Source organism: Camellia sinensis, chromosome 7 (assembly GCF_055761805.1).
Source record: "Camellia sinensis isolate YWXY chromosome 7, ASM5576180v1, whole genome shotgun sequence".
Taxonomy (NCBI): Eukaryota; Viridiplantae; Streptophyta; class Magnoliopsida; order Ericales; family Theaceae; genus Camellia; species Camellia sinensis.
The window spans coordinates 9540738-9684916 of NC_138967.1; the positions used below are offsets into that span (position 1 = coordinate 9540738).

General features: G+C 35.6%; 6 protein-coding genes across 19 annotated transcripts in view; 4 read left to right on the plus strand and 2 right to left on the minus strand.

Annotated features, from left to right (window-relative positions):
• The window catches only part of LOC114312323 (lipase), a 6384-nt gene extending 6328 nt beyond the window's left edge, over positions 1 to 56 (plus strand). For all 6 annotated transcript variants that reach the window (XM_082881595.1, XM_082881594.1, XM_082881598.1 and 3 more), the window contains one exon: positions 1 to 56. This exon is cut by the window's left edge and continues 401 nt beyond it. The gene's annotated coding sequence lies outside the window, so the exon portion shown is untranslated.
• Positions 57 to 35070: 35014 nt separating this feature from the next.
• LOC114312325 (CHY-type/CTCHY-type/RING-type Zinc finger protein) lies at positions 35071 to 39828 on the plus strand. Its single transcript, XM_028258563.2, has 12 exons — positions 35071 to 35263; positions 35521 to 35608; positions 35843 to 35899; positions 36017 to 36049; positions 36145 to 36222; positions 36434 to 36477; positions 36572 to 36612; positions 37183 to 37265; positions 37356 to 37447; positions 37549 to 37618; positions 37852 to 37893; positions 39370 to 39828. The coding sequence occupies exons 1-12, from the start codon at positions 35214 to 35216 to the stop codon at positions 39493 to 39495; spliced, it is 804 nt and encodes a 267-aa protein (XP_028114364.1). The 5' UTR covers positions 35071 to 35213; the 3' UTR covers positions 39496 to 39828.
• A 7026-nt stretch (positions 39829 to 46854) lies between these two features.
• Positions 46855 to 50578, plus strand: LOC114312327 (CASP-like protein 1). The gene is made up of 3 exons (XM_028258565.2): positions 46855 to 47648; positions 49415 to 49541; positions 50087 to 50578. The coding sequence occupies exons 1-3, from the start codon at positions 47419 to 47421 to the stop codon at positions 50309 to 50311; spliced, it is 582 nt and encodes a 193-aa protein (XP_028114366.2). The 5' UTR covers positions 46855 to 47418; the 3' UTR covers positions 50312 to 50578.
• A 1242-nt stretch (positions 50579 to 51820) lies between these two features.
• On the minus strand, positions 51821 to 53398 carry LOC114312326 (divinyl chlorophyllide a 8-vinyl-reductase, chloroplastic). Its single transcript, XM_028258564.2, is given in 2 exon segments — positions 51821 to 52708; positions 52710 to 53398. Coding segments are annotated over 2 exon segments (1368 nt in total). The 5' UTR covers positions 53370 to 53398; the 3' UTR covers positions 51821 to 52000.
• A 3509-nt stretch (positions 53399 to 56907) lies between these two features.
• On the minus strand, positions 56908 to 62491 carry LOC114312352 (uncharacterized). Of its 9 annotated transcripts, none has more exons than XR_014336879.1 (11): positions 62160 to 62491; positions 61276 to 61388; positions 60881 to 61053; positions 59691 to 59784; positions 59000 to 59111; positions 58773 to 58861; positions 58239 to 58324; positions 58018 to 58082; positions 57358 to 57512; positions 57206 to 57247; positions 56908 to 57133 (listed from the first exon to the last, which is right to left on the minus strand). XR_014336879.1 is itself a non-coding variant. In XM_082881600.1 (10 exons), the coding sequence occupies exons 1-9, from the start codon at positions 62353 to 62355 to the stop codon at positions 57403 to 57405; spliced, it is 1038 nt and encodes a 345-aa protein (XP_082737726.1). In that variant the 5' UTR covers positions 62356 to 62491; the 3' UTR covers positions 56908 to 57247; positions 57358 to 57402. The 9 variants fall into 9 exon arrangements, 5 of the variants coding, with proteins under 5 accessions (XP_082737726.1, XP_082737725.1, XP_082737728.1 ...); XR_014336881.1 differs by adding an exon at positions 58550 to 58613 and having other exon boundaries at positions 57206 to 57512; XR_014336878.1 differs by having other exon boundaries at positions 57206 to 57512.
• A 72077-nt stretch (positions 62492 to 134568) lies between these two features.
• On the plus strand, positions 134569 to 140679 carry LOC114264866 (putative serine/threonine-protein kinase At1g54610). The gene is made up of 8 exons (XM_028205581.2): positions 134569 to 134903; positions 135261 to 135690; positions 135801 to 136085; positions 136193 to 136510; positions 137270 to 137497; positions 138509 to 138609; positions 139087 to 139204; positions 140023 to 140679. The coding sequence occupies exons 2-8, from the start codon at positions 135322 to 135324 to the stop codon at positions 140302 to 140304; spliced, it is 1701 nt and encodes a 566-aa protein (XP_028061382.1). The 5' UTR covers positions 134569 to 134903; positions 135261 to 135321; the 3' UTR covers positions 140305 to 140679.
• Positions 140680 to 144179: the final 3500 nt, after the last annotated feature.

Consider the following 144179-nt stretch of genomic DNA (forward strand, 5'->3'; position numbering starts at 1 on the left):
ATTAAACATGTACAATAACATTTGATATTAAATTAATTCATAAAATTTCCACTCTAGCTGTTGTCTCTCTCTCTCTCTAGTTGTGCTTTTCATGGTAAATTCCGAAATCATGCATCATTTAACATCACATTTTGGGTTGAGATTGCTTCTGGGAAGGGTCTGTTGGGAGCTTGAAAATCATATCATTTAACCTCACATTTTGGGTTGTGATTGCTTTGAAAAGTGGCAATTATCTTAATCATGTTTTCTGATCTTGAGTATTTATATGGGTCGGCATCTGTCAGGTCCATGAAAATAGTGCCCTAGCCTATATGCGTGCAAAGCTCGGCAGGCTTTGTGCCATGTTGGCCGAGGCAAAAACCTTAGGCTCAACCTCTGACTGTGGCTCAGCCCAACAAGTTGACATCTATACTACTTTTGATTTTTTATTTGTCTTCAATTTTTTTCCTATTTTCTATGGCACTTCTGCATGCTGTCCCTCACAGCCCGTTGAGTCAGGTTGGGGTTCAACACCTAGACCCATGCCCAATTTGGGCTCCCCGCCTTGACCAGGTATGGTTTCGGCTGGGTGGACCTAGGTTGGGTCACGGGCCTTCATGCCAAATGATTTAATAAGTTTTATATTGTTGGACCCACAACCCGAGGATCATTTTTTATGATGGGTAAATCAACTAACTCACTTTGTCAGGTGAATGAACTTCAAATTTGCATAATCATATACAGATAAGGTATATCAATTATACCTGAAGTGTTTTGTGCCCCCGAGAGTCAAACATAAGACCTATTTGTGTCTATTATGCATTCTCACCCAAATTTACATGGATTTTGCTTTTGTCAACAATTTCTCTCTGGACGAGGCTGCAATCAAAATGCATGATCATATTGGATCACGAATAGTAAGCCAACTTCTACAATAATGTTTTTGTTTTTTCAATTCAAATCTTGAGTTTTGCCTTGACAACACTTTGCATTGTTTTCCCATTGTAAGAGGAGCTAATTTCAGTCCGCTAAATTAATTAGGCCCAATAGTCCAAGGTTGGTGGGCTCGAATTTATCGCAAGTCCAAGATTGGTGGGCCCGGATTTATCGCCATCAAACGGGCTGAATTACTCTAAGCCTCGAAAGGGTTCGGATCTACGAACTTAGAGACTTACTAAAGTTTGGACTCGAAAGGGTTCGGATCCATGAACCTAGAGATCCGAAGCATCTGGCTTCGAACGGATTCAAATGCAATCTAGAAGTCGCTCCGTTAATGAGTCCCAGAACACTTGCGGGCTCGGAGCTTTCCGGGATCTACGCACCAGAACCATGGGCGTAATGGAGTTCGAACAAAGGACCCGATCCCGAGGACGGTGAGTGGAGATAAATTCACTCTTCGGTTAAACTAGCCTATACCCAGGTCGAGGTGGCACGGCTCCGGGGGGTCCATGAGGCTCGGCAATATTTAGCGGCAGGACGTCCTCTAAGACTACCCCTGACCCTGACCCTTTGGGATGATTGGGGATCATTGGTTAGGTGTGGCTAAGAAGAAGGGTTCGCCGAGGGGTTGATCTCCTCTTCGGGGTTTTCCTCATCCTCGGAGAGGTCACCTCCCTGGACAAGGTGGTTAGAGAGAATATTCCCCATGTGCCTTGCACATGGGCTCCATCCTACATCATGAGGTGCCTATAAATAGCACCCACCCATAGCTTTACAAGGAATGGATTTTGGAGATTTTTAACTCTTGGAAAAGAGCTAATTTCCTTTCTCCATTATCAACCTTGAGAGTGAAAGTGGGAGATCCATGGGAGAGCTTTGCCATTATTTTTTCTCTAGCCATTTTGCTTTCTTCTTCACCCAATCTCTTATCTCCATCATCTCCTTTACTCTTGTGTTCTTGAGTTGAGACCATTGAAGAATCTAAGCCTCTCACATTTCTTCTAGAGAACTCGAAGTTGTTCTTCAAGGTTCTTCAAAGATTTTCGAATTTTCCAACTCCTTTCTTGAACCCTCTCCTACAACCATTAAAGGAGAAACAATACAATATCAATACATAAACTTGAAATGTTATATTAGATTTGGATAACAATTAAGATTGGTATTGTTTTAGTTTTCTCTTCCATTTGTCTTTGGTTCTTATGCTCATGAATCGATTATGATGTTATGAACTCCAAAACCATGTTCGGTACCATGGAATCAAAGGCTCGGAATTGGAAGCCGAAATAATTTTAGTTAAGTTTTTTTTCAAACTAAGACAGATTTCCTTTCTGAATTCAGACTTGAATTTCGTGTTGTCAAATGCTCAATTAGTGCTATTATTCTAAGAACACAAAAAATCTCATAAAAAAAGTTATATGGACACAAACTCTCTCTCTCTTTCCACTACAAAAAAATTATTTTTTTGCGACAGCAAAATGCCGTCACAAATACCCAAAACGTCGTCTTAAAAGCTTTTTTGCGACGGCAACTGACTTTTAGCGACGGCAAGAGGGGGTCGCAACAAAGGGGGTTGCTAAAGTGTTTTAGTGACGGTATAACGCCGTCGTCTCTTGTTTGCGATGGCAAAAATGCATTTTTGTGACAGCAAAATGTTGTCGGTATTAATGCGTGGAAATCTGAATTTTTTGAGATGGTACTGTGGTGCCATCGCTAAAAGGGTTATTTGCGACGGCAAAAATACCGTCGCTAAATGGTTATTTGAGACCGCAAACATGTCGTCTCTAAAAATATTATTTGTGACGGTAAAGAATACCGTTGCTAAAGGTCTTTGTTTCAACTGTTATTTGAGACCATAGACATGCCGTCTCTAAAAATATTATTTGCGACGGAAAAAAATACCGTCGCTAAAGGTCTTTTGTTTCAACTAATTAATGCCAATATCTTTTGTGACGGCTATACTACTGTCGCAAAAAACCCGGTTCTAATTTTTTTTTGAGACGGTGTGGTGCCGTCTCAAAAAAAAAAAAATGCAATAAAATTATTAAAAATATGAAAATTACCTGTATTAAATGAAAAATAACTAAAAAAGAAACCGATAATTACATAATAATATAAAAATTCTAGTATATAAATAAAAATTCATCCATAATTAAAATATTCTTCCATTCATAACAACACATCAGTAAAATTATCCCACCACATAATGTTGCATAATACATACATAATATTGTTCACAAATCTAAATAACGTAAATCAAAAATAAAAGTTTTGTCATGATTCTTCCGTGGGTTACAAAAACAAAAGTTAGTCGTAATCTTCACACGCCTGCATTCCACAAAAAGTAAACTGTTACTCAGGAAATATCTGAAAATAAAAAATAAAAATAATTAATGACAACATAATTATGTGTTAATATTTTAATTACAAAAAAACATAAAAAAATTAACTACTATATAATTAAAAAGATAGTTAAGTAAATAATTTTGGCTAAATAGAAATCCGGCCCTAACTCCCAAACCGGGAACTCGATTCAAGTCCCGTCTTCTCCCACAAGTCTCTCGTGCCTAGGCGGTCATGTGTGCCAAGTTTTGTGCTAAACCGACGTCGTTTGGTGATTTTGGGGCATCAACACCTCGAATTCAAGTTTCTCAAGGAATTAGTTTGCCTAGACCGAAATACGGCTCTAACTCACAAACCGGGAACCCGATTGGAGTCTCGTCTTCCTCCACAAGTCTCTCATGCCTAGGCGGTCGTGTGTGCCAAGTTTCGTGCTAAACCGACGTCGTTTGGTGATTTTAGGGCATCAACATCTCGAATTCAAGTTTCTTAAAGAACTAATTTGCCTAGACCGAAATACGACTCTAACTCCCAAACTGGGAACCGGATTGAAGTCCCATCTTCTCCCACAAGTCTCTCGTGCCTGGGCGGTTGTGTGTGCCAAGTTTCGTGCTAAACCAACGCCGTTTGGTGATTTTGGGGTGCCAACACCTCGAATTTAAGTTTCTTAAGAAATTAGTTTGCCTAGAGTGATATCCGACTCTAACTCCTAATCCGGGAACCCGATTTGAGCCCCGTCTTCTCCCACAAGTCTCTCATGCTTGGGCGGTCATGTGTGCCAAGTTTCGTGCCAATCCGACCCCGTTTGGTGATTTTGGAGCGTCAACACCTCGAATTCAAGTTTATTAAGGAACTAGTTTGCCTTTAGTGATATCCGACTTTAACTTCTAAACCGGGAACCCAATTTGAGCCCTGTCTTCTCCCACAAGTCCCTCATGCCTAGGCGGTCGTGTGTGCTATGTTTCGTGCCAATCTGACCCCGTTTGGTGATTTTGGGACGTCAACACCTCGAATTCAAGTTTCTTAATGAACTAGTTTGCCTAAAGTGAAATCCGGCTCTAACTCTCAATCCGGGAACCCGATTTGAGTCCCGTCTTCTCTCACAAGTTTCATAGCTTAGAATCCAAATAATGTAGCTTAGAATGTAAAGATACATTTTATACCTGATCTTCTGGTGGTGGTGTATATGGATTCTCGTCTTCTGCAGATTCCCTAAATGCCTAGTGGCCACTCGATGCATCAGGAACCTATGATAGTCAATGCATAATGTGTTAATCATATTCGAATTTTATACGTAATGTTGTGTGAAAATTTAACTATCAAACAATTTAATTTATATCGAACCTGTCTGTTGGGATCCACACTTCCCCCCTATGACACAAAGGCCACCATCTTAGCTCTCATCTGCTGTAAATGTGTAGAGAACTCTGCTCGCATCTCCTCCCTCAACTCATCCCTTAGCTCCGCATGAACCTGCAGGGTGATCTGAACAATAGTCGATGGCTAGGGTGTTGACTGTGATGGCCCAGCACCATCTTTATACACTGCTCTCCGAGGCACAGTTCTCCTGTATGTGCGACAATATCCATGTCCATCATGACCTATCAACTCATGGAAAATAGCATTCTTAGCCTCCAAAGTCCGACAATCCTCATAGAGAGTTGACCATTAAACTCATCTTGTATTGAATAAAACATGCAAGTATATGCTAAATTAAGATGGTTGACATACAAAAAATAAAAAATAAACTTTAAATACAGCAAAGGTGTTTGGAAACTACCAAGGTTTGGATAACCTCTGGGTCATCTGCTCTATGTGTCATAAGCCAAACATTCATCTTATCAGTAGACTCCCCCTTATTGGTCATCTACATTTTTTTAGAAATATGAAAATTAGAATCCAAATAATTTGCAAATATACAATGTTTATTTATATACAAAAATAAAACAATAAAATATAAACCTCATGCCGTATCTGAGCGAAAGTAGTACGCCCTGTGGTATGAGCTATGCCGTGAGCTCGCCGATTTTTAACGTTCTTAGTTACAATTTTCTATAACAGGTTCAACAAATGTAAGTATATAAATATGATTTTTATGTTTACATATCATACATATAACTTATTTGTATACCTTAGCATTGGAAGTACGCTAATACTCCATAAGTTTTTTCCCACAAGCTTGGCACAACGTGCAAAAGAACATCATCCTTTAGATTATGATCAGAACTTCTAGGCTTGAAATACTTAGACTTAATCTTATTCTTGTGATCCTTCCATATGCTATTATAGTTTTTCATGCAGATTGGCTTGTATCCTCTGGACATATATTCAAATTGTCCTATAAAACACAATTTCAAAGTTTAAATAATAATAACACAATTTTGGAATTTAAATTTTTGGACAAAGATATACTTTTACCTTCACATCCTTCTAGATAGCATCAAGAATATCATTAGGCATAGTGTTCCAGTCAAGAAAAGTAAGAGGAACAATGTTACCATTCCGCACAATAATGCCAAGTTGAGTAGTTAACTTAGATACGTTATCCCCTATGGGACAGTAATTTTCATCAAATTGTATGTCCAACTTTGTACCAGTACCCCACTCCCTAATGCCCTTGGCACATCCTCTACCACGCCTACTCGAGGTTGATGAAGAACTAACATGACCTGCGAGATACAATAAGAATAAACAATATGCAATGATAATAAACAAATGCAAATTTAAATAATGTCAATACAAATCAATATCTTATATCTGAGGTGGGCTATGAAGAAGTCGAAGGGTCTGAAAAATACAATGAGAATAAACAAGTTATGTGTAATGAGAACAAATAAATATATATTTAATAATTTTCATACAAATCAAAGAAAATTTATATACCTGCGGATGGCTCATAAGCCGATAACTCTAGTCGGGATGATAGCTGTTGTGGTGCCACTGATGGTGGACGCACCGATGGTAAGCGTGGAGGCTGAGTAGATGATAGCTGCTGTGGTGCCACTGATGGTGGTCGATGCGGTGGCACTAATGGCCCCTTTGATGGTGCTCGTTGTGATGCTTCCTCTAATGGTGGTGCCACTGATGGTGGACGCACCAATGATAGGCGTGGAGGCTGAGTAGATAATAGTTGCTGTGGTGCCACTGATGGTGGTCGATGCGGTGGCACTAATGGTGCTCGCTGTGATGCTTCCTCTAATGGTGGTGCCACTAATAGTGGTCGCTGTGGTGGCTGGTCAGATAGTGGTGGCACTAATGGCCCCTCTGATGGTGGTCGATGTGATGCCTCCTCTGATGGTGGTGCCGCTGATGTCCTCTTACGTACCACATCGGACATCATGCGTAGGGGATGATCAGGCTTCCTCTTCCTTGCCATAATAATCTGCAAGTGCCGTGACATTAATTGACATTAGAAACGTAGAGAATGGTTTTGAATCAACTATAATATGACATTAATTGAACTAATACAATTATAAAGACAAAGTAAATTAAGAAACTGAACATTAACTACAACCTTGGCCTGAATTCAATTACTGATGTTTATTAAATATCAGTCTATTTCCACATCAAGTGTTTCTCCTTCTGCAGCTTCCCTCACCTAACCAACTTCTTCATCACGGAGCATTATGTTTTCTTCTAATTGTTGGCTCATATATGACTCGATTTCTGGATCAGTCGAATTCATATCAAATAAACCTCTTTGAGACATCTTCACCACTACTTGCCAGTCTGGTTCTAACGGGTCTGCAACATACCAAACTTGCTCTGCTTGGGATGCCAAGATGAAAGGTTCATTGGTAATTCGATCATCTTGGTACAATAAATGATTGAAGTTGACCAACGTGAAATTGAAGACATCTTATATCTTCCCGTGAGTGTTGTCAATCCAATCACACTTAAACAACACTTGCTTCTTCTTATTGGAATATCGAATCTCAACAATATCTGTCAATTGTCCATAATAGTACACAGACCCCACACGAGGATTTTTGTCTTTCCGACTAGCATAACTTATGGTTTCTGTCTTCAAAGTTACACCACAATTTTGTGTGGCTCAACAATCATCCATGGCTTTTACTCGATACCGAAACCCATTCATTATATACCCGTTGAACCACCTTGCCAGGTTATGAAGACCATTTGTCAATACAATAATCTCTTCATAAAATGTGACATCACTAGTCCTTCGCAAAGTTTGAACCTATTTAAAAAAAAAAAATTGTAAAATTTAAAATATAGTTTGACTTAGGTAAATAGAATCTGTAGATTTAAATACATACATGTTCCTTGAACCAAATGTGAAAAGTTTCAAAATGTTCACGCCGAAGCTGATGATCGTCAACACGAGGCATTTTGACCTTAAGTTTTTCAAGGTGTTTGCTGTGTAGATTGAAATTTTATCAAAAAAAAAAAAAAAAGGTTCAAAATTCAATGAAACATAATAAAATATTGAGTGAGTGACATAATTTACTTTATGAATGGTTGAACCGTGCTTGTATTGAATAAGACATACCGACGAGTTTGTATCCAAGAAGTATTATCAAGATAAAAGCTTGTGCTTTCACCAACAGCACGACTCAGATTATCATCACCACTATAGTTCCTCACGGGTCGATTAGATTTGATTTCCACATTATTGAGATATTGTGCACAAAAATTCATGCATTCTTCCATAAGATATCCTTTAGCAATTGAACCTTCTGGATGAGTTCTATTACGCACATATTGCTTCAAAGTAAGATGATACCTCTCAATTGGATACATCCATCGAAACTAAATCGCTCCACCTAATAATGCTTCGTCAGCTAGATGTATAGACAAGTGCTCTATTATATCAAAAAAAGTAGGAGGAAATATTTTCTCTAGATGACAAAGTGTTACGGTATACGATCTTGAATATATTGCAAATCCGTCGCACGATTCACTTTGGAACACAATTGTCTAAAGAAATTGCTCAATTCAATCAAAGGTTCAATTACATTCTTCGGTAACGATCTTCGAATAGCCAATGGAATTAGTTGTTGCATCAGAATATGACTATCGTGGCTCTTAAGACCCCTAATACTTCTATCATGTAAGCACACGCGACGCAATATATTGGATGAATACCCGTCGGGAACTCTAACTTTCTTCAATACTTTCAAGAACAAATCTTTCTCATCCTTGGTCATCGTGAATTGTGCCGGTGGTAAATAAGCTTTATTCGACCCTCTTAACTGCAAATGTAGGGGTTTTCTAATATTCATTTCTTGTACATCACGCCGAGCATTAACACCATCCTTCGATTTTCCTGCAACCCCTAATATTGTCCACAACACATTGTCACAAACATTATTCTCTATATATATCACATCGAGGTTATGTCTTATTAGATTGTGCTCCCAATATGACAGTTCATAAAAGATACTCTTTTTTTTTTTTCAGCTGTGGGTGCGATGCCCAGATTTCTCCTTCTCTACTTGTCTCTTATACCTCTCCTTAAGGTCATCCCTCTTGTATTGGGTTAAAATACCCTTAGATTCTAATTGTAGCAGAATCTCAGTTACAGACAACAATTTTAGTTTGAATCTAACTTCCCGACTACCATCAAATGATACTTTATCCTTTCGAAATTTATGGTCATTAGGTAAAAATCTGCGATGACCCAAGTATGATTGTTTCCTACTATACTTCAATCAACATGATGTAGTTTCCATATTGCAACAAGGACATGCATATTCGCCTTTAGTGCTCCATCCTAACAAGTTTGCATATGCAGAAAAATCACTAATTGTCCACAGTAAAGCTGCATGCATTTGAAACATTTGATTTGTTGATGCATCAAATGTGGAGACACCGTCATTCCATAGTTCTTTCAACTTCTCAATCACTGGTTGCATATACACATCAATCTTGTCACCAGGTCCTTTCGGGCTGTCAATAAGCACATATAAAATTAGAAATGGTTGCTTCATGCATATCTATGGCGGCAAGTTGTATAGAATAAGTACAACAGGCCAAGTGCTATGAACTATGTTCATCGTCCTGAATGGGTTAAAACCATCATATGCTAAGCCAAGTGTCACGACCCAAACCCGCCCCTATGGGTTTAGCACCGTAACCGGCCAGTAATCCGAGATTACCGAAGGCCTGCTTAACAGTAATACAGTAATACGGAGTACAGGGGCATGGCGGAAGCCAAAACAGTAAGTAAACAGTGTCCAATGAGTTGTGACAGTCTGTATGCAAAAAGACTTTTCATACATATATACAATCAGTGCAAAACAGTTTGTACAACATTTACAATCATTCAGGACAGGGACTTAATCCCTATTGGAATAGTACAGTACAGTGCTATCAGTCTATACAACATTACAAGACAGATACAGAGACAGACGAGGGAAATTAAAACACCCCCAAGCCATAGCTTGGCAGGCTCAGAACCTCGCAGTGAGGCACAGTGGTTGGCTTGACAAAAAATGGAGTCTAACCCACGCTCCTATCTCTCGTCTGGTGCCTGAACACCTACATATATATATATATATATATATATAAACAGTGAGCTAAAGCCCGGTGAATAACATAATGCGTAAAGAGGTTAAGAATGAATGTCCTTTCAATATTGAAAACTGTCGATTGATTCAGAATATCAGTCATTCAGTCATAACAGTCATATGTGGTACATCTATTACCATAGCAGTACAGTAAACAGTAGGTCTTAAAAGACCAAACAGTCAATGATGGCCATCATATCAGTAAACAGTAGTGGTTCCAACATAGGAACCGACAGAGATCTCTGTAACAGTAGCAGCAACAGTAACAGTAGTTGCTATGAATGCCACAGTACAGTTCAAAATAGAGGACATACATTCATTCAGTTAACAGTATCAATTCAGAAACAATACAGTTAAACCATTCAGAAGATATTCATATTTGAACATATCTTTACACAGTTGTTACTCACAGAGTTCTGGGCTACAGTTAAGCTAGAGCGCGTCATCAGATGCCAACCCTACACAGTTTACAGAATGAACACACACTAAGTTCACATTCGGGAAACAAAGACTTAGTCCCTACTTAGACTCAGTGTGGTTCTATATCTATATCCTTCTTAAGATGCCTTAAACTAGGCCAAAGAATGCGTAGGATGAAATGAGGATGCAAATATGCACTTTAAAAGCATTTTCAGAAATTTCAGAAGACAGGGGTCTCGCTCGAGTGTCGATTACTCCGCTCGAGCGGACATGCAGACAAAGGTTTCTACTCGAGCGCAGACTTACCCGCTCGAGCGTACTGCAAAACAGTCAAAAGTGCTGGATAGGTGAAATTCACGCTCGATTGGGCGCTCGACACCCGTTCGAGTGTAAGACACAAGGTCCCGCTCGAGCGTCAATTACCCTGCTCGAGCAGACATCAAAACAGTGCCAAGTACTGGGAGCACGAATTTCACGCTCGAGCACCAGTAACCCCGCTCAAGCGTGAGTTCAAAATCTGGAATTCCCAAATTTGAACCTCAAGCTCAAATTCAACTTCAAATGTATCAAATTCGATTCCTTTGGACCATTTCCTGGAAAACACTTCAAAACTCATAGTTTAACATGATTCAAAGCTCAATTGTAAAAATCAAAGCCTAAAGGTAGTTCAAATAAATCCAATTTCAAACCAATTTTTAAGAACATGATTTCAATTTGAACATGCAAGACTTTAAACAACTTTCAAGCTTCAAATAATTGCTCTAATGAGCCAATTGTTCCAAAAACAAGATGAATTCATGAACCTTAGCTAGAACTTGGACATGCAAGTAACAATTTTCCATGAAAACAACTTCAAACTCATCAATATAGGCATGCATGCATGGAATGAGCTTCAATTCAACATTATAAGGCTCAATCTAGGCTTAGATCACTAAGGACACAAGAACCATGCATGAAACAATTCAAAAACAAGTTCAAGAAGGTGGATGTTCTACCTTAAGTCTCCAATGCAAGATAAGGGAGTTCAATTTTTGCAATTACTCTACAATTCCTCAAGATTTCAAGCCAAACTCTCAATTGAACTCAATTCTCTATCTCTCTCTCTCTAGTCGGCTAACACTCAAAATGGTTGATGAAATGTACAAGGTAAGATGAAGGCAAAGCTCAATATGTTCAATGTAGTGGGCCACTAAGTGGCACCAATGTAAATAAGTCCAATTCATGTAATTTACATCATACCCAATCACATTTCAAATAAATATGCCATAAAATCACATAAATTCTAATGATCATAAATCATCAATCAATTTTAGATTCGGCCGTCGATAAGGCCTTCAATTCGCAATTTAAAACGTAAAACATGAACAGATAATTAAACAGTCAAACAGATAGACATGCATTTAAACTTGTACAGTCAATCAGTCAGTTCAGTATTTCAGTCGATTCAATTACTTATCATAATCAGTCTTAGTTTAGCAGTAATCAGTGGTTAAATCAGTAAAGGGTGGTGAGGGTTATTACACCAAGCCTTACACTTCGGCAATCATTACTAAAGTCAATATTCCGACGGTCAAAATTTTTCTATGCAAGGGAGTCTGCAGGATATCTAAAGACAACATCATCAGTTCATTCCTCTGCATGCCATCTCATTAACTTAGCCGTCTTGGATGACATAAACAACCTCTGCAACCTTGGCTTTAAAGGAAAATACCTCATTTGTTTTGCAGTTATTTGTTTGCCACCGTTGTTAGGACCATTTGAACCACCATCACCATTTGATTTCCATCTTGAACTGTTGCATATGACACATTTATCAAGATTGGCTTCCTCGTTTCGAAACAACATGCAACTGTTGGAATATGCATCACAGGTCTCATATGTGAAGCCCAAATCTGTTGTGACCTTTTGAGCTTTATAATATGAGTCCGGGAGTTTCACACCCAATGGGAACGCCTCATTTAATAACTTAAGCAACATGTCAACAGACTTGTCTGTCCACTGATTAAGCACCTTCAGATGTAGAAGTCGAATAATGAATGACAAAGATGTGAACTTCAGACAACCCAGATATAACTCACTTTGTGCATCTTGAAGAAGTTTAAAATAGTTTGCAGTCTCTACATTTGGACCGAGCTGGGGTTCAGATGCATGGAGATCAGGCCCCTGTGGTTCATTACCCTCAACACTTGTACCGGCATGTGGATTTTCCATAGTCCCTTGTATCATTCCAACCATATCGTCCCTAATGTCTAAATTAGCCAATGTTTCATTCTCTCAATTACCATGCAGAGATATGTAAGATTGCCCATGATTAATCCAATGTTTGTACTTTTTTAAAAAACCATTCAAAATCAGATGCTCCCGTACACCCTCTCGTACAAGATGGTATCGATTCTCACATTTTCTACACAAATAACTAATCATCGAACCTTCAACCCTATTGGTGTAGGCAAACACAAGGAACTGATCAATCCCATTAATGTATTCCCTCGACATCCTATTTGGCAAATCAATCCAACTCTTATCCATCATCTGTACTTCCCTCAAATGCACACTTCACTTCTTTTGTAATCTTCTCAACAATATATATATAAATATATTTAAATGCCAGTCATTTTCCACATGCATATGTGTTTACCACTATTAATTTGCTTTAGGCAAACTTACTGGGAGATGTACATCTCACATGCAAAACAAATATGCTCTAGAAAAAAATATAATTACAACAAATGTAAGGGTCATAATGAGATGTAAGGGTCAAAATATAATTATAAGACATAATATCACATATTAATTATCCTAAGGGAAGAGGGGATTGGTGGGCTTCGAGTCCCGATTAGCGAGGAAACAACCAAGGGCCTGAGCTATTGGGCCAAATGCTATCCTCAGATAGTTCGTAGTTGGTTTACAATATGTTTATAAATTTGAAACTAACCAATGTTGGACAGGTCACAGTAATAAGTTAAGGGTGCATTAGTCTGTCAGAATCTTTGAAGTAATTCCTCACTTATTTTGAGCTGGTATGCTCTTATATATATAGCACATCATAATATGCTTCTCCATTCAACACTCTTGCTTGACTCAAAGATGAATTTTCAAGTATGCTAATTCAACTGTTTGTTACTTCATAGCAACAAGCAAGCAATGTGCACATCATTTCTTTCTTCACTACCATGTGACACACACATATTTCAGGTTTGGTATATCGCATAAAGTAAAAAGACGTCTCTTTAGCGCGAAATAATTACTGCTAAAAGCCAAATCACATGTTTACTTCAATTCTGGTACAAAAATCTATATTAAGGAATATATTGATGCATTAGCTTCCAGCTAAATTGTTTAAATCTAGATTATTAGCCATTATATGTGGCACCAATCTTTGTTGAAACTGGGTTAAGAATATTTCTAGATAAAGCTTGGCTTTACAGAATATCCCTTGAAGAATTGTTTGTCTCTTATGATTCATATTTAGCATGTTAGAAGGGAAAACAATAAATCACCAAATCCTATGGTACTTAGGACTCTTCGGTCCAAGGCTTGCTAGTTCTATTATCCCTTTCATTTTATCTACAAAAATCATTCGTTTGTAAGAGTTTCAAAAATTAACATTCAAGAAAAAAAAAATTCAAACGGATTTATTAGAACTATTGTAAATTTTGATAACATCTCAATGTCAATGCAAATAATTAAGGAAAGTTACCTATTTGCACCAATCCAAGTAGCTAACTCGTTGTCCATCCATTCATCCATCACCCTTCCAAAAAGTTCTATTAAAGCATCCCTATTATCAGCCCATGCTTCCAGAATAACAGGTTTTATCTTTGACCAGTTCTATAATATTTCCTCAACTGTGAGTCCCTGTGCAGCCTTACATATCAAACCACAGCAGTCAGGTCCAGAACAATTTGAAAGAAGTGAATATAAATATCCCAAATTGATCTTTATTTTTTATTTACATTTTTTTTGTTTTAATTTGTGCTAATCAGTTAAAGACAAGAGTTATCAATTTCCTACAAAATTTTTGACTACTTGACTTCCATGTTTACTGAAAAATGGAAGATACCAACGAATTGAATTCATTAGCAAATCAATATAACAAATATAAACGGAATAGATATGCAGACCTGATGGTGACAAAACATATACATATTCTACAGTTCAAAAATATAAGATGAATTTCGCTTTACAATGCATTACATAATTTAGGGGGGAAAAAAATATTTCTCATCTGTTTGCCCTATGATACTGGTAATTTTAAGTCATTTTTTGGAAACAGTTTCTACATATTTATAAATAAAATAAAAAAATAAAAAAATGAAGTTTAATTAGAAATAAACAAAAAAATGCATTGCATGAGATGCTAGTATTAATTCTTATTCTTACTGTGAAGATCACCCACAGAAGTCCAGAAAAGTAGTTAAAAGCTACAAAAGGAATTTTGAAATTGCTCAAAATTCATATAATGCTCCAATCTCAACTAGAGATTGAATTCAACAAAACACAGATTCATCACCTACCTGACTGAGCTCGCGCGCGTGCAAGCGAGTGAGCGAGAGAGAGAGAGAGAGAGCATATTGATTGAGCTCGTGTGAGAGAGAGAGATCGTAATACGCCGTCGCCGCACCACCACTAGCCGTCGTCGCTTGTCGAGAGAGAGATCGTTGGTGAACACTCGCCGTCGTCGCTGTGATCGTCGATGAACTCGAACACTGCTAGTCGTCACCGTCGTCGCTCGTCGCTCGTCGAGAGACAGAGAGAGATCGTCGTCGAACTTGTCTCTGTGATTGTGATACACGAACTCGATTTAGGATTTTTGGGGATTTAGGGATTTTGGGGGTTTTGAGGGAGCATGGTGTTAGGGATTTTAGGGGTTTTGAGGGAGAAATGTGTGTTAGGGATTTTGGGGATTTTAGAGAATTTGATCGAGCGCCATTTTGGTTGAAGGAAGGAGATGGAATTTTTCAATACTATTTGCAACGGCATGGAAAAACCATCACAAATGATCAAATCCATTTATAAAACAACGCCGTTTTAATAAGGGTTTTTTTGCGACAGAGATATCCCGTCACAAATGTCCATTATTTGCGACGGTAAATTTCTCCTGTCTTAAAAAAAAAGTTTTTGCGACGGTAAATAGTGCCGTCGCGAATACTTCCATATTTAAGTGACTTTTTGTTGTGTGCTTATTAGCGACGGGGAAATTGCCGTAACAGAAAACATTATTTGAGACGGCTTCATATGCCGTTGCAAAATACCACTTTTTGCGACAGTATACACGCCGTCGCAAAAAGTTCCGTGTTTTATACCCACTTTTCTTGTAGTGCTCTCTCTCTCTCTCTCTTAATAAAGCTCCTCTAAAAAGCCCCTGCATAAGCCAAGGAATGACAACCAGTAGTTCATTGGCATTTTTAGTCTTTTCTTTCCTGATGGCGGCGATGGTAGCTAAGGCTTTTGGTTCGAGGGTTGGCACTACTTCTGCTTCTTTCTATTTGTTCATTTTCATAGGCTCTATAGTGCCTATACAATCACAATGGCGAAAAAGGATTAATGTAACCAATCCTGTATGCACTTGGGATGATAAAGCCTTGTCAAGTTGGAACGAGGTTATAAACCATTCTTCGTCTCTATTGTTGTCTCTTGGACCAATCTCTTTTCCTCTACAACATTGTTTAATTTCTTAACATCTTCAGAAACACCAACCTTCTATTGGGGAGAATAATACTCTGTCCTTCCAGACATTCCATCTGAAATGATAGCCTCAGCAGTAACTGCAGTAGTATCCCAGTATTGTTTTGGCTCTTTTGCACGTCCTTCCTTATCATCTACTTCCTTGAAATTTGCATTTGCAACATTTATAGAGCCCTCCTTTGATTTTTCATCGCCTTGTTGTTGCACCTGTTGGAACAATCTTCTGTGTATATAAAATAAATTGAAATAAATTCTAACAAAATAAATAAATAACATACCAAATTTATTTATCGAACCGAATTAAACTTAAGACCAAGTCAAGTGTGTGACACTCTGTCCTTAAGACAGATTCACCCCGTTACGGTACTTACGGTTGAGTGGCGTCTATCTCCCAGGATACAATGATCTTCACAAATTGTAGTAGTACTCCAAACAATTTGTTCAGCGAACCAAACCTGTGTTCTAACTCTCTGAAATTTATACTAAATCTAATATGAAGAATAATGCAAAAATGCAGAATTTAGGACAACCAAAGACAATAATCAGACTGATTTTTTCCCGACTCTAGATTGCTGGAATCATGGCAGTATATATAGGCAAAAATCCTTAGCCCCGAAAAGGTGCAATCAAAAGTGAACAGATGCACTATTTATTTCAAACAATTTGTCTGACCATTGGCACTAAGAAAACTAATGTTCAAACAATTTGAAAAGTTGACCGTTAGAGAACTGTTTCAAACTGTTTGTAACTTTTATTAATTAAACTATTGAATATATATATTAAACAAATTGAATAGTTTAATAAATAAAGTAAGAGGTACAAATTTTAAGAAACCACTTAGGAACCCAAAATTTGAATTTAGAATTAAATTAAATTCCCACAATTACAAACTTTAGGAAACCACTCAAGAACCCAAAATTTGAATTTAGAATTAAATTAAATTCCCACAATAATTTTTTATTGAAAAAATTCAAAAGAATTTTTATCAAAGAAATTAATGTTAAACCTGAAAACGACGTCAACTTCCCATTCACTCATAAATGGTTTTGACGTTCCGTCTTCACCGTGTGACTTGCCACGCGGCAAGGAACACGTCACCTCTTCGGACCCACCCCAAAAGATGTTTGAGGCCCACTCAATTTTGGCCTCAAAGTCGGCCCAAAATAAGCCATATAAAACACAATTTTTCCAAAAATCCCCCACATGAATGGAATTTGACGGAGAGAAAATGCAACAACTTGATCTAAATGCAACAACATGATCTAAATGCAGAGAGTTTAGAAATTGGAAATGTTCTGCAAAGGATAGGTAGCTTTTGGCTTTGAACCTTCCCTTGTGAGACACTATCGGATTTACTAGCTAACCAGTGAACAGGATGTCTTGAACTGTTCAGCCGTTTGTGTAAACCAAGACAATAGAACTCACACAGTATATCCCCAGACACAGTTTAGTTCTCACTATTGTGTTCATTTTGGCCCTGAACAGCCTGGTTTTTCATGAGTGCTCTAAAGACTTGTAGCCCTGCACAAATCTTATAGAACCGGCCCAGTTTACACTCATATAGGTGATTCTTATGAAGAGTATCCTGCCATACTCCACTAGGTTTAGCTAGATATAAGAATCATTAAAATTTTACTTAACCTCAAACACTGAAGACATCACTATTTCATCAAAGAAATGGGTAGGAGTTAGACTTCCCAGTGATCCTTCTAAGTCATTCACAACTCGGTTGTCCCTTTGAACCTAGATCTTGGGATCTCCAGTCAACTAGGTTGGGTTGCCGTTGTGGTAACTCTTATTTAATAGTGTAGACACCCCATTTTTGACCGACCTTAAGACTCAGACGTCACCGATTGAGCGCTTGGTGATGTTGCATATCGTGCTCGTTCAGAGGTTTCAGAGTCTCGGCTGCGAGTCTTGCCTCCGGACTTCCGGACTCTTACAAGCTTTGCCTCGGTTTGCGAACCAGGCTCCGTTTTCTCTATTTTCTCTTCCCAAAGGGAGGGAGAGGTCTCGTAGATCATCTCTCAGTGGCCGTAGGCTACGTTTCGTGGTCGTAGGCCATTTTTCCCGTTTGGAGCCCGGTTTCCGATTTTTCGGAGCCGACGGCCGTGTGCCTCTGTTCGGGACCGCTTAACCACCTCCGTTTGCTCCAATTTTTGGCATGTACCTTATTTGCTCCCTTTTGAGGGACACTGTGGCTTGAGAGACCAACTTCGTGGTCGAACACCACTTTCGGTGCCTAACAGTCAGTTTTCAGGGCCTCGGGCTGCGCGTTTCGGCCCCCGAACCTTCATTTTGCATCGGTTTGGGTTCATTTTTGGCAGAGACCTCTGTTTCATTGCTAGGAAGGTCGTAGAAGGATGGGAGGCCGGCAATTGTTCTGACAACCATTTTTATTCCTCCATCGCCCTCCGTCGCCTGTTTTTTCTCACTTGAAAAGCCAATGTTGACCACCCTAAGGCCACTTTTTCTTGCCCCAAACCACATATTTATGTTGTACACACCTGGGAGGCCACCAATATCACATGGCCGGCCAGTAATTGTGTGTGACCCTTTTGAACCCCTCATAAAAGTGGCATTTTCTCTCTCCTGGTTCACTTTCTCCAGTTTTTTACCACATGGTTGTGTTGTACACACATGGGAGGCCACCAATCTGGGGTGGCCGGCCACTAATGCTTCTTGAGCCTTTTGACCCTTGGCCGGCCGGCCATGGGGAGGGCCGGCCGGCCACCTGCAACTTCAGTACCCGGCCGGCCATGATCCTTGTCCCAAGTGCATTCCAGTCATGTATTCTGTTTTGCATTTCACCCATGTCCGAGGGTTTGGCCTTTTGGGGGGGAAACTTGAATTCCTTTCCCCCCCATTTTCCCACACTCTTGCCTATATAAAAGGCCCTCCAGCTCCCATTTCAGAGGTTACAAAATTTGCTCTAAGCCTTCTATATTGTATCTCTCTCTCCCTACACTCCAACCCTCAAAATCTTCCAAACCCTACACCATTTCTACACCACCACATAGCACCACACCACCACCATCCTTTCCAACACTTGGAGCTGGTTTTCCAGAGGCAAGGAGCACCTTTTCTCAAGCCAAGAGGCTGTTGAAGTTTGGTCTACAAGGGTGAGCCACACTTTCCCTCTTTTGGAGCTTCTTTTGCATGCTTTCTAAGCCATAATTGCTTCCATTTTTGGGCTCTGACCCTAACTGAAAATAGTCATGTTTTGATGTATTTTTCATGATTGATTAAGGGTCCTTCCATGTTTAAGTTCTCTAGCTACCACTTGCTTCTTTACCTCTCTTGTATGCCTCTTTCTTGCATAATATTTTAGGCCTATTTGTAAACTGTTTTGAGCTTGATTATAAACTGTAAAGTGGCTTATTTTGAGCCCTTATTCAATATTGTTGAAGGGCTCTTCAATGTTTGAGGCTTCCTTTTGTCACTTGCCTCTTTATCCCTATTTTGGCATTATTTTTGCATGTTTTGTTATCCCCTCGTGCTTGTATTTTTAGGCTCTGGTCCGAACTGTAAATAGCCTTATTTTGACCCCCTCTTCATGTTTGATCAAGGGATATTTGCTTTTTGAAGCTCCCTTTTGGCTCTTTGTGTTTAAACCTCTTTTTAGGCCTTATTTTGCATAGTATTTTAAGCTTACATGTGCACTGTTTTGGGTTTGATCATAAACTGTAAAACACCATTTTTTGGGCCCCTCTTCAACTTTGTTGAAGGGCCCTCTTCTGTTTGAGGTCAGAAACCATCACTTGCTTCTTTGTCTCCCTTTTGGCCCATTTCTTGCACATTGTTTTAGGCCTGTCTGTGTTTAGATCCGTGGCTTGTTGTAAACTGTAAAGTGATTCATTTTAAGCTCCTCTTCAACTTTGTTGAAGGGATCTTGGCCATTTAGGGCCAGCAGCTGCTACTTGCTTCATTACCTCTCTTATGGGGCCATTTTTGCATGCTAATTTAGTCCTATTTGTGTCCATTGTTTGGCCTTGATTAAAACTGTAAATATGCTTGTTTTGGGACTGCCTTGAATCTGTATTCACACTTCATGTTCAAATAACGCATGTTTTGTATAGCTATAGGTCAATGCTTATGCCTAGTTTTGTGTTTCGGGGCCATTCCATGCATCGGGTGCCATATTGGCATGATTCGGGGCTGTTTTGCATCATATTTTGCTACTGAAATTTGCATGCTAGTATGCCATATTTCATGCCTTGCCATGTCTTGTTAGAGTGGCATTTGTGCCTTAGGTTCGGTCCTCAGTTTGCGTGCATGTGTGCACGCACCTCGAGTATCTCATTTTCATCTTATGGCCTCCTATGTGAGTGTGGCTGAGGTCCACTCATGTTGGTGTAAGCCCATATTGCATTGTGTATGCCATTTCATTTCATAGCATTGTGTATGCTAGGTTGTATATTAGCGCATTGTGTATGTCATGTTATCTCGTGCATCGTGTATGTCATTTCATAGCATTGTGTACGTTAGGTTGTATCTTAGTTACATTTCATGCATATCATGCATATTGCATCGTGCTTGGGATAGGAGTTAGCCCGAGCACGGGAAACGAGGGACGTTTCGTACTTCGAGTGACGGAACGTGTCTCAATTCTCAGTCACCGACACTCCGGATTATCCATGATGGAGTTTAGGTTTTGTTGTGTTTATATGTGCATTCATTTCATATTGAGTTGTGCAATTCGACTCCTCGGCCATCATGCATCGAGATGCATGATTGGTGGCACGAGGATCGAAGCATGCATACATTTGTGAAAATACATTGCCATGCCCCTTTCCTGCTCTCTGTTGCAGCAAATCAAGAATCAGCAGTCTTCCGGGGCTTGGCACGCTTTCCAAAAAATTATTGCAAAACAGAGGCTAATTGGGGCATCACAGTAGATTTCCGTGCAAAGGCAACCCGGATATGCATTATTCATCATCTGAAGAAGAGTCAAGGCAGTCCCTGGCTTGCATGCCAGTTTATTGTTTTCTTAGTTAATTTGGTAATTAATTAGGATTTTTATACATATTTGGACTGTATTATTTATTTGGACTGTACTATTTATTTGGAACTGTATATTATTTTATTCGGACCCTCTGCGCGAGGTCAATGTTGTAATAAGTGTGCGTGTGTGTGATGTATGTCTTCCAACCCCACGTCTTTCTCCCTTTTATTTACCAGCTTATGATGGTTAGATTAGGGCATATTTCAATTAGCATACAGTATGATAGCATGTTTGCATTCATTCATCTGTTTTGCATGCATCGGACTCGGCGCATCATACTAACTGCATTGTATTTTCAATTCCAAGATTGAATACATGTTAGCTGTAGCATTTCATATGCCATGTTTAGAACAGCCGAGCCTGCTATAGTTGCATTTTTGCATGTGTTGCATTAGGCATTTTTGTATCAATTAGGATCATGCATGGATTTCTAATTAGCTTCTGTTTTGGCTTGGAGTACTCGGTAAGTTTTATACTTTAGCATCCTTGCATGCGTGTGAGTGACTGCCATGAATAGCATGCTTACCATGAGGCTATATGCTTATGTGATATAACTGCCTGAATGCCTGTGGGTGAAGGTTGGGTTATTTGAATTGGAACAATTCATCAAATGTGTGTTTTAAGCCCACTAGATAGTGGCAAAATCATGTTTTTCTAAGCCCACCCGAGGGTAGCAAATCCACGTCTTAGCCTACTTGCGAGTAGCACCATCAAACCATTTTCAAACAAACAAACATGAAATGTTTTGTTCCAATTCAGGCGATCCAGTCTATACTTGTATGCTGTGCGCATCACATAGTAAATCTAGGCTAATAACCGGAATAAGAACGCATAATGTTTTCAAAAATAGATATTATGGTTACTAGAGGCCGATCTTTGATCGGGCGAGCGGGGGTGCTCATAAAGTGACCTTCCCCAATCGTACCCAAGTTCCCGAGCTGAGGCAACTTTGGTGATGACGGACACGTGGCCTTAGGCAAACGAGTCAAGGTTTCCTAAATTTCTCCAAAATAAAATATTTAGGTGGCGATTCTGTATCTGGCAAAGCAGTCCATGTTTGGCCTTTCTTTTCTAAAAATCTGTTTTCTCAAAACGATTTGCCAGATTTGGACTCTTTGGTTTTGATTTAGAACCGTGACAATTTTAGAGTTCGAACTATAGTGAACCCCAAATGAACAGAACGGGACTCGTTCCTCCCGGGGCGTTTGGGGACGTCTACAAATAGGCTTAAGTTCTATTCCCCTCGATGAATTTTCAACTAACTCTCTTGCTAACCCTTTGATTAGTGGATCCGCTATGTTGTCTTTAGACTTAACATATTCTATGGAAATAATTCCATTAGAGAGTAGTTGTCTTACGGTATTATGTCAACGACGAATGTGTCGTGACTTACCGTTATACATATGACTCTGTGCTCTACCTATTGCTGATTGACTATCACAATGTATGCATATAGCAGGCACCAGTTTTGGCCAAATTGGAATATCTTTAAGGAAGTGGCGAAGCCATTCTGCCTCTTTCCCTGCTTTGTCTAAAGCTATGAATTCAGATTACATAGTAGACCTAGCAATACAAGTCTGTTTGGAAGATTTCTAAGATACAGCCGCCCCACTAAAAGTAAAGGCATACCCACTGGTGGACTTCGAGTCTCTAGTATTCGATATCCAATTTGCATCACAGTATCCTTCAAGTACTGCTGGATATCTAGTATAGTTAAGCCCAATGTTACGAGTAAATCGGAGATATCTAAGAGCCCTTATAATTGCTTTTCAGTGTTCTACTCCCGGATTACTCGTATATCTACTTAATTTACTTATTGCATAAGCTATATCTGAGTGAGTGCAGTTCATCAAGTACATTAAGTTTTCAATAATTTGGGCATACTCTAATTGAGAAATACTTTCCTGTACATTCTTAGAAAGATACAAATTCATATCTACAGGTGTTCTAGCAAGATGATCATCATCTTTGCTGAATTTGTCAAGTATTTTCTCAATGTAATGAGATTGTGACAAAGCATATCTTTCTGAAGTTTTGGTAATTTTCATACCAAGAATTACATCAGCAATGCCCATGTCCTTTATGTCAAAATGTTTATTCAACATTTTCTTGGTAGTTTTAATCATATCATTATTACTACCTATGATGAGCATATCATCTACACAAAGACATACAATGACAAAACCTTTGTCTGTGTTTTTAATATAAACACATTTGTCACATTCATTAATTTTAAATCCATTTGACATCATTGCCTTGTCAAATTTCTCATGCCATTGTTTTGGCGCTTGTTTTAAATCATATAATGATTTAACCAATTTACACACTTTCTTTTCTTTCCCTGGAACAGAAAACCCTTTTGGTTGTTCCATGTAAATTTCTTCCTCTAATTCACCATTTAAGAAAGCGGTTTTAACATCCATTTGATGAATTTTTAGATTGTATAGAGATGCAATGGCAATTAGCATTCTAATGGATGCTATTCTAGTAACCGGTGAGTATGTGTCAAAGTAATCAAGACCTTTTTTTTTATCTAAAACCTTTGACCACAAGTCTAGCTTTGTATTTGTCAATTGATCCATCTGTTTTTATTTTCCTTTTGAAAATCCACTTGTACCCAAGAGGTTTACAACCTGGTGGCAAGTCCACTAATTCCCAAGTGTGATTTTGTAAGATGGATTCAACTTCACTGTTGATAGCATCTTTCCATAAAGGAGCTTCAGGACTGGACATAGTCTCTTTAAAAGTTAAAGGCTCATTTTCTAACAAAAATGTTAGAAAATCTGGACCAAAAGATTTTGAAGTTCTAGCACGTTTACTACGCCTAAGTTTCTCTTCCTCATTTTGGTCTAACTCTTGTTCTTGATCATGTTCTTGATCCTGACTAGTAATGGCATCATGAGATCTTTTATTGTTACTAGTCTCTTGTCCAGTCTTCTTTGGAAATACATGTTCAAAAAATGATGCATTCCGAGACTCAATAATAGTATTTACATACATTTCGGTATGTTCTGATTTATAAATCAAAAACCGATATGCACTACTATTCTTGGCATAACCAATGAAAATGCAATCAATAATCTTATGACCTATCTTAGTCTTTTTAGGACTAGAAATAGCCACTTTAGCCAAACATCCCCACACGTTTAAGTATTTGTAGGATGGTACTCTTCCATGCCATAATTCATAAGGTGTTTGATTCACTTTCTTTCGGAGTACTTTATTAAGTATATAATTAGCAGAAAGTATTGTTTCCCCCCACAAGTTCTGAGGTAATCCAGAGCTGATTAACATGGTATTCATCATTTCTTTTAAAGTCCTATTTTTCCTTTCAGCAATTCTATTTTGCTGAGGTGAGTAAGAAGCGGTGGTTTGATGAATTATTCCACATTCTTTACAAAATTCACCAAAAGGTGATTCATATTCACCACCTCTATCACTTCTAATTTTCTTGATTTTCTTACCAAGTTGATTTTCAACTTCATTCTTATATTAAATGAAAGTTTCCAAAGCTTCATCCTTGGTTCGAATTAAATAAACATAACTATATCTAGTATAGTCATCTATAAAAGTGATAAAATACTTTTTCCCACCTCTAGTTTGAATTGATTTAAAATCACAAATGTCACTATGAATTAATTCAAGTGGTTCCGTACTTCTTTCAATTGAATAAAAAGGAGTTTTAGATAATTTTGCCTCAACACAAATTTCACATTTGTGATTTGAATCAATGTCAAATTTAGGTAAACATTCTATATTAATTAGTCTACGCAAAGATCCATAATTAACATGTCCTAATCTACCATGCCATAAATTGGAAGACTCAAGCAAGTAAGAAGAAGATGTATTATTATTAATAACTGAAGGTACAACGGTCATTACATTTAACTTAAAAAGGCCATCAGACATGTAACCTTTTCCTACATACATCCCGTTTTTGATAAGTACAAACTTGTCACTTTCAAAAACTAGCCTAAACCCATTCTTACTCAACAAAGATCCGGAAACTAAATTCTTGCGAATGTCCGGTACATGCAGCACATTATTGAGAGTGAGTTCCTTTCCAGATGTCATCTTGAGTACAATATTTCCTTGTCCTTTAACTTTAGAAGTTGAGGAGTTGCCCATAAAGAGTTGTTCACCATTGTCCAATATAGAATAAGATGTGAACATCTTTTTGTCGGCACAAATATGACGAGTAGCACCAGTGTCCACCCACCATTCTTTAGGATTTTCGACAAGATTTGCCTCGGAAACAACTGCAGAAAGATTGATGTCTTCGACACCATTGGAAATATTGTCCACTTCGGTCATATGGGCTTGAGCAGGCTTCTTGCTTGTTCTTCTTTTGCCTTTGCCTTTGCTACGACAATCTTTGGCCCGATGTCCCTCTTTGTCACAGATGTAACATTTTCCATTAAACTTGTACTTTTTATTATCCCCCCTTTAGAGCCTTGTGATGAACTTTCTCCAGAAGACTTTCGTTTCTTGGTTTTTGAAGCATGTTCCACCACATTTGCCTTAGACTCCATAGGATGCTTACCAGCCCGTTTTTCAGAATTGCGGTTGTCCTCCTCAATTCTCAAACGCACAATTAATTCGTCCATATAAATTTCTTTACGCTTGTGTTTGAGGTAGTTCTTGAATTCCTTCCAGCCTTTTGGTAATTTTTCAATTAAGGCTGTAACTTGGAAGGATTCACTGAGTGACATGCCTTCTGCGTGAATCTCATGCAAAATGAGTTGGAAATCTTGAGCTTGGCTGATCACAGTTTTTGAATCAACCATTATAAAATCCAAGAATCTGCCAACCACAAATTTCTTTGAGCCGGCATCTTCTGTTTTGTACTTTTTCTCCAATGATTCCCAAAGTTCCTTTGCTGTCTTGATTGGACTGTAGACGTTGTATAATGTGTTGTCAAGTCCGTTCAAGATGTAGTTCTGACAAAGGAAATTGGCATGTTTCCAAGCATCAACCGCAGCAACCACTTGCCGGTCAGTTTCATCATCTTTCAGGATATGAGCATCTTCACGGAGGAAGCGGGTCAGGTTCAGAGTTGAAAGATAGAATAACATTTTCTGTTGCCATCTTTTAAAGTCAGTTCCTGAGAACTTCTCTGGCTTCTCTCCATGACTTAGTGGTACTGTCATCACAGGAGAGGGGGTTGGTGCAATCCCAGCCACCACAGTAGTACTTGTTTGGGCATTAGTTTCAGTAGCTATCAATTCTAATATATAAAACAAAATTATAATTAGAATTTACACTACACAGAAAATTAAACCAAATTCACAGAATTAAATTTTGTAAAAATAAAAGAAACAAGAATGTAACTTTTATTTTCCAATTAATTTGAAAATAAAATAAAATTTTATTTAAGCAAATTAATTCTACATAGAAAATTAAATTCTGTAAAATAAAAGAAATAAAAACTATAACTTTTATTTTTCAATTAATTTGGAAATAAAATAAAATTTTATTTAACCAAATTAATTTCACATAAGAAATTAAATTCTGTAAAAAATAAAAGAAATAAGAATATAACTTTTATTTTTCAATTAATTTGAAAATAAAATAAAATATTATTTAACCAAATTAATTCCACACAAGAAATTAAATTCTGTAAAATAAAAGAAATAAGAATATAACTTTTATTTTTCAATTAATTTAGAAATAAAATAAAAATTTTATTTAACCAAATTAATTCCACACAAGAAATTAAATTCTGTAAAATAAAAGAAATAAGAATATAACTTTTATTTTTCAATTAATTTGGAAATAAAATAAAATTTTATTTAACCAAATTAATTTCACAAAGAAACTTAAATTTCTTGTAACACTCCAATAATTAAAATACTGAAACAGAATTTTAAGTAATGAAAACTCAGAAAATAATTTCTAAAACCCAAAATTAATTTCTGAAAAAATTTCACAAAAATATATTCTGAATTGTTAATGACACTGGTATCGTACTACTAGTTGTCAAAGAAAAGAGACAGTATATTACTACTATCTGTCAAATAGCGTATAATCACTATTTGTTTTTCCAACCAGAATATTATTTTGTAAATTCACAGAAAATAATTTTCTTAAAAGAAGAAAGAGAAAAGGAAACAAACGAAAAATTTTTGTAAACAGAATAAATTTGAATCTGTCTTAAGATTGTTGGAACAATCTTCTGTGTATATAAAATAACTTGAAATAAATTCAAACAAAATAAATAAATAACATACCAGATTTATTTATCGAACCGAATTAAACTTAAGACCAAGTCGAGTGTGTGATACTCTGTCCTTAAGACAGATTTGCCCCGCTACGGTACTTACGGTTAAGTGGCGTCTATCTCCCAGGATACAATGATCTTCACAAATTGTAGTAGTACTCCAAACAATTTATTCGGCGAACCAAACCTGTGTTCTAACTCTCTGAAATTTATACTAAATCTAATATGAAGAATAATGCAAAAATGCAGAATTTAGGACAACCAAAGACAATAATCAGACTGATTTTTTCCCGACTCTAGATTGCTGGAATCATGGGAGTATATATAGGCAAAAATCCTTAGCCCCGAAAAGGCGAAATCAGAAGTGAACATATGCACTATCTATTTCAAACAATTTGTCTGACCGTTGGCACTAAGAAAACCAATGTTCAAACAATTTGAAAAGTTGACCATTAGAGAACTGTTTCAAACTGTTTGTAACTTTTATTAATTAAACTATTGAATATATATATATATATATATATATATTAAACAAATTGAATAGTTTAATAAATAAAGTAAGAGGTACAAATTTTAAAAAACCACTTAGGAACCCAAACTTTGAATTTAGAATTAAATTTAAATCCCACAATTACAAACTTTAGGAAACCACTCAAGAACCCAAAATTTGAATTTAGAATTAAATTAAATTCCCACAATAATTTTTATTGAAAAAATTCAAAAGAATTTTTATCAAAGAAATTAATGTTAAACCTGAAAACGACGTCAATTTCTCATTCACTCATAAATGGTTTTGACGTTCTGTCTTCACCGTGTGACTTGCCACGCGGCAAGAAACACGTTACCTCTTCGGAGCCACCCCAAAAGATGTTTGAGGCCACTCAATTTTGGCCTCAAAGTCAGCCCAAAATAAGCCATATAAAACACCATTTTTTCAACAACCACCTTTGAATTAACATTTTTCCTTTCTTTTTCTCGTTGTTGCATCAAGGAGATGCCTCGCTTGGCGTTTTGACTCTCTTTTTGTTCCACTCTCATGTTTAGGTTCATGTCATTTGTTACTTTCTTGGTAAGGATCTCTTCTACGTTTTTACTCTTATTGGAGCCATCATTTGATTTCTTGTTCTTGCTTTTGGTGTTCCTTGTCGCAATGTCGTATTTTGATCCCCCACAACCCATTTATTGAAACTATAAACAAACAAAAAAAAAGGGTAAGTTTTCTCCTTAATTTGTGAGAGAAAGATGAAAATGAAATCTCTATAGTGTTTTTTCTCACCCTAATTTTGTTTGTGAACCTTGATTTGCATGGGTGTAATAGGGGTGTTTATAGTTAAAAAAAAAAAAAAGACTGTTCCCTTCGTTGTGTTTTGAAAGTTGAGATGGGTCTATCTTAGGCATCTAAATTGAAGGTTGGTATATTTTTAAGCAAATGAAATGGTCCTTTTTCTTTTTTTTTTTGATTTTTTTTAAATCAATAAAAAGGGAATAATAGAAGGAAAGTTTCCCTCGTAACGATAAGATCAAATCATGAAGGTATATTACTGTCAAGTAGACTCATTGATTGGATGATACCATTTTCCTTGATATCTCTAGCCATGTTTTATTATCAATTAATATCTTGTCATGTCAATATTGATAAATGGACTTCTAATCTATAATAAGACAAGTTGAGAAACAGTAGCTTACGATAGAAAGGATGAGAGGACAGGAAGAAAAAAGAGAAAAAATAATCTGACAAAAATAAAAATATTTTTTCATTGATAAATTCTATTTAGAAGTGTTTTAATTTAGGAGAATTGATCAGTAAATCCTATTTTGTAGACTTGTAATCCATAAGGTCTTTAATGTTTTCTTGGTAACTAGATGGTCCCTTAATTTGTTTGTTGACAGTTTTGCCACTGCTAGTATTATTGATTGACATTTGGTGTGGGTTTGTATGGGTGAAGGTGATTGTGTGTTTGTGTGTCACGTTGATCGAAAAAGTACACTAATACATTTTTTAATTTAGTGAGTGTGTGACACTCACAGCATGGGACGTGGATTGTGACGTGAACACAGGTAGTTTGACATTTTTTTTTTGTGAACTAATTAATTTGACACAATTTGACATGTTTCGGCTTTGACCCTTTTTTCCCCGATTGCCATTTGTGACGTTTCGACGTGAACCTAGCAGAATCCGAACAAAACCTTCATAGTTAACCGACAAACATCTCACACAGAGACCGCCACATTGTTATCGAATTCACCACCCTGCTTTTTACTCTTTCTTGAATTCTCTCTAAAACCATCTCTCTCTCTCTATATATATATATATATCTTCCATTCTCGCACCAGTTCTTCATCACTCACTACCAGAATAGAACACATGAGAGAGTCTATATATATATATCTTCCATTCTCGCACCAGTTCTTCATCACTCACTACCAGAATAGAACACATGAGAGAGGGAGAGAGAGAGAGAGAGAGTCGGAGGTGAAGAAGCTATGGACAACGCAATGGAGAGAGAATATGCAAAGACCCAAATGAGAGAGTAGAGCGCAATTCTTCGTTGATTGGCCTATTAGAAACTCCTCCCAGTAAACATTTCTTACAAATTGGTTAAACGTAGAATCCGATCTCCTGTTCCGGCAGGGTACGACGGGCGATGCTTCAGCCAATCCCACGGTTTTGGGTCGTCGTAGAATGCCGGGTCATCCGGGTCGTTGCGCAGGTTAACCCGGTGCACACCCCCAGTGCAATCTCGCTTCTTTGAAGAAATCGATCTATTCATTTCGTTCTTTGAGAAACCAGAAGTAGGGTTAGGGTCTATGAAGGACGAGAAACTCCACCGACGAATAGAAGGTCGATCTGACCATCGTCAAGAACCCACTGTTCACGTCGATCTGTCCGATTCCATCATCATCGTCTTGAACTTTGTTTTCAGGTCGATCTGACGATGCCGACGTGGTACACCGACCTGCTGGATTGATGATCATATTGTACCCATTGTTCACGTCGATCTCACGATGCCGGGTTACCAAACGTGGCACAGGGGAAGTATCCCACAAAATATGCATTCCATCCCAATATACACCTCCAAAGAAAAAACAAGAGAGGGTCAAACCTGTCCACACACACATCACATAAATTTAAAACGGGATCTGATTGTTCACAAAATATGCCAAACAGGACTTGCCAATCCAAGAGAATGAATGTGGGACCAGATGGAACAATAGATTGGTAAATAGGACTTTCTGATAATTTTCCCTTTAATTTAAGAAGTTTATGAAAGAATTTTTTAATCCACTTAGGCCTCGTTTGGTAACGAAACTTTTTAATTAAAAGGTCAAAAAGTTACTAAATTAACCAAAAAACCAACAATCCATACTAAAAAGTCAAAGATTTTCTTTTCTCTCTATTTTTTGCACATCTTTTCATAAAAAGTCAAAAAGTCATCTCAAACATACTAGTTTTTTTAGCTCATATTTTAGCCAAATAACTAAAAAGTTACTAAATTAGCTTGCTCCCAAACGAGGCCTTAGTCTCATATATTTATAATTTTATTCTATAAAATCTTTTTTCTTAATTTATACTATTTTCTTAAACTCTTATACCCTTATATTTAATATTGATATTTAATGTTGGGGGAGGAGAGAGAAGAGAAAGAATCAATGCATATGAAATTTCATACACAAATTAAATAACATTGATGTTATTATTTTATATTATAATATAATGTGAATATATTTTTAATTCATAACACATTAAAAATAATAAAAACATTTTCTTTCATTTGATATGAATATATTTTTAATTGACAACACATTAAAAATAATGTGAACGTTCTCTCTCATCTAATGTGAACGTTCACAACACCTTTTCAAAAAATTCTCTTTCATCTAATATAGTGACGTGAATCTTCTTATTTTTAATTGACAACACATTAAAAATAACGTTCATTATATTTTTAATTGACAGCACATTCTTATTCACAACATGTGAACATTCTCTCACATCTAATGTAGTGATGTGAACGTTCACATTCGTATGTTTTAGTATGAATATTCACATCATATAATTGGTAACACAATGACAAAAATTTATTTCAAATTAATGTGAATATAATGATGAGAATATTCATTTCAATTACATGATGTGAATATTCACATCATGTAATTGACAACACAATGACAAAAATTCATTTCAAATTAATATGAATATAATGACAGTCAACATCCTGATGCATGAGAACTACCAAAACATAATAACAATCAACATTAAGTATCAATATTAATAGGGGTAGGAGAGATTGAAGGTGTTTTGATCTTCTTACCTCAAATAAGATCTAATGGAATAATAAAAAAGAATAGGGTAAATTACACTGACACCCCCCTAAGGGTTTATGTTTATCACAATTCCTCCATCACCTTTTGGAAACTACATCTCTTTCCTTGAGGTTTAAAGTTTCATTACAGATTCCTCATTCAGCAATTTATTTTTTTTAAATACCAATTTTGTCCTCACTGGGTAAATTACATTGACACCTCTTGTATTTTAGAAATTACAATCCCCTCCCTAAGGTTTAAAGTAGCATTACCAATTGGCCCATCGGTTAGTATTAGTTGGAAACAAAATTAATTGAAAAAAAAATTAATTTGGAAAAAAAATTAATTAAAAAAAAATTTTGTTAGTAAAATTTTTAAATTTCTGTTTAAAAACCAATGTAAACTCATTTTTTGAATTTGTGTTTTTTCCTCAAATTTACAAACTGAGACAACAATTTATAAATACAAAAATAATTAAATAAGATTTTATGACAGCTTTTTAAATTTTTGTAAATATGAATTGAAAACTGAAAACGAAATGGTTACCAAATAGGTGTCTGATAGCAAAAAATTCGTAAAATTAACAAATAATTAAATAATTACAAACGTAAGAAATGACTTATTAAAAGATTCTTAAGCTATGTATGGTTTGATTTTTAGATTTTTTTTTTTAAATTAAAAATTAATTTGGTTAAGAAATAAAAAATAAAAAATAATTATTATTTAAGGGTAAAAAATAATTATTATTTTAACTTTTGGGCAGGTTATATATATACGTATGACTGTTTCAATTTAATTTATAAAAAAATTATTTCTAACCACTCGAAAGATAAAAATTATATAAAAATGATAATTATTTTTTATTTCTTAACCAAATTAATTTTTAATTTTTAAAAGAAATTTCTAAAAATTAAACCATACATAGCCTAAGAATCTTTTTATAAGTCATTTTTTACGTTGGTAACTTATTTAATTATTTGTTAATTTTACAACATTTTTTACCATCTGAAATTTGTTTGATAACTATTTCGTTTTCAGTTTTCAATTTATATTTACAAAAATTTTAAAAACTATCATAAAAATTTGTTTGATAATTTTTTTGGTTTACAAATGGTTGTCTTAGTTCGTAAATTTAAGGAAAAAACGTAAATTCAAAAAATAAGTTTACGTTGGTTTTTAAATAGAAATTTAAAAATAATTTTTTTTTTCAAATAATTTTTTTTTGTCAATGAATTTTTTTTTCCAAATAATACTAATCGAGGTGACAATTGGTAATGCTACTTTAAACCTTAGGGAGGAGATTGTAATTTTTAAAATGTGAGGGGTGTCAACGTAATTTATCCAGTGAGGGCAAAATTAGTATTTAAAAAATTAAATTGCTGAGGGAGAGAATTTGTAATGAAACTTTAAACCTTAGGGAGAGAGATGTAATTTTCAAAAGATAAGGGAGAACTGTAATAAACATTAATCTCAGGGGGTGTCAGTGTAATTTATCCAAAATAATATGAATTAGATGGAATAAAACTCTTAGAAAGATGATTTATCAAAAAAGTTCCCAAAATAAAATATCATGGTTTTATAATTATTTTAAAAATTTATATTTCTAGTGTAATTAAAAAAGTATTCTTCATCTTTTGTAATTTTTGCTAGTTCAAATTATTTTCTTTGTTTTTTTTTTTGAGTAAACTATAAATATATTTCTAAGATTTATTTAAAATATAAATTGTCCCATGTCGCTTGAAAAATTACAAATACTCCATCGTCATAAATTTTTTATTTAACATAATTAACTGAAAAAATAATTTTTTTAAATACTCTCCTATATAATAATAAAATTACATGTATTATTAATTTAAATAAAATTTTAATATCAATAAAAATTATTAATTAACTTGATAATTTATTAATAAAAGAAGTCATTTGTTTAAAAATCAAAACTTGAAAGGATGAGATATAATTTTCAAAACTATAATTTTTTTTTTAATTTTCTAAAAAAGTATATATCAAAAAACATTTTGCTCTCTCTCTCTCTCGGCTAATCTTGAGCTCACGAACGCACGTGATGATGTTGGGGGCAATTTGAAAAGCTAATTAAAAGTTAATTTTTAATTTTTTAATCTATTATTTTTACACATAAAAAAATAAAAAAATCATAAAAATAAAAAAATTAACTTTTAATCAACTTCTCAAATCACTCCATTAAATGAAAGGCATTGGTTTTCCTCTAGTCTCAGATCAGATTAGGGGGTGATGTTGGGCTCATAGAGGACCACCACGGGCCCTGTTTCAATAATTCGAACTATTCAATGGGTAGAACTCATTGAGTAATATATGTCTAATGAAAAGTCACGTTGAACAGATATCGATAGTTACGTAATCAAATCAGTTTTATATAAAAAAAAATAGACGGTGAAAAAATAAATAATTGACAGAAAATTGATCCGATGAGATAGCTATTGATATCCGATCAACGTATTATTTTTCAGACATATAATACTCGATAAATTTTACACATTTAACGATTTAAATTATCAAAATAATACTTATTATAAGGTCTCGTTTGACAAGTTAATATTTTAATAAAAAAGTCAAAAAATTATTTAAAAAGTAAAAAAATCTATAACTTATATCAAAAAGTCAAAGATTCTCTTTTTTCTCTACTTTTTGCATATCTTTTCATAAAAAGTTAAAAAATTATCCTAAATATACTAATTTTTTATCTTATATTTTAATCAAAAAATTACTAAAATAATTTATTTCCAAACGAAGCCAAAATCTCTACAAATCCAAAAGCACCTCTCAATCTGATCTGGACGGAAGGGAAGCAGGGCCTATATGTAAACGGGATTGCGTGCACCAAACTGTTCGCATGCTCACAACGGTTTCTTTTCTTTTGTTTGCTCTAGCCTAGCTTTGCTTTCACTCCTCATAATCAAATTCCAATTCGCGGATTACTCGGCGCTTTGTCCCTTTTCCGCCAAGTCAATTCACTCTCACTCTCCTCCCCATCCCCCACCTTATCCCCTCTCTCTCTCTCTCTCTCTCTCTCCCATAGCTATTGTTATCCCATTATCCTATCCGGGTTCAGCTGGTGTCATCGAATTAAACGGTACTATTAAATTTGTAAAGGCCGTTACATTTTGATAATTTAAATTGTTTAATATGTAGAACTTGTCGAGTATTATATATGATTATAAAAAATTATATTGATCAGATATCGATAGTTATATGATCAAATCAATTTTATATATATAAAAAATAGACGTGACCAAGTTAATGGTTGACGAAAAACTATTTTGATCATATAACTATTAATATTTAATCAATATAACTTTTTACAAACAAATTTTTATACTAAACTATTCGAATTATCAAAAAGGAGATACTGAGCTTTCACGGGTGCAATAGCACCATCCAGTCGGAGATCGGACACAAGCTGCTCCCTATCCTATATATCAACAATGATTCATCCCACTTAAAATATCACCACTAATAGCACTAATGCATTAAAAAAAAAATAAAAAAATTACAACTTCAAAACCAAAGCATCACATCATTCATGACGAGACTCACTGCCACCTAATTAGTAGGAGCACTAATTAGTAGTCCCAAACATTTTTCCCTATATATATATATAATATTGAAAATTGGGTGCTGTGCAAAAGTAATGGCAATTGGGCTTTGACGTCCCCATCTTCCCAAATCAACCGATTCTGTGCCTTCCACCTCTCTCTCTCTGGGCTGTTTCTTTCCCTTTCTGGGTTAAGAACAATCTTTTCCAATTCTAATGGAAGGCTCTGCCAATGAACGTCTTTATTTTGGGAAGATGGGTTATGGGTACCCCCCTTTTCTTTCTCTTTCTCTCTGTATTTATTATGCTGTTTGATTGGTGGGTTTGAGTTCTTTTTGATGATTTGTTTGTGTTTTGATTCTCTTCTCTCTATCTACCTATACATATATATGTGCATTTCGCATATTCATGCATTTTTCTACTGTTTGATTGGTGGGTTGAGTTTTATTTGATGATTTGCTTGTGTTTTGATTCTGTGATTTGTGATTTGTGGTTTTTTTTTTTTTTTTTTTGGGTGGGATAGATGCAAGCATTATAGAAGAAGATGCAAGATCAGAGCTCCTTGCTGTAATGAGGTCTTCGATTGTCGTCATTGTCACAATGAAGCCACGGTATTTGGATCACATTTCCTGTCTTATCTCTCTTCTTAGCTCAAGATTTACATCGATGTACCTGTTTTTTTTATCTGAGTTTTTATTGTTTTAGCTTGTTTGATTAATTATAGCATTCTTATAGGTCGTTTTGCACAAATCTTGTATTTTTTTTGGGTATATAACATGTATCTATGGATCTGTTTTTAATGTGGGTATTTGTTGTTTTTACCTTTTTCTGTGTGGATTCATTAGAGCATGTTGAGCAACCCCATTGATCAGCACGAACTAGTTCGAAGCGATGTTAAGCAAGTATGTGTAATCATGGATATATTTGTTTCAATATCTGTTCATTTGTTTATTTAATATTTAGCTTTTACTGTCATCAAGTTGTGATTAAGAGCCATGGATTTTGCATTGCTGTTTCAGGTTATTTGCGCAGTGTGCGACACAGAGCAACCAGTATGTCTCTCTTGGTTTTAGATTTGTTCTTTGTTGTTCTGTTTTTGATTAATCTTCCAATTGATTTTATGGATATTTATCTTGGTTGTAACCAGGTTGCTCGTGTTTGTACGAACTGTGGAGTCAATATGGGAGAATATTTCTGTGAAGTGTGCAAATTCTTTGACGATGATGTATGTTAACTGTTGTGACTTATCTTCGCTGTAATTAATGAAATTAAAATTGAAAATCGAATCATGTGAGCTTGTTTAGTGTTGTTGATCTTTCAGTCAGTCCACCTTTGCTCAAGAAGAGCAAGGATTGTATACAAACTTATGATGACTTGGGATGTTATTGTTGATTTTGTTTCTTGCAAAGGCTAATTACTATGTACACTTGTTGCAGATTGACAAAAGGCAGTTTCATTGTGATGATTGCGGGATCTGCAGGTTATTCAGCAAAGTTTGATGATTTTTCTTCTCTGTTTCTTATTTGTGATATTTGAAATTGTTCTCATCTAAATTTTTTTATGTTTTATTTCAGAGTTGGTGGTCGTGAGAACTATTTCCACTGTAAGAAGTGCGGTATGCATCCGCACCCATAGTGTGCTTGTTCTTTACTGCAACTACAAACCAATTATTTTTAAAAAGTTATTGTTTGTTTTGTTTTTTAATATTGAAGAAATGTTAAATCACCAGCCACCAAGTGTGCCACAAACGTTGCATTTGTTAGTTCATCAAGAACTTATAAAATTGCTGGTATTACCCCTTGATTACCCAATGTTTGGATGGTTCAACTTCCTGCTTCTATCCCCTCAAAAAAAAAAAAAAAAAAACCTTCCTGCTTCTATATATTGACTAGGCTCTGCGCAAGGCAACAATATCTATGCAGGTGAATAAATCACATTTCCTTTTTTCACTAACCAATCAGTTCGTTATAGCTGTTTTAGTTTTGTCAATCTCTAAGGATGAGTCCTTGTTTATTACTTGGACCGCTTTGTCTTTTGAACTTGGGCATCTTTATCAATCTTAATACTTTTCTCTTCGCCGTCTTAAAAAATCTCCTTGATTTTACTATTCCTTTCAGTTACTATTTAATTGTTGCATGCAATGCATAAAACCTTTTTTTTTATTTCTTTCCTTTTTTTTTTGCAGGATCATGTTATGCAATTAGTCTGCGTGACAATCACTCGTGTGTGGAAAACTCCATGCAGCACCACTGTCCCATATGTTACGAGGTTTGCTTTCTAACTTGCTAATACTTTTGATCATTTTTTAACAGCTTAAAAGTTTGCAATATCTTCACATTGGCATGATTGTTTTTACAGTATCTCTTTGATTCATTAAAAGACACTATCGTTATGAAATGTGGGCACACAATGCACTGTGAATGTTACCATGAGATGATGAAGCGTGACAAGTAAGCATTTATATCATTGTAAAATTACTTTATATTCCCTTGTTTGTTTACCATTGAAAAATAGTTGTTATACTCTTACTTGCCTTAAAAATGTCACTCAGATATTGCTGTCCCATATGCTCAAGGTCAGTTATTGACATGTCTATAGCCTGGAAGAGAATAGATGAGGAGGTGGGTTGAATAGATGCTCATTGATCAATACACTTAAAACTTGAACTTATTATTTTCTTTGTTTTTGGTAAAACAAGCTGTCATCCTGTTTATACTAAAAATACTCATATGCATCAATTATATTTAACATGAAAGATTTCATAGCTACTTTTACCAAGCTGTTACTATTATCTTATCCGTGGATTATTCCAACTGTGATTTGCTCAACTTGGAAGTTTTCTTACTTTTGTTAGATTGAAGCAACCGTCATGCCTGAGGATTACCGTTACAAGAAGGTAGGTACTTCCATTTCATCCTTGTTAGATATGTTAAAAACTTGTGCCATTTGTTAATATATAGTAAAATTCGGCGCAACTTGAGGATATGCTTGTGATGTAGCATGACTTTTATGAGGAATTCTTCAAACTCACGATGGACAAAATAATGTGATGGTTTGTGTTTTTGTGTGTTGGCTTTTTGAATTTATTTATTTATTTTAATATTATGTTATAAAGATGAAAAAGATGAAAGAGAGAAAATAGAATATAGGAGAAGGAGAGTAATGAGATAAGATAGGAGAAGAAGATAAAGAAGAGAGAAGAAGAGGTAGCAAGAAATCAAAGAAGAGTCAAGGAGGAGATTAGAGAGAATAGAGATTGGAGGGAAGAGTAAGAGATTGAGAGTAAAGAAGAGATAAAGATAGAGAAGAAAGCAGTCACAAAGAAGAGGAGGAAGAATATGAAGGGAGGGAGAGGGCGCAAGATCTATCAATCAAATCTGAATTATTTATTTTTGGGAGGCTGAATTTGTTTTACGACAATATAGTCTATTTGTAGGTTTAAGAAACTTCGAGAAAGCATAGAAACCTTATAAAACTCTTCCTAATAGAGTTTGCTTCCTATCACTAAAGCCAGTAAAAAGTCTTAAAAGAAAGAAAATATAATAAAATTATCTAAATGACTCCTAATAACACTTAAAGCTATTGATCAATTTATCATCTTCCAACTTGACTTTGCAGATCATTATCACTTTTAAATTCAGCTCTTCAGAGATCTTCAACAGAGATCTACAAGCATGTAGATATGCTAGATAAATAATTATACTTCATATATGACTAGATATAAGTACATAACCGTTAATGCCTCCTTTAGGTTGATTCTCCCATTCCTAAACATTCCTCAACACCAACCTCAGTAAAAAAGATGGACAATGAGGGGGAAAAAAGAGAAGGGAAAACTACAATACAGTGGGATAGAGAAAAAAAATTACAAAAACATGTGAGATGCAAGTAATTTTGTGATGAGGTGCAAGTGAAATGCTGTGGGGTGCAAGTCTTCCATGCTTGTGTAAAAAAAATTGTCTGTCCCACTGGGATGTAATTCCTCCAAAAAAGAAAGGAAAATTGGATTCATCATGCACAAAATCACCTCGTCAATGTCAATTACGAGAAAGAGTAAACAATATACAAACAAAATTCATACAGATTTTTCTTACAGAATGATATGATTCAATGTGAACCTTTTTTTTTAAAACAAAACACCCATAAAGATAACTTTTATTCACAAAACTACTATTGTCACATCATTCTTGTGGTGTTTTTTGCACGAATAAAGTTTTAATATTGCATGTAAAGATCCCATTTCATGTTTGCTTGTTTTGTTTCTGATATATCAGAACATCTCCTGTTCGGTTTAGTGAATCATCTTTATTGGCTTTTAATTACACTAAAATTGCATTTAAGTTGAAGAATCTGAGAAACATAAAATTTGCAGGTTTGGATTCTATGTAATGACTGCAATGACACGACTGAAGTTTTCTTCCACATAATTGGACAGAAATGCAGCCACTGCAAATCATACAATACAAGAACAATTGCACCTCCGGTTCTTCCTCAATGACCAGGTTATGCTTTCCGAGGCAAATATTTTACTGTCTACATGCACTGAAAAAGCTCATGCCTGAGCTAGAAAGAGGAGGGAGGGGGCGGTTTCTAATTGCATCTTCGACCAATTTCTTGTTTTCCTTCTTTATACATGCCACACTGCCATTGCATTATGATTCAAACTGTAGCATTTATACTTGCCTGCTAGACAAAACGTTTTCTGTGGTATTCTTCTCTGATTATTTGGAGTTTAAAAAAAAAAAAAACCCATTTGAATGACTATGGGTTACTGTACTCTTGATGTACACACTGTAATGTGAAAGAAAGGGGTTGCTGTTTATTCTGTTAATTATACCGGGAATAGTGTTGACTAATTATAATATTCATGCATTGTGGTTGAACTTTTGCTACCCATATCCTTGCATATGTTTTATTGATGATAATGTGCAGCAATATGAAATTGCTGATGGATCTCATGAGGATCGGACAGCCCCAAATGTATGTGAGCATACACTATGAGCAGAGGATGGTAAACCGATGCAAATTCATTCAATGAATGGCAAAAATCTTCAGAACATTGTATGAAACTAACACTCTGTATGTTGCTCTTCATACTCGGAATTAGGGGAAGTTTATCATAAGCATACTTTGGGCTTGTTTGTTACAGCTTAAATGATTTGCTTATTTTATATTATGCGGTAAAAATAGCTTAAATAAGTTGATTATCCTAAGTTATGAGAGGGATGCTTTTAGACCTTGCATAATAATCGTACACAACTTGAGCTTCCGAATGTTGTTGATTGATTCATCCTTTATCTAGGATTTTTGCCGGAGGGGCATGCCCTGTGATGTAGATGATTTTTTTTTCAATTTAATATGCATTCATTAATGAAATTTAAGCTGATAGAATGTCTTGATAGACTTACTTGCAATTTGTGTATTGAGTATCTATGTTTCTTGACATGAAGCTTGTACCTTTGTTTCTTCTCCTCCCAAGGGTCCTAATTTTCACTTGTTTGTATCATTGCAAACATTTTTTTATAGGTGCTTTATCTCAGGCTATTGGAAATGGGTTTCATATTTGTGATGCCATTGGATTTTCTTCTTGTATCATACTTTTTTTTTTTTTTTTTTTGGGTAGTAATTTCTTGTGAATGTTTTGATTGGACTATTGTTGAATTTTTTTTTGGATTTTATTCTGTTGGTTGTGTTTTTATTCTATCTTTTTATTTTTATGGAAGAAAGTTATTCTTATTGCGCATTAGGAGGATAACTCTACATATATAGAATTAAATTACAAATGAAATAAAATAAAATTCAAGAATGTACATATGAGGATGATGGGACCTGCCTACGGTAGCAGTTGGCCTTTTGAGTAGGGGTGCGCCCGGGTCGGTTGTGGCCACGGAACCTCCAATCCGCCATCCGTCCGCCAGATTAGCGGATTGGAGAAAATCAATCCGCATCCATCCATCAATCCGGCGGATGTGGATTGAGCGGATTGGCGATTTGGCGGATGGATGCGAATCGGTTTGGCGGTTTAAAATTTTATAAATTTTCAACATAATTTAACTTTTGCAAAAAAAAAAAAAAAAAAAAAAAAGTATTACAGTCAATGACTTAAAAAAAATTACAATCATTGCATGCCTCATCCAAAGTAAGAAAGTTTGAAACTTTAGAATATCACAATCACTGCATGCCTCATCCACATACTACAATCACAGCATGCCTCATTCACATAAAATATTACAATATGTGGTTCTTAAAATATAAAAACAATTCAAACTATCAAAACCATGAACAGAGCAGTAGTAGAGATTGTATGTCTGTGTATTGTTACATCTATATCTGTTTTTGAAAACAAAAATCAACAAGCATATATCATATTTTCTATTTATTATTTTTAGAGATATATCTAAAAATTAAAAAATATAGATAAATAATACGTTTATTTTTTTCAATTAAAAAAAGATATTCAAGTTGAAATTTTTTTTTCAACAGAATATTTAAATTCTTTTTTAATTGAAAACACAAACAAAATATTTAAACAAACTGAAAACACAAAGTCTTATAAATTACTAGGGGTGCTCGCGGTTTGGCGGTTCGGTTGCGGCCAAAGGAATCTCAAATCCGCCATCCGTTCGCCAGATTGGCGGATTGGAGAAAATCAATTCGCAACCGTCTGCTGGTCATCACGCATCCGTCCAAAATGCGACAGATTGGTTCGGTTCGGTCAGTTTTGGCGGATCGGTATATCCGCGGCTCACCCCTACTTTTGAGCACTTTTGTGTGATTTAATTTTTAAGTATATTTGTTGGTTATAATCAATTTTTTTGGTGAAAAGCTACTTATAAACAATTTTTTTGTGAGAGAGGAAGTGAGTTATAATCTGGAAAGTGAATTATAACTCACTTTCCAAAATAGGCCTTTTGAGTTGGAGTTTGAAGGTAGAAGATAAAAAAATTGTTTTATCTTTGTACTTATTTTTTAAGGAGAGTGAAAAAAAGTACTACCAAACCACATAACAACCGGCGAAGTGGATTGCTTGACATGGGAGTTTTATTTATTTATTTATTTCCCTGACATAGGAATTTGGCATTGTTTTTTTAGTGGCCTTCTGGCTTTATTTTTAAAAAAATTTAAAAAGCTAATACATTTTGAAAAGTTACTAAAAAAAAACTAAAGTGAACAAGTTAAAAGTGGTTTTAAATTTGTTAATGCTAAATAGATTTTTTGATTTATTTAATCTTAACAAAAAAAAAAAAAAAACTGATTTATTTAGCCATGTTACTTTTGGTGATCATATTTCTATTTATGGAGGCATTTTGAAGTTGTATTCTAATGAATTAAAATGAAAAAATGACATCACTGATGAGTTTTAGTTTTGATTTTAGTTTTCAGGAAATACTTTTTAGAAAATTTTATTTTTTTACTTTTCTTATTTTTTGTTTTCAATGATTTTTTTATAATATTTTAAGCTATTTTTTAAATTTTTAGGCACGCCTAACATAAATACACTTAAAAAATATAATATTTTGTGAAAAAAATCTTTAAAAAATTCACTAAATACCAAAAATATAAATAAAAAAAAGAAGAAAAACTCAGTATATTTTTGTGTATTTATTAATTTTTAAAAATATTTTACTATATAGATAAATTTAAGTAAGGTGCATCTAAAAAATAAAAAATTATTTAAAATTTTAAAAATATTTACTGAAAATAAAAAAATATGAAAATTAATAAATTTAATTTAAAAAAATTAAATTCAAAAAAATTGAAATCAAACGCACTTATTGTTATGAACATTGTGGCCAAACACAACCTAACCTAATTATTGATCATCTAAAAGAAGATTAGGTAGTTTTGTCAAACAAACTCAAAAGAAGAATTTTTTAGTTATATTTTCCGGTATTTTCTTTCCATCCAATCATCTATTTTCTGTCACCTCTCTGCCTAATCAACCTACTACCCCATCAGTGTTTGTCAAATGACAGATAAGTACATGAAATTCTAGAAAAATACATTCAATCTCTAATGGGTAGTTTTGTAAATTCATAACTATTGTGGATTTGGCACCACTTTGATGGATAAGAACAACATCTTTATGACATGTACATGTGTGTCAGCAAATTTATCTCTCATCATATTTATTGAATGTTTTTTGAGATTTCGTAACAAATTGTTCATTGTATTTTTTCTCTAGAAGGTTCTGCTTCACAAATGAAGTTTACAAATAAAATCAGTTTACAAATAACATCAGTTTGATTGTGTTTTGTTTTTTTCTGCTTTTATTTTTTTGTAAAACACAGAAAATTTGTTTAGCAAATTAGAAATAAATTTGTTTTGATTGTGTTTTCATTTCCTTTTTTTTTTTTTTGAGTTGCAGAATACTTTTGAGAATTAAAAAAAATAATAAATTTAGGGACAATTACAACAACAAAAAAAACTTCATAAGTTGACAATTGTAACAAAATAAATTTTGACTTTTTAATTTTATAAATTTGAGCTATAATCTGTTGATTTATTTTCAATTTATACTATTTACTTATTTTTTTAAAATTGATTTCTTAAAAAAAATTTAATCATTAAATTCAATGAAAAAAGATATTATAAACGTTTTATGTACATTTATATTGAGTTAAATGGTTAAAAATGAAAATAAATGAATAATTTAGATTAAAAATAAATCAAAAAATTAAGACTTGCATTGACAAAATTTAAAACTCAAAATTTATTTTGTCACAAGTGATAATTTTCTCAATAATCTATTATGCATTTTCAGACAATTTTATTTCAAAAAATACAACCAAATAAATTATCCCATGAAGGTCTTTTATCAAGCTTTGAATGAATGATTTAAAGAATATGAGCCATTAAGAAAAACATTTGAATGGGAGGGAATCGAATAGAAAGAAGGCGAAGTGCTACCACTATAGGGTCTTTTTTTTTGTTTTTTTTTTTTGGGGGGTGGGAGACATGCTTGCTTTTTCACAAGCTTATTCTCGCCTTGATTGACAGCTACTGGGTCTCCCCATCTCTCCTAAACTTTCCCCGGTCTTCGGCCAGAGCTGTATGAGGTAGAAACTCGTCTAACGTATAGTTCAAAGGCCGAGCCCCATCCCAGCAGTAAGAGCGCGGCTTAGACCAACTAACACGAGACATCTAATTTATCACGTTGAAAAACTATCTTTAATGATCTGTCCGACAGGTATCAAATTTTAATTTGTCAAATATTTCATTATGTGGGGATCTAATCTCAATGCTACATCATTAGAGATAATTTATGGATGATAAATTTGAGAAGGGCATGGCTTCTGTTCAGTCCTTAATCGGACTGAACCGTGCTGTTGGGCCCGTGGGGGCCCACCATGGGTCCTGTTTTGATAATCTGAACCGTTCAATGTGTAGAACTCGTCGAGTACTATATGCCTATTAAAAATCATGTTAATCGGATATCGATAACTATGTGATCAAATCAGTTTTGTATATAAAAAAAATAGACGGTGAATAAATTAACGGTTGATAAAAATCTATTTTGATCACATAGCTATCAATATCCGATTAATGTGATTTTTTACAAGCATATAGTACTCGACGAGTTTTACACATTCAACGGTTCAGATTATCAAAACGGGACCCGTGATGGGCCTCCACAGATCCAACAGTACGGTCCAGTCTGATTAAGGACTGTACAGAAGCCATTTCCATTAGAGAAATATAAAATATTGTTGAGACATTAATGTCATCATTACCCACCTAGAAAAATGTATAATCATACAATAATGTTGCTTATTTAAAAAATTTATTGAGAAAAATACTCAAATTTTAAAATTTAAAGATAAAATAGTTTCTGATTGCAACCTTACATTAAAAAATTTTAATTTCGCAAATTTCAAAATTGAAATAGTTTTCAATTGATAATCATTTTGCACAAGAAAAAAAAAAAAAAGGGAAATAAGAATAGAAAGACCAGCCTGTCGTTTTTGTGGATATGACCCACAGTATTAAAGAATCTGGTAAACCGAAAATTAATCAGATTGCTTTAACCCAAAAATTAAATAAAATGGAATGGTGGATGCAAAATATTGTACAAAATAACAAAATTTATAATTTTTTTTAAATTTTTTTTTAGGCATGACATATAATAATGTAATTTTATAATTAAAATAGGATTCACATATTAACAAAATTTATAAATTTTTCTTACTCCCAAATGTGATATACAGTAATAAAAATTTAATACTTAAACGATACCCACTAGAATATCATGAGGAGTTTAAAAATTTTGTAATTTATTTCAAGTTATTCGTTGTGGGTTCTTTATGAATAAATTTAACGTCAAGATGATTAAAATTTTATAATAAATTTACTTATTTAGCGTGACACCTTACATGTCATTCATACATTGAAGGTGTGATCCATTAATTGCACTGGTACATTAATGATATATTTTATGATAAACAAATTTAATACAAAAATTTTAAGTCATTGCTATTTTTGGGAAAATGTTGTACAAATTAATGATTTTTTTTACTAACTAATATCTCATAATCATAAAATTTTAAAATCTGAAACATTACCCACTTTAATAATATGATACTTGTTGAATCAAAGATTGAGAAAAAAATTATTAATTTCCTTTGGTGCGACTTATGAGACTATCTATCTATATATATATATATATTGTTGAGAATTTATATTAGAGTGTTTGATATAATTTCTATTTATAATTTATGAGACAAATTAATTAATAACATTTAACTTCTGTTTTCTAATTATTAATTTTATAATTTTTATATATCGGAACTTAGGATACCAATCCAAATCGAACCATAAAACCACTTATTAGGTTTGATATCTTTCACATCAAACAATACATAATGGGCCCAAAATAATTGTGAAAACCTGAAACTTGTCCATCATGCATAGCACAATTTTATTTGAATAATGCTTGGGACCCCTTTTGGGGGTCACCCCCTCATCCCCTTTGCCACGTGACAGGGGGTGATTGGAGGAGCAGAAAAAAAAAGAAAAAGAAAAAGAAAATGTAACCAATAAGAGAGAGAGGGGGTCAAAGGGGGTGGGAAGAAAAGGGGGATGAATCATTACTCATTTTATTTACCTCAAAGCTTCTATCTCTATCATAAGCAAATATCAAAATACCAAATATAATAATTGATAACAAATGACTTTTTTTGTTATCAAAAACAATAAATATATCATTCAAAGTATATCCATCTATCTCCCATTTTCATCATATCTCACGCAATGGAAACAAATGGGCCAACCTTAGTCAAACATTTGATAAAATGCTAGTAAAATTGAAAAATAAAGTAAAGCAAATAGATAAAAACCCCATATAAGACAAAGTGATTAATCTGATGAACAGGGGGTTCTCTTATGAATCATCTAAGTTTAACTTTTATTGTCAATTAAATTTAGATTGAGCCTCCGTTTGGGAAATGAGTTGACTTTTTAATTTTTTGACTTTTTTAGTCTGGGCTCAAAAATTTGATTTGGGAAGGACTTTTTGACTTTTTAATTTTTTTGACTTTTTTGTGTGAGAGAAGAGTGTAATAATTATGGGTTCGATGTGATGTTTTGTTTATTATGACTAAAATAACTTATTTTATCTTTTATGACTAAAATAGCCCGAAACTAACTTGCCAAATGGACCCTGAATGTGTCAAAAAAAACTTTAAATATAATATCAAAATTGGATCTTGAGTCGTTATCAGTGTTCAAAATTTTTAGGTGTTAGAAATTTATCTAGCAATTGTTTAGCCCAGAGTAGTCTAGACGCCTAAAAAAAAATGGTTAGATATTTCTAGAGTACCATGCAGTATTTATTTATCTAACATTTTTGGTCAATAAAAAACTAAAACACATATTAATTGAGTTACTTTTTTTTTCGCTTAACTACCTAATAAAAGTGATTCAACATATTTCACTTTCAAAATTTTTGATTGATTTAGGCTTGATTTGACATATTTTGAAAAAGTCAAAAAGTCACTATCTTATTTAAGTCACATCATCTTATTTAAGTCATATCACCTCTCTACCACATCATTTCAAACCCAACTTATATTTTATAAAAAGTCAAAAAGTACACTTATTTAAAACATCTCAAACAACCCTTTAAAATACCACATAAATAATACCAAATGACATTTCAAAATTACTGAATAATTACTCCCTTTAAATAACTTTGTAAGCAAGAAACCTTCAAATTAAATTAATCTCAAGTCAATTGGGCTTAACGTGTAGGAAACTCCAACTAATCTCTAGCCGGCTCACCCCAAAAAACATTTCTCTCTGTTTTTCTATATATAATTCTCATTTCTCATATGCGTACCCCCACTATATATCCAACTACTACTACTACTATTAGTATTACTATTACACACCAACTTACCACTTAAACACAATTTTAGCCACCATGGCATCCAAGGAAAAGGTTGCTCCGCCACCGGAAGCTTCGGAAAAATCTGCCCCGCCGCCAGAAAACATCCCTCCGCCTGCCGTCCCTAAATACTTGGTGGTGGGTGATGTGGTTCTAAGGTTTTTGTTGTTTGCGGCGACAGTGACAGCAGTGGTGGTAATGGTCACTAGTAAGCAAACGCAACCGACTTCTCCCCCGGCAAAATTCAATCACTCACCAGCCTTCATGTAAGTTGTTTATATGCAAACACTACTGCACTTATATGATAGATATTGCTTTTATGGATTTAGAAAACATAAAGTTGTTTGATTTAATTTTTGAAAATTATTTTTTGATTTCTTACTTCTTTTTTTTTTGTTTTGTTTTTAGTCATTTTTTTAAACTTCACATTTTAACTAATTTTATTACTTTTTAAATTCACCTAATCTAGCTACACCTAAAAGAGAGTAGATGTGAAGAAATATAAAACAGAAATTGTTTTACATATATTTTACTATTGAATTACATCTAACTATATATATACATATATATAAAGAGAAGAAGTTAAACTATGAAAAAATTTCACTAAAAGCAAAATAATACAAAAAAACAAGAAGTAAGAAAACAGTTTTGAGCTAAACCAAACTACTATTAAGAAAGAATATTTTTTGTGGTACTGATTTATGTTTTAAACTGGAACTTGCTGAGAATTCAAGCTTCTATGTATAAAGAACATCTTTATATTTTTTTATATTGTAACTTTTTAAAGTAAATTTATTTATTTTTTTAAAATTTATTCTTGTAACTTGAATTTGAATAATTTAGACCACAGTCGAAAAGAATCTAGCTCACCCCATTTTTTAACAGCTTTTTGAGTAATTTTTTAAAGCTTGTTTTGAAAAAATCCAATTAGTTGCCTTACATGATAGTGATTAAAATATTCACCTGCAGATAATCTTCAAAAAAAAATTAATAATAAAAATTGTCCTTTCTTGGTGTGTTTGTTTAGACGGACTAAATATGAGAAGATTGTAATCTACCAGACTGTTAATCTTGGGATACATTATCCTCAGACTATTTGATTGAACTATTCTATTGAATCATATATTTGTTTAGTCATGAAATTAGATGTTTCGATTAGACTATTCTATTGAATCCGATGTGTATCTTATGTTATTTAATTTTTTTACTAAAACTTATAAAAAAATTAAATAAATAGAACATCAATACAAATTATATAAATTTATTTTAATTTTTAGTTAAAATTTTTTAATTCTATTTTAATTTGAACTTTTAAATAAATTGAACTTTTAATTTTATTTTGGATTGAATAAATTGAAGTTTTAAAGGGGGATTATATTCTATTAGACTCTTAATTTAATTTAATTTAATTTAATTTTTAGTTGAGATTTTTAAATTTTATTTTACTTTACTAAGTATAATTAAAAATAATATAAATAAAAAATTGAGGGCTAAAAATGTCATTTTAACTTTCCAACCCGGAAAAAGAATTATCCCACCCCCCATGATATACAATAATTCCACAAATAAGGGATTGATAGTCCGGTTGGATTATTAGTCCAACTTATATTTTTGAACCAGTAATGCTACAGACCCCCAGTTGGGGTGACCCCCAGTGACCCCCAGTGCCACGTGTCGGCCTGGGGGTGGCTGGAAACTCAAAAAAAAAAAAAAAAAAATTGTTTTTTTGGACCAATGGGAAGGGACCCCAGTACCCCCACTGGGGGTCCAAAGCTTTATTCATTTTTGAACCAAATTTCGGACTATCACATAATAAAGTCGTATCCCATACTCTAATCTTCCCAAACAAACACCCCCTCTGTTTATTGGAATTGACAAACTTACAATCAATTTCGCTATAGAAACCTGAGAAAGTATTTGCAAGGCTCACAAGACCCATATGTGCTGTAACTGATAGATAGGTGTACATGTTACACGAAAGACTTTGTCAAGAAAATCCGAGTCTAAATGAACATCTATACATGTGATGCAGATACTTTGTAGCTGCACTCTCAGTTGCTGGGCTATACAGCATTATCACTTCTCTGCTATCCGTCTTTGGACTCCTCAAGCCACGTTGCTCATCAAAGCTCTCGTTCCATTTTATAATTTTCGATGTGGTAAACTCTTGAAACCCTTTTTGAGTACTTGCTCTCTATGATTATATTATAAAACACATGGACATGAACACAAACATGTAATATGACACGTACACAATACAGACTCGTAAACATGTAAATTTTTACAAAATTGGACACGACACTTGGGCATTTGTGCAAAAAAAAATAATGGGCAGCTCCAATAAGCTTTCATTCTTGAACAAAAATATAATTTTGATTTATTCATCTTATCTTTGAAGATTATATATTTATTCTCTGTCAAATACTACTCCGGACAAAAAGAAAAAGAAAAAAAAAAGGGACACAACATATCTTCAATGTGTTTCAAGTGTCCAAGTCTTCCCAAGCTTGTTCGATTGTAAACAAAAGAGAACAATTCCTCCAACATGTCCGACACTTGTTTGGAGCATGTCTGGTGCATGTCAATGTCCGCATTTGACATGTGTCAGACAACAGTACATGACGTTCAGAGAGGTGTCTGTTCTTCATAGATTATATTTGATAACGGTCTCAAATTGGCCCATAATACATTGCCCATGGTGCAGCTCATGTTGGGTATTGTAGCTGCGGCAACAGGAGCTGCAGGGGCAGTGGCATACCTCGGATTAAAAGGTAACTCTCACCTACAATGGACCAAGATATGCAATGTCTATGACAAGTTCTGTCGACACATAGGAGCTTCCGTTGCAGTCTCGCTTTTCGCTTCCATCATCCTAGCACTGCTCATCATACTCTCTGCTTATTCTCTCTCCAAAAAGATCCCCAAGTAGAGTCTCTGGTGTCAGGACGGAAATCCGAGTCCCAGAAACAGGCATGCTCTGCTAAGTTGTTTGGTGCAAACAAGACCTAGTGTTGTTTCACTTGTGTGTGTGTGAAAGTTTGATTGTGCTGTGGTTAGCAAAAATTTGTATGTGTATTTATGTGAAAATTGTCAGTGTTCTGATACATAGTTGAACTACAGGGGTATATTTGTTGGCTCTAATTGCATGTTGCGTGTGATTTTGTGAAATACAAGTCATTGGCCCTGTTTGGTGCAACGCATAGGATTGCTTATATATATTTATTTTGAAAATTTGTGCCAGATACTTTGTGCAGCTTATACTTACTTCTTATGAGGTAAAAATATCATGTAAGTTCAACAAACTGATTATTGAAAAGAAGGGAAATGGGTGGTGTTGGCTTCTGTTTTCTGATAATAACGTTCAGCTGGCAAGAATATGCACTTGACAGGCCTATCGAATATCACCCTAATCCTATCATATGTGCAGTTGTTGTCTACTTGTGACACTGGTTATAGACGTCAATTCAAAAAAGGGATATGTAGTAAGAGAATGGCTTCTCTCCAGTCCAGTCCCAAGCACCAGATGGTGCCATGTCAGCATTTTTCTTTTTATAAATCAAAGGCCTAAATTTGTTTACCCACACATAAAATCCATTGATCCATCCGATATTGGGTTGAACTTTTTGGTTGAGTTCAAATTTGGATTTTTATGTGATGGTTAAATATGGACTTTTGATTCTTAAAAATGCTTACATGGCACTATCTAGTGCTCGGACTAGATTCTCCAGTTTGGGGGTAACATCACAATGTCCACCCATAGTTTTAAATTCAATCTAGCAACCGTCAATCAGGGCCACTCCTAATTCTAATAGCCAATAGAATAAATTCATATGGTTTGCTCTGATCATACTATGAGTTGACCTAAATCAATTTAGTAATTTGTGTTATTCAAGAAGAACATTTGAATTCCTCCTTTGTCTAGACCAGAGAAAGTAACCTAAATCACTATAAAGCCTGCATCACAAGCACAATCAACCAAGAGGCATTCCAGTGAAAATAGCTATTAGGAGATCACAAAATCAAGATAATATAAATTAGACAATTATAGAGGATTCGATGCCAATAAGAAAGCTCAATTTTTCTTGGGAATGTGTCACTTTGCTATATTTTAGGAGATTTATTTTAAAAGCAATGCAAGATTTTTTGAAGATATATTCGAGGATCTAGAGGGGAATATGGGATACTATTTGTTATTTATCTTCCTTTTGGACTTCAGTTTCTTCTCCTTTTATGGGATTCCTTTCTTTTTGATTAGTGTTGATTGGAGGGTTGTGTATGGTTTGTAATTTTTTTTTTTTTTTTTTAACTTCCTGTCCTCCACCCTCTTTCATATTTTCTCTTTTAATTATAAATAAAATTACCTTGTTGCTATTAAAAATAAATAAATAAGATACCAATATAGGCATTCTTCAATTTACAGCACAAGTTCACCAAAAGGGGCACAAACATATATGAGCATAATATTGAAGAATGACTAGGCATTCCCAATATAAATTTGTTTTGAATGTTGCAAACTTTTCCAAAGACCAATCATTTGCAAGAGAAAAGAACTGCATACCTTAAACACACTGTGGGACAAAACTGGTATATTCAATCGAATATTCAAATTCACAAACTTTTACAACCTATAATTCCTGATCACCCTCTCAAAGTATTCTTCCAATGTGTCCTTCCCATAACTCGGTGTTTTCTCAGCACTGTAATCTCCGGTCTCAGGATCCAAAACCAACATGCTCTCAGCAGCATAATACCTCCCGATTTTCGCAAACTCAGCAACATCTTCCATAGAAGGAAATATTCTAACAAGAAAATCAAGAACACCGATAACCAAATCCATTATTTGCATTGGCACTCTAAAAAATTTGGGCTTTTTTCCTAGAATTCTAAACAGCATCTCCCCCTTATCAAATGGCGTCAACGCCTTCCCCGGCCCACCAATGGGCAAAACCCTGTTAATCTTATCCTCACTCAACATGCAATCCACAATAAATAAAGCCAAATCAGGCTCACTAATCGGCTTTGAAGCACACAAATTCCCATCCCCAAACACAACATAAGGCTTCCCATTTTTCAACATTTCTATCTGTCCAACCAGACTCTTGAAAAATGCCGTTGGCCTCACAATGCTGTAAGTAAACCCGTCATCTTCCTCGGCTTCTCTCATCAATTCAGCCTCGAATTTCAGCTTTGCACGCTGAAATTCGAGAAGGGGCTTTTGTACACAAATTGCAGATAGCAAAACAAAATGCGAAGCCCCATGGTTCCTACCAACAACAAGATTGTTCTTTGTTGCCTCATAATCAATCTTCCATGAATCTTTGACACCACGGTCCACCGGTTCGACTAGCAAGGCAGGACACAACAACATCAATTGGAAACCCTAAATTCTCAACACTTTTTTCTAAACAATCCAATTGGGTCACATCTGAAAAGCACACATTTGCCCCTTTTAACTGTTCTAAGGTATCTTCTTTGCTATTTCTAGCCCCAACACCACTCCTTTCCCTGGCAATGGCTACAACATTAAACCCTTTTTTAACTAACTCTTTAACAACAAAATTTCCAATATACCCAGTTGAACCCACAACCAAAACGTTAATATCTTTAGGGTTTTTGTTTCTGACTGAAGTTTTGGGGGTTTCAACAGTCTCTGTGGTTGAGGCTGTGATAGGTTTGAGTCTTTCTCTGCTAACTAACTCTTTAACTACAAAATTTCCAATACACCCGGTTGAACCCACAACAAATACATTAATTTCTTTAGGGTTTTTGTCTCTGAATGAAAATTTGGGGGTTTTAACAGTTTGGGTGGTTGAAACTGAGATGGGTTTGAGTCTTTCTCTGCTAAATTTACAGGGTTTTGACAAATTTAGAGGAGAGAGTGAGTGTACCTGAATTTGATTGATGGAATGACAAGAAAGAGGTATCGTGAAGCTTTGACCCTTTGGTAATTGGAGTGTGAATCGATTGAAGGGTACACAAATGGACATCTCGAGTTCAAGAAGACAGTAGTTAGATAAAAGGGCAAATTACATATACACCCCTCGAGGTTTGGCTAAATTACAGATACACCCCTGAGGTTTCGGAAATTACATCCCGCCCCTTGAGGTTTGTATTTTTATAACAATTTGCCCCCTGAGGTTTATATTTCATAACAAATTACCCCCTAATTTCTTATGCAAATATAGCATTCAGGGGGAATTCGTAATTTCTCAAACCTCAGGGGGGCATTTGTAATTTAGCCAAACCTCGAGGGGTGTATATGTAATTTGCCCTAGATAAAATGGGTTGTGGTAAAAATTAGGAACATCCCATGAAAAAAGAAAGTAATGAATCGATCAAAATGTGAGTTGATGGAAGAGTGTGGTGGTGTTTCACGGCTGTTGAGACAGCTGAAAGTAGAGTCCAAATGCAAAAGATTAAAAAAAAAAAAAAAAAAAACAGAAAACATTACAAATATTGTATAGTTTTACCACTTCTCCTCTTTTATTTTTCTTTATTTCATTTTTGTTTTTAATAATTTAAATTTTTAATTTTATCATTCAATTATTTCAAGAATGTGAAATTGATATTAGTATCTTAAAGACATTTCAATTACACAAATTTCAATAAAAAAGAATGTGAATTTGATATTAGTGACTAACATCGTATAGTATGCCACATTAATTATATATATTAATTAGTCTGTTAACCCCAACCGTGATATTTGTAAAGGTAAATAAATTCTAAAGCATAAATATGCAAGTCATAAAGGGTCAACCACTGGTCACAAAATTAAGCTAACAAACAAATACAAATGATTCACAACTCAAGTTTAGTCCGGCCTTATGGCCTAAATACTTATTCTAAACCCAAAAACATATAAGGCTCATTGGACTTACACAATCTGGAAAATAACAGTTATTCTATAAACAAGTAAAATTCTCATATAGAAGTGTGAAGGATGGATGTAGTTGTCAAGACTGTATTCTTTCTCTTGGAAGATACTTTGCATCCCACATACAATTCAGTGCACTGTTACAGTATAGGAAGAACAAAAAATCAAAGCACCCTTCACTAAGTACACAGATCACCTCACAACATTTCTCAAAGTTTTGATTCTACAAATGCAAAAAATGGGTAATTCTCAGTCAATTATTAATCAAACTGAAGAAGATGCAAAGAAATACCACTGTTTGTTGGTTTTTTTTTTTTTTTGAATATTTCATTGTTATGCGAAAAATGGAAGTGCAAACAAAAAAAAAAAACGAAAATACAACCAACAGAGAGTTTGCAGGGACAAATTCTGTCAACAGCAGCGGTATATAAAGACAGGTCGACGCCTCGGAGGTGGGCTGCAGATGATGAAGATGACAATGGCAAGAACAATCAGAACTAGAACTCCCTTGAGATCTAAAAAACCATCATCATCAGATTCAGAGCAACAGAGCTTCCCCATGGCCAAACTCACCACTTCTTCAAGCTTTTTTGTTTTACTTGTTTCTCTTCAAGTTATGGGTGATGATAGAATGAATGATATGGTATATAAAGAAAGAGTAAGAGAGACCTCCAAAACATTACTCCAAATTTAGGGGTCAAGTTTTTAGTTAGCTGACTTCTAAACAAATCAATAATTGATAAAAGCTGATTATAACCATCGTCTCAAGATGGTGATATTTTGAGAGTTTAAACATTTTTTAATAAGGTAATTGAATTGTGGTACTTTTGTTTATTCTTGGTGATCCACACAGGTAACTTAACCAATAAAAAGATCAAGTTTAGAGTGAATTGTAAGCTCAGACATCTTAGACTAAGTTTGACATGTGTTCAAAAAGTTAAAAAGTTATTTAAAAAGTTAAAAAGTTATCACTATTTATCAAAAGTCAAAAAGTACGGCTACACAACTCACAATTCTAATTTTCCTTTACATACTAATTTATACAATTTTTTAATATGTATTTTTTCATAAAAAGTCAAAAAATTAACCCAAATAACCATATTTTTTTTCTCAATTTTTTAGTCCAAAAAGTCAAATAGTACACTTATTTAAGACATCTCAAACAACCCCTTAAATTTAACTTTTATAAATGTCTTTTAAATTTAACTGATATCTATGATTTATGAATAATTACAAAGTATTCAAGATTTAATATGTGTGAATGGCCCAAAATGTAATATTTGAGAAGGTTCATAATAATAAATTTGTGGTTGGTGTCTTTTGGTTAACAAACCACTTTTGACTTATTCATTGTTTGGTGGAATTGGGAGCTTCCATTGAATAGGCATGTGATTTCTTTGAATATTCGTCTTGACTTTTATGGTCTTTTATAATTTTACTTACCATGTATTTGGTTAAAAGGTTTGAAAAAAAAAAAAAAAGAATAGGTAAAATATAAATAAAATATATTTATATTTCACCTAATTTCACACATTTTTTTTTTTTTAATCTCTTCTCAAATCTCTCAACCAAACACAATGTTAAGAAATTTTGATCCTCTATTTAAGTCAATAATTTATAGAAGAAAAACATAAAAATTGCTTGTTATATTTCAAGAGAGCAATTCTTATATTAGTTTGTGAATATAAGTATTAATGATGTCACACTAATTTAAATTAAAAAATTATGTAGTAGTAGTCTTGAAACAGGATAGTAGCACGTGCATATAGTGCTCCCTATCAATGAAACCTTATAAAAAAAAAATGAATAAAATCGATTTTTATCTCTCATCTAGTTAATCAAGATAAACTAAGTCAACTTTATCTATCCCGTGACTAGTACTGTTAAAAGTGAAAACAATGAGTGATACTATTGATAAATAAACAAGAAAAAGTCCCAAACCCTAACATCAGATGGCTTCTTTCACTTGATAATTAAATCAACTAGTAATTCAAAGTGATTATGGGTTTGTTTTATTTTTAAGCTTGGCAATCGAACTTAATAATAAGTGACAATTAATGAGCCAGTGATGAGATCCATCAGTAGATCACAAAAATAGGTGACAATTAATATGTTTGGCTGCCCTCATTGATCTGTAATTTAACTCATCAAGTAGTTAGTTTAGCACATGCTGCAACTATTCTAAGCAGTAACTCATCAACTGCTCATTGATGTGTCCACTCATAAGCAGTAACTCATCAACTACTCATTGATCTGTCCACTCATCAAGGTGCGCGGGCACATTTTGTATCTTTTGTACACTTTTTACGTGTCTATGACAAAATTGTACTTTTTAATCCTTTTCACTAAACAAAGATCATTTGTCACTAATCTCTTTGTTCTTCTGTCTTACTGCATTTCTAACCGAACAATCTTATGAAAATCTCAGAGAATGGTTGTACGGTTGACAATTTGAAAGTGTTTGAAGTCATAAAGGTAAAAAAGATTTGACAAAAGATCCCATATCTTTTCGTCATGTCTTGCAACCTATCGAATGGCACTAGATTCTTTTGTTGTCTATTTTTATCACTATATATTTGCATTCCACAAGGCATATTCCCCACAATCAACCAAACAATAGCTAAAACCAGACTATACTTCATACAATCACATCCAAACAAGACCAATCTTCATTGGAAGTAAAAGGAGAAAGTTCACATCCTCAATTTTCTCACCATTAACCAAGAATTACAAAGACGAGATGCAAAACATATAATCACAGTGAGCATGAGACTGTAATTTCATACAAATGAATTTACACCTCCAAAGTCCAATCACATCCCTTGCTCTTATGGTTCTACTCACAAACCAAGGTTAAGATTCTCTGCTCCAGAGTAACTGCAACCAAAAGCAAATATGTATCATCCAGTTGTATGACAAAGACAAGAATCAGCCGGAGTCGATGATCACCTCAATCGCATTCCATCAAAGAGACTGTGCACATGTTCCAATCTGTGAGTGTAATTCAGAATGAATCAAAATGAGCACCAAGAATTTTTATCATCAACACAAATCCGTGAGCAGGTTCAACTTTTCGCAATTGGATCTCTAAAAAGCTTTACCCTTTCACATGAACTCAATTTGATCTAAAAAAATTGAAGGAGCAGTTATTCAGATACTCCAAGGAATTGAGCAAAGCTCGGGTATTTTGGCTTCCACCCAAGTTCCTTACGAGTTTTCTCATTGTTCAGTTTCTTGCCCAAAGGATCATTAGTGCCTGCAAAATAATCAAATGGTTACATTACAGTCCATAATGCTGTAGGTTTCTTTTACATTGAGCATGAGAAGTAGGACCAGCTACATGTTAAACACATTATAAAAGGTTTAATCTTTTACCAATGTAAGAGTTGTTTTTACATATACGTGCTCAACCCGTACAGACAGTTCAATTGTCATTGGTTCAACCTAAGAAGCATGGATATAGAAGTGGACACATGACACGACATGGACATGCATCCAAATTTTAAAAAAATGCCAAACACGACACATGGGGGCATGTGCAAAACTTATAATTTTATATATTTATTATATGTCATATTTTTTAACATTATATTTATTCTATGTCGAATATTTATTCTTATCAGATTCATCAACTTTGGATATGCTATTCTAGTATAAAAAAAATTTAAATGGGACACGTGTCCATGTCGGTGTCCAACATGTGTCAGACACTGGTACATGACCTTCACCCCAGTGAATAAAACACTACATAAGGATCTAACCTGCAAAACCCTCAAACTTCTGACTGTACTTTCCACTCTTATTGACCAGGTCCATTACTTCCTGCCTGCAAATCAATTCACCAAGTAAGAAAAATTATTCATCAGATTGATGACAAATGATGCTGGTAATTGTAGTACAAATTCATGTAGAACCATTGACAGAGGAGTCACTAAAGTTCAACATGCAAACTAATATCCAAAGAAATAAGAAAAAATTAAACCTGGATAAAGGATGATTGTCACATCCCAGAAAAATCTGGCCCTGAGGTTTCTTCTTCAAGATTGCTACCAAGAGGGAAGCTGCATCCTTTTGTGGAAATACACAAGCCAGGCCAAATTAAATAAGTGTGACACCAAATTTAATATATCAATGTGAAAAACACAATTGAAAACACATAGCATAATTTTGGAATCCATGAAAATGTATAGAAGAAAGAAACCCCAAGGGGTTTGGCTTAATGGGTGAAGAAAGCAACCAATACCACCCAAAAGATCGCAGATTTGAAACTCATGAAGGCCAAACATCTCAAACCTTACTGGAGGTTTGCCCGGTCGTTAACTTCAGGGCCCCGGGATTTAGTTGAGGTGCGCATAAGCTGGCCCGAACACCCAAGTATCAAAAAAAAAAAATTGTATAGAAGAAAGACACAGAAATAACATCTGAAACAAAGCATGATAGCATAAAGCGTATTGGACAGACTGCTCAAGTAATTCATACAAGAGGATAAACAAATACGCAAAGGTAAATACTCAACCTCATAGTGTATAAGATTGAGAATGTGATCTGGACGAGCATCAACAATTCCTTTCTTCAACCAGTACATATGTGCACCTCTGTCTGCTTTGTTTTAATAGTTAAGGGGGGTGCACGTGCTAACATGGGTGGGCATGTGTGTATATGACATACTGATTCATATGATGGATCCTCAAAGTTTCATCAACACATATATGTATCTCATGGCTCACATTTTCATAAAGGATATGTAAAGTCCTGCCAATCTAAGAACACAACCTCCATACTCCAGCACTATTTTTTCTGCTTTCAAAAGGACATCTGTCCTAGGGTTCCTCCCAATTGGTACTGATGGATTATCCTGTATAGCCATGCAGAAGAATGTATGTTAAAATTCCGTGACACCAGACAAAAGACAATGTATTCAACATTTCCAAAGTTTGGCAAATTACAAGTCCTGTAATAATTATCACAAAGAATGATTCTCATGAACTAGACCAGGTACAAAATTAATAAATTGTTGTTCCAAATTACTAATAAGCAGAAATATAAATTAAAGATAACAAAAAACCCATGGGTAAACTCTCAAATTGTTAGAAGCTTACAGCCCAATGGATTACCCATCACTATGATTCTGCACCAACCAAACTAGAGTGGAGAAGACCTTTAATAGGTGAAAAAGGAAGTAACAAGAACATTGTACACAAGCAAGCGTTTTCACTTTTTTAACTGGGATTCACCATCATTCCCAAGATAATAGAATTATAAAAACCTCACAAGAACAAAAAGAAAAATAGGTTTGGAATCTAGTTAGAAAATTGCCAGAATAAATTCAGATGATGTGCACAGATCTCAAATTCTGCAGGGAAAGGTCTCTGACAAAGTAAGAAGAACAAAACTGTCACCAGCAAGAAACAATGAGTTGTGTTAGATGTAACACCTCATCACATGGTCCATTGTCACTGCAATCATATGGCGCAGAGCTTGAAGTAAATACAAAAGAACCTTCCCCACTCCAGCTTGATGCAGCTTCCCTGGTTGTTGTTAAGACAATCCAAACCAGCAACATAAGTTTAAAATCGTTGTCTTACTTTGTTAGATCAAAAGAGTAGAAATGTAAACTCAGGTTGAACAAATTGAATGCCAAAAAAGAAGAAAAAAAAAGTAAAACGAGTTGCTGCGAATAAAAATCTAAACATCAACACCATATTTTTTGACCTGATTGCAGTGACAGTATCAGCAAATGACAGTAAGTTTTAATTTCCCATGATCTACATCGCTTACACAGTAACATCTTCATTCCTCTTTGAGGATTGGATATACATGCAAATAAGCATAATAACCAAATGTTAGCATGTGTCTTTAAAATAGACACCCATTTCCTACTTTGTATTCTATTCATTTCCAAATACTACTTTAACCTTGTAATCCACCTGGATCACCAATGAGCAAATGACACTAACGACGTGCTTAAGTTCTATTATTCCTGTCCACACATTTCTGATCTACATAATGAAACCAGAAGGCCAAACAACAATTCTCTCTTTTGTTTCCAATTACCAAAAGGACAAATGATTGTCTATTGCTGCAGTGGACACATCCAGGTTGGATTAGTTCTCCAATTTAATCAAAAGAGTTGGAGAAATAGTCCAGTCCAGAACCATCAAATTAAACTATGGGTGTTTAACGTAAAGTTAGAATATCTATCATCGAGATCTGGATGTTTTCTACATAAAAATTCCAAACTAAGAAGACATGAAGCTTTGGGAGGAACAGGTCGTAATTGACCCGAATGTTTTGCTGAAAGAGAGGTTTAAAGATCCTGGTGTGGCACAATTTTCCACTCGTAACTTTCTTCTCATTTCATGAGTTTGTTTCCCTTCAAGTGATCTCTGAAATTTGATTGGTTTCTCAAAACAGTTTGTGCTTCCTTTTGTCTTAACCTATTTGTCAAACAAGAATGTATGGTTCAGAGTGAATGTAATTCAAGCACCAGTCATTCATTACAAAGGTGCACTAGTAATTCCTACTAAAAGAAGGTAACAGAAGCATGCCTGTTCAATGGAATCACAACGGTAGAATAGAAGTTATCTATAATGAAATTTGAGAGGTCACAATCCTCATGCATACCTGACGTCACCAGGATAGTCCAGGGTTCGGGATGGAGGAGCACAGAAAACCACATATGGAAACCTATGAGTTGCTTTTGTTCCCTTCAATGATGGATTGATCCCAATTTTGATCAACTCATCATGGTGATCTGTAGTCGCTGTCTGCCCAAAAATCTGAGACCCTGGATGATCCTGCCCACAACAAAAGAGACATAATTGAACACAACCCATTAAAACTAGTTCAAAAAAAAAAAGTTTAACATCTACTCAAATTTATACATCAAGAAGCATATCCAAAAAGCTCGGATACCAACAACCAACTACAGATAAGGAACATGAAGATGCAAAAGGATTAGACCAGAGTCATGCCCATATACACAGATAATTCAGATAGTATAATCACCCGAATTATACCTCCTGCCATTTTTCAGCTACTAACCGCCCGAGAACACCTGGTCCAACAATCAGCAAATCATTGGCTCCGACCAAACCAGGAGAGGAAGCATTGAGTGCTTCATTTGCTGCACCTTCAGCATCCAAACATAAATAATTGAAAATTGATCAAGCCAAAAATGGAAGAAAGAAAACATATTAATAACACAAAATTTTCAGATATAAATATGTACATATAGGGCGAATTACACTTTTAGTCCCTAAACTATGCGAAATTGTATCATTTTGGTACCAACATTCCAAGGGCATGAAGTTAATGACCGGGTAAACTTCCAGCGGCCCCTTGAGTGACTTGAACTCGAGACTTTGAATCTTATCATCAAGTTTTTACCTCTCGGCCAACCCCCCTTGGGATTTGATACAATTGAATTTTTTATTTTTATTTTTTATTTTTTATTTTATATATATATATATATATATAACTGGGTATCCGGTTTAGCTTACAAGCAACTCGACTAAATCCTAGGACCAGCAGTTAAGTTAATGACCGGGTAAACCTGATGTGGCCCCAAGGTTTGGGATGTTTGTCATTGGATTTCAAACCTGCAAACACTTGGGTGGTAAGCCTTAAGCGTTGGGGTTTGATACAATTGAAATGTTGATGACCAAATTGAGAGCATATTTAAAAACAAAAGTGAAATTTAGCCTAATAAGGATCACTGGAACAAGCTTATGCATCACCAGTTCAAATTTCAGTAGGGAAACCCACAATGCAAGTAAGAAGTTCATACAATCACATGTACAAACTCAAAAAACAGGCTCAAAACAATGTCTATCTCATTTGCATATATCTATATATATATATATAGACAGAGAGAGAGAGAGAGAGAGAATTGAATACAGACCGATGGTAGAGGACGCATTGACATGCAGGGTTTTGGTCTTGAGTGATGAGAATTTGGTGTTGAAATTAGGGTTCGTGAAGAGAGATAGAAGCGAGTTTGAGCGATTCGAGTTCGAGCCACAGTGAGAGAGCGCAGAGGGAGAGAGCTTCGTCAGAGTGGTAGTGGTCGTCGTGATGAAAGCAATTGCGGTGGCCATGAGAGAGAGAAAGACGGAGGGACGGAGAGAGAGAGAGAGAGAGAGGGATTACTTGGGCGTTGTGCCAATTGCAGAGAAACTACCAAGAGACTGGTTTCGGGGAGAATTCTTCTTGGCCAATGGGCGAGTGACACGTACGCTGTGAAGAGATCGATCTTTTTTTTATTATTAAATGTGAAGTAAAATGGTAGGGTGAATTACATATTTCTCCCTTGAGATTTGGTTAAATTATAGATATTCCTTGAGATTTCAGAAATTATATCCCGCCTTTTAAGGTTTGTATTTCCATAACAATTTATTCTTTGAGGTTTAAATTTCATAACAAATTACCTCCTAATTTGTTATGCAAATATAACATTCAAGGAGGAATTTATAATTTCTCAAACTTCAGGAGGTATTTGTAATTTAGCCAAACCTCGAGGGAGTATATATAATTTGCCAAAAATAATATTTAACAATAATTAATATGATGTTTTTATTATTTGATGATACTTTTGTAGTTGGAAGCTCCAAATGGAACGGGTCGGAATGATCTATACTTCCTAAGCCGTTGCCCGAGGGTTGAACCCACAGAGAATACCTGCAAAAGAGTTCAATGGGGAATGTGGAGTCCCCTAGTGAACCCTTCGACGAACAAGTTAGAGAGGTGAGGGAGATGAAGATGTAGGAAGAGGATGGAGATGCATAACTTAACCTTCTCTTTGTCTTAGAAACCTGCTTACATTTTTTGCTCATCTTTTCCTCACCTGCCCCTACCTGTCACGTTGGCCGAAAGTCTACGTTTTAGCTTGCCTTGTTCATGGTGAAGTCGTTCTGCCCCGACGTGAAGGGGTTATCGTATTAAATGCAGAAGTAAAACTCATTAATAGCTGATGTGTGGTGTAATAACTTTGCAGGATCTTTGTTTGCTTATGTGGCTGGTTCTTCTCTTGACAGGTGTTCTGATGCCATTGGTCCCGAGTGTAATATTGGGCCCTAGCAATGTTGGGCTTTAGTGTTTGAATTATGTATTGGGCCCTAAGTGGTTGGTCAATAGTCCTTGTAGGCCTACATACGTCAGTAGTCCCCTATTCCCGAGTGCAGCTTCAGCCCAACGAAAGGAATAAGATAGAACGGAATAAGGTTAACCGAGTGGGAAGGTGGACTGAGAGGAGGGCCGACCACTAAGGGTAACCGAGCGGGAAGGTCGACTGAAAGGAAGGCCGACCGCTAAGGGCAACTGAGTGTGGAGGGGAAATGGCAGCGCACGAGGCTCGAGGTGCGGTATAGCATGTGATGTCGTGAAGTGGAAAAGACAGGGGAAAGGAAAGGAGTAGGGATCGTGGTCGTACACGTGGCGTAATCCTTTAGTTGGGGAGGTGACGCGTCAGTGCGAAGTGAAGGGGTGGGGTGATATAGGGTAGTGAAAAGGGAGGGACAGGAGTTTTTTGAAATATTTCAAACTGGCAAAGTTGAATCTTGACCCTTGGAATACGGGTAAGCTGTGGGCCTTTGGGGTTATCCGTTTTACTTATTTTTTCACAAAAAACCAACACATCCCTAAAGTGAGCTGATTTGTCCCGTACGATACGCCTCTGTAACGCTTTACAAACTTTCTTATACTAGCGTCCGAAGCAATACGAAAATACGTAGGAGAAATGGTTGAAAAGGAAGTGTCTGCCGCAATGCTTGATTCGTTGGGTGATGACGACATAGTAGACTTGGCAGAACGATATCGGGTAGAACGATATCGGGTGGAGCGGAGGGAGAGGGAGGGGGGCTGGTCAGGTTGTGCGGGCCCCTCATCCTCTGACGACAATGATCGTGGCCACTAGGCCTATAAGCCAAGTGGAGTCGGACCACTGGCACACCAAACCAGACAGATCTACATTCACAGTGGAGGAGTTAGAAGAGGTACGAAGGAAGTATCAAATTCCGGTAGAGATAGAGTTGAGGGTGCCCACTTCTAAGGAGAGGGCGTTAGATGTGCGGCTGACAGAGTTCGCACTGTACGAAAAAGCGTTACGGGCAGGGTTGAGGTTGTCTATCCCCAAGTTAGTGGCAGAGATACTTAATCGACTGGAGGCAACGCCGGGGCAACTGATGCCCAATGCATGGAAAATTGTAATGGTCTGCGCGATCGCATGGCCACGGGAGACTGATGGATCGGCGATGACAGTCGAAGAGTTCTTTTTATGCTACAAAGCATCCGGTCAGTAAGAGACGTGGGTGACTTTGTAGGTAGTGGCGGACAGGGGGTTATTAGCTAGGCTACCATCGTTTGTAAAGGGGTGGAGGCCGAGGCGGTTCTTTGTATCGGCGAATGGAGCGGAAGGGGTGCAGACGATATGGAAGGTCCCTACGAAGTCGGTGGAGCCAAAGTTGGGAGTAGAGGCAGAAGAGAGCGTCAAGCAGGTGAAGAAGTGGAGGGAGAAGGAGGGTGTCAGATGGGACGACCCAGTTCGCCCTTCAGCCTTATATGCCTTGAGGCTAGGACCACAACCGACTGAAGAAGACCGTGCAGTTAGGGGTGTAATTTTGGCTGGCGGCCCGTGGGCGGCCCGAAGCCCACCCGCGGCCCGAAGTGGGCTCGGCCCGGGCCGTTAAGGGCCTTTTAGGCTCGAGCCCAAGCCTAGCCCGAGGCCTTGGGCCAGGGCCTAGGCCATCGTTTTGAAGCCCGACCCAGCCCGCTTGGCCCGACCCGTGGCCCGCCTATGGGCCACTCAAGGGCAGCCCAAAAACCCGGCTCGAGGCCCATTGTTATTTTTAATGGAAAATAATAAAATTTTGGTAGAAAAAATTTGTTTAGGCCCGCCTAAGCCCGCCCAAAGCCCTAGCCCAGGGTCTGGCCCACTGGCCCGCCCATAGCCCGAATACCCCTGGGCCTGGGCCTGGGCCTTGGGCTTAGGCCCGTGGGCCAGCCCGACCTGGCCCAATTTTTTGGCGGGAGCCCGTAAGGCCAGACATGGGCCAGGCCGGGCCAAAATTACACCTATACCTGCAGTGGAGAAGGTGGAGGCGAGGCGAAAGGCAGAGGAGGCGGAGGAGCGGAAGACTTTCGCCAGAGCTAAAAAGTATAAGGAGGCACAGTTAAGGCCTACCCCTAAACTAGTGATGAGGGAGCGGATCCGACCGCGTCCCAAACCATTGGGCGACAAAGACTTAGCTGGTTTTGCCCCACTGCCACCACCAGTAGACCCGTTGAAGGAGAGGGGCAAGCAGGAAGTGAAGGCAGTGTTGAAGAAGCCAAAGAAGAGGAGGGCGGTTGTCGAGGGGGGAAAGAGCGCCCCTGCCGTGAAGAAGACAAAGGTTGGAGGTGAGGACGTCCCTATGGTGGAGATGGTGAATAAGGGATGGGTGGGGGCAGCTCCAGAAAGAGAGATCGACCCCGTGGCAAAAGAGGATAAGGGTCCCAGCACCCAAGTGTTAAAAAAAAAACTTGGAGACCGCCCAGGTGGCGAAAGAAGATAAGGGGCCAAGCACCCAAGTGTTGAAAGAACATGCAAGCCCAAGCGCCCAAATAGTGGTGGCAGTGCCTGTACTAGAAGTAACCTCTAACCCCATGGGAGGGAAGACCGGGGCCAGCACGCCAGGGACAGGTGCCGCGTTGACGATCGCATTGTACCACGCGCGCGCGTTGGCATGGCGCTCCATGGAGGAAGGGGGAAACCAGGGCGCCTGACCGCTTGGTTGGAGTGTTGGAGGACGCTGTCGTGCGGTCGATAGCACGATTGGGGGAGGTCGACCTCCTAAAAAGGTTGTGCTCATCCCAAATGGAGGCAGCGACCTTGGCGGCTGCTTTGTTGAATAAATTAGCACGTGTGAAGTTGGAGATAAAGCCGCTAAGGGTTCAGTTGGAAGGGGTGAAGGGGCAGCTGCAAAAGCTGATGGAGAAGACAGCGAGTTGGAAGGAAAGCGCTCGGATGGCATGTGTATTGGGTGTGGAGTATGCCTAGAAAGCCAAGAAGATGGAAGTGTTGGCGATGGTGCAGGGCTATTCAGCAGAGCGTGCTAATGCTAGGCTTCTCGCGACCAAGTTAGAGCTGGAAACGGAACGCTGCAAGGTGGTATCGCTTGAGTTCCAGTTGGCTGGTGAGCAGAAGAAACTTAAGGAGGCCCAGAAAGCCTGCACCACCGCCAATGAAAGGTGGGATGAGGCCATGATCTGTAATGAAGATCTGCGCGCTCAGTCGATCAAGGAAAAGGAAGAAGCAGATCAGAGGATTGTTAAGTTGGAGAAGGTGCTGGCGGAGGAACAGGCTAGACTGGCATCTGAGAAAGCGGCGTACGTCGACCTATGCATGGCGGCTGTGGAGCAATTCAAGGAGTCCGCCGAATTCCAGATAGCCATCGATATTGCAATCACTAGAAGCTTGTCTAGAGAAGGGGATGGGGGGCTGGGTTGTCGGGAGCGGCCGTTGGAAGTAGGAGCAAAGAAGAAATGATCCAGAGTTTCCAGCAGTCGGACTTCTACAAGAATGAGATGGCTGAATTCTGGGACAGCAGCTGGAAAACCTTTAAACATAAAGCGGAAGAGTTGTTCACAGACTTGGACTTCAGGAGAGTAAAGATAGATGAAAACGACGTTGCCCAGACCCCTCTGGACGAGGGGATTGAGGAAGAGGACCTGGCCTCAAGTGAAGAAGAGTGACTTATGTAAAGATTTTTTTTTTTATGTGTAATTTCTGTAGTGAATTGTAGGTAACTGTAAATTTTGTAAATGAAACAACGAGTTTTCTCTTGTACCACTGTTGCCCTTATTTCTTTTGAGTTGTAAGTTTGAAAATAATGAAAATAGCAGAGCAGAATTTGATGAAGAACGGCTGTAAAAGTAAGACGTGTGTATGAATTGTGAGACCTACTAGTAGATTGGTATGTTAAAAATTTAGAAGTGGGTAACCAATCTAACTTGTGAGAAAACCATGATACAAAAAGCGTTTAAAAATAGGCATGCCTAAAAATGTTGAAAGTGTTAGAAATGAAATATTGGCTTAGACAACTATGGGCCTAGATTTTAAACGAATTAAAAATGTAGAGTTAAAACTGTAAAGAATGTTAAAAGATCAAGCTCTTCGTTCATGCTTGGTATGGCTGGGGCTGAGCCCTTCGTGCTCAGTCTGGCTGAGGCTGAGCTTTTCTTGCTCAGTCTGGTTGAGGCTTTGAATAACTCAGTCTGGCTGAGCCCTTCGTGCTCAGTCTGGCTGAGGCTTTAATTAACTCAGTCTGACTGAGCCCTTGGTGCTCAGTCTGGCTGAGGCTTTAATTGACTCAGTATGGCTGAGCCCTTCGTGTTCAATCTGGCTGAGGCTTTAATTGACTCAATCTGGCTGAGGCTTTGAATAACTCAGTCTAGCTGAGCCCTTCGTGCTCAATCTGGCTGAGGCTTTGATTAACTCAGTCTGGCTGAGCCCTTGATGCTCAGTCTGACTGAGGCTTTAATTAACTCAGTCTGGCTGAGCCATTGGTGCTCAGTCTGGTTGAAGCTTTAATTGACTAAGTCTGGCTGAGCCCTTCGTGCTCAGTCTGGCTGAGGCTTTGAATAACTCAGTCTGGCTGAGCCCTTCGTGCTCAGTCTGGCTAAGGCTTTAATTAACTCAGTCTTAACAAGTTGTTATTGAAACACAATGCAGATAAGGGAGATGCAAAGTCATTCTCATTTAAAGCAAAGCCTATTGATCAGATATTTACATCATGTATGAGAAGGACAAAAGTAACCAAATGTGTAGATCGTCAGACAGCAATTGATCAATACAAAAATAGGACATGGTACTTACTGGAAATAACACTTCAAGTGTTCGTCATTCCACGGGTGGGGGAGGTCTTGGCCTTCCATATCTTGGAGTCGGTAAGTGCCTGGGTAAGGTCTGGCCTTAACGACATAAAGCCCGTCCCATTTGGCGGCGAGCTTGCCTTCAGCTGGATTTTTGGTGGCGAGAGTTGCCTTGCGCAAGACTAGGTCCCTAACTGCGAACTCCCTCGGTCAAACCTTGCAGTTGTAGTGTGTTCTCATTTTTTGTTGATATGAGGCTCGTCTGACAGCAGTTGTCTCTCGGAGCTCTTCAATCAAGTCTAAGTCAACCCGACGCAAGTCTTCAGTGAGCTCTGAATCTGGGTGCAGCACCCTCGGGGTTGGCAAGCCAATTTTAACTGGGATGACAGCCTCAGCGCCGTATGTTAAGCGAAAGGGGGTCTCCCCAGTAGGGGTTCGGGCAGTAGTGCGATAGGTCTACAGTACGTTTGGCAGTTCCTCAGCCCAGAGTCCCTTAGCGGCTTCCAACTTGGTTTTGATGATCTTTAAGAGAGACCGGTTGGTGACCTCGACTTATCCATTGGCTTGGGGATGGCCTGGGGAAGAGAAGCACGGCTGAATGTGGAGCTCTGCACAAAATTTCCTGAATTTGGTATTGTCGAATTGCTTGCCATTGTCTGAGATGAATCTGGTTGTGTTACATTCGGTGATTGTGGCGAAGGGTTTCGCCTCCACCCATTTGGTGAAGTAATCAATGGCGACCACAGCGAACTTTGTTTGGCCCCTACCAGTGGGCAATGGACCGACCAAGTCTATGCCCCACTTGGCGAAGGGATATGGACTGCTGAGTGTAATCAGTTCTGTCGGCGGAGCATGAGGGATGTTGGCGAAGCGCTGACACTTGTCGTACTTAAGCACGAACTCAGTGGCGTCTTGGTTGAGAGTAGGCCAGAAGTAACCGGTGCGGAGTATTTTATGGGCCAACGACCTGGCGCCCGAATGGTTACCACATACACCCTCGTGAAACTTCCCTCATCACATACGTCACTTGGGCAAGGCTAAGGCACCTGAGGTATGGGCGTGAAAATCCTCGTTTGTACAAGAGGTCGCTGATGAGGACATAATTGGACGACCGAGCTTTTACTTTGGTGGCCTGTTGTTTGTCTGCTGGTAACTCCCCATTTGTCAAGAATAGAAGGATGTTCGCTGCCCATGGGATAGGTTCATTTTGGAGGAAGTGGACCTCCAGCTGTGTTGGCGAAGTGGCCCGGTGAGTTAAGTATTCAAGGCGAACTCCGTGGCTGAGGTCGAACTGGTCAACTGAGGCTAATTGGGCCATTTCATCTGCCTTAGAGTTTTCTGACCGAGGGATGTGTTTGATGTAGAAAGTGTTGAAAAGGCGAACAAGAGGGAGTGCAATATTCCTATAAGCTCGTATCGTGTCGTCCTTGGCGTCGAATTCCCTCGTGATTTATCCGATGATCAATTGGGAATCACTAAACACTCGGATATGGTTCACACCAATGTCTCTGGCTAGGCGAAGACCGGCTATCAGGGCCTCATGCTCGGCCTCATTATTGCTTACATCAAACAGAAAGCGAAGGGCACACTTGAAATAACCACCGTCGGGGGCGGTGAGGATGAGACCAGTCCCACTGCTTTCTTTGCGGAATGATCCATTGACATTGAGGGTCCAAGAGTGGGGATCTTCTACCTTAGTGTTGAATTGCTTGGGCGAGGGGGCTGTGGTTGGAGTGAGATTAGTGAATTCCAGGATGAAATCGGCGATAGCTTGCCCTTTGATCGCTGTTCGAGGTCGGTAAGAGATGTCAAATTGGCTGAGCTCGACTGACCATTGCATAAGTCTGCCGGACAACTCTGGTTGCTACATTATCTTCTTCAAAGGTTGGTTAGTGAGGACCACTATGGAGTGGGCTTGGAAGTTAGAACGGAGTCATCTTAAGGCGGTGACCAAGGCCAAGGCCATTTTTTTCTAGCAATGGGTAGTTCTGTTCTGCGCCCCTGAGAGCCCGGCTAATGTAATAAATCGGGCGCTATATTGAACCGTCCTCCCTGATGAGGGCCGCACTGACTGCGGTGCTCGATACGACTAAGTAGAGAAAAAGAAGCTCACTCGTGAGCGCCTGAGAGAGTAATGGAAGGTTAGCTATGCACTGCTTCAATTGTTGGAAAGCCTCTTCGGATTCGGTCGTCCACTCACAAGCCTGCCGAAGAACTTTGAAAAAGGGGAGGCACTTGTTCATTGCGTGGGAAATGAAGCGGTTGAGGGCGGCGACTCTGCCAGTAAGCCTTTGAACCTCCTTAACCGTTCTGGGTGACTGCATTTCTATCAGAGTCTTGACCTTTTCGGGGTTAGCCTCAATACCCCGCTGACTGACCATGAAACCCAAAAACTTTCCAGATCCTACGCTGAAGGCGCATTTCTCCAGATTGAGCTTCATTTGATACTTTCGTAGGGTGCCGAAGGTCTCCCACAGGTCGGCCAGATAGTCAGAGGAGATTTTGCTCTTGACTAGCATGTCGTCGACGTATACTTCCATGTTCTGACCTATCTGATGATGAAAGACGACGTTAACCAACCGTTGGTAAGTTGCTCCGGTATTTTTCAACCCAAATGGCATGACACGATAATAATAAGTTCCCCGGTCGGTGATGAAGGAGGTGTGTTCTTGGTCAGACGGGTGCATCAGAATTTAATTGTACCCAGAGAAGGCGTCCATGAAACTGAGCATTTGATGACCGGTCGTGGCGTTGACAAGCGGATCTATGCGAGGAATGGGATAACTATCTTTGGGGCAAGCTCGATTGAGGTCGGAGTAGTCGACGTAGAGTCGCCATTTACCGTTATTTTTACGGACTAAGACCACATTCGACAGCCATCTGGGGTAGTCCACGCTCTTGACAAACTATGCCTCTAGTAGCTTATCTACCTCAGAAGCAATAAGAGCGTTGCGTTCCAGGTGGAAGATGCGTTGTTTCTGGCAGAAGGGTCGGAAATGGGGTTTGATGCTCAAACGATGAGTGATGAAGGAAGGATCAATACCTGGCATGTCGAAATGGGTCCAGGCAAACACATCATTGTGCTCAGTCAGGAGGGTTGTAAGATTGGCCTTAGCTTGAGGGGATAGTTGGCTGCCGATCTTGGCTGTCTTTGCTGGGTTGGTGGGGTCGATAGGGACTTCAACAAGTTCTTTCACTGGTTCCCCTCTGACTAACTCGTATTTGTCTCTAACGTCGAGTCCTTCGATGATCATGGTCTTCTTCAGCTTGATCTCTTTGAGTGAAGCGACGCAACATTCTTTGGCCACAGTCTGTTCTCCACTCACGGTGCCGACTCCGAGGTCGGTAAGAAATTTCATGGCCAGATGGTACGTGGATGTGACGGCTTGAAAAGCGTTAAAGACGGTGCGACCGAGGATGATGTTATAAGCAAAGAGACAGTCGACGACGAGAAAAGTGAGCAACTTAGTGGTCTGCCGTGGGTATTCTCCAATAGTGATGGGAAGATCGCTGGAGCCTATGGAGGTCACCCGGTCTCCAGTGAAACCAACCAGTGGGGTTTGGAGATGGGACAAACTTTCTTCCTCGACCTTGAGTTGGCGATAGGCGTTTAGGAAGATGATGTCCAAAGAGTTACCGTTGTCGACAAGCACCCGCGCTGACTTTGTAATTGGAGAGGAGAACAGAGATGACAAGGGGGCCGTTATGGAGGTAACGGATGCTTGTGCAATTGGCCTCTGTAAAGGTGATGGGCTCCATCCACTGCTTGGGGTGTTTAAAGGGGCGGTCCAATGTTGCAACTTCTTTATCTGAGCCCTGCCTTATTTTTCTGAGTTCTGCCCATTGAACCGAACGGGATGGTCCTCTACAAGAAAGCCCGCCAGCAATAACTCTGATCTCTCCAACTGGGGGGGCGGGGTTGCCTTGTGCCCGAGGTGGCTGTGGCAGCCGATCATGGCCTTGGTTAGGTTGTGCGTGTTGTCAAGGAGGGGTGCGTCGGTGGTTGTTTCTGGTAGGTTCAGTCCTTTGCTTTTGCTGAGGGTGGGCTGCCGTGAGCCGACTGAGACGCCCCTAGCGTATCAAGCCCTCGACCTGGTCTTTGAGGTTAACACACTCCTTGGTATTATGGTTGTGGTCTTGATGAAAGTTGCAGTATTTAGACTAGTCTCGCCGGTTGGAAGGAGACCGCGACGGTTGGAGCCATTTCAAGGGATAATCTCGGTGGATCTGATTCAGGACTAGTTCCATAGGAGAATTGAGGGGTGTGTATCGTTCGAACCGGACGGGCGGTTGGGTAGATGCTGACAGGTCGGCTCAGGCAGGTCGGTCGGTATACTGAGGTGTTTGGTGAGTATACTGAGTGTTTCTGGTTTCAGAGTCCTTTCTCTTCTCTCTAGGGGTCACGTTTTTGGTCGTAGGATCTTGTCAGGCGGCTAGGGAATCTTCGGCGTTCATGTATTTTTGGGCTTTAGAGAGCAGGGTTGCCATGGAGGTCGGCGGATTTTTGAAGAGAGAAAAAAGGAAATCAGATGATCGTAGACTGCCATAAAAGCCGTGAGAATGACCTTGTCGTCGTTTTTCGCTACTTGCAGGGCTTTGGTATTGAAGCGGGTGACGAAGCTGCACAATGACTCCCCTCGGTCTGACGGATGTTGAGGAGTTGGGTTGCCGGACGCCGCTGGGGCTGGGCACCAATGAAATGGCTGAGAAATGAGTCACTTTGGTGTTAGAAAGTGGAGACAGAGTCTGTTGGTAGTTAACTAAACCAGAGTCGAGCCGACCTCTTAAGTGTTACGGGGAAAGCCCGACACATGATCTCGTCAGAGAATGCATGGAGGACCATGAGGGTCTTATAAGTTTCCAAATGGTCGACTGGATCCGTTGTGTCGTCGAAAGAGTCGAGCGAGGGCATTTTGAACTTAGAAGGTAAGGGTTTGTCCCTAATAGAGGCAACAAATGGTGAGTTGGTTGTGGTGGAGGTTTTATTCTGTATATTCTGCATGACTCCTTGAAGTTGGAGTTTCATGGCTCGGAGTTCTACATCCCAAAGAGGAACGTTGTCACCACCGGAATGCAGCAGAGACTGGACACTACTAGCTTCTCCCTCGGGGGTGGGTGCCTGGACCGATGGATGTGGGGCTCGAAGTAGCAGGTTCATATCTGGAGGAGGGGGTCGCAAGCCTTCCAAGTTAGATGGGTGGGACTTTTGGATAAGATGGCTCGGGGCTCGTTCTCGGTTAGGTGGGATATCTTGAGGCGGAGGAGGAGGGATGAGAAGGTCTCTTTGAAGCAAGGCATTGATCAGGGCCTGGTTTTGTTCGGCTAAGCGGTTAATGCTGTTGGTGAGTTTTGTGAAATCCTGCGGTGGGTTGTTTGGTTTAGGAGGGTTGGCTTGGGGGTCGGCAACGTTGTGTTGAGAAGCCATGGATTTGGTTGTGACCATCCACCTTGGTGGGTGGCAGGTGAGGATTATCAAGAGTGGGTCTCCGGCGACAATGAACACAGTTGTCAGACGGAGCAAAAAGGTTCCCACAGACGGCACCAACTGATGATAATTTCGTAGTTGGAAGCTCCAAATGGAACGGGTCAGAATGATCCACGTTTTCCAAGCCGTTGTCCGAGGGTTGAACCCACAGAGAATACCTGCAAAAGAGTTCAACGGGGAACAAAGAGTCCCCCAGCGAACCCTCCGATGAACAAGTTAGAGAGGTGAGGGAGATGAAGATGTAGGAAGAGAATGGAGATAGATAACTTGACCTTCTCTTTGTCTTAGAAACCTGTTTATATCCTTTGTTCATCATTTCCTCGCCTGCCCCCACCTGTTACGTTGGCCGAAATTCTACATTTTAGCTTGCCTTGTTCATGGTGAAGCCATTTTGCCCCGACGTGAAGGGGTTATCGCATTAAATGCCGAAGTGAAACTCATTAATGGCTGATGTGTGGTGTAATAACTTTGTAGGATTTTTGTTTGCTTATGTAGCTAGTTATTCTCTTGACAGGTGTTCTGATGCCATTGGTCCTGAGTATAATGTTGGGCCCCAACAATGTTGGGCTTTAGTGTTTGAATTATGTATTGGGCCCTAAGTGGTGGGTCAATAGTTCTTGTAGGCTCACCTACGTCATTATTAATCCAATAATTTAAGTTATATTTTTTTTTAATTTTAATTTCGTAATTAAAAATATAATATATTTCTAGTCTTTAATAATAAGAATGTTTCAAAATATTTTTAAACTTTCATTATTTTTGTTAGATTTATTTATTTTGATAATTTATTTAATTATGTTTTAATTTATTTAAAAGAGAAAAATAGAATCCAAAATTTATTTTGATGATTTATTTGAAAGAAAAAAATAGAATCAAAATTTATTTTGTCCCATTATTTTTCACCTAAACCTTTATCCTAAATGTTGTTAGAATATATTTAATATTTGATTAAATCAGGAGTTCAAACAACTCAAAACAAAGGTTCAAACAGTCTAGCATAACAGCAGGCCAAAAGGTTCAAAAGGTTCAAGTAAAAAAATAGTCAAATAAGTAATGATGGAAGTACAACAACTATATACGACTATAAAGGTTCAAAATGTCAAAAGATTCAAATGGAAGATATTCAAATTTGTAATGACGGTGTGGAAGATATTTAAATTGGTAATAATGGAAGTACAACGACTATAAACGGCTATAAATTCAAATGACTACAACGACTATAAATGGTTATAAATTCAAATGAATACAACAGCTATAAATGACTACAATTTTCATTATATATACCAAAGCCTCTAATGTAAACAAGTTACAAAAAATCTAAAAATATTCTTTAATCTATAATCATTCACATCTTTTCTCAGAAATTATACACTAAGCCTTATAACTTTAAGCCCATATTTCCTGTGTGAGATTTACAGAAAAATCAAAGCTTCATTTTATATATTTGTCTTTGAGAGATATTTATTGTAAGCTTTCTTTGAAAGCAAAAATACCATTTCATCTTGTAAAAGTGTTGCACATATTGTGTTCTTGAAATCTTGAGAGTGATTGTGAATCACCTAAGATTTGCAAGGGTTTAAGCTTGTGAAATCTGTGTAAAATCCGTGGAGGATTGCTCCATTTGTAAAGAGGTTGCTAGTACCTCTGTGAAGCTAAAAGATAGTGAAAAATCTTAAGTGAAGCTTGAGGAGTGGACGTAGGCCGAGTTGAAACCGAACCACTATAAATTTGTTTGCCTCTCTCTCTCTTATCTCTTTATTTTATTTTAAATTGCCATAGCTATATTTCACATTTTTACTGTGCTAAAATCATTAACTGACATAGTTGTTAAGACACTTGTTTTAATTATTTTTTATTTTATTAATTATATTTATCTATTGTGCTAGTCATAATTTTTATTAGGATATTATTAATTTTTAATTGTAAAAACCTAATTCAGCCCCCTTCTTAGTTTGTCTTTTGGGTAACAATTAGTATCAGAGCCTAGACTCTTACTTTAGATTTAATCATCTGAGAGTTTCGATCCATGGCAACCTCAGTTAGCACTAGCACTATTGAAGGACAAGCCACAAATAGGCCATCATTGTTTGAAGGAAACAACTATAGTCATTGAAAGGATACGATGACTCTATACCTACAAGCCACTAATTATGCCATATGAATTATTGTCACCAAAGGTCCAAAAATTTCTACCAAATTAGTAGACAATATTAGTGTACCTAAAATTGAAGATGAATGTGATGAGAGAGATTATAAATTATTACAAGCCAATGTTAAAGCCAAACTCACCATTGTTTATGGATTAGACTCTAAGGAATATAATAGAATTTCAAGTTGTGATTCGGCAAAAGAAATTTGGAACAAACTTGAAGTAACTTATGAAGGTACAAACCAAGTAAATGAATCTCGTATTGATATGCTTGTTCATAGTTATAAATTATTTAAAATGAACTCTGAAGAATCTATTTCAAGTATGTTTACTAGATTTACTGAAATTATAAACTCTTTGAAATCTCTTGGCAAAACTTATACTAACAGTGAGTTGGTAAAAAAAATTCTTAAGTGTTTACCAAAAAATTGGGAAGCAATGGTCACCGCCATTATAAAAGCCACAGATTTCTTCACACTTGGATTAGATGAGCTTATGGGTTCCCTTATGACTCATGAGATCACCATGAAAGGACATGAAGATGTTGAAAACAAAAAGAAAAATGAAATTGCATTCAAAGCCTCATCAAATGAAGAAAAACATGAAAACTCCAGTGAGGATGAAAGCTATGCCATGTTTAGTTGAAATTTCAAAAAGCACTTCAAGAAAAACAATTATAGAGGAAGAAGACCTTTCAAGAAAGAGTACGACAAAGATAACAAGAAAGAGCATATTATTTGCTATGAGTGCAAAAATCCTAGACATATGAAGATGGATTGTCCAAAATTGAAGACTCATGGAAAATACTACAAAAGAAACAAAAAAGCCATGGTAACAGCTTGGGGAGAAAGTGAAGATGAAAACTCAAGTGATAAAATTGAAAATAAAGTAGCCAACTTATGTCTCATGGCTCTTGAAGATGAAGACTCTACTCAAGATGAGGTAACTACTCTTTATGATGAACTTGAAAGTGCATTCCATGAATTATCAAATGAATTTAGAAAAGGTTATGCCAAAAACAATGTGTTGAAGAAATCTGTTGCATCTTTATCTATTAATGTAGAAGAATTAAAGAAAGAAAAAATTATTTTGAAAAATGATTTTGATACTATCTCTAATGAGAAAACTACTTTAAAAAACAATGTTGATGATTTAACAAAAACACTTGAAAATTTTTTAAAAGGTAGAGATAATCTCAACATGCTTCTTGGATATCAAATATGTGTTTTTGATAAAACGGGTATTGGATATGACCCTATTAAGAAACAAAAGAATCTCAATACAATTTTTTAAAAAACACCTCTCATGACACACCCTCATATTACTTGTCATTATTGTAGAAAGAAAGACCATTATATATCTTATTGTCCATTCAAAAAGAATATGAACATGAGAATTAAAAAGATTTGGATTATTAAGTGATTTAACAAAACTAACAAAGAATGACCCAATAAACTATGGGTACCAAAAATCAACACTTGATTGTCATATTGTAGGTTTGTTTTAAGTCCAAAGCTAAAGAAAAGAAGTGGTACCTTGATAGTGGATGTTCCAGACACATAACCGGAGATAAATCATTCTTTACTAAACTATCATCAAAAAATGGAGGATTTGTTACTTTTGGAGTCAAAAATAAAGGAAAAAATATCAGTATTGGTAGCATCGGTATTTCTCCTAACCCTTCTATTGAAAATGTTTTATTTGTTGATGGACTTAAGCATAACCTACTTAGTATTAGTCAATTATGTGATAAAGGTAATCGAGTTATTTTTAATAAATCACATTGCACAATTGAAAGCACAAATGATCATAAAGCTTTATTCGTTGGTAATCGCCATCATAATGTTTATGTTTTTCATCTTAATGATCTCTATGCTAGTGATGCTAAATGTTTATATGTTAATAATGAAACTAGTTGGTTATGGCATAGAAGACTTGGTCATGCTCATATAGATTTAATTGCTAAACTTTTAAGAAAGGATTTGGTCATTGGACTTTTAAAAATTAAATTTGAAAAAGATCATCTTTGTAGTGCTTGTCAACAAGGAAAACAAACTAAAATATCATTTAAATCAAAATCTCATATTTCCACAACTAGACCTTTACAACTATTGCATATGGATTTATTTGGTCCCTCAAGGACATCTAGTCTAGATGGTAAACGTTATTGTCTTATTATTATTGATGATTATTCAAGATTTACATGGGTTATGTTTTTAGCACACAAAGATGAAACATTTTATTTTTTCACAAAACTCTGTCATAGAATTCAAAATGAAAAAGGCTTTCTTATTACTAATATTCGAACCGACCATAGTAGAGAACCTGAAAATGAGAAATTTGAATTGTTTTGAGATAAGTATGATGGGGGAGCTAAATTATTTCATTGGGCTTCAAATCAAACAATGTAAGGAAGGAATTTTTATCAACCAAGCTAAGTACACAAAAGAACTACTCAAAAAGTTTGGTATGTATGACTTAAAAATAGCTGGAACACCTATGAGCACATCCATTAAGCTAGACAAGGATGAAAAAGGTAAGTCCATTGATCAAACAAAATATCGAGGTATGATCGGCTCACTTCTTTATTTTACTGCAAGTAGACCCGATATTATGTTTAGTGTTTGTATGTATGCTAGATATCAATCAAATCCTAAAGAATCACATCTCAGTGCTGTTAAAAGAATTTTTAGTTATCTTGTTGACACTCAAAATTTGGGACTGTTTTATCCTAGAGGTGTTGCATTTGATTTAGTTAGTTACTCGGAGTCCGACTTTGCCGGTTGCAAACTTGATAGAAAAAGCACCAGTGACACTTGTCACTTTTTTGGTAACTCATTAGTATCTTGGTTTAGTAAAAAGCAAAATTCTGTTGTTGTATCAACGGCCGAAGCTGAATATATAGCTTCCGGATGTTGTTGTTCCCAAATACTTTAGATGAAACAACAATTAGAGGATTTTGATTTGTATTATGATCATATCCCTATTAAATGTAATAATACTAGTGCTATCAATTTAAGCAAAAATCCGATTCAACATTCACGAACAAAACATATTAAAATTTGACATCATTTTTTAAGAGATCATGTTAAAAAAGGGGATATTGTACTTGAATTTGTAAACACCGATAAGCAATTGGCGGATATTTTCACAAAACCCCTAACCGAGGATCGCTTCAATTTTATTCATGGTGAGCTTGAAATGTCTATTTCTACTTAAAAGTTTTGTTATGACTGTGAAACTTGAATTTTTGTTAAAATGATATATGTATATTGCTACATTGATATGGACACATTTATATCAATTGAATGTTCTCAAGTCCTTCATACATTTATTTTCCTTAACAATTTGCTATTCTCAACTGAGTAATTTTTTTAGGTTATGCATCTTGAGGTAAAGTTAACTTTGCATACATTGATTTTTTTTTTTACACCCTCATGGTATTTTTTTTTGCATTACCATTCCAGCAACACCAATATCCTATTAAGTTTAATTTCTGCTGGTAATATTTTATTTTAATTTATTTTATTTTGCTTTTCAATTTTTGTTTTTTAATTTTACTTTTCAGTACTTAAACATAAAAACAAAAACAAATCCAAAAATAAATATTTACATAAAAAAAAAACACCCTTCATTTTTTTTATGGCCACACGCCAATCAATGTAAACATACAAAAAAAAAAAACCCTTTATTTTTTTTTCCAGCCATACGCCGATCTTACTTACTCGCCTCTTCTATCATTTTCTTCTTCTTTTTACCACCTTGGGTGACCCTTGACGTCCCTGCCCCCGCGCTTTCGTCGAGAGCAATGACTCCCCGCTGACTATCAAAGGCCAAGAACGATTTTGCTCCAAATCGGGCCATGGAGGTGGTCTTCCGTTTAAGCTTTTTATTTTCGGCCTTCAGTGCGCCTATTTCTGCTCGTGCATCCTTGTACATGCGCTGGAGTAGAGAGAGTTGGGCGTTGACCTGATGGAACTCACTCGTCCTATTTTGCAATCGGTGAGCCAATTTTGTTACTGCAGTCACCGTCTCCATACATGACATCAGTGTGAAATGATTGGTTTTAATGTCTGATTGAGCTGTCATTATTTGCTCAATCGACATCATAGGAAGGTTGGAAAGAGTGGGAGCCGGGGCACTCGGCCCAGCAGTGCTTACGGAATCATGCAGGTCTGGAAAGAGCGTAAACGGACGGGACGAGGCCATGTGGTCGCAAAAAGAGCTGTAATTGAAAGGAGGGCAATTTTTGGCAGTCTTTCTGCTCCCGTCAGTCTCTCTATTCTGTCTCTCGAGGAAGAAGCAAATCGCAGAGAGTGATGAAGAAGAGATAGGAGAGAGTGAGGTAAAGAAGAAGAAGCAGACGAGTGTGATTAAGAAGAGAGCTGAGGAGACGAGGCTGAAGAGAAGAAGACAAGGAGGGAGAGATAGCCGAGGCGAGTGGCAATCGAGGAAAGCTGCTTTTGTCGGCCATTGACGCAAAAGCGCGGACTCGTGTCTATCGTGATTTTTGAGGGAAAAGCAAGAGGCGCGTGAATCGTATATATATATATATATGTATATATATATTTTGAATTGTATAGATGTCATTTATCACTATCATTTTCCTCCTCCTCCTCTAGATTCTGACCTATGATTTCCTTTTGATAATGTCATAGGGGGGAAATTATATTGTAACAACCCACATTTATGTCTTATTCATGTTCATGAGCCTTTGTATGATTATGACTCGTCAAGCTTGCATTTGTATGTTTATGACATGTTTTGCCTAAGTAAGGTCCATGTCTCGTTTTATACTTATGTGATTTGTCTAAGTGTTGTGTGCATGCTTTGTTTCTTCCTTGATGTTAAGCCTAGATCATTCCAAGCCGAGGTCATCATCAGTCTAGAAGTATCTTGGAACCCCTTTGTTTGACCTCCACCTTCGCCCTGACATATTGGCTGAGATGTCATTATCTAGGCCGATGTGTGAATCACCAAGGCTGAGATGTGTATCATCTAGGTCGAGATGTTACCTTTGCACCTGAGTGACCTTGTCCTGGAGTGGTATGACCTAGACCGAGGTGTGGCACATCTAGGCCAAGGTGTGGCACAGCTTAGTCAAGTGTCGTCCTTCCTAACCGAGGTCATTGTCACCTTAGTTGCCGAAGTCTTGTTGTTAGCCGATGTCACCACTTGCCGGAGTGCCATACCGAGTAGCTTGTTAGATACACTTTGTCATAGTCTTGTCTTGTCAATCTATCACCTTTTTGAAGAGAACCAACCAGTCGTTGCCACGTGTCCGAGCTGAGAGTTAAGTCAGCCGGCAGAGAGAGAAACCTATCATTTGTTATATCCTTGTTTTGAAGAGGAGAGAGAAGCTCTAGAAGAGGGAGATAAGTTCTTGAGGGAGAGTAGATTTCCAAGCTTGATTCCTAGAGATCGAACCGTTAGATCCGTGTTCGAAGGTTAGATTCTAAATATGCTCTTGTCGTTTTTTATATTTATATTGTTGCATTACATGATTGAATATGATTTGTAAGCTATGCATTGCTTTGAGGTTCGGTTTTAGAAAGAGAAAATAGCATTCATGTGTTCTTCAAGAAAAGTCATGTTTTGATCCGAAAGCTTATGCCAAGATTCATGTTTTTGTGTTTGTTTTCACATGATTTTCAAGTATGGGTACCCAGGTCCATGTTTTCGAACTCATAGCATGAAATCCCAGATTTTGTAAATAAAGAAGTTATGATTTTAGCATCCATGTTCTTCATGATCTTCATGTTCATGTTCTGCCTGTTCTTCACGGGTGGAAACCCAGATCTCCAGACCTCACTTTCCGAAGTGTAGTCGCCGAGATCACTCTCACCTATACCTCACACTTAGGCCAAGCATCATATCTCACCTTGGCCTACCTTGCACGATCGCTTACACCTTTAGTTGTCTTGTGCGCACCTCAGCATACAGCCGCACGCCGAAGCCTAGGTAGCCACACCTCGGCCAGGAGGTGTGGGACCTCGGCGAAGACCTGATTGGTACGCAGCATGTCTCCCTGACATGTAAAACAGTGTTTTGACTTCCAGCATGTTTTCCGAGATCATTTGTATACATGTGAGACTTGTTTTGAGAAGTGCATTCAGTATGCTTTGCCATGTGTTTGTAGGACTTGGACTTTTGCCTTGATCCCGACGTCCCAAGGACTAATGTGAGTGGTATTTTTAATAAAGTTATGTTCTTATGGTTTTGATAAAGCTTTGCCTTGTTTTGATAAAAGTATTTGTTAAGCATGAATGATACCCCTATTTTATGTATCAAGTATAAGCTTTGTTTTGAATGGCAATGCATCAAGTAAGCTTTGTTTTGATGACAATCTTTGAAAGTCCGTATGTGCCAGGGGACTTTAAGCATTTGTGGCATAAGTCCGTACGTGCTAAGGGACTCTAAGCATTAGTAGCACACATGTGAAGTCCGTACGTGCTAAGGGACTCTAAGCATTAGTAGCACACATGTGAAGTCCGTACGTGCCAGGGGACTCTAAGCTTTTGTGGCACCTTTGTTGTTTTGTCCGGAATGTCATCACCCCATGTTTTAAGATTTGACGTATGTTAAGCAAGTAAGTTTTGTAAGATCAAGTTTGATGAACAAGATTTATCTCATGTTGTGAACAAGCTATGATATATGTATTGTTTTGACACGGACCTCGGGAATCATTCATTTAACCCCTTTATTACTTATACCATTCACTGAGTATCCAAGCTCACCCTCCCTATGTATATATGTAGGTAACAACCAAGAAGTCGGCTACGTCGAGATGTGTGTTTTGTATGCATGTTATGTCGGCAGTGAGGATGTCGGCAATTTTGAAGATTATGTCTCTTGACTTGTATTTCATGTATTTTGTTATGTCCGCAATGTTTATGTCGGCAACTTTGAAGCTTATGTATTTTGAACATGTCGGCTTGAGAAGCCTTTTACCATGATGTAATATGTATTTTGTACTTCATCTCTATTTGTATTCAAGTTGTAAAGCTATGTAAAGATGTATGCCATTCCATTTGACTTATGCACTGCTCTTATGGACCACTTGTATTTTAGATTATTGATTCTGCACTTGTGAGCCCCTATATCTATACTCTGATTGTGTGTGAATTTTGAAAGTTGGCCTTCGGTAATCTCGGATTACTGGCCATCACGGCACCAAACTACTAGGGGCGGTTTGGGGTCGTGACATATATGATGTTATGTATTATGGTATTATTTTCAAATTATGGTATTATGTGAGAACTAATCTGATGATTATGTATTTATCGTTTGATATTTTAGTCTTATATCATGTTGTTGATTAAAACTTATTTATTACACATGTGCTAACTTATGTATTCAGAAAGAAATTCAAAGAGCATGACTTGAGGGGGAACCTTTCTTACTCCCAAATCAAATCAAAACATCATTGTGTGCCATCATAAAAAATGGGGAGATTGTTAGATTTATTTATTTTGATGATTTATTTAATTATGTTTTAATTTATTTGAAAGAGAAAAATAAAATCCAAAATTTATTTTGATGATTTATTTAATTATATTTTAATCAAAATTTATTTTGGTGATTTATTTGAAAGAGAAAAATAGAATCAAAATTTATTTTGTCAAATTATTTTTCACCTAAACCATTATCCTAAATGTTGTTAGAATGTATTTAATATTTGATTAAATCAGGAGTTCAAACAACCCAAAACAAATATTCAAACAGCCTAACACAGCACAACAGTAGACAAAAAGGTTCAAGTGGAAGTTATTTAAATAAGTAATTATGGAAGTACAATAGCTATATACGGCTATAAAGGTTCAAAAGGCCAAAAGGTTCAAAAGGTTTAAGTGAAAGATATTCAAATTTGTAATGATAGAGTGAAAGATATTCAAATTGGTAATGATGAAAGTACAATGGCTATAAACGGCTATAAATTCAAATGACTACAACGACTATAAACAGTTATAATTTTCATTATATATACCAAAACCTCTAATGTAAACAAGTTACAAAAAACCTGAAAAAATTCTTTGATCTATAATCACTTACATCTTTTCTCAGAAATTATACACCGAGCCTCATAAACGGCTATAAATGACTACAACGGCTATAATCACTCACATCTTTTCTATAAACGGTTATAAATTTAAATGACTACAACGGCTATAAACGGCTATAAATTCAAATGAATACAACGGCTATAAACGGCTATAATTTTCATTATATATACCAAAGCCTCTAATGTAAACAAGTTATAAAAAATCTGAAAATATTCTATGATCTATAATCACTCACATCTTTTCTCAGAAAATTATACACTGAGCCTTATAGCTTTAAGCCCATCTTAACTGTGTGAGATTTACAGAAAAATCAAAGTTTCATTTTATATATCTATCTTTGAGAGATATTTATTGTAAGTTTTCTTTGAAAGCAAAAATATCATTTCATCTTGTAAAAGTGTTGCAAACATTGTGTTTTTGAAATTTTGATAGTGATTGTAAATCACTTAAGATTTGCAAGGGTTTAGGCTTGTGAAGTCTGTGTAAAATCCGTGAAGGATTGCTCCATTTGTAAAGATATTGCTAGCACTTCTGTGAAGCTAGAAGATAGCGCAAAATCTCAAGTGAAACTTGAGGAGTGGACGTAGGCCGAGTTGAAACCGAACCACTATAAATTTGTTTGCCTCTCTCTCCCTTATCTCTTTATTTTATTTTAAATTGCCATAGCTATATTTCACATTTTTACTGTGCTAAAATCATTAACTGACATAGTTGTTAAGACACTTGTTTTAATTATTTTTTATTTCATTAATTATATTTATCTGTTGTGATAGTCATAATTTTTGTTAGGGTATTATTAATTTTTAATTGTAAAAACCTAATTCAGTCCCCCTCTTAGGTTATCTTCTGGGTAATAATTTTCTTTTAATTTTTTTATCTTATTTGATTTTAATTTTTTTTTATCTTATTTGATTTTAAGGGGTTGTTTGGGGTGTACTAAATAAGTACACTTTTTGTCTTTTTGGACTAAAAAATTGAGGGAAAAAATATGGATGTTTGGGTTAACTTTTTGATTTTTTATGAAAAAATGTGCATTAAAAAATTGTATAAATTAGTGTGTAGGGAAAAATTAGGATTGGAAGTTGTACAGCCGTAATTTTTGACTTTTGATGAATAGTGATAACTTTTTAACTTTTTGAGTAACTTTTTGGATTTTTAGCTTTTTTACAAGTTGCCAAACTTGGCCTAAATTTGAATAAAATTTTTGATTTTATATGAATTACTTCAACTTTTTCATTAAATATTTATCAATTTTTTTTAAAAATTCATTCTTATCCCATTTTTTTTTTCTTTTCGCCAATTTTGATGGAAAAAATAATAATTTTCAACATTTCATCTTTTTAAATTTTTATCAAATTATAATTTGATAAAAAAAATATTAAGGGTTAAATATTCTCTTAATTGGAATTATTGTGAAATAACATCTTGAAATAGTCAAAGTTTGAGTATGTGGTTGGTTAAAATATATAATTTAATTCATTCTCTTTTCATGTTTGTATAAAAATTGATACTTATGACTACATCATTATAAGTCAGATTTTGGAAAAAAATTGCGGTGTCAAACATTTTCCATTTGTAAATATCCTACATATTAAAAAAAATAAAATTAAAAACATGTATAACTTTTGGATATGTGTTTATCAGTTTTGTTTTATGAACATAAACAATTGATATTTCAATTTAAAAATTAAAAAGTAAAATAAAAAACAGATTGGATATTTTAGAGATAAAAGAAGCCATCTAACTCTTCTATATACTATTTAAGATGGACTATTTAATCACATAAAAAAATAGAAATTATATTTAAAGATTATACCTATATATTATGCTATTATATACAACTATAGTTGTAACAAATTAACTATAATATATATGAAAAGTTATATTAAACTTTCGTTTCCAATTAATTGAATTATAATTAACAAACTAACAAATAGATGTAATTGTATAATGGAATAGAAAGAGGATAAAAATAAATAACACAATATTATTTGAAAGTTTTAAATTTACCTAATGTTTTAATAAAATCTTGAATTCTCAATAATTTTTCACATTTCCTATAAAGTGAAATGACAATAAAAAATAAAAAATTTTGATACTCATTTTTTTTACTTCAATTTTATGGTCATCATTAAAGAAAACAAAATCCAATCAAAATTTATGGCACAGAACGAGCATAGATACTTCAATTGCAACTATAATCACTAATAATTATTCTCTACCATATAAACCTATAAACAAACACATAAACCTCAATAAAATCGAAACCGAAACCGAAACTGAAACCAAACCAAAACCGAAACCAAAACCAAAACCAACAACACAGAAAGAGAATCACACATGGAAAAAAAATAAAATTAAAAAACAAATTTTAATAATACCTTAAAAAAAATTATGGCTAGCACAATAGATAAATATAATTAATAAAATAAAAATAATTAAAACATGTGTTTTAACAATTATGTCAGCTAATGATTTTAGCACAGTAAAAATGTGAAATATAGCTATGGCAATTTAAAATAAAATAAAGAGATAAGGGAGAGAGAGACAAATAAATTTGTAGTGGTTCGGTTTCAACTCGGTCTATGTCCACTCCTCAAGCTTCACTTGAGATTTTTCACTATACTCTAGTTTCACAGGGTGCTAGCAACCTTTTCACAGATAGAGCAATCCTCCACAAATTTTACAATGATTTTCTAAGTGAAGAACACTGAGTGTACTACACTCTTACAAGGTTGAAAAGAAGTGTTTTTGCTTTCACAGAAAGTTATAAGAATTATTTCTCAAAGATAGAAATATAAAATGAAGCTCTGGATTTTCTGTAAACCTTACACAGGAAAGATGGGCTTAAAGCTATACGACTTAATCCATAATTTCTGAGAGAGGATGTAAACAAAAATTGAAGAACATTTCTTGAAAATTTTTTCAGAGAATAGATGAGAGTGATTTTAGATCAAATAATATTTTCTGATTTTTTTTGTAACTTGTTTACATTAGAGACTTTGGTATATATAATGAAACTTATAACCGTTTATAGCCGTTATAATTCAATTGAATATATAGTCGTTTATAACCGTTTATACCCGTTGTATTCATTTGAATTTATAGCCGTTTATAGCTATTATATTCATTTAAATTTATAGCCGTTTACAGCCGTTGTACTCCATTATTATTAATTTGAATATCTTCCACTTCATCATTATTAATTTAAATATCTTCCACTTGAACCTTTTGGCCTGTTGTTGTGGTGGGCTGTTTGAACCTTTTGGCTTGCTGCTGTGCTGGGCTGTTTGAACCTTTTGGCCTACTGCAGGCTGGCCTGTTTGAACCTCTGTTTTTGGCTATTTGAACTCCTGATTTAATTAAATATTAAATACATTCAAACAATATTTAGGATAAAAAGTTTAGGTGAGAAATAATGGGACAAAATAAATTTTAATTCTATTTTTCTCTTTCAAACATAATTAAATAAATCATCAAAATAAATTTTGGATTCTATTTAAAACATAATTAAATAAATCATCAAAATAAATTTTGATTCTATTTTTCTCTTCAAAATATATTAAAAACATAATTAAATAAATCATCAAAATAAAAAAGTCTAACAATCTCCCCCTTTTTTATGATGGCACACAATGATATTTTGATTTGATTTGGGAGTAAGAAAAGCTCTCCCTCAAGTCATGCTCCTTCAATTCATTTCTAAATACATAGGTTAGTACATGCGTAATAAATAAGCTTTAATTAGAGACATGATATGAAACTAAGATATCAAACTATAAATACATAATCATCAGATTAGTTTTCAAATAATACTATAATACATAACATCATAACAAAATAATACCATAATACATAACATCATATAATTTCTCCCCCTGTGACATTATCAAAAGGAAATTATGGGTCAGAATCTGGAGGAGGGAGAGAAAAATGATAGTGATAAATGGTATCTATACAATTCAAAACATATATATACATATATGCATACACATACAACTCTCTCGCGTCTCTCTTTTTCCTTCGATAAATGCGTTTAACACGTAGCCTAGCTTTTGCGTCATTGGCCAACAAAAGCATCTCTCCTTGATTGTTGCTCGCCTCGGCTATCTCTCTCTCCTTGTCTTCGTCTCTTTAGCCTTTTCTCTTCAGCCTTTTTCTTAATCACACTCGTTTGCTTCTTCTTCTTCTTGACTTCACTCTCTTCTATCTTTTCTTCTATTTCTTCTTCATCACTCTCTTCGATCTTCTTCTTCCTCGAGGGACAGAACAGAGAGACTGAGGAGAGCAGAAAGGCTGCCAAAAACTGCCCTTCAGTCGATTACATCGCTCTTGTCTACTACATGGCCTCGTCCCGTTCCCTTACTCTCTTTTCGGACCTGAATAATCCTGTAAGCGCTGCTGGGCCGAGTATCCCGGCTCCTACTCTTCCTAACATTCCTATGATGTCGATTGAGCAAATAATGGCAGCTTAATTAGACATTGAAGCCAATCATTTCACACTAACGTCCTGTATGGAGACGGTGACTGCAGTCACAAAATTGGCTCACTGATTGCAAACCAGAACGAGTGAGCTCCATCAGGTCAACGCCCAACTCTCTCTGCTCCAGTGCATGTACAAGGATGCGTGAGCAGAAATAGGCGCACTGAAGGCCGAAAATAAAGAGCTTAAATAGAAGACCACCTCCATGGCCCGATTTGGAGTAACGTCGTTCTTGGCCTTTGATAGTCAGCGAGAAGTCGTCGCTCTCGATGAAAGCACGGGAGAAGGGGCGTCAAGGGTCGCCCAAGGTGATAAAAAGAAGAAGAGAACGGTGGAAGAGGCGAGTAAGTAAGATCGACGTATGGCTGTAAAAAAAATGAAAGGGTTTTTTTTTTTATTTTTTATTTATGAAAATATGTGTATTTTGATTGGCGTATGGCAAAAAAGAAACGAATGATTTTTTTTATTTTTTTTTAATGTAAATATTTGTATTTTGATTGGTTGTTATTGTTTTTATGTTTAAGTACTGAAAAATGAAATTAAAAAACAAAGAAAAAAAAAGGAAAATTAAGTCGAAACAAAAAATAATAATGAGAAGGAAAAAAAAAGAATACCGGTAAAAATTAAACTTAATGGGACGTTGGTGTTGCTGGAATGGTAATACAAAAAAAATACAACGAGGGTTTAAAAAAAATCAATGTATGTAAAGTTAATTTTACCTCAAGATGCAGAACCCCCAAAAAATTACACCGTTGAGAATAGCAAATTGTTAGGGAGAATAAATGTATGAAGGACTTGTGAGCATTCAACGGATATAAATGTTTCCATATCAATGTAGCAATACACATATATCATTTTAACAAAAATTCAAGTTTCACAGTCATAACAAAACTTTTCAAGTAGAAATCGACACTCTAAGCTCGCCACGAATAAAATTGAAGCAATCCTCGCTTAGGGGTTTTTTGAAAATATCCACCAATTACTTGTCGGTGTTTACAAATTCAAGTACAATTTCCCATTTTTGAACATGATCTCTTAAAAAATGATGTCGAATTTCAATATGTTTTGTTCGTGAGTGTTGAACCGAATTTTTGCTTAAATTGATGGCACTAGTATTATCACATGTAATAGAGATATGATCATAATGCAAATCAAAGTCCTCAAATTGTTGTTTCATCCAAAGTATTTGGGCACAACAATTTCTGGAAGTTATACATTCAGCTTCGGCCGTTGATAAAGCAACAGTATTTTGCTTTTTGCTAAACCAAGATACTAATGAGTTGCCAAGAAAGTGAAAAGTGCCACTGGTGCTTTTTCTATCAAGTTTGCATCTGGCAAAGTCGACATCCGAGTAACTAATTAAATCAAATGCAACATCTCTAGAATAAAATATTTCCAAATTTTGGGTGAAACCAAGATATTTAAAAATTCTTTTAACAGCACTGAGATGTGATTCCTTAGGATTTGATTGATATCTAACACACATACAAACACTAAACATAATATAGGGTCTACTTGCAGTTAAATAAAGAAGTAAGCCGATCATACCTCGATATTTTGTTTGATCAATGGACTTACCTTTTTCATCCTTGTCTAACTTAATGGATGTGCTCATAGGTGTTCCAGCTATTTTTGAGTCATACATACTGTTACCCAAAAAGCAATCTAAGAGGGGGGTGAATTAGGTTTCTATAAAATAAAATTAATAATACCATAATAAAATTAACTACTAATATAACAAATTATTAACAAGCACAATGATGAATTTAGCAGTAAATGATCAAGGAAAATAACAATGAAGTATAACTAACATACAGGATAAATCAAATGATTAACACATGAATATTAGATAGCTATAGCAGTAGTATGAAAGTAAAGAGATTAGGGAAGATGAGACAAACAGATTTATAGTGGTTCAGCTTCAACCAAGCCTACATCTACTCCTTAAGTTTCACTTGAGATTTTTCACTATCTTCTAGCTTCACAGGGGTGCTAGCAATCTCTTTACAAATAGAGCAATCCTCCACAGATTTTACACAGAATTCACAAGCCCAAACCCTTGCAAATCTTAGGTGATTCACAATCACTCTCAAGATTGCAAGAACATAGTGTTTGCAACACTTTTACAAGATGAAATGGTATTTTTGCTTTAAAAGGAAGCTTATAATAAATATCTCTCAAAGATAGATATATAAAATGAAATTTTGATTTTTCTATAAATCTCACACAGGAAAGATAGACTTAAAGCTATAAGGCTCAGTGTATAATTTCTGAGAGAGGATGTAAACAAAAATTAAAGAACACTTCTCAGAGAATTTTTCAGAGAATAAATGTGAATGATTATAGATCAAAGAATATTTTCAGGTTTTTTGTAACTTGTTTACATTAGAGGCTTTGGTATATATAATGAAAATTATATCCGTTTATAGCCGTTGTATTCATTTGAATTTATAGCCGTTTATAGCCGTTGTAGTCATTTGAATTTATAGCTGTTTGTAGCCGTTGTACTTCCATCATTACCAATTTGAATATCTTCCAGTCTATCATTACAAATTTGAATATCTTCTGCTTGAACCTTTTGAACCTTTTGGGCTTTTGAACCTTTATAACCATTGTACTTCCATCATTACTAATTTGAATATCTTTTACTTGAACCTTTTGAACCTTTTAGCTTGCTGCTGTGCTAGGCTGTTTGAACCTTTGTTTTGGGCTGTTTGAACTCCTGATTTAATCAAATATTAAATACATTCTAACAACATTTAGGATAAAGGTTTAGGTGAGAAATAATGGGACAAAATAAATTTTGATTCTATTTTTCTCTTTCAAATAAATCATCAAAATAAATTTTGATTAAAATATAATTAAATAAATCATCAAAATAAATTTTGGATTCTATTTTTCTCTTTCAAATAAATTAAAACATAATTAAATAAATCATCAAAATAAATAAGTCTAACACATGCCAAACTTTTTGAGTAGTTCTTTTGTGTGCTTAGCTTGGTTGATAAAAATTCATTCCTTACATTGTTTGATTTGAAGCCCAAGGAAATAATTTAGCTCCCCCATCATGCTCATCTCAAACTCACCTTGCATACACTTAGCAAATTCCTTACACAAGGTTTCATTAGTAGCACCAAATATAATGTCATCCACATATATTTGCACAATAAGTAAATCATCATTTTTAGTTTAAACAAAAAGTGTTGTGTCAATCGTTCCTCTAGAAAAATTGTTTTCAATAAAAAATTTACTTAATCATTCATACCATGCACGAGGTGCTTGTTTCAAACCATATAAAGCTTTTGATAGTTTAAAGACATGATTTGGAAAAACATGATCTTCAAAATTTGGGGGTTGTTTTACATAAATTTTCTCATTTATAAAACCATTAAGAAAGGCACTTTTTACATTCATTTGATAAAGTTTGAAATCTCCAAAACATGCAAATGCAAGTAACATGCGAATGGCTTCTAATCTAGCAACCGGCGCAATGGTTTCATCGAAATCAATACCTTCTTCTTGATTGTATCCTTGTGCAACAAGTCTAGCCTTGTTTATTATAATTGTGTCAGATTCATCAAGCTTGTTTCGAAAGATCCATTTGGTATCGATAATGGTATGATCTTTAGGTTTTGGCACAAGTTCCCACATTTTGTTTCTCTCAAATTGGTTAAGCTCTTCATGCATAGCTATCATCCAATGTTCATCGAATTCGACTTCTTGAAAGTTTTTAGGCTTAATCAGTGAGAGAAAAGCCAAGTTACTACAAATGTTTCTAAGTGAAGAGCGAGTTTCAATACCTTTTGTAGGGTCACCTAGGATTAAATCCTTAGGGTGATTATGAACAAACTTCAATTCTCTTGGCAAATCATCATTGTTTCCTCCTTCTTCTTGAGGTAGGAGAATAGGTTGTTCAATCTCTTTGTTCAACTTACATGGTTCGTTCTCTTCTTTGTAGACGCTTGAATCTTCCATATTTGGTTCCAAATCTATATTATCACTAACAATTTGCTTTTGAGCAGACATGTTAGTTTCCTCAAATGCCACATGTATAGATTCTTCCACAACAAGAGTTCTTTTATTAAAAACACGATAAGTTTTGCTAGTTAAGGAATTGCCAAGAAAAATTGCTTCATCAAATTTTGAATCAAATTTACCTAAGTTATCGTTACCATTATTATGCACAAAACATTTACAACCAAAAACATGTAAGTGACTAATGTTGGGCTTTCTATCATGCCAAAGTTCATAAGGAGTCTTTTTGAGAATATGTCTAATTAATGCACGATTTAAGTTTTGCTAGTTAAGGAATTGCCAAGAAAAATTGCTTCATCAAATTTTGAATCAAATTTACCTAAGTTATCGTTACCATTATTATGCACAAAACATTTACAACCAAAAACATGTAAGTGACTAATGTTGGGCTTTCTATCATGCCAAAGTTCATAAGGAGTCTTTTTGAGAATATGTCTAATTAATGCACGATTTAAAATATAGCATGTGGTGTGAACGGCTTCGGCCCAAAAATATTTAGGAAGATTATTTTCGCAAAGCATTGCTCTACTCATCTCTTCTAAAGTTCTATTCTTCCTTTCTACTACACTATTTCGTTGAGAGGTTCTAGGTGCTGAAAAATTATGTCCAATACCATGCTCATCACAAAACAATTCAAATTTCTCATTTTCAAATTCTCTATCATGGTCGGTTCGAATATTAGTAATAAGAAACCCTTTTTCATTTTGAATTCTACGACAGAGTTTTGTGAAAGAATAAAATGTTTCATCTTTGTGTGATAAAAACATAACCCATGTAAATCTTGAATAATCATCAACAATAACAAGACAATAATGTTTACCACCTAGACTAGATGTCCTTGAGAGACCAAATAAATCCATATGCAATAGTTGTAAAGGTCTAGTTGTGAAAATATGAGATTTTGATTTAAATGATGTTTTAGTTTGTTTTCCTTGTTGACAAGCACTATAAAGATAAACTTTTTCAATTAAATCCATATGAGCATGACCAAGTCTTCTATGCCATAACCAACTATTTTCATTATTAACATATAAATATTTAACATCACTAACATAGAGATCATTAAGATGAAAAATATAAACATTATCATAACGATTATCAACGAATAAAGCTTTATGAACATTTGTACTTTCAATTGCGCGATGTGATTTATTAAAAATAACTCGATTACCTTTATCACATAATTGACTAATACTAAGTAGGTTATGCTTAAGTCCATCAACAAGTATAACATTTTCAATAGAAGGGTTAGGAAAAATACCGATGCTACCAATACCGATGATTTTTCCTTTCTTGTTGTCTCCAAAAGTAACAAATCCTCCATCTTTCGATGATAGTTTAGTAAAGAATGATTTATCTCCGATCATGTGTCTAGAACATCCACTATCAAAGTATCACTTCCCTTTTTTAGTTTTGGACTTAAAGCAAACTGTAGACGCGCCCTTGGGCCCCATGCTATAGTTCAGACTCGATTTGTGTGTCGGTTCTTAATCTGATCTCACAATGTGCAATGTGAGATTGATAAATCACCAAAGAGTCCAAATCCGGCAAATCGTTTTGAAAAATAGATTTTTTAAAAAGAAGTGCCAAACATGGACTGCTTTGCCAGATACAGAGTCGCCACCTAAATATTTTATTTTGGGAGAATTTAGGAAACCCTGACTCGTTGCCTAAGGCCATGTGTCCGTCATCACCAAAGTTGTCTCGGCTCGAGAACTTGGGTACGATTGGTGAAGGTCAGCTATGAGCACCCCCGCTCGCCTGATCCGAAGATCGGCCTCTACTAACCATGATATCTAGTTTTGAAAACGTTATGTGTTCTTATTCTGATTATTAGCCTAATCTTACTATGTGATGCGCGCAACACAAAAGTATAGACTAGATTGCCTAATTTGGAACAAAGAATCGCATGTCCGTTTGATTGAAAAACAATTTGAAATTTGCTACTCGCAAGTAGGCTAAAACACGGATTTCAATGAGTTGTTCCAACTCAAACAATCCAACCTTCACCCACAGACATTCAGGCTGTTTATATCACATAAGCATATAGCCACATGGTAAGCATGCTGTCATGTTTAACATTCACACTCATGCGAGATGCTAAAACATAAAAATACTCACAGTGTACTCCAAGCCAAAATAAGAAACTAGTTAGTAATCATGTATGATCCTAGTTCATGTTAAAGTGGCTAGGGCATCGCATACAAAATGTCACTAGAATAGGCTCGGCTAATCTATGGATAGCATGTGAAATGTGACAGATAGCATATATTCAAGTTATATTTGAAATACTATGCAATTAGCATGATGCGCTGTGCCCGGTGCATGCAATACTGATGAATGATGCACGCATGCATAGCATAAGGTATGCTAAATTGAATATGCCCTAATACTAACCATCAAAAGCTGGTAAATAAAAGGGAGAAAGATGTGGGGTTGGAAAACATATACACACTCACGCATGCTTATTACACAGTTGCCCTCACTCGGAGGGTCCGAAAGAATAATACAAATTAATTAACCTACAAGCTAATTAATTAATTACAGACCAATTAACTAGTTAAGCAAATTAACTAAGCTAATAAAGCGATAAAACCGCTTTGGGAAGCGGGCCCAATGCACGTATGCTCGGCTCTGCTCGGAAACCCACCGCCATGCATAAGTTGCCTCTGTTTTCACTGTTTTCCTCCTCTGAAGACTGCACAAGTCCCAAGGTACACCCTTTGAACACTGGGAAATGCCACTGACCATGAGGAATGGTCATCGGCCAAAGGTAAGTGGTCATCGACTATCTATAAAGCCATCGGCTAGAAATGGATAGCTGGCCGGCAATGGAGATGGCCGACCGGCCATATCTTCCTGCAGGAACCTGTTTTGACAACAGCAGAGGGCAAAACAAGGCATGGCAATGCATTTCAAAGCAATGTTTGTACCACCACACCCCTTATCATGTTTATGACTCAAAGGGGTATGGTACTCGATTCTCGGACCACCAATCGCGCATTTCAATGCGTGATGGCTCAAGAAATCAAGTTGTGCATTTTGGTGTGGAATGAAATGCACATAAACAAACAATGGAGGCCCAACCTCTATCATAATCAATTCAAGAGGCAAGGTATGCATGCTTAGTGAAATGCAACCTAGGCATGCAAGCTGAACATGCAACATGAGGATGCAAACAAACATGCTAAAATGCAAATATGTAACAAGTATGCAAGTTAAAAAGCATGCAAAGATGCAATGTGAACATGCAAACATGCAAGACATATAACATGTTAAGCAATCAAAACAAGAGGAAATGTATGTCAAATGCAATGTGATTCAAACATGCAACACATGCGATAGGCCAAATATGTAACAACATGCAAGGCTAGCAAGCAAGAACACGCAAATAAGGGTCTTAGACTAGTTTGAGCAGCTCCCAAATAAGCCCAAAACGGTGGCCGAATGCTAAGGAAATGAAGGCCAAAACACACACAAACATGCATGCACACATGGTTCAAAACTTAAGCATCAAAGAGCAACTTTTAAGCACACTTAAAAGGGACAAACATGGACATATGGCATGCATACTAAGCTCTGAAAATCATGTTATAAAGGTGCCAAATCAAGTAAACAAGACAAGCCAAGCATGCAACAATGTCCGAGATTCAAGAGGGAGCTTAAACCAAAGCTATATGAAGCAAGCCCCAAAGGGCCAGGAGGACCTAAAATAGGTCCAATGCAGGTCTAAACAAGACCAAAGACGCACCTAGATGGCATTTAAATGGTCTAAACATGGAAGCATACATAAAGGTCCAAACATGGAGCATAAGACGCAAGCCTTTTAAAGCATTAAAAGGGCATCAAATGCAAGCATACAAGCATACCACAAGGACTGAAATGATGCTATAAGTGGTGCCAAACCACTAGAACAAGCAAGTAAAGCATGCTAGAGGGGTCAACACTCAAGGCTCACAAGGGGGATTACATGGTAGCTATACAAAGCAAAGCATGGATGACCCGAGCAACCAAAAACAGACCTTGGGCACGCTAAAACATGCATAAAAGCTTCACAAAGCTAGGCCAAAACAAGTAAGCATGGTGGTCTAAATGCTAGGCACATGCTAAGACAATTCATGGCATTACATAACAAGTATGCTAAGCATGCATGGTGTGTCTAAACCAATTAAAAACAGTGTTATATCATGGCAAAATAAGCACAAATAACACTTAAGACATGGCCAACATGCACTTAAACAAGATGCTCACACATGAGGCTAAAATGGCCAACATTGAAGGCAACAAGGAGAGGGGATGGCCCTCTCCTTCGTAGGATCTTAAAGCACCATCCCCATCATTGAAATCCCTCTGGATTTCAGTGGCGAGGAGGCCCAAATAAGGTGGTCCCGGAGCTCACTAAAAATGCACAAAATGGGGACCAAACAAGGCCTAAGAGGGGTTAAACAATCCCAAACAACAAAGTGACCTTAAACAACTATTTAGAGAACTCAAAAACAAGACTTTTATTAGTTATACACAAAGTCTAAAAATAGATGCAAGGTAGGTTAAAAGACTATGCAAAAATGGGGAATAAAGGGGCAAAGCTCTTACCCTTGAAGACTTTCTTCAAGAAGAGCACTCCAGCTGCTTCCTTAGGTCCAAACCAGCTCCAAAACTTCAAGACCAACCTATTGGCTCCTCAGCAACCAAGGTAAGGTGTAGAACTAGGTGTTTGTGCACAAAAATAAGAACAAACACACACAAAGGCAAAATGAGAGAGAGATATAGAGATAGATAGATACACTATGCAAACCCTAATCTTAGAGCTCTCTCTTGAACTTCTGGAACCCTTGAGGAGGGAGGAGAAGGTCTCCTTTTATAGAGGATCACTCTTGCAAAGCTTACAAAACAAGCTAAGCAAGAGTGAAATCCCTCCATACATGTGTATGGAAGGGGTGCAAAGTGGGTGCCAGCTAGCACAGCTGGCACAAAATATCTGCCAAAAGCAGATGCACAGTGGTCGGCCAGCCAAAAATGCCAAATTGACCAAATAAATGGCCGATTGACCAAATAGAGTGCCGACCAACCAAACATTTGGCCGATGGCAACAAAACAATGGCCGGTGGCCTCAAGCCATGGCCGGTGAGATATGAGGATGGCCAACAAGCCATTCCCTGCTCCTCAAAAGCAAAATACAAGTGTTTGGTGCAAAACCAAACACAAAACAGGCAAGTCGAGAGGTCTTGAGGCAAGGCGCATGGCCGAGACCTCCGAGAACTCAAGACGAACACGAACATGGATGATCATCGAGCGTTCAAATGGTGACATCCAAGTTTTGAGGACGGTCAAAAATGGGGTGTCTACACAAACCTACAAAATGACAATCAAGTGTTGGTTTTTGGTACCCATAGTTTCTTGGGTCATTATTGGTTAGTTTTGTTAGATCCCTTAATAATCTAAATCTTTTTAATTCCCATGTTCATAGTCTTTTTGAATAGACAACAAGATATATAATGGTCTTTCTTTCTACAATAATGACAAGTAATATGAGGGTGTGTCATGAGAGGTGCATTTTCAAAAATTGTATTGAGATTCTTTTGTTTCTTAATAGGGCCATATCCAATACCTGCTTTATCAAAAACACATCTTTGATTTCCAAGAAGCATGTTGAGATTATCTCTACCTTTTACAAAATTTTCAAGTGTTTTTGTTAAATCATCAACATTGTTTTTTGAAGTAGTTTTCTCATTAGAAATAGTATCAAAATCATTTTTCAAAATAATTTTTTCTTTCTTTAATTCTTCTTCATTAATAGATAAAGATGCAACAGATTTCTTCAACACATTATTTTTGGCACAAACTTTTCTAAATTCATTTGATAGTTCATGGAATGCACTTTCAAGTTCTTCATAAAGAGTAGTTACCTCATCTTGAGTAGAGTCTTCATCTTCAAGAGCCATGAGACATAAGTTGGCTACTTCATTTTCAATTTTATCATTTGAGTTTTCATCTTCACTTTCTCCCCAAGCTGCTACCATGGCCTTTTTGTTTCTTTTGTAGTCTTTTTCATGATTCTTCAATTTTGGATAATCCATCTTCATATGTCCAGGATTTTTGCACTCATAGCAAATAATAGGCTCTTTCTTATTATCTTTGTTGTACTATTTCTTGAAATGTCTTCTTCCTCCATAATTGTTTTTCTTAAAGTGCTTTTTGAAATTTCTACTAAAGATGGCATAGCTTTCATCCTCACTATAGTTTTCATGTTCTTCTTCATTTGATGAGGCTTAAGAGAATCTATAAGCTCATCCAATCCAAGTGTGGAGAGATCTTTGGCTTCTATAATGGCGGTGACCTTTCCTTCCCAATTCTTTGGTAAACACCTAAGAATTTTTCTTATCAGCTCACTGTTAGTATAAGTTTTGCCAAGAGATTTCAAAGAGTTTATAATTTCAGTAAATCTAGTAAACATACTTGAAATAGATTCATCAGAGTTCATTTTAAACAATTCATAACTATGAACAAGCATATCAATACGAGATTCCTTTACTTGGTTTGTACCTTCATAAGTTACTTCAAGTTTGTCCCAAATTTCTTTTGCCGAATCACAACTTGAAATTCTATTATACTCCTTAGAGTCTAATCCACAAACAATAGTGAGTTTGGCTTTAGCATTGGCTTGCAATAATTTGTGATCCCTCTCATCACATTGATCTTCAGTTTTAGGTACAATAATATTGTCTACTAATTTGGTAGGAATTTTTGAACGTTTAGTGACAATAATCCACATAACATAATCAGTGGCTTGTAGGTATAGGGTCATTTTATCTTTTCAATGACTATAGTTATTTTCGTCAAATAATGGTGGCCTATTGGTGGCTTGTCCTTCAGTAGTGCTAGTGCTAGTGCTAGCGCTAGTGCTAGCTAAGGTTGCCATGGATCGAAACTCTCAGATGGTTAAATCTAAAGTAAGAGTCTAGGTTCTGATACCAATTGTTACCCAAAAGACAACCTAAGAGGGGGTGAATTAAGTTTTTATAATTAAAATTAATAATATCCTAATAAAAATTATGACTAGCACAATAGATAAATATAATTAATAAAATAAAAATAATTAAAACAAGTGTCTTAACAACTATGCCAGTTAATGATTTTAACACAGTAAAAATGTGAAATATAGTTATGACAATTTAAAATAAAATAAAGAGATAAGGGAGAGAAAGACAAACAAATTTATACTGGTTTGGCTTCAACTCGGCCTACGTCCACTCCTCAAGCTTCACTTGAGATTTTCCACTATACTCTAGCTTCACAGGGTGCTAGTAATCTTTTCACAGATGGAGCAATCCTCCACAAATTTTACACTGACTTTCTAAGTCAAGAACACTGAGTGTACTACACTCTTACAAGATTGAAAATAATGTGTTTTTGTTTTCACAGAAAGTTACAAGAATTATCTCTCAAAGATAGATATATAAAATGAAGCTCTGGATTTTCTATAAACCTTACACAGGAAAAATAAGCTTAAAGCTATACGACTTAATGTATAATTTCTGAGAGAGGATGTAAACAAAAATTGAAGAACACTTTTTAGAAAAATTTTCAGCGAATAGATGAGAGTGATTTTAGATCAAAGAATATTTTTTGGTTTTTTTTGAACTTATTTACATTAGTGGCTTTGATATATATAATGAAACTTATAGCCGTTTATAGCCGTTGTAATTCATTTGAATATATAGTCGTTTATAACCGTTTATAGCCGTTGTATTCATTTGAATTTATACCCGTTTATAGTCGTTATATTCATTTGAATTTGTAGCCGTTTATAACCATTGTACTCCATCATTACTAATTTGAATATCTTCTACTTCATCATTATTAATTTGAATATCTTCCACTTGAACCTTTTGGACTGTTGTTGTGTTGGGCTGTTTAAACCTTTTGGCCTGTTGCTGTGCTAGCCTGTTTGAACCTTTTGGCCTGCTGTTGTATTGGGCTGTTTGAACCTCTGTTTTGGGATATTTGAACTCCTGATTTAATCAAATATTAAATATATTCAAACAATATTTAGAATAAAAGTTTAGATAAGAAATAATGGGACAAAATAAATTTTGATTCTATTTTTCTCTTTCAAACATAATTAAATAAATCATCAAAATAAATTTTGGATTCTATTTAAAACATAATTAAATAAATCACCAAAATCAATTTTGGATTCTATTTTTATTTTTCAAATAAATTATAAAAATAAATTTTGATTCTATTTTTCTCTTCCAAATAAATTAAAAATATAATTAAATAAATCATCAAAATAAATAAGTCTAACACAAATAAATTTATGAAATGAGAGAATGTTACCTCTAACAACTTTGATCTCACCTAACCCAATTCGTTAGCTCATTCACCAGTGCCCGCGAAGTTTAGGAGTTGGGATGACTAATCAGATTATTCTTTAAATAAGACTTATAAATTGATTAATTTATCCCATTAAGTGATTTAAAATTTTGATAGATATACACAAGAAAAATAGATAATTATATTACTAAATCATAATTCAAATTTAGATATTGTCATATTTTTTTGAGATCCATATCTAAATTCTTATCTTTATATTTTTTATTTTTGTGTTGTTTCAATTTGGTTTGTTTGTTTTTTTGTTTTTTAAATTTATTTAAGGTTGAGTTGTGGGTTTTTATTTTTATTTTCCAACTTAATTTATCTATGGCTTCTATTTGTTTTTAATTATTATTATTTAGGTAAGATATGATGTGAGTTAGATATGTGATAGACATGTGAGTTTTATTGATTTAAAATATGATGGTAAGAGTTATTTTCAAATTAGATTTGTTTAGATAAATTTTAAAGATTTTTAAAATTTTTAAATTGGATATTGAGATACAAAATAAAGATTTTAACTAAATAAATAAAAATCAAATTTATTAATTTTATGTGTTTATATATCTGATTTTTAATTTTTTTTTGTGTGGTTATGTTATAATATAATATAAAAGATATAGATAGATATTCACAACTTTTATGAAAAATATTATCTGATTTTTTTGAGAAGAGAGAAGGTAGACAAGTTTTAATATTTTTTTTGAAAATCGGTGAGAGAGATTAGGACAGAGAGATTCTGAAATATTTTTGTTATATTTCCATATGAAATTCATCAATTAAAGGATAATTATTATTTCTAGAATAATTAAATAAATAAACCAGTCAATATATTTTTTTAAAAATCTATTTTATTAATTGAAAAATTAATAATTTTAGAAAATTAATTAATTTGTCATATTAAGTGATTTAAAATTTTGATAGATATATATAAAAAAAAATAGATAATTATATTATTAAATCATAATTCAAATTTAGATATTGTTATATCTTTTTGAGATCCACATCTAAATTCTTTTTTTTATTTTTATTTTTGTGTGGTTTTTATTTTTTTTTAAATTTATTTTAGATGGAGTTGTGGGTTTTTATTTTTTTTAAATTTAATTTATTTGTGGTTTCTATTTATTTTTAATTATTATTATTTAGGTAGATTATGATGCAAGTTAAATATGTGATAGATATGCGAGATTTATTTATTTAAAGAATGATAGTGAGAGATATTTTAAAATCAGATTTGTTTAGATTATAGATTTTTAAAATTTAAAATTGGATATTGAGAGGCAAAAGAACTATTTTGACTGAATAAATAAAAATTTAATTTATTAATTTTATCTGTTTGTACATCTGATTTTTAATTTTTTTTAGTCATGTTATAATATAATAAATATTATCTAATTTTTTGGAGGAGAGAAAAGGAATGCAAGTTTTAATTATTATTATTTTTTTTGCAAATTGGTGAGAGAGATTATGATGGAGAGATTATGAAATATTTTTGTTATCTTCCCATTATTATTTCTAAAATAATTAAATAAATAAATCAGACAATAGATTTTTTTAATTTATTTTATAAATTGAAAAATCAATAATTTTAAAATGAGAGTTTGGAATTCTTAGGAGGCTTCTCATTAGAAATCCTATTTTTCTTATATAATAAATATATATAGATATTTATATTTGTTTTATATATATATATATATATATTTAATATATAAATTATGTTTTTAGATTTTTTATAACAATAATTTAACAATCCCATCACTACCCGCAGTGTATGGGAGAAGTTAAAAAGGGTGCTGCAGTAATTATGAGAGAAGTCAAAAAAGTTTGTGAGTTAGGAGAAATCAACAAATACTGAGGTTATTTATTTTTTTAAAATTAAAAAATTAAAAAATTAGGATTAGGATATTGGAGCTGTAGGTTAAAAACCCATTTTTTCTTATATAATATATAGATCTGAGGCTTGTTTTCCACGAAAAAAATGCTTCGTGATTCGAATTTATGTGGTTTAAATTATTCAAATGTATTAACATGATATCGTTTTATTCCAAAACGACGTCGTTTTGACAAATTCGAATTATTCAAATTATGAATTTTCAGGCCACCTAACATTATTGTTTTCACAATTGCCTAAAATAATCAAAAATTTATTATAAAAAGTTAATTATTATTATTATTATTATTATATCATCTTTTTTTTTGTAAAAAATAAAAAATAATTTAAAAAAAATTGATAATTTAAATTTTGTAATTTTTTTGAGGTACTTTTATCATAGGAGTGGGATAATTTGTTCTAACTATAAACCTTTTATAAAAAAAAAAATTTATTAAAATATTGTTGCCGCTATAAATTATTTTAAAATTACTATTTTTGAAATATAAGTACTTATTTCAGAGTCATTAACTATTTGATTTTGGTTGATTTTGGGAAATGGATTAAAAGTCACTTTCTAACTTTTAATCCAATTCCCCTCTTATATAAAAAAACAAAAAGGTCAAAAAAAAAAAAAATTCAAAAAATCAATTTTTAACTATCTCCTCTAAACATCATCTATCCACAAATCAAATTTAGCCATTTGAATTGGAAGGGAGGGTGAAAAATGAGAGACTCATTTTTCCTCTTTTTCGTTTTGTTTCTTCTTCCATCTTAGCTCTTTATGAAGTGTTTTTTTTTTTTTTTTGTTATAGGAAAATCCTCTCTAACCTCCCACAGGTCCAAGGCAGTGTCCCTTGCAAAGATTATCAGCGTATCCTGCTAGCCGTTCCGAGCGAAGAGACTATAATCTGGGAACTTGTCCCGACCTCCAAAGACAAGCTTCGCTTAAGTCAGGACTCGCACAACGGGGGAACATTGAACCCACACCAAGTGCTGATTAGACAATTTGAGATCCAACCTTCTAACTAACTGTGCTTCGCCCAGGAGATTGGCCCAGAAGGGGAGGGAATTGAACCTATGACCTTAGGGCTTTTTATGAAGTGTTGAAATAGATGGAAAATGAGTTTTGGTGTCAAATAGGTAAGCATAAAAATAATAAAAAAATAAAACAAAATACCGTTCTAAAAAAAAAACAATAAAATATTAGACAAATTAAGACTGTAGTCCCTGCATTTTGGTGTTTATATTATTTTAGTCCATATAATTTTAATTGACTCGATTTTAATTTTGAATTTATGACTCGTTTCAATTTAGTCCAATTGGTTACAACTCTTGCCATTTCTTTACGAAAAATATGCGCATAAATATCATGTATCATATTTTTAAGGACAAAATTATAAATTTACCCCACTCAGTAAGTTAACCTCAACTAATTTAATGATAATTTTTCTTAAAAAACACTAACGATTTATCAATTGGACTAAATTGATACAAAATCTAAAATTAAAAGTTAAAATTGAGTTAATTTGATTAAATTGATACAAAATCTAAAATTAAAAGTTAAAATTGAATTAATTGAATATGTAATTATCAAAATAATATAAGAAGTAAAATATGGATACTATCGTTATAATTTATCCTGAAATATTAGAAGGACGATGAGGATGGTTCAATCTTATATGGGCTCAATGGTTTAGTTTTTTATATGGGGAAATTACTCACATGTCCTATTTGAAATATGTGGACAGCATTTAATCCAACAACTTTTTGAGTAGATCCAAAATTCCTACTTTCCTCTCTCTCTCTGCTTTTTGCTTCACTCTTTACGTTTTCCCCTCTCTCTTTTTTTCTGCATTTTTCTCTCATCTTCTTTATCATGGACGACGACCGGTGATCACGTCTTTCTCCATTGATCGGGGTTCACCGGTAACCACCAACCATCGAAATCAACTCGTTGACTTCACTCTCACCGACGGTGAAGAAGATATATTTTTGACGAAGAAGATGAGTAGATCTACTTAGATCTGATGTAGATCTACATCAGGTCTGAGTAGATCTACATCAGATTTGGTTAGATCTAAACAAAAAATAGTTGCCGGAGTACAATCTTCTCTCTATATCCGTCTCTCTCCTACGATCTCTTTTTTTTTTCTACATTTTCTTTGTTATACACTTCTCTTTTTCTGTTCTAATGGAGAAAATTTTCAAGTTCTGAACAAGTAGTTTTTGAGTTTTAGTTATAGGCGGTGAAAACTGTAAAATTTTGTAGTTTTAAATTTTTTTGGTGCTGGAATGAATCATGGTTTAAAACTGTAAAATTTTGCAGTTTCAAATTTTTTTGATGCTGGAATGAATCATGGTATAAAATTGTAAAATTTTGCAGTTCATAACATTCTTTAGAACTGTAAAATTTTACAGTTTCATAACATGTTTTTCAGTTTGATTAATAAGGTTAAATGCTTAATAGATTTTTGCTTTGAAACTTTAGCATTTTACAGTTTCAAAACTTACTTTCAGTTTGATCAATATTGGAGATTATTTGCTTAAACGTTACAAAAATTGAAAAATGGTATATGTTTTTCCCATTGTTGCTGTTTTTTATCGTTTCATTTTTTTTTCTTTTAGTTTATCAATATTTAACACATTTTGTTATGTTTTTTTTGCTCTAATTTCTTCATTTATTCTTTTTTTTCCGGTAATATTTTAGGTTGCGTTTGGTAGAATTTTGTAAATATGATTTGAGAGTATGAGTTGTATTTTGAGTTTGTGAGTTGTGGAATTATGATTTGAGTGTAGAAAATTTGTTTGGTTATGGTTTTTGAATAGAGTGTTGAATTGAGTTTTGAATTGAGTGTGGAATTGAGTTTTAAAAGTTTGATTTGACATGTGAAGTAAGAAAATTTGTTTGGTTATGAGTTTTGGAAAGAGTTTTTAAAACTTAATTCAAATTGTTATAACTCATAACAAAACACATTACTTTCACACTATTAAAATTTTTAATAAACACTCATAACTAAACTTTTGTTAAAATTCAATTAAAAAATTTTATAATTAACAGAAAATAATATTAATCAATTTTTTAATTGAAAATACTACAAAGGAAATAAATTTTTTTCAAAATAAAAATTCAAAAAATTTAAATCATAAATATTTAAATAATTTAAATAATCTAAAAAATTTAATAAGTAAAAAATTAAAATAAATATTCAAAAAATTTAAATCGTAAAAATTCAAATAATTTAAATATTCAAAAAAATTAAATAATTTAAAATGTTAATATTTTAAATTTAAAAACAACTCTACACTGAAATAGTAACCAAACACATAAAATAAAACTCAATTAAGAAATTATTTTTAAAATTCATAACCAAACACATAACTCGAAACTTCATACTATAACCAAACACATAACTCGAAACTTCATACTACTTTCACAACTCTACACTCAAATCGTAACCAAATACATAACAACAAAATTAAAATATTTAAAAATATTTTTATAAAGTAGAGTTTGAATTTATTTTTTAAAAATATTTTAAAATTTAAAAATTTAAAATCATAATATTTTGAAATTAAAATATTTAAAAAAATAAAAAAATTGTAACATATTAAAATATTTAAAATATTTAAAATATTTAAAAAATTAAAATATTGATTTGAATTGAGTTTTGAAAATAGTTTTGAATTATGTGTTTGGTTATGAGTTTTGAAAAATAATGATTATGTTTTGAATTGAGTTTTGAGAAATGGGTGTAGAATCATCATTTGAAAACTCAAAACAAACAATACACTCAAATCAATGGGTAGAACTATAATTCGAAACTCTTACCAAACGGAGCCTTAGACATTTTGGTGAGTCTCCAGTGATGTTCTTAACGTCCAGTGAACGTTCTGAACATTCCGGCGACTTCCATGAATGTTCTTAACACTCTGGTGAACTTCCGGCGATACTCCGGCGACTTTCCGGCAATACTCCGACGACTTTCCGGTGATGTTGAACAATACGACGAGTCTCCGGTGACCGTTTAACGGAAGTCCGACGGTAGTAAGATATAACAGTATTTGTAAATTTTTTTTTAAAAAAAATAAGATTTTTTGATAACAATTAAAAATATGTAAGACTTATTAGTGTAAGTATTTTATTTAAGAATTAGATGGGACTTAAACTTTGTATATGAAATTTATTGGTAAGTCCCCATTTTATATTCTCTTGCCGAACTTGTTTGGGCTTGTGAAAGTCAAGCCCATCTGATATCTACCCACTTCAACAACTAGTGTATGCTTTTGTCTATAGTTGGAAAAAAAAATAAAATAAATAGACTTGTCAATCACATCTAAAAGAAAATTATCAATGAGAAAAATCATCAGAGTTTCGAAAATTAGCCAAACTCAGTATCCGGATTCAAATTCCGAGATTTCATTTCTTTATTTCCTTCCTGTCCTAAAATTATTAGGCAAGCCAAAATATCAACGTAATTGTGTATTCACCTAATTAAACTCGTTCAAGTTTTTATTTTGTTTATTTTATTATTGAGTGGACACATGATGACGTAATGCATGCTCCAGAAATATAAGAATCTTTGCCTACTAGTACTATTGTGATTTATTTAATTGATGGGAATGGCTTCCCTCCCATCCAATTGGAGGATACTGTTGAGCTTGTAGGATCTATCATGAATCCTATTTTAATAATTCGAATAATTTAATGTGTAAAACTCGTCGAGTACTCTGTACTTATAAAAAATCACATTGATAAGATATTCAAAGCTATGTGATCAAAGCAGTTTTGTATGAAAAAAATAGACGGTGAAAAATAAATGGATTACAAAAATCTGATTTAATCACATAACTATCGATATCCGATCAACGTGATTTTTTACAGGCATATAGTGCTTAATAAATTCTACACATTGAACGATTTGGATTATAGAAACAGGACCTGTGCTAAGTCTCCACAAACCCAACAATAGTGTGATTGGATTGAAGAGAAGTCATTCCTTTAATTGATTATTACAAAGACCCATCAATTAATATAGTAGTCAGTTTCTTTCTTAATTCTCTACTCATTTTAATTTGATTTGTCATCTAACCCACCTCCAGACATTGCATATCCACATTAATATGTTGTCAACATAAGCTTACCTACCTTAACAACCCTCTCTTTTTATATACATTTGTTATTTGGTTTGATCTGTCCCATGGAGGTTTTAGTTAGGACAATACTAAAACCATCCAATCCCACTCCATTTAGCAAAATCTTTGTTGAGCTCTGTTATGACAACAAAACACGTGTCAATATCATTGGATGATGTGTCCATTTCAACCCCTCTATACGTTTATTGGATTGAAGCCGCATAACAATCATCTTACTAGTATTAATTTAACATAATAATATGGTATTATATCAAAAGTTTAAGACTTGATTGATTAATACGATTAATAGTGAGAAGATTAATAATTTATGTGATTAGTTTTAAAAAAAAATACATAAAGTACCTAAACAAGAAAACAAATGTCTTTACTCTTTGTTCTACAATTTTTTTTTTTCATTTAAAAATTTCCCTGTCCTTTTATAACCTCTGGGCAATTTTTCTCTCTGCTAAAAATAAAATAAAATAAAAATTATGCCTTGAAAAAAACAATTACAAATTAAGCCTTCGTTCGGCATATAGTTTTTTTAGATTTTTTGGCTAAAATAATCACAAAAGGACATAATAGGCTAAAGAACCAATAAGACAATGTCACATTCAAAACATAATCATTTCATTTTTTATTTCAAAAAAGTAAAAAAATCTATCCTAAATAAGATTTTTTTAACCCCAAATAAAATAATCAAAAAATCAACTCACATCTCAAACGAATCCTGATTGGTTGGATACTCATCTCCATTGAGATCTCTTCAATTAGATAGAAAAGAAAATAACCTTCTACCCTTTTTTCTCTCTATTACTCTTATGAAATTCTTTTTCTTCTTTTATTAGTTAGTTGCGTTGGATTACGAATTTTTAAAAAAAATTGTAAAATAAAAAATAAAATAAAGAAAATAAGTATTTAAAAATGAACTAATTTTTTAATTTTCAGTTTTCTCTTCACTTTGTTTTTCTTTTTACAAATCTCTATTAAATTTTTTATTCAAACATATCCTTAAAGAACTATAATTGAATTAATGTGTTTCATCTTTTCAAATGTCATGAGACAACACTTTGATCAATGAAAAACTTATATAAAAGCAAGAGTAGGGTATAGAGTATAATTCATATTTAAGTGATTTTTTTTTTTAATTATCTTTTTTTTTATCCCCTTGGTTTTGTATAATCAAGAACTCTAGAACATGCCATTTGTTTGTGATTATTAGAAATCAAGACATCCATCCAAGGGTGTAACTACAAATCTTAAGACGACTTTTCAATTAAAAAAAAAGAATTCAAATCTCCAAACACTAGTTGTTAAGAGGGACTCGAATATCTTCAATTGAGATATCTAATTAGACAGTTCAGTTCGATTTACTGTAAGCCCATTTTAAACTTGTCTCGATAATTTAAATTATTAATTTTATAGGACCTTTCAAGGAGATCATGCATAACCAAAATCAAGTCAAGCGGATATCAGGAATCACTTGATCAGATCACATTTATCTAAAAAATAATTAATGGACAAAGTCAATTTAAAAGTAGTATGTTAATTATTTTTCATACATATGTGATCCGATTTAATGGTTCTTAATGTCTAGTCGTCCTAATTTTTTTATATGTATGATGTTTTTTGAAAATCTTATAAAATAAACTATTTGAATAATTGAAACGATTCTAAAATGGAATCACATTAAATTAGGCTGACCATCCAATTAAATATCTCAACTAGAAATGATCAAATCCCTTGTTAAAAGAAATTATTAAAGAAACATCCAAATATCAATCACTTGGTTAATCAAGACTTGCCTAACTCATTGCGAGGCCACGCCATAGAGATTTGACTCCTCTATCCTATTAGTTTTGACTCCTCTATCCTATTAGTTTTGTGTAATTATGAATAAAACGTCAAATTATTGGTTAAAATTTTTTATTTTGTTAAAAAAAAAAATTGGTAAACTTATTTTTTGGTCAAAAAATCCACTCTATTCTCTCTAAAAATTCATTAGAAAAAAAAAGGAATATGCCAAACAAATTAATTTTTTAGCATTAATTTTGGTTGTAAAAGTAATTTTAGCCAAAAAAATAGTTTTTTAATGTACCAAAAAAAAATTCCATATATTTTATGATAGGATTTTTGGAGATTAATGAATGATGATTTAAAATATACAAGCTCCTATCATGTGATTATATTTATATATTATGAGATAATTAATGGTATTATATGTACGTATAATTAATTAAAGATTAATTACAGTGGATAAAGCACAAGTGCATAGAAATTTATTTATCTTTTTTTAGGATAGAATCAATTGTAACATGTGAGCTTTATATTCGATGATACAATTTAAAGTTTCGAATTCAGGTCACTCTTAGAGGTCACTAAAAATTTATTTAATCATTAACTTCAGAGTCTCAAATTAGTTAAGATGAAAACACGTCGTCCAGGATAGACAATTTTAAAAAACAAAAAAAAAAAACATTTTGATCACACCCTTCTAATATTGATTTTGTGAATGTTAGCAGTCATCTATTCCTGTTATACTTAGGATTATTGTATTCCTATACACCTAGGTTTCTTAGCCTATATATACAGACTTCCCCTATTGTATTGATTCATTGAATATATAATACATATTATTTTTATCTTTCTCTACTATCATAACATGGTATCAGAGTTTAGGATTTTTTCCTAGCCTCCTCCTTTTCTTCTTTACGTTTTTTTTCTCTCTCTTGTCTGGTAAATTGATTTCTTTTCGCGTTGGTTTTTTTTGGGGTCTCTAGTCCTCTCCTGTTTCACCGAGTGGACTACACCATCTTTTTCGTCTCTTCAAGACGAAGCCAACAACATCAGAATCATCTTCATCCGCATCCACACGCGTCGTCACGTGCCACCAGAAGATATACACGCGTTGTGCCGTTTTATACGCGCTTGGACGCGCCTCTGCCCCTATCTCGCACTATTTTGCGCCGCGGACTCACCTGCTACCGTGAGCCGCGTGTTCTGACGTCATCGCTGACGTCAGCCCTGACTGCCTGTGCGCTACTGCTCTTCTTGCTATCGTGCGCCGCATGTCCTTCTACTAACGTGCGCCACGCGTTTTGACGTCAGCCTCCTTGCTGTGACGTCAACCCTACTGCTTGGTTCCCTTAGTTGGTCAAACACCTTTGACCAGCCGTTTGACCAGTCACTTTGCCACCTTTCGGGTCGTGTTTTTGGCCTGTTCAGATCATATCCCACCTGTTTTCGGCCTCCTAAATCAGCTAGTGTGCTATGTTTTGGCAAAATCAGCCTTTATAAAGCACCATCTTCATTTTTTTGGTCCTATTTGCGCATCATGGATCGTACCGACCACATCCACTTTGTTTCTGTTATCCTTGATGGGTCAAATTATGTTAGTTGGGCCCAAGCTCTCTAGCTTCATCAAAGGGAAGCGCCTTTGGCGGATCATTACTGGTGCTTTTCCCAAACCCATCCAGAAGGAGGATGAGACTGACTCTGCCTTCGATGACCGTCTTGACGAATGGGAAAGTAAGAATTATCAAATTATTACCTAGTTCCGGGCTACCTCCATTCCCTCCATTCATCTTCAGTTTGGCCGGTTCCAGGATGATACTCAAATTACTTCCCTTGCCAAAGCAATTTGGGATTTCTTGAGGGACCATTATCAGACCACTGGCCATGCTCATCAATATCAACTGTTGCAGACTCTTTATCACATGCGCCAGCCACCCGGTCAGTCTATCAATAAATTCTTATCCCAGATGTCGTCTGTTTGGGACCAGCTAGCTCTTTCTGAGCCTACATGGGCATATTCTAAGGATGCGCAGCTGTTTATTACTTATCAGAATCATCAGCGACTATTACAATTTCTTATGGCTCTCCATAGCACTTTTGAACCCATACGTGCTTTATTGCTCCATCGTTTGCCCTTGCCCACTTTAGAGCAAGCCATTACTGAACTTTTATCAGAGGAGACTCGTTTTGGGACTCTTAAATTTCAAAATATGGATTATTTTCTTGCTACGCCATCATCCCAAAGTTCATCATCTTCATTGCCTGCTAGTTCATGCCAGTATTGTCTCAACCGTGGCCTGCCTGCCACTCACTCTTTTGTTCAGTGCCCAGTTCGCGAATGCTTTACTGGCCATAAGACTGCTTCCAGTCATCTCCAACGCCATTGCTCTCGAGCCTCTTCTAAGAAAGGGCCTTCTCGTTTTGGGTATCAGTCCAAATCTGGCCAAGGTTCTCGCTCTGCTGCTGTTGCCTTTGAGGGTTCTTCTCCTCCCCACTCCACTGCTTCCGCTACTCCTTCATTCTCTATGGATGATGTTGAGTCCCTCATCCAACAGGTGCTTGCCAAAACTGGTACTCCTCCCTCTACTACTCTTTCAGTGACTACAGGTAATTCTCCCTAGTATTTTGATTCTGCATGCTGTAATCATATGACTTCTGACTCCACTATGTTTTCTTCTATATCATCATCATCTTCTGTCCCCATTATCCACACTACTGATGGTTCTCATGTGACTGTTCATCACACTGGTCACATTTCTGCTTCTACTGTGTCTCTTTCGGATGCTTATCACATTCTTGCTCTTCACTTGAACCTTATCTTTGTTGGTCAGTTATGTGAACTTGGTCTACTCGTTACCTTTTCTGCTAATGGTTGTTTGGTGCAGGACCCTCAGATGAGACAGATCCTTAGGATAGGCCGTAAGCATGGACGTCTGTTCGAGCTTACCCATCTTCACATTCTCTACAAATCATCTACTGCTACTCTCATTGCTTACTCTGCTGCATCTACTTTTGCCTTGTTTTCTTTATAGCTTTGGCATTGCCGCTTAGGACATGTCTCTTTTAGTCGTTTGAAAACTTTAGTTTCTAGTGGTCAGTTAGGTCGTGTCGGTCTTGACGATGTCGATTGTTTATCTTGTCAAATTGCTAAACAACCTGCTTTATCTTTTAATAATAGTACTTCTATGTTTGCTACTCCTTGTGCATTCAGATATTTGGAGACCATCCCCCACACCGACCATGGGGGTCAAGATATTTTGTGATTTTTGTTGATGATTTTTCTCGTTATACTTGGTTTTTTTTTCTCAAAAATTGATTTGAACTTAAACAGATTTATTATGATTTCTCTGCCATGGTCCGCACTTAGCTTTGTCGTACTATTAAAATCTTTCATTCTGATAATGCTCAAGAGTACTTGGATTCTGAATTTTTGTCTATTCTTCAGGCTAATGGTACACTCTCCCATCGCTCTTGTGCTGGAACGTCCCAACAAAATGGACACGCCGAAAGGAAGCATTGTCATATTCTAGATACTACCCAGGCTTTTCGCATTCCCTCTTCTTGTCCTGAACAGTTTTAGGGGGAAGCTTCCCTCACTGCCATCCATACCATAAATCGTGTCCCTACACCTGTCATAGCTAATACTTCCCTTTATGAGCGCTTGTATGGTTCTTCTCCTGACTACACCACTCTTAAAGTTTTTGGTTCTACTTGTTTTGTTCTACTTCAACCTCATGAATGCACTAAACTAGAACCTCGCTCTCGTCTTTGTTGTTTTCTGGGGTATGGTATAGAACATAAAGGGTATCGTTGTTGGGATCCTATCTCCAAGCGACTTCGTATTTCTCGTCATGTGGTCTTCTGGGAATACAAAATGTTTTTAACCCTTTCCAAGTTCCACTTACCACAGTCCACCCACTCACTATTCTTTACTAATCTCTCTATAGACCTGTTTTCTTATAACTTTGATGCAGATTCTGACTCCATGATTCCACAGCCGCCTGCGCCTATTGTTCATCCTGAGGATCCTGTGTCTGCTGATGGCCCTACACCTTCTCCTGTTGAGGTTCCTCCTCCACCAGAGCGTCATTCCACACGGGTACGGCAACCTTCTGTTCTTCTCTGTGATTATATTGTTGGTTCCACTGCCTTTTCCTCTCATGAACCTACTTCCTATCAAGGGGCTTGTTCTAACCCTCTTTGACAACAAGCTATAACTGATGAACTGCAGGCTTTTGATAAAACTCATACCTGGGATGTGGTTGATCTTCCTACTAGTAAGAGTGCTATTAGTTGCAAATGGGTTTACAAGCTCAAAACTCATTCTGACGGTTCCATAGAGCGTTACAAAGCTCGCCTTGTCACCCGAGGGTTTTCTCAAGAATATGGCATTGACTATGAAGAAACCTTTGCTCTTGTTGCTCGTCTTACTCCTGTTCGCAGCTTACTTGCAGTGGCTGCTGCTCGCCATTGGAGTCTTTATCAGATGGATGTCAAGAATGCATTCCTCAATGGTGATCTCACTGAGGAAGTTTATATGCAACCTCCTCCTGGTTCTTCTGTTCCATCAAACAAAGTTTGCCAACTTCGTCGTGCTTTGTATGGTTTGAAACAAGCTCTACGTACCTGGTTTGCCAAGTTCCGCTCTACCATTCGTGACTTTGGTTTTTCCTCCAGTGCCCATGACTCTGCTTTGTTTATACGTAAGACGGAGCGTGGTACTATTCTCCTTCTTCTCTATGTGGATGATATGATTATCACTGGAGATGACCTCGCGGGTATTTCCATTCTCCAACAGTTTTTTCATCGCCAGTTTGAGATGAAAGATTTGGATTTGCTTAGCTATTTCCTTGGTTTGGAAATTTCTCAAGATTCATTTGGTTACTTTCTTACCCAGGTCAAGTATACTTCTGATCTCTTGGCTCGTGTTGGCCTTACCGATTGCAAGACTGCCACTACTCCTATTGATCCTCAGACTCGTCTTACACCTCTTGAAGGTTCCCTATTGTCTGATGCCACCAAATATCGTCAACTAGTTGGCAGTCTTGTCTATCTCATGGTTACTCGTCCAGATATTGCTTATGCTATTTACATCGTTAGTCAATTCATTGCTGCCCTCCGTTCTCCACACTATAATGCTCTGATTCGCATTTTGTGCTATCTTAAAGGCACTCTATTTCATGGTCTTCACTACTCCGCCCAGTCTTCTCTACAGCTCCATGCTTTTTCTGATGCAGATTGGAGCGGAGATCCTACTGACCGTCGTTTTACTACTGGGTTTTGCTTCTTCTTAGGCAACTTTCTTATTGCCTGGCGTAGTAAGAAGCAAACTCTTGTTGCACGCTCTAGTACTGAGGCTGAGTATCGTGCTCTTGCTGACACTACACAGGAGCTTGTGTGGCTTCTTTCTGATATGGGAGTTTTTCATTCTGCTGCCACCAATCTATATTGTGACAACCAGAGTGCTATTCAGATTACACATAATGATGTCTTTCATGATCGCACCAAGTATATTGAGATTGATTGCCACTTCATACGCCAACATGTTACTAAGGGCACTGTTCGTCTTCTCTTTGTTACCCCCGCTGATCAAACCGCCGATCTCTTCACCAAAGCTCATCTTCCAGGACGCTTCTTTGATCTCCTCACCAAGCTCAAGTTGTTATCTGTCTTACCACCTTGAGCTTGAAGGGGGGTGTTAGGCGTAATCTATTCCTGTTATATTTAGGATTCTTGTATTCCTATACACCTAGGTTTCTTAGCCTATATATACAGGCTTCCCCTATTGTATTGATTCATTGAATATATAATACATATTATTTTTCTCTCTCTACTATCATAACAGTGAGAAAGTTTTGAGCATATTAGTTTGTAGATTTTAAGCTTATTTTTTTTGACAATTTTGTTTTTAGTAACTTGTTTTCAATTTTAAACCAATTTTATTTGATTTTTGGGTCATTCTAATAGAAGATTCTAAAATTTTAAAAGTCTACTTAGACCTCGTTTGGGAACAGTAATTTTTTAGCTTTTTGGCTAAAATATGATGTAAAAAAAATTAATATGTTTGGGATGACTTTTTGACTTTTTACGTAAAGATGTAAAAATTATAGAGAAAAGGAAATTTTTGACTTTTTGGTATGCGTTGTTGGCTTTTTAGTTTTTTTTTGTGACTTTTTGGATAAATCGGTTGCTTCCCAAACGAGGCCTTAAAGATAAAAAATATATTTAGTAGATTTTTTATTTATTTATTTTTTTAAAAATTTTTTTTGGGTGAATCCGTTTTTAAATTTTTAAATTTTTTGAATCATCTAGCCTAGACATAGCTAAAAAGTTAATGGAAAAAGTAGTTTCTATGTGTCCCAATGTAAGCGGTATAAAGCATTAAAGGCCTCACCACTTATCATTTCTTTTTTTTTTTTTTTGTTTTTTTGAAAAGAATAAAAAGATAAATATTAGAAAAATAAAAAATAATAATTACAAAATAAAATTGGGATTTTACTAAACAAGTGTTTGTAGAACAAAATAAAAAGACGAAACAAATAAAAAGAATACAAGATATATATTTTTTTGTTAAATACATTTTTAACTGAAATTGAAGCAGACTAAGTTAATAAAAAAAATTAATGTTAAAGGATATAGTTTGTTTAGTAAATTTGTAATTTTTTTGGGGTCTTTTTAAAGTGGTTAAAATTAACTTTTTGACAAGAAATACATGACCAAATAGCCTATTTTTTTTAACTAAATATATTTTTTTAAACTAACTCATTTGATAACATCACTTTTTAGCCTAGAAGTCACTAAAAAAATCAAAAAATTAAAAATTTATACAAAAAAAGTCAAAGATTATTTTTCTCTCTACTTTTTACATATCTTTTTGTAAAATATCAAAAGTCATCATAAATATACTGTTGGCTACATATTTTGTACAAGCCAATTACAATTCGACGCGTGGCAGAATAAGGGCAATACAGGAAGACTATTCAAGTCTTCGATCCTGATCGTACACATGGCAGTTAGTATTGGTTATTATGAGACCTGAGCAGCAGTGAATCAACAAAGAGATTCAATGTGATGTGGCTTCAACGGTTACTCACATTTAAATTCAAATTTAGGAGGGAAGTCTAACTGCAAGTGATGGCATAGTGGGCTAATTACAAGGCAACATGATCAGCGGTCATGGGGGAGCAGTTCAACGTTTGGAAACGCAGTTCGATGGTCATCCTCGAGAAGTATAAATAACAGAGAAGGCCCCAGAAAAAAATCCCAGACTTAGATCCAAAAAACCAGTCTTATTATACTTATTTTTCTTTCCAGTTTTACATTTTCAGTCTTATTTTTCTGTACTTTAAATTCCTGCACTGCACTTCGTTCACAGGAGTAGTTTCAAGTAGATTATTGTTGTAAACCTCTACGAGGCTAAGTTTGGATCATTGTAAGTTTTTTCATGTTAATGAAATACTTCAACTGTTCTTCATTTAATTATTATTTTGCTTAATTCTCCTAAATCAAGCCACCAGTAAAAGTCCTCTTCATTGAGGCTGAAAGAACTAAAACGCAATCGTCTGATAATTGGTTGGCAATTAATTTTCTGTAAGGACTGATTGATCCTTACTGGCACACTCGCAATTACAAGAATAACCTTCGAAAGGCAAAAAGCCAACATATATTTTTGGTATGCCGGTGGGACTAATTGAAATGGTTAGACGTAGGAGACAAGGAGAAAATGAACGCTTGGAAGAAGGCGTGGAAGGAGAGGTAGAGATACCTAATCCGGAGGATAAAGTGATAACACATCCTGTGAAAACTCTCATTTTATCAGAACCTATGGTCGAACAGACCAGCACTTCAGAACAAGTACCACATGTTCATAATATTGGACGAAACCAAGGAATTGGACCATCCACTGTTCCATCTACTCAGCCAATAAATCCATGTGGTGGCCTAGTAGATGTTATGGGACAACAATTAATGAACACAATGGAAAGGTGGGCAACATCCTTTTTGGATCGAATGAATAACCACCAACTAACAAACATAAGACACATGGAGGAAGTTTCGAGTGTCCCTCAGCAAAGATTGGCTAGAGATAAACAACCTATGTTAGTTAATGGACATTCTAATGGTTAAACTGTAATTAGAACTATGAAAGACCATCACCTCAGTCTTGGTACGAACCTATTTCGAGGCCTATAGCAGGTCAAAATGCCTTAGTACTTAACAGTGAAGCCATACAATTTGGTAGATCTGGTCTAGTACAAGAAAATGGCATAAGAATGGTTCCAAATCCCATGTTCGAAGCCATACCTGGCACAAGGGGGTTCACTAATCCCTTATTCGAATTTATACCCCGGGGGTTAGAAGGTTTTCCTACAAATAGAAGAGACACAACACCAGTTCCAACACCTTTCGCAGGACAGGTTCAAAGGAGTTACCCACACCTCCAACAACAACTTGCACCACAGGGACAACCAGTCCCAAATATACCACCTTATGGACCAAGAAGACCATAGGCACAAGTTTGCCCACCAAATCCTGTGTTTGCCCCTCTAGTAGTGGTTCAGCAGGCACAAAATATGGTCCCTAGGGACCAAATTGTTGACATTGTTAGAGAGATGTGCGGACCAATTGCTCGGGGGGTCCAAACTCCAGTGTACATGAAACCATACCCAAAATGGATAGGCAGGGTACATGAATACCCAAGAAGTTTCAGGATACCAGATTTTGCCATTCTTTATGGGAATGGAAATCAATCAACAGTGGAGCATATTGCTAGGTTTGTTGCTCAATGCGGTGAATTTACTAATAATGACTACATGAAGTTAAGGTTATTCCCAAATTCCCTAAGTGGGGGAGCATTTGTATGGTATATTAACCTTACACCTAGCTCTATCCAAACTTGACAACAAATGGAAGAGGCATTTCATGCCCAATTCTTCCAATTGGAGCCAGAGATTTCCATGGCAGACTTGGCAAGATTGAGTCAAAGGCTTGACGAGAAGGCTACTCAGTTTATTGCCAGATTTAAAAGGGCTCGAAATAAATGTAGAGTCATCCTTCCAGAGCCAGAATTCGTGAGATTGGCTCAAAATGGCTTAGAGTTTAGGCTTCGAAAGAAGTTTGACTCAACTGAGTTCAGAGACTTAGTAGAACTCACTTATAAGGTGTCTAGATACGAAGCATTACTGGAGGAGGAACAAGATCGAAATAATGCATCGTACAAGACATATTATAGAGATCCTAATTATGAGATTGATGCAGCAGAGATTGTGGGGAAAGAACCTATGATCTGTGAAGCATTAATTCATAAGGATACAACAATTGACCAGCAATTTAAAAAGAAAGACCTTCACAAGAAATACTCTTTCGATTTAACTAAGGCAGATGACATTTTTGATCATTTGCTTGCGGCCAACTTCCTTAAGTTACCAAAAGTAGTCAAAATTCCATCTCTTGATGAACTTAAAGGAAAAGTATATTGTAAATGGCATAATTCTTGGTCTCACTTGACTAAGAACTGTATTGTTTTTCAAGACAGGATCCAAGAACAAATTCAGAAAGGAAGTTTGAAATTCCCAGCCAAAGCTGAAAAGGCCATCGAGATCGACAGTAATCCATTTCCAGAAATTGGAGAGGTGGCAGCTAATGTCATTTTGCCGGACTTTTAGAACCTGTCTTTAAAAGAATTAAAAAAAAGTCAATGTGCAGATGCATGTGGCCAACCAGACAACTATCGAGAAAGACACTGGAAATCTACCAGCTATTGGACAAGGTTTCTCACACCAGAGGGAAGACTCTGATGAAGAAGCACTGGATGACAATTCCTTAGAGGCAGCTGTAATGCAAAGGATGTGTCCCAGGTGTAGACTAAGCTACAAGTGGTTGAAAGGGCTTCCAATTGATGGGAAGCAATATTACAAGGATGTGCAGAGACGTCCCAAACCAACCAATGCTTATAATAAAAGGCCATATCCATCTGGTGTTAGGCAGCAGCCATTAATGGTTGAACCAACAGTCGATAGAATGCATTCTAAAGACAAAAGGCCCTTATATGGGTCCAGGTCACCTAATTATTACAGAATGGAGAACAGTCATTCTGAAAGGAGGCTGGAGAAGGGTTTAGTTTATGGGATCAAAGCTAGAGATTGGCTCTCTAGACCAACCTCCCGCAGGACAGAAAGTGGACACCTTCATCGAAGGCCTGACTTAGGCCCAAAGCATGAAGTCAGGGCCAAGCAGTGGCCTTCACAGCCAACTTCGAAGGTGGTTTCGAAGGAAGAAAGAAGCAGTTCAACAACTGGGTCAATAAGTTCGTTGGTTCCTGGAGTTCCAGGTTGGTTTGTGATGCAGAACAAACCTAGGGAAGTGTTTACCCAAAGAGATGTAATTGGAAACCAAGGTAGGATGGTCAAACCTCCTTTGGTGGTTCCAAACAATTGGGTATTGCTTAAACACCCAAAAACAAAGGAACCAGATATGGTCCCCGTAATTTCAAGATCACAAAGGAGGAAAATTCAGCGTATGTACACTCAGTATCAGCAAGACCTAAAAGAAAGTGGAGAGAGTTCTTCATTAGTCCAGGCAGAAGGAAAGAAGAACCCAAAGTCAGACCATACTCCAAAACCAACTCAATAAGGCAAGATGGATTGCAATGGAGAACAGTTGGCCAAAGTTCACTCTGAACTAAAAGCCAGAGAGAAGTCCAGTCTAGCAGGATTGGAGAAGGCGTTGATAGAGAGTGATAGCGAGGCAAAGAAAGAAGTTGGCCTAGGCCAAAAGAAAGAAATGGTTGAGGAAGAAATGTTCGAAGTCTTCATGGCTGAACAAACGCTTTTGGCTAAAAAGCCAGTCAGAAAAGACCATTCGAAGGAGCTCGTTAGTAATGTTGTACTAGAATGCAGCATGGAGAATACTTCTGCGGTAACTGAACAAGGTGGCCAAAAGGAGAAACAGCCACAGCCAGCCATCCAATTTGGCTCAGTGTCAGTGAATATGGTTCACATACTACCGCATGAATTCCAAGCTGGGGATGAGAACCAAGAGGGGCAAGAAATTGACCCAATTCCAGTCTCTAGTGAAGACTCACAAGTGAGTATGGTGCAAGATAATTCCGAAATGGCTACCCCAATGGAAACTGAATATGAGAGTGAAGAAGAGGTGAGTATTAACCTCTCATATCCTTTTGAGTATCCCTCGATTTCTATGACATAACATGTTAAGCCTTTATATATCAAGGCTTTCTTCGATGGGATATAATTGAACCGAGTCTTGGTGGATAATGGGGCAGCGGTGAATTTACTACCGAAATCTTCCTTGAAGAAATTAGGGAAGAGGAACCCCAAGTTAATCCCGACCAGCAGAACCATTGCTGGTTTTGCTGGAGACAAACAGATGGCTCAGGGAATTCTGCCCATCAACCTGAGTGTGGGAACTAGGAACTGCATGACGGCATTCTTCGTGATCGACAGTAATGCTAAGTACAATGCTTTACTTGGCAGAGATTGGATCCACACTAACAAATGTGTGCCTTCCTCTTTGCATCAGAAAATAATGATGGCCTTGGGCAATGGAGAGACAGAGGAAATTGATGCAGATCCTCAACCTTTCATAGCCTGCGCAGACTTCGCAGAGGCCAAGTTGTATATTAAGGGAGTGACACCACTCAGTATACTAAGGAAACCTGATGGCTCAGCCGAAGTGACGGCTGATGGGGATGTGATACACCTGAAGCACTTAGTCGAGGAAAGTGCTGATGAAGAGGTTGTCGTTAAGGATGGCAATGATGCCTGGTTGTAGGCGAAGAGATGATGCACCAGAAGCCAAGTCTTTGGCTTTAATTAAGTTTTCAATATTGGATGTAAAATCAATAGTCCAGAAAGTGTAGGAGCAAGAGAAAGAAGCCATGATAATTGGTTGCAAGTAGAAGCAGTAACAGGCCAGAGTTTTGGCCCTTGATAAATACTGTGCATTGGACATTGAAACAAAAGTCCAGGAGATACATGAAGAAGAAGCCTTTTGGACAGACTTTGTCTATGAGGAGGAGGGTAAAGATGTTGAATCAAAGAACCTGGGAGCAGAACACAGCAAAGAGATTGCTTCAAAGCCAGAATGAATCGAAGAAGAAACTTCAATAACTTCTCAGGCACAAGACCCCTTAAAAGAAGTAAATTTAGGGGAGGGTTCTATACAACAGCCCACTTATATAAATGCTTGTTTGAATGCTTTGGACAGGGACCAGTTTTTGGTTGTTCTAAGGAAATATAAAGATTGTTTTGCGTGGTCTTATAATGAACTATCAGGATTGGATAGGTCGTTAGTGGAACATAGACTCCCTATGAGGCCTAATTTCAAGCCATGCAAGCAAAAGCCAAGAAGAATGAGTCCAGAAGTGATTCAGAAAGTTAAGGAAGAAATTCTTAGACTGCTCTAGGTAGAATTTATTAGGACAGCTAGGTATGTTGAGTGGCTATCCAATATTGTGCCTGTAGTTAAGAAGAATGGTAAAATGAGGGTATGCATTGATTTCAGAAACTTGAATCTGGCGACTCCAAAAGATGAGTATCCTATGCCTATAGTAGATTTGTTGGTAGACAGTTCAGCAGGGCATCAAATTTTATCAATGATGGATGGGCACTCTGGTTATAACCAAATCTGCATTATAGAGGAAGATGTTCACAAGACAGTATTCAGATGTCCTAGGAATATTGGCACCTTCTAATGGGTTAAAATGCCATTTGGCCTGAAGAATGCTGGGGTTATATATCAGAGGGCTATGAACACTATCTTTCATGACCTCATTGGAGGGTATTTAGAGTGTTATATTGACGACATTGTAGTTAAATCCCAATCAATGGAGGAGCATCTGTTTCACTTAGAAGCAGCCTTTGAAAGAATGAGAAAGTTCAAGTTGAAACTCAATCCTCTTAAGTGTGCTTTTGGCGTATCATCTGGAAACTTCTTGGGCTATGTAGTACACAAGAGAGGGATACAGATTGACCAGAATAAAACCAAAGCCATCATTGAAGCCATACCTCCATCAAGTAAGCAAGAATTACAAAAGTTCCTTGGACAGGTTAATTTTCTTTGAAGATTCATTTCTAACACTGCAGGGAAAACTAAAGTATTTTCTTCCTTATTAAGGCTAAAAGATGAAGAGGAATTCGTGTGGACAGCAGAGCATCAAGTTGCTTTCGAAGGTATCAAAGCCTACTAGGCCAACCCTCCAGTGCTGATGTCACCAAAGGGTGATAAGCCCTTGAAGTTGTACATAGCTGCAGCAGAAGATTCATTGGGAGCTTTCTTAGACCAAGACAATGAAGAAGGCAAGGAGCAAGCTGTTTATTACCTTAGTAGGTTTTTAAATTCTTGTGAATGTGAATATTTAGCTGTAGAAAAGTTGTGCCTTGCATTGTATTTTGCTGTAATGAAATTAAGATATTATCTTTTGCCTACAACTGTCTTGGTAATTGCAACCACAGATTTGGTTAAGTATATGTTATCTAGACCCACGTTGAGGGGAAGAATTGGCAAATGGGTATTAGCCTTATCAAAATTTCATTTAGAATATGTTTCCCAAAAGGCAGTGAAAGAACAAGTTTTAGCCAATTTTTTGGCAGATCATTCATCTCAAACAGAAAGCTAAGAGATAATGGAACTTGGTATGACTAGTGTTGAGCTATGGCAAATGTGGTTCGATGGATCGAAAGCCAATGGCCTAACTGGAATTGGTATAGTGATTAAGTCACCATGAGGAATAGAAACCACACATGGTTTTAGAGTGGATGAAATTACTTATTCTAATAATCAAGCTGAATATGATGCCTTAATAGTGGGATTGGAGATTCTTATTGGATTACAAGTTCATGCAGTTGACATATTTGGAGATTCTCAATTGGTGGTTAACCAAGTAAAAGGGATTTTCAAATGTCAAAGTATAAGCATGTTGCCATACTATGTTGCATTGCATCTGCTTTCTCAATTTCAAATAGCAAATGTAACTTATGTCCCAAGATTCTTGAATAATAGAGCTAATGATGTGGCTTAGAAAGTTTCGAATTTCAAGAGAAGGGATAATACTCAAAGGGACATAAGCCAAACAACATACCAGAAATTAATACCACCTTTAAATAAAATGAATGTGGTCCTGAAAGTCAATCATAATGACTTACAGGAACAAGATTAGAGGCATCCAATAATGCAGTACTTGGCTGGCCCATCTTCAAAGGCCAGCAGAAAAATTAAATTGCAATCTATGCAATACATCATATACAACAATGCTCTTTACAAAAGGGGGGGAGATGGTTTATTGCTGGAATGTTTAGGCCCGAAAGAAGCATTAACAGCTATGACTGAGGTTCATGAAGGCATCTGTGGTGCTCATCAGGCTGGTGTGAAAATGAGATGGTTGCTTCGAAGGCATTTCTACTATTGGCCAACTATCCTTAAAGACTGCATAGAATATGCAAAAGGTTGCCAGTCATGCCAAAAGCATGGCACAATAAGGCATGTGTCCATAACTGACCTGCATGCAGTAGTAAAGCCTTGGCCATTCAGAGGATGGGCCATGGATATGATGGGAAAAATACACCCACCCTTTTCGAAGCATCATTGTTTCATTTTAGTAGCTACTGATTACTTCATTAAGTAGGTCGAAGCTAAGCCATATAAGGCTGTAGACCAGATTGAGGTCATTGGATTCATCAAGGATTTAATCCATAGGTTTGGCATCCCACAAACTATAACGGTTGATAATGGAACTGTGTTCGATGGGAAAATGGTGAAGTCTTTTGTGGTAGAGTTTGGAATTAGCCTTGTTAATTCCATCCCCTATTATGCACAAGCCAATGGTCAAGCTGAATCATCCAATAAGTCCTTGAAGAAAGGAATACAAAAGGTTGTGAAAGACAATCCTAGGGATTGGCATAACTTATTGTTGGATGTATTGTGGGCTTATAGAACTTCCCCAAAGTCAAGCACAGGAGTTACTCCTTATGCCTTAGTATATGGGCATGATGCAGTGTTGCCTATGAAAATTAGTGTTAAGTCTTTAAGAGTAAGATGCCAAGACCAACTAGATCCTGAGCAATACCATCAGAGTATGTGCTTGGAATTAGAAGGCATAGATGAAGCCAGAATTCTGGCATTAAATAGCATTCTCTTACAAAAGAAGAAAGCAACCAAAAATTACAATAAGAAAGTCAAATACATTGGCTTTGATGAAGGTGATTTGGTATGGAAGACAATACTCCCAACAGGAATTAAAAGTCATAAGTTTGGTAAATGGTTACCTAACTGGGAAGGACCATATCAAATTCATAGAGTCTTACCTTTTGGAGCATACCATTTGAGAAATTTGAATGGATACATACATCCCAAAAAGATTAATGGCAGATATTTGAAGCCTTATTTTTCAACTATTTGGGAAACACGAGGAATAGAATAAATGTCAAGCAAGAGAACACAAGAGTACTCGAATGATAAATCAGAATTTGTTTTTTCATAAAGAGTTAAATACATTCTGCCATAAATTGGCCCAAAAATCATTACAGTGCATTAATTGTTCTTTTACAACAGACTTCTTATTCTTAAATGAAGAAAACAACTGGATGGCTATGGTCATTTCTTGCTTTCGATCGGCCAATCCTTGGTTGGTGATCTGCAGTTTAGTGTTAGTTCGGGTTAAAGCCTGGTTCACTGCAGATAGCTCCTCCTCAAGTTGAGTTTTCCTCTTTAGTAGTTGAGTTAAAAAATGGGAGACAGAGGAATGTTGTTCCTTTAGCCTTGAGACTTCAGCATGTACTGTGGAAACAAAGCTCTGGTCTCTCACTAGTTTCTCCTTTACAGCCTTGGCCGCATGACAAATATTGATGTAGAAGTCAATAGTAGTTGCTGCTTGAGATAGATGACTTGAGACAGTTATACTGGATTGCTTAACAACTTTGCAGCACTGAAGGAAGCCGTTTCTTATTATAGGCCTTTGTAAAGCCTCGAAAGGAATCCTTGAAAAAGATGTCAATAACTCCAGACAGCTGTCTAAGTTCATCAGAGGTACAGAAGGCTTACTACTGGAAAAAGAGAAGCTCTCAAGAATTTCTAACAAGGAATCAACCATAACTAATGGCTCAGCCTCATTATTAGCTATTGGAGAGGTAGAGGGCATGTCAAAGAGACTGGCTAGTCTTGCTTCGAAGATATCTACTTCATCCGTAGACATAAGGGGTGTAGAAAGAGCAGTGGTGGAAGGCACAGAGGCCTGCATAGGGATAAGAGAAATGGGTGGAACATCTTCAGCAGTCTCTATGGTCCTAGCCACCAATAGGTCAAGGGAAGAAGGGCTGGAAGTATGTAAAGGTAATAAACCATAGATTGGAGAGCTGCCAGCACCCTCTGTAGGGGAATCAGCTACCATTAGAGATGGAGTAGCAGTTGGAATTTCCTTAGGAGGAGGGGGAAGGCTCGAAAGAAAACTGAATTGAGGAAAATGAGGAAAATTCAAAGATAAGTAAGGAAGATACGGATTTAATCCAAAGGAAAGAGATGCAGGAATGCTTAGCCTCAAGGAGGGTACATTGAATGTATGCCTAGGAAGTGAGAGTATTATCTGAATAGTCCTCACATTTTGCATCTGATCAACTTCAACTGAAACGGAGGGAGTCCTTATTTGAAGAATAAGCTCATTAGTTGTTGCTGCAATAGAAGAGATGTAAAGTAAGGTCAAATTTCAATACCAAAAATTTGATAAGGGAGAAACAGTAGAAACATGAAAGAAATTACTTGTTTCAGAAGTGATAGCCGCAACAGGAGAGCTTCGAAGGGAATAGTGCTCAGCAATATGTTGCCTTCTTACAGTGTCCCTTTGGATTGCATCAGCAGCAGTTGCTTCATCTCTTAAGAATTGTTGTCGCCGTCTCTTTTCAGCTCTCTCAAAGACAATTATGGCCTTAGAATGCTCTTGTTCTACTGCCTTAGTAGCTGCTTCATGAATAGGGTCTTCGACCAAATCAGAAGGAGCGACAGTCATTTTCTTTATTTTTTTTCTTTGTACTAGTATTGCCTGTTCCTTCTTAATTTCTTTCTCTCCAATTTGGGACTCGGATCCTTCAGAAGTGAGTTCATCTTCCATTACTCTGGCAGCTGTCTCATGAGTGGGATCTTCAATCGAAAGAGAGACAGTCATCTGTTTCCTCTTTCTCCTCTGTAATGGCATTTCCTGTTCTTTCTCAATCTCTTCTTCTTCAATCTGGGATTCGGATTCCTCAGGAGTGAGTATCAGCTTCCTTTTCTTTTTCTACTTTTGTTTGTCCTTGAGAGTAGCTAGGATTTCAGCCCTCTTAGGAGACTCTTCTTGTGGAGACCTTGCACCAAGAGGTATGAATGTAAAGGAAACAAACAAAAGAGTCTAAGGGGAAACCTAAAAATACTTACCCCTCTTTGAAGCAGCTCTAGTAACTCTAGCAGGAGAGGATGAGGCTACAGGAGCAGTTTTGGCAGCTGTGGAAAGAGAGGGGATGTTCTCAACTGTTGTTGATTTGGCCTTCGAAGGCACTCCTAACCCTATCAATAAGTCATGAGGGTGTACGGATAGGCGCACTTCCATATTGCCTGTCGACCAGTTTTGAAATCTTTTCAGAGTCTGGCCAGAAGGAAGGAAGTGGACAAATTTGAACTTGGTCATTTCTTTCAACAGTTTGAATGTTGTTTCTTCTAGTTTTGATTTGGGTATTCTTAGGTCTTTGGCTGTAAGATGGACATTCGAGAGACTGCAGAGTGGAATGGGAATCCCCTAAGTTAACCCAAATTGCCTGGCAAATTGAGAAGGACAGTACACCTCAGTTATACACTTATATGCTCGAGGGTTTAAAGTGCCAATGAATAGCTCCCTCGGTAGCAAAATAGAAGCCCACATGCCTTTGTGGGGTGGGGTAGAGCACTCTTTATCAGCCAAGAATGTTCGTAGCCAAGCAGGTCCTTTATTGGCATCAAAGGGGCAGAAGAAGGTAGCAGGTGGAGAAATAGGAAGTTGGTGAAAAAAGGTGAAGTAGTAGGCAAAGGAAGCATGATACAGAACAACTCTGGCATATTTTTCCCCATAAGTGCTAGGGTCCTGAACAAGGAATCTTAAGCATTTGGGATGCAAATCAGTGAAGTAAGCAAAGAGCCAGAGTTGGAGCACCCAAAGGGGACCCCCTTGGTTCACATCAAGAGGTTTCTCGCAAAATTGGGAACAGACTCTATAAACATGGCCTAAGAGATAAGGAGCCAGGGCTATGCGTTTTTTCAAAACAAGTGCCTTCGCAAGTGGAGCGAACTCAGGCATAATCCTCTGAGATAATGTACAAAAGAGAAATTTGCACAACCAGTACAAAATGAAGGAAAAAAGTTCTCTATCTCTCACGGGACCTACCCTTTTATTTTCGACCTTTACAAAATCACTGTAAGAGGAGTTTAAGGGTGGAAGGGAGAACTTAACAGGAAGGTCTGGATAGCCGGAAGTGAAAGGAGAGCCAAGGGGTAAAAGCCCTAAAAGATGGCAAATATCAAGAACGGTGGGAGCCATCATACCACATCAAAATTGGAAAAAATTGAAAGCCATGTTCCAAAAACAAAGAGCAGCGAGAATCAAGAAAGGGTCTTTAGGAATGATAAACCTGGAAAGACGAAGGGCATCGAGAATACAAAGCTCTTGCAGGTCGTCTTCTTGCGCAGGTACAACTCTGTCATACCATTCTTCCCATTCAGCTCTCAATGTTGGCCAGCAGCGATGAGGTCGGGTCACCCTCCAATTTCCCCAGTTGAGCCCTCCTTCATAGAAAAGAAAATGGTCCTCCAAACGAGGGTATAAAGCTGGAAGTTAAGCAGGAGCCTCTTGAAAGATGGGACCCAAGACGTATTCTTGTTTGTTGCTGTGACGAGGAACGAAGAGGCGGGCGTCTATGGCGCTTGACTCATCAGATGTTAACTTGGCGATCTCTTCATCAATACATCTTTCCAAAGCCATGGTTGGGCTTATACGATCACCGGCAAGCACTTTCAAAGAAGAAGAGTCCATTGGTAGCAAGCAGCAAGGAAGAGGTAAGGAAAATGGGGTTAACAAAGGAAAAGGGTTTGTGTTTTGAGCGAGCGAGTGATTTCAGAGCACGAAATAAAAAGGGTTTTAAAAAAAAAAAAACTTTGTGTCCGGAAGATATATCGCGTAATTCGTTAAGTACTAAAAGTACAAATACGAAGAGCTTCCTTCAATATTGATACTTTTGGAGGGAAAAACACATCCTAGATGTTGAAGCTAACTTCGAAGTATAGTATTTGGCTTCGAAACCAGATTTTGGCGCCAAAAGTCAAATAAAAAAAAAACGGCTTCGAAACTAAGAAACTAGTTTCAAAGTACATTTCATACTTATGGATGTAAGAACGCTCAAGTATTCGTTTACTTCGAAGGGATTAAAGGTCTGTTTTAGGTTCCTCAATGAAAGTAATGTCCTTCGAAGTAAGACTTGAGATCCCTTAAATATGGGAATTGCTGTTCGAAATATCAAAACCAATAATTGGTTTGTATTTAAGAAAGATTCTCTTTCTAAACTAAAACAGTGCAGCCCTAAAAATGAGCTTTCATATTTTTGAAAGTGTACGGGGAGCAAATATTCCGGCAAGCCCGTACTCCTTTCTTCCGAGCTCCGTTTCTGTCCGATCACCTGCGAGCAAATAACGGTGAGCTACCCGGCAGTGTGTAGCCAGAAAAACCCTCCGACGATCAAGTTAGCACACACCTTAGGATAGAGAGAGAGAGAGGGAGGAGTGTTTGAATGTAAGAATTTCCTTACAAAGTGTTCGTCTCTCTGCGTATGGGGGGCGCAGACATGCTTATATACCCTCTGCGCCCCATATCCACTCCCAGTCATCTCCTGACACGTGGCTCCGCTATCCCATCTGTCAGCATAAACCTTGCTGAACATCACCTAATCCAACTGCCCGCCCATTCTCCTGGGAGCTCGGCAGCCGGGCAATTCCATCTCGGCCATCGTCTGCCATGCTGCGCTTCATGCCCAAGTACTCTAACAGCTAAGCTTAGATGAGGACCGGACTTGGCGGCATCTCGGCAAAGCTGAGCTCGGGACTACTTACGCTTGTTTGCGGTCGACCTACCTGCCGAGCAAACAGGTACCTCGGTCCAACCTTGCCTTTCCTGGCGCTGGACTTTTCACCTGACCGGCTTCGTAATCACGGATCCTTGCAGCTCGGTCAATCAACGCGCTACCTTAACCGAGCAGCTTCCATCAAGGCCGGGCCACACAACTTGGTCCAACACCTGTTCGGCCCAAATCTGTCTGGCACAACTCTGCCCGGTCCAAATCTGTTCGGCCCAACTCTGTCCGGCCCAAATCTGTCCGTCACAACTCTGTCCGGCCCAAATCTGTCTGGCACAAATTCCATATCATTAATCTCTCTCTCAGAAAGTATGGACTGTTATTCTAAGGAAAAATTGTCAATTTAAAACTGATTGATCATACTGACCATGACCATATGTTGGTTATGATCGAAATAAACTTTAAGAGGTAGGGCTGTCGAATTCGAAGCACTGATTCTAAATGAAAATCAGCAAAAATTGTCAACTATTATTCCATAAATTGGAAAAGTTCATGTTGGTTTTTAGTGTTGCATTTGAAAGCAATTAAGTCCAGATTCAAAGGATAAGATTGTTTAGTTCGAAACCCTGAATTTGCTTTTAAAGACAAATAGAGACAAGATCAAACAATGCCAAATAAAGAGAAAAGTCTTAGTTGTATTAAAGCAAAAGTAATTACATTAAATGGCCCTCTTTGGGTACAAATTCAAGTTCATAAAAGTAAGGAATAGAATAAATAACAAGATCATGAAATTTGGTCCAACTATGATCAATGAATTTTTGTTCTTTCTTTATTCTATCCTCTATTTCTTCTAACATTGGCTGCACGAGTTGATGTGCTCTCACTTCGTAAAAGAGCTCTTCAGTCTTTATTTTGAATGTTGTTTCTCTCAATCCTTGTTCCAATTCGTCTATATCCAAGTCATCCCAGTACGCAGAATCTTTATTCTTCAGATCATTGAATTCTTCAATGAAGTTCTCTACTTCGTACTGGGCATAAACTCGAAGGGATGAGAGTTGGTCTAAAGATTGTGTGGTGGCCATAGAGGTTCGATGCTAGTGGAGAAGCAATGGAAGTTGGTCCAAAAACATGTGAAGCTCTGCTTGGGCGAGAGGATTGAGGACATGACCTCGAGTTAGAATATCACAAGCCCATCGAAGGTTCTTGAGAGGGACTTCGTCCTCAAGAACATTGAAGGGCAAGTGCAAGAAAGCCACGAGCAGAAGTTGAGCTTGCTTTCGCTCAGTTGGAGTAGGGGAAGGTGGAGGTTTATAAGGTGGAAAGACCTTATCCGCGGAGAGGGCAAGCCTCAGTCTCTCTGTCCAGCAAGGATTTGGTGGAGAAGGAGGTGTGGATGCTTCTATTTCAGGAGATGGAGCAAGAGCAGAAGGAACAAGGGCATTAATATAATCGAGCCAGTCAGAAGAACAAATCTTCGCCTTTTGGGCTAAGAATGATGGATTGTACCCTTGTGCCTCTTCGAGGCGTCGGGCAACATGCATTATCCTTGTAGGCATGGAGGATATAAACCATGCTACAAGCAGATTTTCCTCCAAACTGCATCGATGATCGATGTGTACGTAAGGATAGACCACTGAGCTCCGCGCATAGGAAGGGAACTCTAAAGGGTCAGTAAACTCGACAAAGTGATGGTTGATCCGCTCCCTTAAATCACAGGCCTCAGGTTTTGACCAGTGTGTCCAGTTAGAAGTCCCAGAGGAAGAAGAAGCTGCAACCTTATCCCATGCAGAGGGTTGTGAAGAAGAACTTCCCATGTCCATATTTGCAACTTTCTGAATCAACGGATTAAGAGCAGGTCGTTCGTAGTCCAAGGGTGAGTCAGAAGAAGAATTTCCTATGTCCATATTTGTAAGTTTCTGAATCAAAGGATTAAGGGCAATGTGTTCGTAGTCCAAGGGTTGATAATTGGCAAAGGCATCCATGACCTGAATATAGAAAGGTGGATAAAGGTGGCTAATTAATGCAATGAGGTTCTTTCGAGGAGGGACAACATCATCAGATGACTCTTCGTGTGCTTGATCAATGGAGAAGGAAATTGATTCGGCCATAAAAATGTATCAGTCTGTTCGAATACTAAGGTGGTGGGGGTGTTCAAAAGATTGAAGGGGAGTTAATGCAGATGATGAACGACAGTTGCATTTCTAGAAGAATGCAAAGCCCATGCACGTTCCAAGACGTGGGTAAAAGACCTTGATCCACTAATATCACCAAGTATTGGGTATATTAGTGCAGGGGGTAATGTTGGCTACATATTTTGTACAAGCCAATTACAATTCGACGCGTGGCAGAATAAGGGTAATACAGGAAGACTATTCAAGTCTTCGATCCTGATCGTACACGTGACAGTTAGTATTGGTTATTACGAGATCTGAGCAGCAGTGAATCAACAAAGAGATGCAAGGTGATGTGGTTTCAATAGTTACTCACATTTAAATTCAAATTTAGGAGGGAAGTCTAACTGTAAGTGATGGCATAGTAGGCTAATTACAAGGCAGCATGATCAGCGGTCATGGAGGAGCAGTTCGACGGTTGGAAACGCAGTTCGATAGTCATCCTCGAGAAGTATAAATAGCAGAGAAGGCCCCAGAAAAAAACCCCAGACTCAGATCAAAAAAACTAGTCTTATTATACTTATTTTTCTTTCCAGTCTTACATTTTCTGTACTTTAAATTCCTGTACTGTACTTCGTTTACAGGAGTAGTTTCAAGTAGATTGTTGCTGTAAACCTCTACGAGGCTGAGTTTGGATCATTGTAAGTTTTTTCATGTTAATGAAATATTTCAACTGTTCTTCATTTAATTATTATTTTGCTTAATTCTCCTAAATTAAGCCACCAGTAAAAGTCCTCTTCATTGAGGCTGAAAGAACTAAAATACAATCGTCTGATAATTAGTTGGCAATTAATTTTCTGTAAGGATTGATTGATTCTTGCTGGCATTGATCCTTCCTGACACGCTCGCAATTACAATAATAACTTTCGAAAGCCAAAAAGTCAACACATACTAATTTGTTTTACATCATATTTTAGCTAAAAAATTAAAAAATTACTAAAAAAATCTGTTTTCAAACGATGCCTTAAGCAGTGCCAAAATCGAGACTTAACTTTATCATATATATATATATATATATTTTTAATGTTGAAATCGAAATAATTTTAATTTTTCATTTATTTTCAAAATATTCTTTCAATATAAATAAGGATTTTTTTTAAGGTCTTTAATATTAAGATTTTATAAGATAAATGACATACAATATTTTCATAATAGTTTGGGTCACTAAACATTTTCATAGAAAAAATTCGACTCGGAAAAATTTGTGACTAATTTAGAGAAATTTCAACCCTAACATAGAAAAATTTCTCTAATATGATCACAGAAAAATTTCAAAATTTTTCTGATATGATCATAGAGAAATTTCATAAAAGAGATCTTAGTTAATAAATTTTTTTTTTGACCTCTCATATTATACAAAGTTAAAGAGGAATGTTTGTCCCAAAACACTCAAAAGACTAGGGTAACATTTTTTTATAGGTTAAATACTCTACTGAAATTTGTAAAAAATACAGCTGACTTCACAAGTTTAACATAATTATAATAATTTTTTTAAAAAAATTAAAGTGATTAAAATTAATGTAAATGATAAATAGGCAAATATTGAAATAAATAAAGTTAAATATATATTTTAGTAAAAAATATATTGTAATATAATTTTTGTTATTAATATGATTAATAGATTATTGATGAAAAAAGTCTAAGACCTCGTTTGACAAGTGCTTATTTTAGCTTAAAAGTTAAAAAATTATTATAAAAATCAAAAATCCTATAATCTATACCAAAAAATTAAAGATTATTTTTTTTTTCTACTTTTTAAACATTTTTTCGTAAAAAATCAAAAAGTTATTCAAAATATACTAATTTTCCCCCTTCATATTTTAGTCAAAAAATCAAAAAATTATTAAAAACTAATCTGTTCCCAAACGATGCATTAAATATTATATGAATAAAAATCATGAGAAGATCAATCTAATTATCTCAAAAATTTAAGATTAACTATATACACTTTGCTTGTTTTTAGTTTTCCAAAAAAATTTCAGGAAATTTTATTTTCTTATTTTTCATGTTTTTTTTTTTGTTTTTATTGATTTTTTAAAAAAAATTGTAAGCAATTTTTTAATTTTTAGACACCTAACATTAATACACATAAAAGTATAATTTTTGTGAAAAAAATCTTTCAAAAATTCACTAAATACCAAAAATATAAAAAAAAAACGAGAATTTAGTATATTTTTTTATTTATATTTTTATGTATTTATTAATTTTTTAAAATATTTTTTCATAATTTTTTACTTTTTAAATATATTTAAGTAAAGTACATTTTAAAAAGTAAAAAAACGTGTTTAAGATTTTAAAAATATTCATTAAAAATAAAAAAAAATACGAATATAAAAAAAACTCAATTTTCAAAAACTTAATTCAAAAAACTCAAATCAAATGCACAGTATATTTTTTTAAATTAATGTGTTTGGTTTGAATTTTTTGGATTAAGTTTTTTGAAAATTGAATTTTTTGATTTTCGTATTTTTTTTATTTTTAGTGAATATTTTTAAAATTTTAAACATTTTTTTTACTTTTTTAGATGCACCCTACTTAGATATATCTAAAAAGTAAAAAAATTGTGAAAAAATATTTTAAAAAATTAATAAATACATAAAAATATATTGAATTCTAGATTTTTTTTATATTTTTAGTATTTATTGAATTTTTAAATTTTTTTTTTATTTTTTAGGTATATTCATGTTAGGTATATCTAAAAAGTAAAAGAAAAATTATTTAAAATATTAAAAAAATTCAATAAAAATAAAAAAATACGAAAAATAAGAAAATAAATTTTTTGAAAAGTATTTTCTAAAAAATCTAACCAAGTAAAGTTTAATTTAGAATTTTTTTTATAATTTTTATACTCCCAAAAAATGAAGAAAAAAAACCTTTGTAGAGAGAGAAACTACAGCAAAGATGGAAGTGTGGAGAAGAGGAGAGAGGAGAGAGGAGAGAGGAGAGACTCACGGTCGTCATGCTGTGTAGAATTCGGTTATATCAACATTTTCTCCGTCAATTCTCTCAACTTTCTCACTCTTCATAGTCAAAAATCATAAATAATATATATATATATATATATATATTTATTTATTAGAGAGAAAAAGCAGAGTAGAAAAGAGATCAACAACCCTTTTTTTCTCACTATAAATCTCCATGCAGATCTTCAATCTACTAGTAAGTTAATCACTTTTCTTGGGTATAACTCAACTTTGCAATTTACACAATTTGATCTCCGATCACCCACCCCAAAAAAAAAAAAAAAAAAAAGCTCAATAAAGCTTGTTTTACATTACTGTGCATCACTTTATTTAATTTTTCTTGCTTTGTTGTAGCTCATTTTTGACCACCATAAATTGTGGGCTAACCCATAAATCATTGCTGCTTATACTTTCTTAGGCAAAAAGTTAGGGTTCTTGAATTATGCGTGTATTGGTTGTCTTAATCGAAAACATTGTTGCAATTGAGCTTTTATGTGAAGATTTGTGTAGTTTGGGGTTATATTTTGATCTGGGTTTTTTTTCCTCAATGAAGGTTAAGATTGAGGAATGTGATGAGAAATGAGGGTTAGGGTTAGGGTTTGGGTGGGTGAGAGATGGGTTGTGTGTTTGGGAGGGAGGTTTCGTCGTCAGGACCGGCTAGGTCGGAGGCTGTAGTGAGGCAGAGGGATTTGGCCGTGTCGTCGGGGAGGAGAGAGAAAGTTAGTGTTGCGAAAGGGGAGAGTAGTGGTGAGGTTTTTCAGAATGGTGTGGATCAGACAGAGGAGCATAATAAGGATGAGAGTACTAGGCCCAGAGGAGAGAGAAGACGATCAAGGCCGAATCCAAGGCTGAGTAACCCACCCAATTGTGTACATGGCGAGCAAGTGGCTGCAGGGTGGCCATCTTGGCTCTCTGATGTTGCCGGTGAGGCGATTAATGGGTGGACACCTCGTCGAGCTGATACTTTTGAGAAAATTGACAAGGCAAGTATTATTAATTTTTAGTTTATTTTGATTCATTTTTGTTAATGCTTGTAAGGTTTATTGTCTTATTATTTATTGTATGTTTTTTTTTTTGGTAATTTTGTGATTAGATTGGGCAGGGTACATATAGTAATGTGTATAAAGCTAGGGATACTATATCGGGGAAAATTGTTGCAATGAAAAAGGTTAGATTCGACAATTTGGAGCCCGAGAGTGTAAAATTTATGGCGAGAGAGATTTTAATTCTGCGACGCTTGGATCACCCCAATGTTGTGAAATTGCATGGTTTAGTGACGTCGAGGATGTCTTGTAGTTTGTACCTTGTGTTTGAATATATGGTACATGATTTGGCTGGACTTGCTGCAAGCCCAGGAATCAAATTTACAGAATCTCAGGTTAGTTTATATTTGTTTTCTTGCTAGTTCTTGAAGTTTGAATTTTGATTACTGTTTTTTTAATGGGGTTGTTTTGTTTCCTTATGTTGTATTTGTGAATGTGGTAGGTCAAGTGTTACATGTATCAGCTATTGTTGGGGCTTGAACATTGTCACAACCGCCATGTGTTGCATCGTGATATTAAGGGTTCAAATCTTCTTATTGATAATGGTGGGGTTCTTAAGATTGCTGATTTTGGGTTAGCCTCGGTTTTTGACCCTAACCACAAGCAGCCAATGACTAGTCGGGTGGTTACTCTATGGTATCGGCCACCGGAACTTCTTCTTGGGGCCACTGACTATGGTGTAGGCGTGGACCTATGGAGTGCAGGTTGCATTCTTGCTGAACTATTGGCAGGGAGGCCCATCATGCCTGGTCGAACGGAGGTAACTTTAAAAATTTTTGTTTACTGTATTCTGTGAGTGATTCCAATACATTATTGTAATACTTTGATTTGAAGAGTCATCCATTGGGATGCTTGATGTTGCACCACATTGATTTTTAACTTCATACTTTTTCTGATGTATTTACTATTCTACTTTTGGTCAATAAATGAACGAACTACCTTGGAAAACGACAATTTTTTTTGACCATTTGAGACGATCAATGATATTCAAATGTTCCTTTTACATGCTTCACCTCCATTTATTTTAAACTTTTAATGAAAAAAAAAATCATTATGAGAGATTTTGTTATGTGAGACATTTTGAGTCTTGTGACTCTGATATTATGATAGCCTCACCCTTCATCAATTTATTCAAACAGGGTATAGTGAATCTTCATCAATATTTGTTAGAACATGAAAAGAAACATTGGGAATACTGCATGCTTGATGCATTATGGTTAGTGCTCATTTTTTTTTTGTGTATTTTTGGGATTAATAGTTAGTTTCTGATAATACCACCGTTATGATTCTAAATTCTAGTGCTGTAGCCTTCTACTAGCCGTTGATGTTATTGTTATCTCAGTGTAAGATATTTGCTTTGGCTTCTTATTTAGCAATTATAATAGGAGAGCAATTCCATGGTTTTAGTAGAGCATTATATGCCTTGATTTAATTGGTGAATAATAAAATTAGAGAGCAACTATTTTTGTGATTCCTACCGCTTCTGTGCAAACTAATGCATATTATCTATTTTCCTTAGGTGGAGCAGCTACACAAAATATTCAAGCTATGTGGCTCTCCTTCTGAAGAATACTGGAAAAAATCGAAGTTGCCACATGCAACCATGTTTAAGCCCCAACAATCATACAAAAGATGCATAGCAGAGACATTTAAAGATTTTCCACCTTCATCATTGCCATTAATTGAGACACTTTTGGCTATTGATCCAGCTGAACGACAAACTGCCTCAGCTGCGTTGAGGAGTGAAGTGAGCTTTTATATTCTAATTACAGATTGATCTTCTTCTATTTCCTCTCTTTACATGATCTATTTGCTACACAGGCTCTGATTTGGGTGATTTCTGCATGTTTTTTTCTCTGTTTTAAACTGGTTTACAGCTGAATGTAACCAAACCAAGCCTTTAAGTCCCATCAAATGGGGTCGGCTAGGTTTACAGCTGAATGACTTTCAAGGTAATTTTATTGTGTTAATTACTTATTAAAAAGGGTAATTATATCATAATTTTGAAATTAAAATCACACATTTTTCTAAAAAATGACTAGTAATTATGAATATCAATTAAAAATTACGACGAGTTACTTCTCACTGGAGGTGCAAGTACAACTAACACACCTGTGAAGGTAAGTACACATTATAAGCAGTGGATTAATGGAATATTCTTTCAATTATGGAGGCCAAGGGTTGATAGAATTTTCTGAAGTCCTTGCTATGTTAGGCTTTTAAGCTTCATTTGGGAATAAGCTATTTTAGTAACTTTTTGACTTTTTACGAAAAGATGTGCAGAAAAGTAAAGAAACTAATGTGGCAACTTATAGTGACTTTTTGATTTTTTGGCTAAAACATGTGGTTGCTTTATCTATTGGAAGACAGACTTCAATTTCTTTATGTAAGATTCTTTGGTAATCGACGCCATGGATTTGACACTCTGCTATTAACCTTATCTTGTAAGGGGCTTTAAAGACCTTATTATGCATACTGGTGGATTATCAGATAACTTTTTTTGGCTCATTTGTTAGTCATGTTGCAATGTAGGTCCTCTGGAGCAGTTTATGAAATGACTGTTTATCCATTTTATCATTTTCAATTTTTCATGATCACTGGTGTCATTTGTAGTGCATTTTAACGTTGCAACTGTGAAATCTATGAGTAGTATGCCAAGTTCTTTGTTGTAACTCTGATGCATTGCATTTTGTTTGATAATGTTCATACAGTGTGTTTTTCAATATTCTCAGTGTTTGTTTTGCTTTTATTTGGACAGTTCTTCACGACCAAACCTTATGCTTGCGATCCTTCAAGCCTTCCAAAATATCCTCCCAGCAAGGAGATGGATGCTAAAGTGCGGGACGAAGAAGCTAGAAGGTTTGTCGACAACTTAATTTTTTTAACCTTTTCTTCTTTATTTTTTGGCCCCATATTCTCTGTGTAAGGTCAGACATACATAGCACAATTCAAAAATTTGGAAGTGAAGTTGATGCTACATTTCAAAATTATATAGCTTTTACAGAGCAGAATGGCAAAAAAGGTTTCATGTAGCCAACCCCACGTGATTGGGATACAAGGCTTGGTTTGGTTTGGAATTGAAAATTATGAACAATTGAACTGTATAAAAATAACTACACAAAAAACTTTATAACAAATTTGTGGGAAAATTACTACATAATTGTTGTAATTTTCAGCAATTGTTGATATATCATTTTTTTTTTTTTCAAATTTATTTCCCTGTTATTTGATGATCATATCTACTATTTCTTAGCTAAGACAAGAGGTTGAATGAGTGTAATGCATAGTATTTTTTCCCTCTTCTCTCTCTAATTGGGAGCTGATTCATGATTGTAGACTGAGAGCTGTTGGTAAAGGTCATGCTGATGGGGTGAAGAAAACTCGCGTGCGTGAGCGAGCTGTAAGGGCAGTCCCTGCTCCAGAAGCCAATGCTGAGCTACAAGCCAATCTTGATGTATGTCTGATAATCTTCTTCTTTCGGCAACATTTTTTCATGCTTTGTTTATTTAAATTTACCAACATCAATTCACTGAGGCTCAATATGTTTGTTAGTTTAGTTGAATCTAGATTAAACAAAAACTGCAAGGAACCATTCACGGTCTTCCATTCTTCATTACCGGGCATGAAACAGGAATGTACATGTTATGGTGCCACTTTTTACCAGTTTTAACCTCAGTTCATAGAAACCTATACATTGTATTATCGTTAACATGTGACTTGACAATGCTTGGGTTGCAAACCTTACAATTAATTTTGTCGAAATGTCTGGAAGGCAATCAATTTCTCATTGTATTAGGAAATCTTCTTGTGTAAAAGAGAGGGACTTGTGGTTGGGATAAAGCACCCACTTCTTTTTTTGACAACCCCTAACCGATGCTAGGTGGGGTCCTTTGAACCCATCCTAGGAGCTGAACCTTGGCTACGTGTGACCATCCACTGACCTTCATATCAGGCAAAGTAGGATATCATGACTCGAACCTAAGACCTCTGGGATAGAACCTGGGCAACTACCATTCTAGCTAACCCTCACGGGTCGGATGAAGCATATTTAGCTTATTTTAGTAATATGAACTGGGGGGCCATTCTCTAGTCACTTGGTGTGTCTCTGCACAAAACATGATTAGGAATTGCTTCATCGTGCTAAATAATTTCTAGGTTTGTTAATGTGGTGTCTATCACGGATTGTTTGTTTTTAAACTCAGACCTTTCTCGGACCTTTCTCAGTCAGTACTAACGATTATTTTACACTACCATGTCATGTTCATTAAACAGAGGCGGCGTCTAATAACACATGCAAACGCCAAGAGCAAGAGCGAGAAATTTCCTCCTCCACATCAAGACGGGACACTGGGTTACCCTTTAGGTTCTTCACATTACATCGATCCATCCTTTGACCCTCCTGATATCCCCTTCAGTTCCATGAACTTTTCATATTCAAAACCACACATTCAAACTTGGTCTGGCCCGTTGGTGGACCCCACTGGCATAGGTGCTCCGAGAAGAAAGAAACACGGGGATTCTCAGAAAGACAAGAATTCTGGTCGGATCAGGTGAAGCAAGGCATGTTGGAGATGCAATTCACGGAGTCCACACACGGAACCGAACCAGTACAACTTTAATGCAAGCGAGGAAACCTGTTAAATCGCATTGAGAGGTAAAGATATCTTGTTTTGGTCCCTATTTTTTTGGATGGCGAAGAAGCTTCTCCGAGTATTGTATATGTTGATTTTTTTAATTTGTTTAGTCCCTTTGTGTTGAAAAACTCTGTTTAGATTAGTTTGCATTCTAATAAATATGTTTAAGAACCTTTATTTTGTTTCACTTATATCATAAATTTTGTTACTTTAAAGGTCGACGAACTTTCTCGAAATTTTGTTACATTTGTCACATACTACAATGTTTAGCAATATGAATCATATATTGTCAACATTTCTTCTAGATTGTATCTGTAATTTTTTTTTTCCCCTCCAAGAGAAGGCTCAAATTTGAAGATTTGGTTGTCAAATATTCGTTGATTTTGTTTATTTATTGGAATTCTAGAACCATGTTTGATGGTTTGAAAAATGATGTCTATTAGAAGGGAATGAATGAGACTGGTAACTGCCATATAAATGTTGTCCCATTTTCTCACCAACCCAACAGAACGGAATATTGTACTCGGTTTTTTTTTTTTTTTTTTTTTTTTTTAATTTTTTTTTAATTTTAATTTTTTTTTTTTAATTTTTAAAATCTTAGTGCCATTGAGTATCTCTAATGCTGTGTTTGGTTGGAGGATTTGGAGAGGGATTTGGAAAGGAAAATGAAAAATGTAGGAGAAATGTGAATAAATCATGCTTATATTTCACATAGTTTCACACTTTTTTCCTTTTTCTTTCTAAATCTCTCCCCAAATTCTCTAACCAAACACAGTATAAGGGGATAGTTAAACCAAGCTTGTTAGGTATTTTAGTCAATTTAAGTCTAATTTTGAGCTTCAATGGGCTAGCTATTGGGTTAATTATTTTACTATCTTATTTTTTTGGTGGTTACAATTGAAGAGTCCCAGAGGCTCTCCAAACAATTATATGTATATATTTTAGATTTTTGTATATTTATGTCTTGGATTTGAGATTATATATATATATATATATGTGTGTGTGTATGTATGTAGCAATTTTGTATGTTTTTTCAATTCTATTTGATGAATTACGGAAAACTTATTTTGTATTTTGTATTTTTTTCTCCTTATTTTACAGGTTTTGTATGTTTGTATGGACAAATTTATTATTATTGTAAATTTATATTAGTAAAATATCAACAATTAGTATTTTTTATTTTAAAAATTAATTAAGGTAGTTTAAATGATTAGCTAAATAAAGAGTGTGATTGGAGAACACAATAGCTAAAGTAATTAGGTAAAATAAAAAATATTTTTTTTTATACTTTAGTTAGTGAAAAGTAGAGAGTGGTTGGAGTTGAGACTTTAAGGCCTCTCTTTTAGAGCTTTTTTTTTAAATTTTATTTTATTACAATTTAGTGGTATTGTCTCAAAACAATTACAGATTGATGGAAAATTTTTACTTTAATTATTGAAGTTTGTGAAGTCTCACTGTTCTGAATTTGTTTTCTTCTCAAACTAACACTAAATTGTTATTTTTCCTTTTTTTTAATTTTTTTTATCAGCTCCTTTTTATTGTGGAATCTGGGCTGCACATTATTTAAAGAAAAACAAAAATACAATATAAATGGGGGGAATTATAATTCAGAGTTTTTTTTTAAAAAAATATTTATATATACCTGAAAAGGTTTATAATTTTAATTATTAATATTTATAAATATGTATTTTTTTTTACTAAATCTTAGGTTTAAATAAGTGTATTTTTTTATTTTTCACGAAAAGATGTGAAAAAAGTAGAGAGATGATATGATATAAATAAATACATTTATCTAAATAAATGCACTTATTTAGGGGATGCCAAACAAGTTCTAAATAGAATTTTCCCATATAAATATACAAATTAAGGGCTGAGTTGTTCTTATCATGTTATTGTAATGGGTCTCAATTGAATTATAAAAAAATGTATTGGCAGTAAAATTAATTTGTAAGATTTGTATGTTTGTATAATAATTTTCCTCTAAAATCCGTCTGGTTTAATTTTGGAATCATAATTTGAGTTTCGAGTTATATTTTGAGCTTTGAAAAGAGAATTTATTTGGTTATGAGTTTTGATGAGTTGTATTTTAAAAAATTTTAGGTTTATCTTTTTTAAATGTTTAAAAATTTTCTTAATTTTATTTTTTTAGGGTAAATATTTTTTATTGTAAATATTTATTTATTTATTTTAATGTGTGTTGTATTTACTACATTTGTGTGCTGGATTTTTTAAAATATCTAAAATTTTTATTTTAAATATAAAAATTTTATTTGAAAAATTTTATTTTATTTTTTTACATATTTTTTAAAAATATTTGTTTGAATATTTTTTATTTATTATTTAAATATTTAATTTTTTTAAATTTTAAAAAATTTTAGATCCCCCATGTGTATCTAAATCATAACAAATTATTTGGCGAATACTTAAAAAAATGACAAACTATTTTTTTTTGAAAAACTAAAAAATAAAAAAAATGATTTTTTTTTTTAAATTTGAAAAAAAGAGTTTGGAAAAAAAATTTTGAATTTTGAGTTTTAAGAAGAATTTTTTAAAAAATAAAAATTGAATTGAGTGTTTAGTTATAAATTTTGAAAAAAATAAAATTTAATTTTTTTTGGATTGGAATTCCAAAATTAAACCATACTCTACCAAGTTTGGCAAGTTATGCATACACATGCAAAATAGTAACACGTCAGTTCTACCAGTTAATGCACGTTTGATTAGAAGTGCAAGTTGATTGTTTAATAAATTTTAAAAGTTAATGCATACATGCAATCTTTTTGACTTATTTTTGTTTTTAATAAATTTTAAAAAAATCTTAAAAGTTAATTTTTTATTTTTTATTTTTCAACTTATCTTTGTTTTTAATAAAATAAAAGTATATAAAAAAAAAACCGATTCAAAGTAGAAAAATGAGTTAATTACACAAATAATCATCAAAGTATGCATTATATTATTCTTTAGTCTTCAATATTTTAAATGTTCAAATTTTGTTAACAAAATATGGGATCTGTTACACTTTAGTCTCTAACAATAACAAGATCCAAAATCAAAAATGGGAGGAGGGGTTGGAGATTAAAATAAAAACAAAACGCATATTATAAGAACCAAAATATGACAAAATGTATACTTTTACATTATGTGTATTTAGTCATTTTAATTTTGTAAAGGCTTCTTGTAAAATTTAAAAAATACCTCTTCTTTTGTTATTGATTTTGAATCAGGAACTAAATTATAACAAGTCGTAAATTTTGAAGACTAGAGTAGAATGATTAAAAGATTGTTAACTGTTGTTAGTGTGTTAGCTTAGTGTGTTAGCTTTATGTTAGTGGTTTATACTTTATGTATAGTGCAATGTTAGTGCTTTAGATTTTCATCATTACAATTTGTAAATCGTCTCCTATATAAGGAGCCCCTAACCATATGAATACATACAATCTATTCTACCTCTCTATACATTATTCAAACATGGTATCAGAGCTAGGTTAAGAATCTAGTAATTTCGCTTCACCGGCGGGCGGCAACCTCGCCTTGGCCGCCCGCCGGACCTCAACCTAGTCCGCTGGAATTTTCTACACATAGCTTCGAGTTCTTCGCCATCAACGGCGGCAACATACTCCCTGAAAGAGAGACAGACAGGACGATCTTGAGCCATGGCACCACATTCTCTTCACAGACAGGTGCCGACACGGCAATACACCCACCGAAGCAACTTGTTCCCGACACGCCAGCAACTGTTCTTACAGACCTCTCTCTCTCGGAGGCAACCCAGCAACACCCACTCGAGCTTGCTCT

Coding starts and splice junctions, on each gene's coding strand:
- LOC114312325 (XM_028258563.2), top strand. CDS start 35,214: ATGGAAGGCTCTGCCAATGAACGTCTTTATTTTGGGAAGATGGGTTAT. Junction 35,609..35,842: donor ATTGTCACAATGAAGCCACG/GTATTTGGATCA, acceptor TGGATTCATTAG/AGCATGTTGAGCAACCCCAT. Junction 37,448..37,548: donor GAGATGATGAAGCGTGACAA/GTAAGCATTTAT, acceptor AATGTCACTCAG/ATATTGCTGTCCCATATGCT.
- LOC114312327 (XM_028258565.2), top strand. CDS start 47,419: ATGGCATCCAAGGAAAAGGTTGCTCCGCCACCGGAAGCTTCGGAAAAA. Junction 47,649..49,414: donor AATCACTCACCAGCCTTCAT/GTAAGTTGTTTA, acceptor CATGTGATGCAG/ATACTTTGTAGCTGCACTCT. Junction 49,542..50,086: donor ATTTTATAATTTTCGATGTG/GTAAACTCTTGA, acceptor CCCATGGTGCAG/CTCATGTTGGGTATTGTAGC.
- LOC114312352 (XM_082881600.1), bottom strand. CDS start 62,355: ATGGCCACCGCAATTGCTTTCATCACGACGACCACTACCACTCTGACG. Junction 61,389..62,159: donor CAATGCGTCCTCTACCATCG/GTCTGTATTCAA, acceptor TGGATGCTGAAG/GTGCAGCAAATGAAGCACTC. Junction 57,513..58,017: donor GAAGTTTGAGGGTTTTGCAG/GTTAGATCCTTA, acceptor ATTATTTTGCAG/GCACTAATGATCCTTTGGGC.
- LOC114264866 (XM_028205581.2), top strand. CDS start 135,322: ATGGGTTGTGTGTTTGGGAGGGAGGTTTCGTCGTCAGGACCGGCTAGG. Junction 136,511..137,269: donor TCATGCCTGGTCGAACGGAG/GTAACTTTAAAA, acceptor TATTTTCCTTAG/GTGGAGCAGCTACACAAAAT. Junction 138,610..139,086: donor CGGGACGAAGAAGCTAGAAG/GTTTGTCGACAA, acceptor TCATGATTGTAG/ACTGAGAGCTGTTGGTAAAG.